The 144,179-nt window shown below is 40.3% G+C and overlaps 1 protein-coding gene across 3 annotated transcripts; it reads left to right on the top strand.

Annotated features, from left to right (window-relative positions):
- The first annotated feature begins 48,627 nt into the window (after positions 1-48,627).
- ANKRD50 (ankyrin repeat domain containing 50) lies at positions 48,628-104,702 on the top strand. Of its 3 annotated transcripts, none has more exons than XM_054029835.1 (5): positions 48,628-48,732; positions 49,933-51,135; positions 75,943-76,172; positions 95,433-98,983; positions 101,912-104,702. In XM_054029835.1, exons 2-4 carry the CDS (start codon positions 50,657-50,659, stop codon positions 98,978-98,980), a joined length of 4,257 nt encoding a protein of 1,418 aa, XP_053885810.1. In that variant the 5' UTR covers positions 48,628-48,732; positions 49,933-50,656; the 3' UTR covers positions 98,981-98,983; positions 101,912-104,702. The 3 variants fall into 3 exon arrangements, with proteins under 3 accessions (XP_053885810.1, XP_053885811.1, XP_053885812.1); XM_054029836.1 differs by lacking the exon at positions 48,628-48,732 and adding an exon at positions 55,257-55,446 and having other exon boundaries at positions 51,052-51,135; XM_054029837.1 differs by lacking the exons at positions 48,628-48,732; positions 75,943-76,172 and having other exon boundaries at positions 51,073-51,135.
- Positions 104,703-144,179: the final 39,477 nt, after the last annotated feature.

Below are 144,179 nucleotides of genomic sequence, written 5' to 3'. Positions count from 1 at the left end.
TAACTATAAAGTGAGCACTGTACACTTTGTATTCTCTTCTGTAATTGAAATCAATGTATTTGAAAATAGAGAAATATTTAAATAAATGCTATTCTATTATTGTTTAACAGTACGATTAATCATATGATTAATCGAGATTAATTTTTTTAATCGCTTGACAACCCTACTATTTATACATTTATACCAATATACTGCATCTATAGCAGGAGGGTTAAATGAACAAACCCTCCTAGAGTACACTGGGCCTAACGCTCATTGAATGTCAGTGGGATTTAGGAGCCTAAGTGCTTAAATATCTTTTGAAAATGGGACTTGGGCATCTAACTCGAAGTGTTTGTAAAAAATTCATGTTGTGTTTGTAATTAAGACAGAATGGGCCAGGTCCTTGGGTATTGGTGAACTGCACTCTGTGCATGCTGGGAGTGGGAAGTTGTGTATGGGGTCTTAAAGATTGACATTCTACTCCCCTGTTCATGCTACTACTGTGACTTCCTGCACTAAGTTAAGCATTCTAAAGGCTCCTCTATCTTGCATCAGCTACTAACAACATCAATGATCCACAACTGCAGCCAGAATGGGTGCGGTGTAGGGGCATCTGGATCAAATCATTTTTTATCTGACCACCAGCAGAGAAGAGGGTGATGCAGGAGTCTTTATGCTACCATTATGCCACTGGGCTGAATGTACTGGCTGTATGACTAGGTTTACTGGCAGTATGGCACAAAGGGGCTGAACACACAGGAGAACCTGACTCAACACCCTTCAATAAGTTAACATTATTCTATCAAAATGCAGTGTTATATTTTAAGCATTCTTAAGTTAGGAAAATTATATGTGTAGCCTACCTGCTATAAGTAAATATATATATATATATGCGGATGAAAATGAAAACAGAGAAGGAAAAAATGAAAAGAAATAGACATTCTCCTATCCAAAATAAAGCTATTTATCTCTTGATTCAACATCATACAATGTTTATTTGAATTTTGGAAAGCTTATAGTTGGGTCAGAGTGGAAAATCTGTCCAAAGAATGGTAGAAATGTTGTGATTAGCCTATAAAACAGGCACAAGTTTTGCACTCATTGCATGGCTATGTGCTTTTGCTTTATAAAAAATGAACATTGATGTTGAATTTATTGGGTAGAAAGGACTGATTTATATGGACCGTTTCAAACCACGCATTGTCATCATGTGGCTTTTTTTTTTCTCTTTTTTTTTTCCTCTAACCATGGATGGGAGATTTTTTTAAAAAAATCAGTTCAGTAATTTCCCTTTAGTTGTATTCCAGTGGCTTGTCTTATACATTTAAATAAAAAGGATGAACAGTGCTTGATTTTTTTGTTTGTTTTCTGTTTCATTTATTTTGGTTTACATTTGATGTATTCTGCACTCTAAAACTTTCCACCTAAAGTGGTCTAAGAAATCACCAATATGTCATTTAAGCATTTTCATACCTTCTCAAGAACCTTCTGTTACAGTTGAAGATTTACATCAAGTAATGATTACATCTATACACTCAGAATATCTGATAAACTAAAACTGTTTTGCACCATTCTGGGAGTTCAAATCTACCTTTAAACTTGGCTTAATTCTCCTTACCTAGGGAATCTTAAGGTGGTACTCTGACTTACTGAATAGTTGAAGAAGAATGAGGAAAAGGACTAGAACTACTGGAAAGGCCATATGACAGTTGGGATCCTAGGAACATAGGAATTGCCATAATAGATCAGACTCATGGTCCATCTATTCCAGTATCCCAGTCTTCAACAGTGACCAGCAGAAGGTGCAAGAAACCCTACAATAGGTGATGTGGAATAATCAGCATCCTATAATAGTTTCATTCTAATCCTTGATAGTCTGGCTTTTAGATTAACTGAGGTAGGCTAACATGTTTGTCCAATTTTGAACTCATTTGAATATTGTGAAAATCAGAGAAAGGATGAATTATCAACAGTTAATAATTTCCCACAATAACTAGCTCATCAATTTGGCACACAAAATGTTTTGAGGCATAGCAGATTCAAGATCTCATTTTTAACATGCATTCCAAACAAATTCTTCCAGAGATTCTTGGCTACCAGTAAGACGTACAAAAATTAAATGATCTGAAATGACCCCCTACTAGAAGGAAAAAGAGTTAGTTCATATCAGATCATCTGGTAATTTTCCATCAAATAATTCACTTTTAATATCCCTGGGAGATTCTTTGTTTATAGCTGCCAGCCTATTCTTGCTATCTTTTTTTATCTATGTCACAGGAAACAAGAAACAAAGGAGAGTTGTTTTTGTCCTACATACATTGTTCACTGCATATACAATGCTGGTGGATCATGTATAATTTTGGATATACTATATAGCATTTCCCTATAAGACTTAACAATGCAGAATGTTTCCTTAAATTCTTTGGCCTCTAAATGACTATAAGAATTCAGCAATTTGTCTTCCATAGAATATTTTCTGAGTACACATGATACTACTACTAAAACATGTGAATGCTGTCATTTCTGGGTAAATGTGTTTTCTCAAAGCATTATTACAAATCAATATCCAGACAGCCTTTTGTTTTGCACATTTCAACAGATCTAGACTAGATTCTCAATTTGTATAAGTTGGCATAACTCCATTGATCTATTGACTTCAATGGAGCTTCACTAATTGGCTAGCAGCGTTGTCTTTGGTGTAAGATCTAGAGTACCAATTGATCAGGGGTAAGTGACTGGTCTCTTGGGACTCGGATCAACCTGATGTGGTGTGATGTGGTTTCAGTAACCATTAATCACATAGTCCAGTTTGTCTGAGAGACTGTGGAGTATAAGTAGACTGTCTGTGACTCCATAGTAAGACTGATATAATGATCTAGGAGTTCACATTTGTTATTGACTTGGTGAAATCTAATTATAGAACACACCACCAGCTTGGGGTGTCTGCCCTGTTTTCTGACAGTCTGCCCTGAGGTTTTCACTCCAGACAGTGTTACAAAGATATTATTCAAAAACTCATAATTTGCTGATCAATCATATCATGGCAAAATCCACATAGCAGAGTTATATGTGAAGTTATAAACATAAGCTGAGATCATGACTAAAAGTGTGTTTTCCAGAGAAGTCTGGGGTGTGGCCAAACCAGTTCCTCAGAGACACAGGGCAAACTGACACCTCAGCCAGATGTAAACAAGGTTGATGGACCATTGCCTGCTACGTGTCAGTTCTTTGGTAGAAATGGGGGCAGGGGCAAAAATATACATCTTAGAAAAGAAATAGCATGGAGTTCTCTTCCACACAGACTGCCTGTCACCTTGCTCCCAGCTGGAAATGCTTCTCAAAGGGGGGACAGGACTATTAAAAAGGTAGGGCAGACACCCCAAATGATACCCCCCATGGTTGATTTACTGGACCATAAGGGACAACAGAAGCGGCCATTAGTGGGTCCTGACCTAAGAGGTTTGGTCAGACTACTGAAAGCACGTGGTGAGAAAACTTTGCTTTGAATTTAACATTGTTAAGTTAAGCACCAGTTGCATCTTATCTTTTATCTGTAACCATTTCTGACTTTTATGCCTCATTACTTACTCAGAAATCTCTCTTTGTAGTTAATAAACTTGTTTGATCTAATCCAGTGTGTTTGAGTTGAAGTGTTTGCAGAAACTCCAGTTGGGATGGCAAGCTATGTGCATATTTTTTTCATTGGAGCAATAATGCATTTCATATAATTTGTATTGTCCAGGAGAGGGCTGCGCAGAACAGGACATACATTTCAGGGTGGGGGGGATTTAGGCCACAGCCAGTAAGAGTCAAGGTGGCTGGCTGGAGGCTGTTTGTGATCAGTCCTGACTGAAGGGTACAGCAACAAAACAGTGTAAAGGGCACTCCAAGTTGGAGGGCAGGGATGACACAGCTACTTATTATTGTACCTGGGTATGTCACACACCCTTTCTCTCTTTTAGGTGATAACTTGTTTTTCTTTACCTTTTGCTTTGTAAGACACTCCCCAGACATTAAACAACAAAGATGACCTCAAAATTCATGAAGGCTGGTACTCATTTTCCTTTAGCTTCCTGGCTGCCAATTTTGCAACATCCAGCCCCCTCTGATTGAAGAAGCAAACTGAGTAGGATCCTCAAAGGCTACCAGCAGCAGTGCTCCACCTGTTAATCCATAAACAAGTTCATTATAGTAGTTCCTGACACCTTCGTCTCAGGAGAGAGGATAGGTCATGATGACCCTGCTGGTCCTGAGGAGGGTCCAAAACTTCAGCTGCATTTCAACCACTAAGCCACTGGGCCAGCCCTGACACAGCTCTGATGACAAAGCTTTGTGTTGATTCTAAGAACCAGTCACTGCAGTGGCTACATTGGTATGATTCTGTGTGGTTTTATATCTCAAATTTGCTGCATATAGACTAAGACTTCCATTGATGCTGAGAGGTAACTTTGAAGAACAAATAAATATGCATTGAGAAGCATTTCCTTTTTGATATCATTTGAATGGTGTAAGGTGTTTATGAGGCTTTTTTCATTTATCACATTGTTTTACATTACTTGCCTGGCAAGTTTTGAGACACTGCTTCAGTCATATTTCTTTGCCAAATGAAGATGTGCAGCAATCCCCAACTGATGACATTTCCCTACAGCTACCACTAAAATTGCCCTTCTAAAATGGTATTTTTAAGAATGTGGAGATTGAAGACAATTTTCCATAGCCAGTAGGATAATCCTACTTATACATAATGCAATGCTTTTGAAATCAATCACACAGCATGCTGTTGGACAGTATCTTGAATCTAATTATTTTCCAGTTTAGAAGAAGGTGATAAACAGGAGAAACATGCACTTACTTTTATAATTATCTTCAGTTTACTATCGGGAATATAATTAGGCAAGGGGCCATTAGGTCATGGAGCTCAGTTAGTAATTGCTGGTTGCCTGGCTGACTGCCTCAAGTTAACAATGGGGCTGATGTACTTGAATTGTAGTTATTACTGGGGAATATATGGAAATGATTGATGTTTGCTATTTCAGACAATATTCCAACTCTTTGCTCATTGTGTTTAAAATAAGTCAGCTGTATTCTTCAAAAGGGGCCATAGGCTGGCAGCAGTGAATATGATTAAACAACTCCTTATGGTAATAATTACTTCTGCTATGGCCTTCATAGTTTATTAATTTAAAAAAAACCTTGCTTTTTAATAAGGTGGGAGGTTTATCATGATTTAGATTAACTGGTTGGCTTATTGGTCTCTTGAAACAGTTCCATTAATACAACGCCTGGATGAAATTCTAGCCACAGACTAATTAGCTTTAGTTCATTCATCATGTGTACATATTTTGTGGCATTTATTTCATTTTGGTTTGGTTTATATTATACAAGAAATGACTAAACAAACAAAATTCAGAGGGCCTGATTCTGTAACCCTTATTGACTAAGTTGTGCTTACACAAGCAGTCACACTTAATTCAGTGGGACTACTTGCAGCAGTAAGTTCCGTTCTTTAGGCCCACATACTCTAATATGTAATTGCTAGACTCAAGATACAAATGTTAGAAATCACCTGGCCCTTACTTGCCTTTTTTCTTTGAACCAAAGTCAAAAGTGCATGCAACCACACACATTTTTGGCTGATGCTATACTTTCCAGATGGGGACTCATATTTCATGAATACAATTCAAAGCATTAGGTACCTTTGATCAATTTGCTGTACTATGTAGAACAGAGACTGTTGAACTCAAGTTAATTTAAGGTAATTTTAACCAATTTAATTCACACTTTCCTTTTTAATACCCTATTTATACCTACCTACCAACGGACTAGACCAGAGCAACTCGGATTCATTTTGTAGCATGGCAACTTCCACTTTAACTAGTGATGACTCTTAGCCAGAAATGGTATCTGAATACCCTAGATCTATGTGGAAGTTTGGAATCAGATCTGAATCCAGATTTCATTTCTACTCATATTCTGTATAATTAGCCAAACCCAAACCCTGGATCTGAACCCCAGCAATATTTTTGCAAGTCAATAAATGGTGCTATTGCAGAGAATGTTGTTACTTCTGTTTAACCGATTGCATAGTTGCTAGGTCTTGGAGAAATATTTATTACCAGCTGTGATACAATTCTTTCTAGAAGCCAAACGTATCATCAGCAAAAGGTTTACTGATTTAGTTTTTCTCTGGCTGATTTATTTTCCTAAATATAGCTTCTGCCTACAAATTATAACCACACAAGTAAATAAAAATATTACCTGGTACCCAAAACATTACAATCCATAACATTTGAATATGGATCTGTCTTTTGTAATTGAGGCCCATTTTCAATTTTAAAACTTCCAGCAGTAGATTCGTGTCTGGCTTAATATTTCCTTGGTAAGCCTTTCTAAAGAGCTTGTATAGATCCTTATGAAGCAACAGGAAATTTTGGCTCTAATCTGGTCCACCCAAAAGTATATCCATATTTTGCAATCCTGCACTAGTCTTCATGTAGGGGATTTGGTTGATATTTGGGTTTGGCCTTTTAAAGAGCTTGTCAAATTATCAATAATAAATAATTATCTGGCAAATTTAACCCTTTTTTCTGTATGTGAATTATCCATAAACAGGTCATGAATTTAATTAATGTGTTTGTTATTCACAAATATTCAATTTGAACAAATTTTAACTTGCTGGAGAACTGGTTGCTATAAGTACTCAGTCATTATTTGCATTGTATGACTGATTATTTTAGTCACAAAGTATTGTTTCTTTCTTTTTTCCTAATTGGGTGAACTAAACTGTGACATGGAGTCTCTTTTTCCTTCTTGAAAATTACCCTATCATTTAAATTAATTGAGGAGATAATAAAGAGTTTTTCAAACTGGCCATTATAACAACTTCCAACATGAAAATCCATATAAATAAATCACAATTGTATTCACAATGGTTTTGTTTCCCACAAACATATTGGCAAATAAAATTTGATCACCTGAAGTTGCACAAATAAGGGAGTCAAAAGTACTAGCTAAGAAAATAGGTGGGTGGTATTCTAAAGATTTTTTTGTGAATACTTCTTTATAGAATTTACCCATCTCTAGTTTCAGGTCTGGCTGTCGTAAGTCCTGTTTTTTGACCATACAGTGAAACTGCAGAATTTATAACTGTTGCAATGAAAATGTAGAATGTTGTTTAACTACAGCTTCCACAAAGAGGTTATGTACATTGGCTACTGAGACTAATAGCTTGAGAAATAGCTTTGAAATGTGTCTCAATAGAGGAAAATCTTACAAAAAAGGAGTGTGGAGAAATAGCCTGTGCTACATTACTCTCTTGGTGATTCATGTTAAGAATGATGTATAGGAAATAAAGCATTAATGGAAATTGGAATTTTCTTGAAAAATTCCCAATAACTACATATGTTTATGGGGGTGGGGAGGAATAAAGAGAAGACATGCATGCTTGGTGGGTGTGGGAGGAAAAATTTTATACTTAATATATTGGGGAAACAGTTCAAGAACAGGTCATCCATGTGAAGACATGATCCCTGTAATGCTGCCAAGGTGAGGCAGACCTAGGGTGATCTGCTTAGTAAGTGTACATTGCACCCTAATTAATCTATATGACCGTTTTTCCAAGATTGCAAATATTTTTGAAGATATTTCAGTGCTGTCAACTGAAAAGCATTGGCCCTCCTTATGTGGTGTGAATAATAATAGCAATAAGCCACACGGGCTGTGAATTACTACACTGTTGGTGCATGCTTCTGGTGCTCTGTGAGATTCCTGCGTGAATATAAAGTGCCTTCTGTGACCAGAGAAGAGCTGGCAAATATAGTGAAATGACTTTTCATCAAAATGCACATGTTCTCAAGTCTGTGAATCTGGAGCAATTTTATAAAATATACAAAACTTTCAAACTGTCTTGAAAACAGTATAAGACAGTATAAAATAGGGCTGTTAGAAATGGGAGAGGAATTGTGTGTCACATAGACCTTTTTTTAGGTTCCCCCATCACTAGGTTCATCATTTGGGTATGGTGAGACTGGTTTACTCCCACTTAAGAATCATCCAAAGCTGGCATAAGTTAGAACAGCCCTTAGACTGCTTTAATTTACTCCAAGGCTGGGGCCAGCACAGACTGATCCAAAGAATAAGGGATCCATAACCAACTCCCCCACAGACCTTACCCACAACTGTCCTGCACTGAGTATATCTCAATGCAGGAGAGAACCTGTCCTATGCTATATAGGTCATAAGAGTGAGGCTTTAGTTGTACAGCTGTATCTTTTGACGTTAGAAGAGAGCAAAATATGCTGGCTTACCTGATGACATTCCATAACAGCAGTAAAAAAGAATGAACTTTGTGGCTTCAACCTCTCTTGTTTTAGCTGGCAAAAACTTCCAATTCACACTATTTTGATTGACTCCCTTTTTGAGTCTGTCAGATCCTCATGTAGTAGAGCCTGAAGTATGGGGCCTAGTACAAAGCCTAAGGCCTGAACTAAAGTGAGCAAATGTCAGGCCCTGCTGATATAAAGCAAAGCTAGCCAGAGTCAGGCTATGAGCAAAAATCACTCCTAGGAACTAAGTATTCATGTAAACATGTTCTAAAAGGATGGTACCAGAATACCATGATACAAACATTTGGTGTAAACACAATCCCTGAAGATTATATACAGGAGCACACTGACCTCTCTTGAAGATAAGGTCAGGATGACAGGATAATGGATAGAGATGTTTTGATTGAATCAACAGGTACAAGGTAAAGAGTGGTAACTAACCACATCAAAGGGCAACATGTAACTTGTTTGTATCAGTGTATAAAGAGGAGTCACAAAGGGGGTGAGTTTGTCCTGCCAAGAGGGGAGCAGAGTCCTGCAGCTCACTGACACTGTCATGGGCATATATGTATTAGTGGCACCACAGAATCTGCTAGGTGCTAGTACTGTGCTTTGTTGGCAATAGCCGTGGTAGAGTACATTCACTACTGAACCGAGTCTGTGGTCTTCTTGGGCAGTTCGATTGAGGTCTGCTGTGTCAGCTATCTGCACAGAGCTGGTCCACTACGCAGAGAGAACACACACATGCAGCCAACAACTGACAACACTGGATGACCCCAACTGCTGATCTGGTAAGTAGGCGAGCTGTGCTCTGTAGGAATCATGGCAGAAAACTACGAAGTAGGGAACCCCATTATCCCTTCCCTGAAAATCCCCAGAGAGTTTGATGAGGTATGGATGGTTGCCAGCAAAAGAGGTCCATATGAATTTAAAAAAAGATAGTGAGGAAGAAACATGGAACCCATAGGCCAAAGGGGGAAGGGAGGGAAGAGAAGATGAACTTTCTGTTGCAAGACCACAGGAAGTGTCACAGGAAGAGACCACGTGTGAAAGTGCAGCAGAGTAAGTGCCAGTATATTCTGCCTCTCTCCTTCGGACATTCAGGCCACATTCATTTCCAGCGGCAAGGTATCTGACTTCATCTGCTGCACAGCAGAAAGGGCTTATGACTTCTATTAAGCAGCCAGACTTCTTAGTCTTTTTGTCTCTCTCCTTTCTAGTGCTTGTTTATGCTGAGCAAAAGCAATATGAAAGAGACTTCTCTCATCTGGATGAGTTTCTACACAATGAAAATATTTGATAATTTTTGTTTTCCCTGTTAATTGCTGATGAGTGGTGTCTCAGTTTGGTCCTCTAGGGTGGCTAGAACAGCGCAGGGAAACTTCAGGAGCTCAGACTCCAGTACAGATCCCTATGCTACTTCTGAAAGTGGAACCAAAGCACATGTATATACATCTATGGCAACTTTCATCCTCTTCTGAACATCTTTATCTATGTACAGTGGCTATCACTAGAAAACTGGACAATTACCAATACACATGATTTGTGGCATTTCCCAAAGTAATTATCATGATGGAGTAATGGCATTATTTTCAAAGGTATTTAGCTTCTGAAACCCATATGCAGTCAGTGAGAGCCTCAGGTGTTCAACACATTTATATGCGACCACAAATGTCCACTTTTTAGTAACCTGGACTCCTTTATAGTACAGCTCAGTACTGTAACCAGGGAAGTGCCCATTTCACTAGGAGGAACATACTTTAGTGTTCCTTCAAGTGGCAATTTCAAGTGGTTTGCCCTTTCAGTCCAATTAAAGAGACAACCAGCACTTTAAATACACTAAGTTAAATTGGAAACTGGTGTTATATTCTGAGTTCAGTGTATTAAATAGAATAACACTCAAAAGACCTGGTAAAAATCTTGGGGGTCAGCAGAAGAAAAACAGATTGGCATGAGAAGCAGTGCTGGAATGGGGAGGAAGCAAAGACTTCAGAGATTTAAGAACTGCAATCTTTTTTAACAAAATCTGAGCTGGTTAAACAAAATGTAATGACGTTATTTCAATGTACTGATTGTTAGTTGTTGACGTTCCAGGACTAGTTTAATTTAATTCTTTTGCAAGGGCATTTGCAAATGGTTTGGTTTTATAATAATTGTATATTTTTTATTGAATTAAATACTAAATGACACTAATACATTTGAATCGATCATGGTAATAAGCATAACAAAATGTGATATTTTAGCTAAAAGGAATAAAGCTTGCTTTCTAAATAAGTCAGTTATAACTTTCCAAACTGCATATGATTTCATCTGTAAGTACTTTTTAAAACATGAAGAGGGGACAATCAGCAGGTAGAATAAAAAAATTGGATAGGGATCTAGCTATCTTTGACAGATGGTTGATGATAATTCATGCTTCACTGGTCTTTTGGTAATTAATGTCTTAATAACTTTGGAATAGTTATTAATTTTACCATTAAATTATGTGGGGCTGTAATTGGCAATCAGTTCTATAGCCTGCAGGCCAGTGCCACAACCTTCAGTCCAATGAAACTTTCTGTAAGATTAAGCATTTTCCTCAATGTCATTTGCCATATTTTCCCTTCTCACAGCTATGCAATGTATTATGTACTGTCTGTCTGCTTGGCTGCCAAGCTCCACTGGTAGCCACATTTCACCTTTGCTGTCTACAGTTAGTTCATAAAACAGTTTTGAGATCCTTTGGCATTGGAGACAGCATAATGTAAAATAACATTGCACGATCAGTTAAGACTTGTAAAATACCTGCCAAGATCAGTGGTGTTACACAATTACTTACCAGTAAATAAGAGGAACAATGGAAAGAAATAGAGAGGCAGAATAAAAATTACAGAGAATATATCAATTATTTTTCTTTAATTTTAACAATTTTTTTAAGGGATGTAATTCAGTAATTTCACCTCAAAGTATGTGTTTGCGTGTTTAATATTAGAAAAACTTTAAACTTTCTAATGATTTCTGGCAGGGATTTTCCCTCTGCATAGGAGCTGTAGGAGGGACATGCTGCTGCTTCTGGGAGCTGCTTGAGGTAAGCAATGCCGGAGCCTGCACCCCAACCCCCTGCCCTAGCCCTGATCCCCCTCCCACCCTCTGACTCCTTGATCCCAGCCCAGAGCACCTTCCTACACCCCCAACCCCTCATGCCCAGCCCGCACCCCCAGCCAGACCCCTCACTCCCCCTTGCACCCCAGCCAGGAGTCTCCTCCCGCAACCGGAACTCCTCATTTTTGTCCCTACCCAGAGCTCGCACCCCCAACTGGAGCCCTCACCCCCTCCTGCACCCCAACCCCCAATTTTGTGAGCATTCATGGCCCGCCATACAATTTCCATACCCAGATGTGGCCTTTGGGCCAAAAAGTTTGCCCACCCCTGTCCTAATGTATTTCCAGTGCAATTATAGCAGCATTGTGCTAAGGTATGAAGACCAGAAAGTGAAACTGGCTAGTTCAAGCTGAGTAAAGTGCCAATTTAGGTTTTAATCCTGTAACTGGCTCCACATGGCCAGTCCAATGTCTAATAGTATACATAGTGAATAATGTTTTCACCCCTCAGCTCACACGTACATTTGATTTCTAATATTTTTGTTTTGTTTTCATAATTGACTCAGAATGTATATGATTTTTAACAAAACAATGTGCTTTGAATTACATTGTAGCTGTGAAACACACTTCTTTTATGTTCTCAGCGCAGTGGTAAGATTGTGCAATATGCATTGCTCTTAATGAACACAAAATATAGACAGAAACCACTGTTGTCCTGCAAAAGTTTACAATGAATGTAATGGGAGATACTAAGTTAACATAGATGGTCAATGAAGGTAATATACAATTCTGAATTATTTATTTTCATATTGTCATGTAGCCCAGAGTCCCCAAGCAGTACTTCGGCCCAAGAAATGGTCCCTTCCCCTAGAGAGCTCCTACTTCATGGCCTGATTCAAAGCCCAGTGGAATCAATGGAAAAACTCTTAGACTTCAGTGGGCTTTGAACCAGGCTGTAAGAGAATCTGGATACACATACGTAAACCTACTGTTTTTAAAAAGGGGGCAATCAAGTAAGACAGCAGGAAAACTCCCCCATTTAGTCCGCAGAACTCACATGCTGCAACGTAAGAATGAGCTCCTTAACATTAACAAATATTTTCAACCAGTCAACATACATTTAGTGGGTACATCCAGTGTTTATTAGTGGGCCCCATCAAGAATAAAAGGATGATTTATTAGCTGGATTTTGCAGGTACTTTTTCTGTTGAGGCAATAAAATCATTGTTACAAAATAGCTACATGTTTTTCACTTTCCAAAATTAAACAGATGCATGCACTCCAAGAACTTGACCATAATGAGGGCAGATGTATTCTTTCAAGCCTTTTCCTGGCTAAATGTCTAGCATTTGAGGGCAATATAAAACACATATTTGATGGGGGAGGAGGAGGGAGGAGTGTGTTTGGTAGAGCTAAGAGAACACTGCAAAATTATTCAAGAGCACTTGATCAAATACAAAGCACAAAATTGCTTTGGTGGTCGTGACCATTTTTATTCATTTTCTACATACATTCATATGAATGATATTTTGTCCAAAAGAAAGTTAATGGAAAGCAAAAATCTTGTGCTAAATATATATTCACATTGGGAAAGTTCATATTGTTCTCTCAAAATCTCTTTATCACACTCAAGGAACAGATACAATACCATCTAACTTCATAATCATAGAGTTAAGGCCAGAAGGAAACATCAGATCATCTAGTGCGGGCTGCACATGGCCCATCAGGGTAATCTGCTGTATGGTAATGAGACAGTTTGTTTACGTTGACCGTCTGCAGACACGGCCGCCCGCAGCTCCCAGTGGCCGCGGTTTACCATTCCTGGCCAATGAGAGTTGCTGGAAGCAGGAGGGGCTGCAGGGACGTGCTGACCACCGCTTCCCGCAGCTCCCATTGGCAGGGAACGGCGAACCACGGCCACTGGGAGCTGCAGGCAGCCGTGCCTGTGGATGGTCAATGTAAACAAACTGTCTCGCAGCTCGCCAGCGGATTACCCTGACGGGCTGCAGGTTGCTCACCACTGATCTAATCTGACCTCCAGATCATATAGTCTGACCACCAGTGTATCACAGGCCACCAACACCACTCTGCACCTGGACACTATACCTAACAACCAAAATTAGACCAAAGCAGTCCACAAGAAACTAACCAGAGGCAGAGAATAGAAGGGACGGAGGTACACCAATGCCCAAGCCCCCTACAACAGCAGGGAATTGATTGCAAAACATATCCAGATAATCCCAGCAAGTGACCTGCACTCCATTCTGTAGAGGAAGGCGAGAACCCCTCAAGGTCACTGCCAATCGGACCTAGAGGAAAATTCCTTTCCTACCCTACATATAGCAATCAGTTAAATTCTGGCCCTGTAAGCAAGAAGGAGCCAGCTAAGCATCTGAGAGAGAATGCTTGTTGCTACCCCAGCCAGTGTCTCATCTCCAGTTATGACTATCTCTGATGCTTCAGAGGAAGGAGGAAAAACACTCTTCCAGAATACAATGGAAGGAATGTCGCTTCCTAACCCCTGCAAGTGACTGACTGAACCCCTAAAGTATGAGCTTTAAGAAGTAAGACAAACTGGAAGGGGATACCAGGGCTGCGAAGCCCCCACATCACCACCAACACAAGCAACCTGCTCCTACAATCCCCCTCAACAATGTGTCCAGTTCTCTCTCAAAACTAATGAAATTGTTTGCCCCCACAGCTCCTAATGGGAGGCTGTTCCAGAATCTGATTCCTCTGATAGTTAGAAACCTCCTTCTAATTTCCAGCCTCAATATGTTTATAGTTGGTTTACACCCATTTGTTCTTCTGCCAACATTGTCCTTTAACTTAAGTAGCTCTTCATCCTCCCTGGTGTTTACTTTCCCCCAAACCCTGTCCCACAATGTATTTATAGAGAGCAATCGTATCCCCTCAGCCTTCTTTTTGCTAGCCTAAACCCAGCCCAGCTCTTTCAGTCTCTTCCCATAAGATAGGTCCTCCATTCCCCTGATCATCCAAGTAGCTTTTCTCTGCACTTGTTCCAGTTTGAATTAATTTTTCTCCAACATGGGAGACCAGAATTGTACACAGTATTCCAAATGGGATTTTACTAGTATCTTGTACAATGGCATTAATGCATCTCTTCTGGAAATATCTCACCATATTTTAAGATCACATCTCTTTTTCATAGCCGTATCCCATTGGTGACTTATAGTTGTCATGTGATTGACCCACACACGCAGGTCTTTCTCCTCCTCTGTCACTTCCAACTGTATGAATTATTGAATTTCCACCCCATTGCTGTTACTTGAGTACTCAAGGTCATCCTTTCTCTTTCTTCTAAACATCACATACCCTTTAATATCTGTATTCCAGTCATGAGTGCTATTCCACCATGTTTTTGTAATTCCTATAATATCCAGTTTGATCGGTACTAGTAGTTCCAGTTCCTCCATTTCATTGCCCAGATTCTTTGCATTTCTGTATAAGAATTTCAGTGCTTTTTCCCAGACCTCACCCAGTTTTCTAGCTGGATTAGATGTACTCCTTTCACTAACTGTAACACCTACCTGTCCAATCAATATTTGTACTTTCTTTCTCCTTGCTGTCCACACTCTTACCTTCTGGTGTTCCTTTATCCCTTACTATTTCTACATTTAGCTAATTTCCCTCCTCCTGTGTACTGAAGCCAGGCATGGAGATTTCACAAGTCTCTCCCAACCTTCTCCCCTCATCTTCTAGTTTAAAGCTCTTATAAATCATGTCAACCTTGATCTCAAAGGCGAATACCTCAAGTGGAATTCATCAGTCAAGAAGAGTCTTCTTTCTTTCTTCCTCATAGTACCAATCCTTGAGCCATCTGCTTACTTAGGTGACAAATCACATACGAGTACAGGTGGATGTGAATAGTTCAAACAATCTGCAAACTTGAAACATGTTTCCACAAATCAGTAAGCTATTTTGAATAAAGAACAAAGTTGTAAAAATCAAGAAGTGTTTTAAAAGTTAATTTGTGAGTGGTAACAAAGGCAAAACCCCATCGAATGAATTATCCTTTACAAATAGTCTAGATGTCTCTATTCTCTAACATCCATTTAAGATTATTACAAAAAGAATGGTTCCGAGCTTTGAATGAGTAAAAAAATATATATATATTCATAAACTGTGCATTTCAGACTGGGCTGGCTTTAAATTATATTACTTTAAAAATGTTTTCTTCAATCACAATATAGTAATCCTGCACTTTTAAAGCTAAACTAAAAATCAAAGGAAGAGTTACATAGCTGCCTAGAAACATTGTCTTGCTTCTATGGCAGCAGCTTGTATTGTCATTTAGGAGGCCTCATTTTAGGACTATACTAGATTTTCATGCCCAGTGGTAGATAGTCCAGCAAGCAATGCATATGTAATGAGCTCATTCTCATGGGAAGAAAGTTCAGAGCACATTACAAATGCAACATATTACACCACTGGAGACCTAAAGGAGCTGAGCACCTTCCCATTGAGTAGACTTGAGGGTACAGAGCAACTTGCAGGATTGAGCATGTGTGCAGTCTAGGCAGAAGCTGGTATTCTTGTTCTCTCACAACCAAAGATAAATGCAGGGGGGTGTACCAGAATAGAGGTGGAAGAAAGTAGAAACAGAAGAGGGGTTTAGAGGAAGGACTACGTTGAATTTTTTTTTCCAGATATAGATATATGCTACAAAAATTATAATGCAGATCCATTTAAGATATAGATCACTACACATAATTTTTTAGAGAATAGGTTAATAAAGTGTGTCATACTCAGATCTTAGTCATTAATGAGGCATACCGTATGTAGACCTGAAGAAAATGTTATAAGTGTCTTGTTCATTCTGTTTAAATAAAAGACAGAAAAAATGAAGCTGACAATTCTTCTCATTAAGTTGTAATTCTGCCCTTCAAGGTTAGGTGGGCTCCACTGTTATGTTAGTTTTAAAGTTCTGTATTTTTGCTACATTAGCTTCTTTTTAAAACCAAATACTAATAGATATGACAGAAAGCTCCTGAACTGACACAGTTCTAGCAGGACATATTTGACCTTAGTAGAACCTTAGCTGTGATGTTTTCATCAGGAGGAAAAAAACATTAAGAAGTGTATATAGTAAAGTTGTCTTACAATGGTAACTTGGAATCCAAAACAAAAATATGTTCAGACTAATCAAAATCTGAAGAATGTTCAAATCAGATAAAAGAAAAGTTATCAATTACTCACAACATACCCAACTATCATCAAAAACCAACCAAACAAAAACAAACCCATAAAAACAATAAGTGTCCAGTTGAAAGAAGTCAGGAAGTTCAGACTTAATGCTAAAACACTGTCCCTAATTCAGTCCATTGTGTTTAGAGTATGGGATTTATATTGTACATTATCTTCCATTGTTTGGACATCCCCAATAATAGGTGCAATACAGCAATTGAAAGGCAGAATGAGAGCATCTCTACTGTTCAATTCAATGAGTTAATGTCAGTTTAAGGTAGGTTCTTAAAAATGTGAAAGAGGTTTTGGTATGAATTTCCTTCTTTTTGTTTCTGAAATTGTTGTCCAAAACTAACAATCTTCCTAGGTATCAGAGGGGTAGCTGTGTTAGTCTGAATCTGTAAAAAGCAACAGAGGGTCCTTGGCACCTTTGAGACTAACAGAAGTATTGGGAGCATAAGCTTTCGTGGGTAAGAACCTCACTTCTTCAGATGCAAGTAATGGAAATCTCCAGAGGCAGGTATAAATCAGTATGGAGATAACGAGGTTAGTTCAATCAGGGAGGGTGAGGTGCTCTGCTAGCAGTTGAGGTGTGAACACCAAGGGAGGAGAAACTGCTTCTGTAGTTGGATAGCCATTCACAGTCTTTGTTTAATCCTGATCTGATGGTGTCAAATTTGCAAATGAACTGGAGCTCAGCAGTTTCTCTTTGGAGTCTGGTCCTGAAGTTTTTTTGCTGTAAGATGGCTACCTTTACATCTGCTATTGTGTGGCCAGGGAGGTTGAAGTGTTCTCCTACAGGTTTTTGTATATTGCCATTCCTGATATCTGACTTGTGTCCATTTATCCTCTTGCGTAGTGACTGTCCAGTTTGGCCAATGTACATAGCAGAGGGGCATTGCTGGCACATGATGACATATATAACATTGGTGGACGTGCAGGTGAATGAGCCGGTGATGTTGTAGCTGATCTGGTTAGGTCCTGTGATGGTGTTGCTGGTGTAGATATGTGGGCAGAGTTGGCATCGAGGTTTGTTGCATGGGTTGGTTCCTGAGTTAGAGTTGTTATGGTGTGGTGCATGGTTGCTGGTGAGAATATGCTTAAGGTTGGCAGGTTGTCTGTGGGCGAGGACTGGCCTGCCTCCCAAGGTCTGTGAAAGTGAGAGATCATTGTCCAGGATGGGTTGTAGATCACTGATGATGCGTTGGAGAGGTTTAAGCTGAGGACTGTAGGTGATGGCCGGTGGAGTTCTGTTGGTTTCTCTTCTGGTCCTGTCTTGTAGCAGGAGGCTTCTGGGTACACGTCTGGCTCTGTTGATTTGTTTCTTTATTTCCTTGTGTGGGTATCGTAGTTTTGAGAATGCGTGGTGAAGATCTTGTAGGTGTTGGTCTCTGTCTGACGGGTTGGAGCAGATGTGATTGTACCTCAGTGCTTGGCTGTAGACGATGGATCGTGTGGTGTGACCGGGGTGGAAGCTGGAGGCATGAAGGTAGGCGTAGCGGTCAGTGGGTTTTCGGTATAGGGTGGTGTTAATGTGGCCATCGCTTATTTGTACGGTGGTGTCTAGGAAGTGGACCTCCCGTGTAGATTGGTCCAGGCTGAGGTTGATGGTGGGGTGGAAGCTGTTGAAATCATGGTGGAATTCTTCCAGGGTCTCCTTCCCATGGGTCCAGATGATGAAGATGTCATCAATATAGCGTAGGTAGAGAAGGGGCATGAGTGGACGAGAGCTGAGGAAGCGTTGTTCCAGGTCAGCCATAAAAATGTTGGCATATTGTGGGACCATGCGGATGCCCATAGCGGTGCCACTGGTCTGGAGGTATATATTGTCACCAAATTTGAAATAATTGTGCGTGAGGATAAAGTCACAGAGCTCAGCAATGAGTTGTGCTGTGTCATCATCAGAGATACTGTTCCTGACAGCTTGTATTCCAAGGAAATCTTCCTAGGAAATACCTGGAGTGTGCAGAGAGCTTTTCTAGTAAAATAATATTTTGTTCTTTAAAGTATAGTTCACCTGAAGAGACTTCAAAGTGCTTTACTGCTAAGGACCAGATGCCCCTCTCTTGTCTATACAGGAAATCAATAGAGCATGGAAAGGGACAGAAAGGTTGGGAACATTTCAGAAAGGCCAGAGACAGATTGTGTGCTAGTTCTTTCCTCCTTTGAGTTCATGGAGCCTTCTCAGGCCTTTAAGGACACTTCTTTGGATGTGGGGATTATGTCTGCCAGGGACTGAGATGGGAAGAAGCTGTTGTGCCACTGTTCTGTATCATGATCCCCTCAAACCTACAGATTTCTCAGCAAAAGTTCACCTGAAAGTTAATTTCCCCTCCATGGTTTCCCTCCAATTTGAAAGTAGCAAGGTATATTAGGGCAGTCAATGGAAGTGCAGATTCTGCTTGAGCATGCTTCCATGAGGGGAATGGAAGAGGCAGAGAGAGCAGCAAAAATAGCTCTTTGTGTGGCTGCTCCAAGAGTTGTAAGGACGAAACTGGATTTCCTGGTTGAACTCAGAGAATTTGTATAATTAGAAAACCACACAATCTTATCCCATGGAGCCTTTGCCCTGAGAAGAGAACTTTCTGGAATCCTTGCATGGGTAACTGTGGACTTTTCTCTTTCCAAGATTTTTTTCTTTGGAAGCAAAACCTATTTACAGGGCTCTTCCATAACTGAAGTGCAATTACCTCTAGGATGGAATGCAGTAGTTATCTCAGAGGGCACAGGAACACTACACAATGGTTTGGAGCAGGAAATGAAGAAAAATATTACAGCTAGTTGATATTGCAGTGAGTATTTTTAAAACGTATGGTATTTACTTTTGGAAAAATATAAGATTTATTGACTAGGCCAGTCATGCCCTCCTAGATCTGCAAACAGAGGGTTGTATCAACATATGAATCTCTCTGGCTGCCTGGAGGTGATGGATGTTTCATCCATGGGAGCCTTGTGGGTCTAATGATTTGTTGTAGGTACACATGGAATCCTTTGGCTGCATTTATTTTTTCCATGGACCCGTTTCCATTGTGGCTCCTTTGTGAATAAGTTCCAGTGGCAGAAATTGACAGAGGAAGTCTTTTGCAGTGGACCTCCCAGTTTACCCGAGAGGAGCAGGGAGCCCTAATAGATGTGCGTAACTCTACTACAGGATAAGACCCGAGATTTGCAACACTTCTGAAAGATGGCATGCCATTTAACACCATGCTCGGTATTTTTTCAGTCACATGCTCAAAGGGAAGAATGCAACTTTCTAATAATACCCCCATGTTCCGCAGCCACCTATATTATTCCTGAAAGGTCTCCCATTCATGTTTGACTATGTACAACTATGTTTGACTTGTGAAACCTGACAAGATCAAAGCTGTAGGTGAGACAGTTGAAGATACAAATAGAATTAAATTCTATTTAATTTGTACTTGAGGGTACACTAGAACTGTTAAGGTCTAATGTGTAAATCAATGTTCTTGTAGTCTATCTTATAAAGGCTTGTGAAAAGCTACAGTTTGACCTGATAAATTGTAATGGCTCCTTGAGAGACTTTGTATACTAAGTTTTTACTCAGAGCAAGGTATTTATGGATGAGTTATAATTTATAAAACTCTAACATTAGGTTTTATATGACAGACCTTTAAACACAGTTCTATGAATGGCCATTTGCCTTTTAGTTAAAATGATGTATTCACCAGCATGAAGAAGGGCTTTCTGGAATTCATAAATTGTTCAAATTCCACAGTTCATAAAAAGAGGGCTATCTGGAACTCATCTGAAAGTTGATGCTGAAGATAGAATCAGATGTACAGAAAAATGCTGCTAAATGAAAGATCAAATTATTATTGATACCATCACTTTTCTTTCTCTAAACTTTCAAAGGAAAAGTTATGTTTTTTATTATTTGATTTTTTTTAAACACCAGAGTGACTAATGAGAAAAATAATCTCAGAGACAAGTGGGTGATGTAATATCTTTTATTGGACCAACTTCTGTTGGTGAGAGAAACAAGCTTTCAAGCTCACACAGAGTTCTTCATCAGCTCTGGGAAATATACTCAGAGTATATACAGCTAAATACAAGGTGGAACAGATTGTTTAGCATAAGTAGTTCACACATATGACTATGGAAAGAAGAAAGTTAAGGGATATACACCTTAATGAATCTAAAACTGCCTTCTCCAAACAAGGACACTCCACCAGAGAAGCAGATCTTATCATGAAATGGGCCATCCAAATATCCTGAGAGAACCCGCTTCAATACAGAAATAAAATCCCCTCTCACAATACACCCCTAGTTATCACCTACAACCTCATACTGTAACCCATATGGGGTATCATCAAGCAATTACAACCCATCCTTAAAGAAATCCTCAGGACCCCCTCTTCTGGCCTTCAAACAACTCCCTTCCCACCACCCTCTCCAAGCTCATCATCAGAAGCAAGCTCCCCACAGACCAGGATACGCCAACTCAAAGCTGCACCAGAGCCACCTGCCAGAACAACAGATGCAAAACTTGTAGACTCCATTGCTATGATGATCAACACACAGCTTTCGAGATCCCTTGGTCCTACATGTGCCTATCACAACACGAAGTATACTTCGTCCAGTGCACTAAATGCCCCAATAACAACTATATGGGTGTGATGATACAATCACTATACTCTTGAATGAACTCACACAGAAAAATAAAAGATAAAAACACCATATCACCTATGGATGAACATTTTTCCAAAAGCAATCACTCCAGTCAGACCTCTCAGTCCTCATCCTCAAAGGAAACCTGCACAACATCTTCAAAGGATAAGCGAGGGAGCTTAAATTCATAATCACACTAAATCAGTGGTTCTCAGACTAGTGCTGCCGCTTGTTCAGGGAAAGCCCCTGGCGGTCTGGGCAAGTTTGTTTACCTGCCGCATCCGCAAGTTTGGCCGATCGCAACTCCCACTGGCCGCAGTTCACCGCTCCAGGCTAATGGGGACTGCAGGAAGCGGCGTGGACCGAGGGACGTGCTGGCCGCCCTTCCTGCAGCCCCCATTGGCCTGGAGTGGCGAACCACAGCCAGTGGGAGCTGCAATCAACCGAACCTGCGGACGTGGCAGGTAAACAAACCAGCCCGGCCCACCAGGGCCTTTCCCAGAACTAGCGGCGGCCCTAGTTTGAGAACCACTGTTCTAAATGAAAAAAAGTATCTTTAGAGTTCCTTCCAAGGTCAGTCTGAATGCTTCATTTAAAAAAATACTGACCCAAGTTGTGCAGGCTTGAGCACTTTGAATTAAATCAAGATTCCACTGGAGATCTTCCAATCTTCTGTCTGGAAAATATGTAGGAAATAATAGTTTTGAGATTTTTCTTGTTATGTATTTTTGGCTATGCTGACTTCGTGTTCTCTAAACTGGAACAATATTACTGTAATGCCATAAATCCCCTTAATGAGGGGGGATGCACTGATGTCATGAGTAGAATGGGAAAACTTGATTAAATGTAATGCAAAATTCTGCTTAAGTCGACGTCTGCACTAGATAACATAAAGAATTAAGGCTGATAGAGGACAAATGTTATCAGCTTTGCTTAGTGAAAGCTATGCAGATACTATTACATGAATCCTGGGAACTGTGACAGGGTTGTGGGACATGATAAAAGAATTTGAGACACAAAACATTTAGATTTTGAACACAGATGGTTGATAGGTGCACCAAAGACATAACCATATGTACAAAGAACACTTCAAGCATAGTTCTCTGGCAATGAAACTTGTGATGTTATTAACATCAGGCAGTAGCAATAAACCTTGATCAGATACAACTTCTGAAAAAGAATAATACAAATTTGCAAATTAAGCAAAATATTTTGATTGATTTATAAATGGGAGAATTAAAACTGTAATAGTAAAATTTGATATTCTCAGTTTTAAAACAATGCCTGAATTCATTCATGCAACTCCACTGAAATCTATGGGGTTTGTCCAGAATTATACACAACAAGAAGAATTTGTAACAAAAATCCTAGGTCCTTTGAAAAGTATATTGTATGTGACACATTTTGCATTTTTTAAATGTTATGCTCCCAAATTCCAGCTTGAAGACCGACCAACCCAGCTTGAAATTTTAAGAGTAATGTGAATATTTGTCACAACATTTTGCAATCATCTTAATAGCAACATTTTTAATTAAAACTTTAATAAATTATTATAAATAAAATGTCTCACAGTTTAGATTATTGTGCATACTTGAAAAAAGGCAAAATATGACTCTCAGTAAACCTTTTTATCTATACTTCACCCAGCTCTACTCTGAACATAATGGGCAAAAATCATTCAAGTGAGCTAGGCACTTAGATGGTTTAAGAGTTTACATAAATCCCTGGAGGCGCTTATCTGCATCTTTTGGCACCTAGTTACCACTGTAAATCTGACCCAATATCTCTTAGCATTGAAGCCTGGTATTTAAGAAAACAACATAAGAAATTGCTTCTTTGTATTTGTGAGCTAGGTCACTATCAAGGCTTCATCATATTTACATCAGTATACTGTACAGCAAGATAATGTAGTCAAATGCTTTAGCCCTCAAGAGATTATTTGAAGGAAGGAGCTTGAAAATGGAATGAGAAAGCAATTTTTCTTGCAATTTCCCAGTAGGATGCTTGAATTCAGAGATGTTTTGATTCTTCCACAAATATTTAAGTACTCTTCTGAAGTTTCTATTAAAAATAAAACTAAAAAGAAATGCATTTTAAAAATCTACCCTGCTTTTACTGTTTACATTGTGAGCCCACACAAATTAACACAAAGTATTTAAAACAGCTTTTTAATAGTGGCAAAATTCCAGTATGTGCTGTTTCTTTAAAAAAAAAAAAAAAAAGTGTTAGAAATATAAGCAGAATTTTGACTGACATGCTAAACAGCCAGAGACAAAGAGTATTACCCTGTTTCCCCGAAAATAAGACAGTGTCTTATATTAATTTTTGCTCCCAAAGATGCGCTAGGTCTTATTTTCAGGGGATGTCTTATTTTTCAGAAATGAAAAATGCCTTATTATCGGTGGATGCCTTATTATCGGGGAGGTCTTATTATCGGGGGGATGCCTTATATTACAACGAGAGGCAAAACTGTAAGTAGGCCTTATTTTCGGAGGATGTCTTATTTTCGGGGAAACAGGGTAGACTAATAGGATGGTTGCTGCTTCCCTCTTCACATGACCCATACCATATAACTACTAGAGTTTGAATCCATTCAAATGGATATATTTCTTCTTGGAATCCATTAAATAAATCTCTCTTTGAAATAAAGTTCTCATTGAAAAACAAATTAGTCAACTTATTTTGTTGTTATTCCTCCTTTAGGGTCATCCTTACTCATATTGAGAATATCCATAATCTCACTGAAGTTAATAGGACTTTGGGTAAGAAAGCATACCTGTACTGAGCAAGAGTGTTAGAATTTAGGTCTTAGCGTTTATAAAGTCTAAGGACTCACAATGAGTAGTATTTTAGTCCATGAATAGTCCTGTTCACTTCAATGGGACTATCTGGAGTAAGCCGCTACTCAGTGTAAGAGTATCAGAATATGGCTCTTATGTATCTCAGTAGCATGTAAGATTTGCTTCTACTGGTAGCACAGGAAAAGGCACATTTTGGGATCTATTCTGGCTTTTGGAATTGTTTACAAACCTCCTTTTCTAGATTAATTTTCCAGCAGCTAATCAGTGCACCTCTGCCATAATATTCTGCGTTTCAAATACTGACCTTTAAGGTTTAATAATATGGCCCTAAATATGAAGTCTTTACCTCACTCAAGCACCTATAAATGACTAGCTTGAATGTACTACATCGGTAAAATCCAGTCTGATCCCATGTCAGATAATATGTTTAAATGATTTTATCAATTTCATTTCATTATCACATTTGCCATAACATTGTTATAATCTATACTAATTTGAATTACATTTTGGACAGTACATTAAAAAGAGCTGGCATGTCTAATAATGATAAGTGTTTAGAATTGTCATAATTATAATAGACAATTCACATGCTATGTGCTTGTAAGTGCTTCATGGAAAAAGTAATTAAAAGATTAAATTTGATCCTCAAATCTACCAAATTTAAAGATCCGAGAATTTTTATTTTAGGAAGTCTTGACATGCTAATTTATTACATTAAAAACTGATTTTAAAGAAAATGTATTATCTTACTACTTAATTTTATTAAAGAGGAAAAAACTGAAAGACTTCAATATTTTGAAATAGTATGTTATTTTTAATGTTTCTGCTGTCTGATAAAACATCTGACTATAGCTATATGTTAGAGACCTTTGATGGGCTGACCTTTTGAAATTATATGATTACATATTTTTGTAATCAGAGCTTTAGGCATTTTATTTGCATTGGAGTATATGCAGGCTACTATGTATATTATGTTCCTCTTTTTCCTTACCTTGAAATGCAACTATAACATTTTAAACATGCCTAATATCTTTTTTCATAAACAGTAATATATTCTTAGGGCAAATGAACCAAAAACAAGGCCCTCCAGCTTGTGAAACAGATAGAGAAACAAAGGGAGAAAAAGAAATTGAAAAAGTATACCATCTTCTGGCTACACAAATCAAAATACAATTTAGAGGCTGGATCCTTGTAGTTCTTTTACACCCATATGTTGGGCACTAATGTAAATAACTCTTTGTATCCTTTTTATTTTACTTACATTTACAGCACATTTTTGTTAAAGTAGATTTATATATATGCAGTATTAAAGTAAGAATACATGTGTAACTCATTTAATGAAGCACATTTCCCAGACACTGCCCTACTAATTTGCCTCAATTCTGACTAAGGGAGTGGCATCTCTGTATGGGATAGTAGTTCATTTATAGACACATTAAAGTTCTAATGTAACTTTAGGCTCTGATCATGCAAGGAGAACCACATGGGCAGAATACCTACATCATGCTTCATTCACTTCACTGGGGCTCCATATAGGCTGAGGGTTTCATCCACAGAGCTTTCTCCGCTGGATTGGCCCCTAAGTCCTCCCTGAAGACTGCCAAAAAAAATGTCAGTTGTCATAATGTTCTTGTCATGTGAACTTCTGCCCACTAGGAAGTTTTATAGTTTATAGTGATATAACAGATTACTAAATCTTGCAATCTCTACTCAGGCTTCATGATTTCAATGGAGTTTTGTCTAAACAATATGGTAGGATTTGACTGAAAATTTATTACAACTATTACTTTCAATATATTAGAAAAATTTAGACAATAGAAGGGAGATTTAAATAAAGTGTACTACAATAGAAGTCTCATTTTAAATTTAATCAGTTCTACAAATGCAATTAAAATCTTTACCATTTAATGTGAAACATACTGATTTTGTTTATATATACTATACACAATACACGTGGTGCTAATAATCATGTGATAAACTCAATTTCTTCTTCAAGGAGATCTATACTTATTCTTCCTTGGAGAGTACCCACACCACTGAGTTTCAGGGACATTCTAGAAAGAGTCCTGTGATGCATACAAACACTAAGGCCAGAATATCTTGTGTAGGTTTAAGTAAGTAAGCCATTTTATTCAATTTTCTGGCTCAAATGATGCTAAAATCTTGGCATAGATGCATGTAGAATAGAGGACTTACTCTTTCTATTTAAGGCCCTGAACGAGAGCAAATGGAAAGACCCTGCATGACTGCTATAGGCTATGAATCAGCCCTAACCGAACTGGTTGATCTGATACAATAAGAGTATTATTAATTTAACATCTTTTTTTATTAGTGAATTGTTTATGAACCTATCTTGATTTTCTTCAAATGTATTCATTATTTTTAAAGATTTACTCAGAGCCTGAACAAATCGTTTTCAGACAACTGCTTACTTTGACAATTTGTTGTTTATGTTGCATGGAAAGTCATTAGGGGTCATCAAAACCTTCTGTGGGAAAAAAATATTCCAATCAGCTCCAATGGGCATCTTATGGTTGTGACGTTGTGCAGTCTATATGGTTTTATAAAAATATGATAAGTGAATATCATGTAACTGGAATACGCTTCATGCAAAAGGTCTTTTGTTAGGTATCATTACAAAGTTTATAATCTACTGAGTGTGATCATCTTATTTGTAGAAATGTACCACTCTTGTATCTAAAACTAGAAATATAAAACATAACTCTGAGGGCCTATTGTAATTATGTAAAGTGTGGGCCATTAAGGATGGTTTGGAATCTTGATGACTCCCATTGTCTGCAGATGGCTGTATTTACCTGTGAGTCTTCCTGTATATGTGTGTGCTGGCAAGCGAGTAATGAAGTCTTGCAGTGACATGTGATCATGTCACCTGAACTGGAATCCATCTTTAACCTGGTGCTTTTCCAGTGATGGGGGGTGGAAACCCAGAGGGACAAAGGGTTCCCGCCTTATGCAAAAGATATATAAAGGGGTGGAAGAGAACAAAGGAGAGGGAGGAGCCATCATGAAGAATCCCCTAGCTATCACCTGAGCTGCAACAAGAGCTGTACCAGGGGAAAGAATTGTGCCCAGGCCTGGAAGGTGTCCAGTCTGAGAAAAAACTTACTGAATCATCTCTGAGGGTGAGATTATCTGTATTCAGTTTGATTAGGCATAGATTTGCGCATTTTATTTTATTTTGCTTGGTGACTTACTTTGTTCTGTCTGTTACTACTTGGAACCACTTAAATCCTACTGTCTGTATTTAATAAAATCACTTTTTATTTAGTAATTTACTCAGAGTATGTATTAATACCTGGGGGAGCAAACAACTGTGCATATCTCTCTATCAGTGTTATAGAGGGCGAACAATTTATGAGTTTGCCCTGCATAAGCTTTATGCAGGGTAAAACGGATTTATCTGGGTTTAGACCCCATTGGGAGTTGGGCATCTGAGTGCTAAAGACAAGCACACTACTGTGAGCTGTTTTCAGGTAAACCTGCAGCTTTGGGGCGAGTGATTCAGACCCTGGGTCTGTGTTGGGGCAGACGGGAGTGTCTGGCTCAGCAAGACAGGGTGCTGGAGCCCTGAGCTGGCAGGGAAAACAGGAGCAGAGGTAGTCTTTGCACATCGGGTGGCAGCTCCCAAGGGGGTTTCTGTGATCCAACCCATCACAGTTCCCCCCTTCCACTCGGGTTGGGCTGGCACTCAGCTACAGAGTCCTTGGGGCCTGTTCCCACCACAGCAGTCCCCAGGACCCCAACTTCCACCTTTGGGACACACGCCTCTGTGCACCCCAGGGCAGGCCCGGCCCCCTGCTGACCTGCAACTTCCTGGCAGTCAGCAGCTGTGGTGGCCTCCTTCCTACAAGGTGGTACATCCCCCTCCCCAGGGGAGATGATTACGGGACAGGAGCTGGCTTCATCCAGCTCCTCCCTCTGGAACTTCCCTTGAGCCCCGGGGCTATAGGAACCGGCTACAACCAGCCCTGCCCCCGAAGCTGCATCCTTTACTGCTGCAGAGGAATCTAAGAGACACTCTCCTATTCCCCCAGCAATCCGTGTGACTTCGCCCCCCCCCTGGGGCTTTTAGCACAAGATTCCTTCTCACTGCTAACCAACCCTGGGACAGATTCTGCCACACTAAAGAAATCATTCCCCAGTAGAAACGGTGCAAAATTGTGTGCCACCGTTGCAACAGTCAGCTCAGCCTGCAAATCCCGAGTTTGCATGTGTACTTTAGCTAAAGGTGCAAGGACTTTGTAACCCCCAACCAGCTCTAATTCTGCCATTTTACCTGGCAACAAATCCTTTTCCTGGATCAGGTCCCTCCTGACCACAGAAATCTCAGCATCCATGTCCCTTAATCCAAGAAGCATTTGACCATTCAATTTTGTCGTTTATGTTGCATGGAAAGTCATTAGGGATCATCGAAACCTTCTGTGGGAAAAAAATATTCCAATCAGCTCCAATGGGCATCTTATGGTAATTAAGATGGTATTGTTTTTATTCCTTATAACTAGAGGACTTTAAACAGAAGAATACCAAATACCTCACTTCCAGTATGAAATTTCAGAAGAAAAATAATGCGCACTAATGGAAACTTTCAGAATTTGTGAACTTTTTTTTTTATAAATATCCAGCATCTGATTCAAACAAATAGGACCTATGAATCCCAGTAAATTGAATTTGGCCCTCTTGTTTGTGAAAATCGTTTAAAATCAGTTTTTTTAAACTATTCAGTCAGTTCTACTATTTAATCTCTTGCAAAAATCAAGATTGGTATAATGAAATTATATTTTAGAAGTATGCTGGGAAGGCCCTGAGAAAGCATTTCATGAATTTATTTCGATCCTCTTTCAGTACTCATGTAAAAATGTAGCAAGGATATATTCCCCTGAATTCTAATTAAATAATTACTAAAATGCATAACACAGAATCCAGCCCAAAGTCAGAGGTTATACAAGAGGATCCCATCATTCAATGTGATAGATTTTTCTGATTTAATTATAAGATGACATGTTAGAAGAGGCTTCCAGTAATATAATGTGTTTTTTTTAATTACTTTTAAAAATTGGGTAAAAAAAGCTTAACACAATTTGTAAGGTCACATCCCTTAAAGAAATCACTAGGAGAAATAAATGAAAAATCAAGCCTAGTTTTTAAGGTTTTGCTACCACATGCTTTTTGTCATCTATCCATCCCACAAATGCAAAAATCTATAAATAGATTTTTTTCCCTCCCCTTCTTATTGATGACATGTCACAAAGGAGTCTAGGGCCCTCTTTCCCAATTCTGTGAATTGGTAGGAAACTGGCCCATCAGAGTGCTTCAGCTTCATACATTTGCAACTAGCATCTTGTTTAAAGAATGCTTTTGTACTTTTGTTAATGCCTGTGATTTTCTGCCACTTTGGAATAATCTAATGCATAGTGGACTACTTCTGTGGTCTGTAAGCAGGATGTCAGTTTAAATTCCAGCTCTTCCCCATACAGTGGTTTCCAATTTAAATGATGACATTTGTCAAAAAGGATAAGGGTATGGGTTATGCTGGAGGGATTAGTGACAGATAGCAGCTGTGTCGGGTTCAGGACATCTAGAGCTACTAGAAATTAGGAGAGATTACTATAAACAAAGAACTGGAAAAAATGTAAATAAGAAAGTTGTGTGACATTATAAAAAACTAGACAAATTATTTAAGTCATTCCGAGTATTAAGCATGTACATCAGAATTGAAATGAAGTGCAAACATAAATTAATAAACAACTGAAAGTTACATCAGTGAACCATTTGGAGGTATAAGCTACTGGGAAAAAAGGTAACAATAGCACTAATGGTACTTAGTGCTACCAGACTCCTTGTTCTAATGGTACTTAGTTACCCTGGTGATAGGTGCAGTATAAAATCTTAAGATTGATAGAGGTGATGATTTTGTCCTGCACACAATTAGTTTAAGGTATGAATGAGGCAAGAGTTATATCAGTTAGTTAGTGAGAAATAGAAGCCCCGTCTCCACTAGGTATTTCTGGACTTCACAGAGCTTGTCCAAGCTCAAAAATACTTCAAATCTTTCCCCAAAGTGCCTGTGAATTTTAAATTATATTTAGAGTATCACTACAATGTTACTAGCTCTGAATATGTCTTTATAGCTCATTCAGACTGAACCATTTCACTTTCAACCATTTCAAAGGTAGCTTAGAAGCATAAGAAAGTGCAGAAGGCTGTGCAGACTCACTGGTTCCACTTCTCCACTTAATGTAAGTCCACAGTGCTGTGAATAAACATGGAAGTCGTCTTTAGTGTCTAGTTTTACAATGTGTATTGCTGTAAGCTTTTCTTTCAATTCAATGTTAAATTACTCCTTTTTAATTAATGTATTTCCTGTACTACTTATTCCTTTCTTGTTTTGAGCTACTACAGCCTCTATCCTTTCACTATCTGTTATCTGTCAGTCTTAAAGGTGCCACAGGACCCTCTTTTGCTTTTTACAGATCCAGACTAACACGGCTACCCCTCTGATACTATCCTTTCACTAGTATGTGTATAACTTTTAAAAATCTTCTTCTTTACCTTCACCTTGTCTCATTAGGCAGCTCTTGTTCTTCATCTCCAAGTGTTCCTGCCTAGTGCATCTTCAACCTTCTTCACCATCTCGAAGCACATTTGTTCTGGGTCTTCCTCATACTGTTTGTCCTGTGACTACTAGATTTTGTATTCTCTGAACAACATATCCTGTGTCTCATTGTCTCACATGACCCCACTCTTTCAGGGATACTGCTTCAGTTTTTCCATTACGGGGCTACCTGCATCATGGCTAATATTGTTTCATTGTTTAGCCTATCAGCGGTCATCTTAGCCAACGTTCATTTGAGCATTCTCATTTCAACAGTGTAAAGTAGTTGTTCTTCTCTCTTCCTCATTGGGCAGCATTCTGACCTGTATGTCATGGCTTGCCTAATCATGGTCTTATACACTTACAACTTTTTTTAGCAAGGTAAAATATTTACGGTCACTGGAATGTGGAAGAGGCCAAATTTGACAAACATTCTAAAGCTGCAGTCCATACATTCTTTTGGCCTGTACTGAAGAATTGATGGAGAATACAATAGCCATATTCTACTTCAGCAAGCATAGGGGTGCTTTACCCCCAGTCACTTTGTCAGGAAGCAATGGCCTTCTGGGCCTGGTGTCTAGTTCATGAGATCTCATATGGTTCATCATTGCTGGCAAGGAAAATGTATTTCCAGACAAGTTTAAGCTGGAGACCACACTAATTAGCCTGAATAGTGTCTGGAGCAGTTAGCGGTAGACCTGCTGTTCACAAGGTGATGCTTTCCTTTGATAGGTATCTTTGTCACAACTAGCAATATAAACTGTGTTCATTTTTGCTCCAGGGCTGGGACAGAGTGAAACCTAATGACAGATGTGCTCTCTTCTATTCACTCTTCCATCAATGTTGTTACTTCCATTGATGCTCAGAATGGACAATGCTAAGGTCTTTTGGTTCCTCCAGCGTGAGACATGCAACATCCCAAATCAATTACAAAAGCCTCCATATCTTCTACCACTGTCACCGAAACTGCCAATACAGAAAAATGATCTCACTCTGCATCCCAATCCAGAATCATTTCACCTCATAGTTTGGACCACAGGTCATGGACTGTTTGTGATCTAGCACATTGTGCAAGGGCCAGTGCATCTTCTTGCAGTTCATTAAACCTTTCATGCTAAAACATTACTCCTAGAAATGGAAAAAGTATACTTACATGCTGCAGATAGCAAACTCTCTCTATGCTCTGCCCCGATTTCAGCTATTTTGGAGTATTATTATTATTATCCCTGAAGTTTCTTAGACTCTCCATGTCATCAAAGAGCACCTTAGTCACATAGCCCTTTTCCATCATGTGCTCCATGTGCTGCCAAATCTGGGACTTAAAGGATTACATAGCTGGGGCTATGCCTACATATATAGGACCAGTACCCGGTTACAATGTCAAAAGGGGGTCCTAATGCATCCCAATGAGCACTGATTTCTAACTGTCAGCAGCTTGCTGCAAAGTGCAATAACATGAAAGTGATTAGAAGCTAACAATAAAAAGACTTGAAACTGATTAATTAAGTTTCATTGTCCAATTTGAATAAAATGTTAGAAGTACCTAAAGAGCATATTGGAAAGTATATTTGATTTTTAAAAATCTTTCAACTTCACTACTATAAGGCTATAAGGTACTATTAGTAATACAATAGTGACTTTTTAAACTATAGTATTTTTATCTTTGCACTGAAATCAATGGGATTATGCCCATCAATACACTCAACAAGATTTTGTCCATTGTTAAACTATCATATTTATAATAGACAAGGTGGGTGAGGTAATATCTTTTATCATACCAACTTCCGTTGGAGAAAGAGACTAGCTTTTGAGCTCCACAGGGCTCTTCTTCAGGTCGGGGAGAAGTAATCAGAGTGTCACAGCTAAATAACATGTCCATTTTGTATTTAGCTGTGACACTCAGATTACTTTTCCCAGACCTGAAGAAGACATCTGCGGAGCTCAAAAGCTTGTCTCTTCACACAATAGAAATTGGTCGAATAAAAGATACTCTCTCACGTATCTTATCTCTCTCAGATCCTAGGATCAAGATGGCTACCACAACACTGCAAACAATCATTTTTATATGTACAGAATGTTGATAAATTGAATCATGACATCACAGCGCTATATTTAAAGACCAATGCTCTTTATCCTTACATTTCGATTTATATGTCTGCTGTAGAAGAAAAAAATGGGTCATCATTGGCTATATGTCAGAATGTCTATACTTATTATGACTATTTCTCAAAGATAATGGCTAATATGATATTTTCCACACAGATTAATTTGAGGGTACCTGGCAACTGTGAAGAATGTTATGGCCTGAGATTCCAGCTATGTTATGGCCTGAGATTCCAGCTTCACAGGGATTTTGTTTCTGGAGCTACTGTAATTAATAATTATGTACTCATTAGTATGAAATGAAAATGTCATGTTGGTGCTCTTTTTAATGAGGTAGATTTTCATAAAGGTGACCATGTGCCCTGTTTGCTGACTAGCATAATGACGGCCATTATGTACTGTGTACATGGTGTCTAGTATAGTCCAATTTTTCTTATGTTCCTAGGAGCAGCAGCATGTGTTAAATGCATTTTGATGTGTGCTTAGAACTCTGATATGAGTAACAGTAGATAATATACAAAAGGTTCCAAGCATTCCATGATTTTGCAGTCATGGAATCTGCTGCAGGATTCAACTTCTGTCACAGAAATGTGCAAGAGAAGCTACACTTTCTCCTTTTAAAACAATAGGGCTTCTAGCCTTTGACAGTTATGTGGGGGGGGGACTTCAGAATGAGAACTGAATATAAACTGGTGAAGAGCTGTCCTATTTGATAGAAAGGATGGTCTTGTGGTTTACATACTGGACTGAGCTTCAGGGTCTGTGTGGTCAGTTCCTGGCTCTGCCACATGATTCTTGTATGACCTTGGGCAAGTCACTTAATCCCTATGCCTCTGTTGCTATCTCTGAAATGGTTTGGCTACTTATATTATAATCTCTTTGGGGCAGGACTGTCTCATACTATGTGTTTGTACAATGAGGCTGTGGTCTCAACTAGTGCCTTTAGGTGCTATTATAATATAAATAATAATTTGCAGTCTGCAAAAAGCCTTCCTGGAACAATAGCACTAAGCAATGTAAACTGTCCTCTTCATCTCATAGTGGTTGTAAACTGGCCTTAAATATTTAAAATGTTTGCACCAACTTTACTTGGGTCCATTTTGATTGAGCTCCTCCTTGTCATACCAACTGCTGCACATAAAAGCAAGCATTAGACTGACTGTTCTTAGGAATCTGATTTCCTGGATTAATTCCTCAGTGAGCTCCATTTTCCAATTAATTTAATAATAATTAATTTAATACATTACTGAAATGGGATTGTATCTACCAGTCAGTGCACAGATATGATGTATTTATTATCCCAAAAGTATCCACTTACTTTTCTTTTATGTTTTTCCCAGTACATTGGTTGACTTAAATTTTATTTTATTTGCATAGTGTTTACAAGGCTATTTCTCATTAAATGTACACATCTAATTCCCTTTGCTCTCATTTGGCAACAGAATTCCCCATACATATACCACCATCAAAATTGGCTACTTCAGCTTCAGGCCACCTGACTCCTAACAACCTTATTAACCTATCTAATATATGGTCTTCATAAAGTCCCTATCACCGTGATATGATTAAATTAAATTAAATTAAATTTAATTTAAAAGGAATCACCTCCAAGAGTGAAGAGTAGATAATGAGAAAACTGTGTTTAAGTTGGGTAGACAGATAGTGAGTTTAGATAACCCTCTCTGTTGTGGGTCGGGTTGCCAGGCATCCAGTTTTCGACCGGAACACCCCAGAGCCCGCACCCCCCCGCCAGAGCCCTCACCTCCCTCTTACACCCCAACCCCTCCCCCAGCCCAGTGAAAGTGAGTGAGGGTGGGGGAGAGCAAGCGACGGAGGAGGGGCGATAGAGCAGGTGGGGGGGGAACTCGGTGAAGGGACAGGGTGGGGCGGGGCCTCAGGGCAGAGAGCAGGGCAGGGGTGTTCGGTTTTGTGTGATTAGAAAGTTGGCAACCCTAGTTGTGGGTATATGGCTGAAGGCAGTAACCAATAAGTGCAGATGAATAATAGTAGTTACAGTAAAGGGTTTAAAGCTTAGACAGAAAAACTTCAGTGTAGTATTAATTTAAAGATGTTTCATGCTAACTCAGTAATAACCAGACCCTATACTAATAAAAGGCTTAATCCTGCTCCCAATGAAGGTAAAGCCAAAACTCCCATGGGTTTAAATGGTAGTAAGACTAGATCCATATTCCTTGGTCTTGCGGTTGAGAATTTATTTTGCTCAGAATATAGTTATTAATTCATAAACCCCAAAACACCTTTAAGTTATTATTTAATTAAACCTACAATAATAGAGCTTTGTTTTCACCTTTCCTTCAGTATTTTTTATGGAGATTGAGGCACTTGTTCAATGATAGAAAAATAAATTCCCACTTTATATAAAAGATGGCAACAATAGCTTTAAGGTAGAGATATAATTCTTCATTTTAAATCAGAAAGACTTTGAGTTCCCTTTGTTTATCCTTTTCTGACAAAAATCTGACAACACTTCCCATAAACATGCCTTAAGCAGCTAAATGTTCATGTACAGCTTAAGGGCGACAGTTTCTTGACTGGTAGGTCAACTAGGAAGAAAAGTAATGCTTCCTAAAAACTTTAGCATAAAACTGTAATGTATCCTAATGAAGTTACAGGTTTCATAGAGTTTAAAATAATTTGAAAAGACATTGCAAAAACATTTTAAAACCAGGTTTATGGCAATTGATAAATTATTAGGATTTATTTTACACAGGGCTGTAACCAGGGTGGGGTGAGCGAGACAGCCGCCCTAGGCAAAAAAGCCACCAGCCCCCCCCCCCCCCCAGTGCGGCAGGGGAGGGCGCTGAGCAATCCCCCACCGGCCGGAGCGCCGGGGGGAGGGTGGCGAGCCCACCGTGGCTCTGCTCTCCCTGGCGGCCAGAGCGCCGGATGGAGGGCGGGGAGCCCAGCCGGGGCTCTCTGCTCTCCCCAGCGGCCAGAGTGCCGGGAGGAGGGCGGGGAGCCCGGCTGGGGCTCTCCGCTCTCTCCGGCGGCCAGAGCGCCAGGGGGAAGGTGGAGAGCCCCCGGCGGCCAGAGCGCTGGGAGGAGGGCGGAGAGCTCCCGGCGGCCAGAGCGCTGGGAGGAGGGCGGAGAGCCCAGCCGGGGCTCTCCACTCTCCCCGGCGGCCAGAGTGCCGAGGGGAGGGCGGAGAGCCCAGTCGCGGCCCCGTTCTCGGGCCGGAGCGCCCCGCCGCGCTGCCACCCTCCACGCGCCGCCCCAAGCACATGCTTGGTGGGCTGGTGCCTGGAGCCGGCCCTGCGCCCAGGGCACAAAGCCAGCTGGGCCGAAAAATGGGGCGGAAGGACAGAGGCGACACATGGGGCGGGCCACGTAGAGGTCACATGCCCTGCTAGTTTGAAAACCTCTGTGCTAAATGGAAGGCAGAAATCTGGGGGGCACAAATATGCTTGTTCGCCCTAGGTGCTAAAATGCCTAGTTATGGTGCTGATTTTATATATATGTAAAATATAGCCTATACATAAAATAACTGATTTACAGTAAAATTTGCTGCTTCTGCTGCCTAGACGGCCTTTTCAGCCCTTTCCAATCTTGCTTCTATCCTCTCCATTGCAATGAAACTGCTCTCACCAATGTCACTAATAATCACCTGCTAGCTAAATCAAAGGAGCAGTCTGTCTTGATCTTTCTGCTGCTCTTCTCTAGTTTTCCATACCTCCCTGGCTCACCTTTTACTGTCTCTTTCTAGATGCCACATCTTTTGCTTCTCACTGTCCCAAACCTCAGAATCCTTCAGTATCTCTTACCTTGATGCTTGAAACATCAGCCTCCACACATCTCATCTCTCCCCATTCTAGTTTATCCAAAACACCATAGCTAAAGTTATGTTCCTCCCCTGCTGCTCCAGTCCCATCACCCACTAACCTCATTTGGACCCCTTCACTCCTTTTTTCTTTGTTCCATCATATTAAAGCTACCAAGTCCGCACTGTCAGGGCCCTACATAATATCACCCCAATCTCTATTTAACTTATCCATCCTTCACTCATCACTGTGGTACTACACTATCTTCCAAACATTGAATAAAGCCGGCAAAGTCTAAAAACAACTTGTCTCGTTCAGTATCCTGTCTCTGTCAGTGACCAGTGCCAGTTGCTTCAGAGACACTGCTCTATCGAGTTAATATTTTTTCTTCTCCTACTCTCACCCCTTATTTTTATATACTTTATTTTTCTCTACTCTCTTCTTCTTGTCTTTTCTTCCTTGGAGAGACTGTTGTGAGGAAGCTAGAAAGAAGAGGTAACTTTTGCCTTGCAGCCTGAAGATGCTCATATTATTATCATTCTAATCTCTTGTGGCAGGGTGTTCCACAGCCGTGAGCCATCTGCCAGAAAATCTTCATCTCTTCTCTTGAGTTTCAATCTCGTTGACATTTCCATTGCTCCTAATGATAGAATTTGTCAGGGTATTTCCTGATCATGAGAGGGAGTAATTACGGAGCTATTTTGGGCACAAGTCCTTTGGACTTTAAAGATCAGGACCAGGATTTTGAATTTAATCTGGACTTCTATGTGGAACAAATGAAATGTGAGAAGCAATAGAATGATGTATTGTTTAGCAGGTGTGGTGCCACACTTAAAACCCTCTAAAGCCAGCACATTTGTTCCCAAATTCGGTGCATTGCACTGATCAAAACTGGGGTCATAAATGGCGGGATAACGTTGGCCAAGTATGTCCCTCAATACAGGACAACAGCTTCCTGGCTCTCTGTATGTAGAAGGAGGCATCTGTGGAAGCTGTTGTTAATTTTTTATTATTATTTATTATTATTTATCTTAATTGTGACATAATCAAATATTTGTTAAACACTTTACAAACACAGAGGAAGACATTGTCACCGCCCTGCCCGAATTGCTTTTTAGAGCAGGGAACCTATCTTTCTCTGTCTTGTACAATGCTGTGTTCATTTGCAGTTTTATATAGAATCATAGAATTGTAGGACTGGAAGGGACCTCAAGAGGACATCTAGTCCAGTACCCTGCACTCATAGCAGGACTAAGTATTATCTAGACCATCCCTGACAGGTGTTTGTCTAACGTGCTCACCCAACCCTGGTTACAACCCTGTATAAAATAAATGCTAATAATGTATCAACTTCATTGCCATAAACCTGGTTTTAAAATGTTTTTTCAATGTTTTTTCAGATTTTTAAACCCTACGAAATTATTTGTTCACTGTTACCCCATTAGGATACACAACAATTTTATGCTAACATTTTTAGGAAGCATTACTATTCTTCTAGTTATTATTACTATTGCTTATTATTGTTATTTATACTTCTGCAGATATTCCCTTTGTAAAACAATCTTTCCCTTGGACTTCCATTAAAATACAGATTTTACATCCTACCCATCTTCGTATAATATATACTTATGAAATTCAAAACCTGTTTACTTTAATCTTTTAGCAGAGATCTTGTCAACAGCCAGCACTGGCACTGGTTCAACTAAATCGTTTTAAAATCACATGTTCAGTTAAACCATTGAACTTTCATGGGTAGACAAGCACAGAGAAACTGCTGCTACTATTATTACAGGTGGAATAGTTTTTGAAATTGGCTGTCAGTTGAAAGGAGCTCTTGGAAATGTTAGCTGCTTAGTACAAATTCCATCCTCAGATACTTGAATGGAGATCTGATTGATTTCACTGAGTGTTGCAAGCATGCACTGAAAGGCAGAATTTGGCCCTTTTCTTTTAAACCTTTTAAAAAATATATTTCTCTAATTATTCAAAATCAAATAGGATGCCGAATGGGGAATCTGAAAGACAGAGAATGAAGAAAGATGGCTATTGTTTAAAATCAGTTTCTTATTTAGGGATTTTGGAATTCTGCTATTCAGAGGAAAAAACTGTGAAACATCTTTAAATAAGAGTAAGACCCATTCATAAAGTGTTTATGTACATAACTTAAGCATGTGAGTAGTCTTACTGATTTTTACAGGTCTACTAACATACTTAACATTAGGCATAAGTTTATGTACCTTGTTGAATTGGGGCCTAAATCCACTTGCTATTTGGGAATTAAACTTGAATTCTCCATATGGGAAGGGAGAAAGCATTTAGTTATTTCAAATAAACCAATTTGTAAATTGGTATGGGACTCTACCACTGCTATGAGTAGGTAACCATATTTTTTGTAGATCATACACTTTAAAATATACCCACTTTTTCTTCAATGCATTGTTAATTTATGTCTTTATTAATTTACTTCTACTGGCTAGTATAATACTTCTAAGTGGGTCACCAACTTCATAAATCTGTTTCTGCTGTCCATTACCGATCCAGAAGATTACAAATTAATTTTAAAGCACATTAATTAACTGATATCCAGATATCTCATCCTCTTCCTATATATTTTCTCTGTGTATGTAGACATGTATTAGAGAGGAGTGATGGAGATGATTAATGTTTTTTATGTTTTGCCATTAATAATTTCATCAAACCATGGTATATCAAAATTCCATCAAGGTTCAGTGAACTGTCAATTATCAATATTTTGATAATAGTAATTCAGTTTTTTAATAGTAGCACAATATTCAGTCTGGATTATATGAAATAACTGACTAATATTGTAATTTCTTGGAATTGTCTCAATTGTGGTGGGGGGGGGTTGTTTTGTTTTTTTGTTTTTAACGCTATAATAAATATAAATGTGCCAACAATGGGCTTGATTCTCAAGTGCAGCTCAACATATATGATGGATACATAGATAGTTGTATGCTGTCTTTCTGCACACACAATCCTGAGGGAAGTCAAGGTCCAAGGTAAGCTTGTAATGATTCCCTAAAGGCCATTATACCAGCAAGAATCACAGGAGTATAGAGCACTCTGGCCATACTCCCTTCTGCTTCTGACATGCCCCTGTTTACCCAGTGGTTTGGGCTCAGGAATGGTTCATGCATGGCTATACTGTCTTTATGCCACGTGGAGATTTCCCTAAATAAGGAGGATTCCCAGTTGCTAATTTAAGTTACCTTTAAGTCCCCTTTACAACACCACAGTCGAGTGTAGTACAGGATCTCACGCAATATTATTAATGACCTTGGAAGATTAGATTAAAGATAAATTAAATTTTCATTTTATAGATCTGATATCTTGCACCCAATAAAAATACTAGTAAATGTCCTGTTAACTTCAAAAGGAACATATTGATCCCAATGTAAGTAAAGTCTGCATATAAAGCACAGTCCAAACTGAATATGAAATCTTGCAATCAGCAGAACACCCACAGTTCTCAAGAACCTCGGTGCACAGTGGGTGATCAGTATCTCTCGGGATTTGTCTGAGTAAGGATTGAAGGATTTGGAATGTATGAATTCACAAATACCACAAAATGCACATGAGACAGAATGAGTTACACTGATTCAGTATTGTATGTCAATGGGACTTCTCACATGAATGTACATGAGTAGCTATAGTATTAGAGCCACATTTGTAAGTTCAAATACTGTGTCTGGAGACCCTTATGTATTTTTGGCACAACAGAATAAATTAAAAACTGAAGGCCAGATTTACTGGTATACTCTGGCTGCTATGCACTCTCTCCCACTCTGCAATGATACACAGCTGCCATAAACCCTGCTTAACTATCCAGTTAGAGCAAATTTATGGTTGCTTTGTGCTACTGGAGTTGCACAAAGCAGCCAGAGCATACTGATAAATCTCACTCTAGTTTGCAATAAAAAAAGTAAACAAACATGGTAGGCAGGAGATTGGAAAAAGAAAGAGAATTATCCCCATTTTACAGATGGGTAAACTGAGGCATAGAAAGGTTACATGACTTGCCCAAGGTCAAACAACAAGTCAGTGGCAGAATTGGGAATAGAACTCAGGTCTCTGAGTGTTGCTCTATAAACCCCAGAATACACACATTACAGTGAAACCACTGAGATTGTCAGCTGTTCATAGTACACATAGGCCAGTTTAGGCACAAAAAATATCTGGATGCACACAGTTTACTTTACTCATTAATATTAGTGGAAAATAAACAATCTTTGATGTTAGATTTCCCTAAACTTATATAAGATTTTACATTAACATAATTTCTTCTCTTATTGTAGTCATTTTCATCATTCATATAAGTATTATTTCTTATGCTTAAGCATCTGATTATCCTTGTCATATGCAGTCTGTGAATTATATTGAATATATTTCTGGTCCAACTCACATGAAAGGTCACTTTCTTGATTTAGTTTTCTCTTATGGCTTACTGCTGACTGATTTTCTTTTCCACTCCATGTGTATTTTCATACCATCATTTAATGGCATTTAAATTCTTTGTTGTTCCTCGTACATTTTCATTTAACAGAACTAGTTATCAACAGCAACACCTGTTTCCAGAATATTACACTTTATTGCTAATTTTGACTTGCCTTGTGTATTGCCAACTGTTATTAAATGGAACAAGTAATATTATAATTTATATCATACATATATTAGATATGTTACTCTGGGGCAGGAAAGGAAGATGAAATACACAAGCTTCTGGGTACACATCAGCGTTTAAGGACATAGGCTGGATTGGACAGAAAATGGATATCATGGGAGCTCTGTGTTCATATGAATTGCTGAAACGTTCATAGCTATGCTTTTTTTATCTTTTGTTTCATTGACATTTTATTTGATTCTTTTTCGTAGTGACAAATAACAAAGTGATATACATCTTAAAATAACAATTCATACAAAAATCAAATTCTAGCCACACAGCTAAACCCACATGCAAAAAAAAAAAAAAAAAAAAGTGCCAGCTGGTCAATTATTAAAATATATCCCTTCCGAAAGACACTCAACACGTACATCCTTCAATCTTCACAAAGTCAGAGCAAGTAGATGGATTTTGCAGCAAATCCTCAAGGTCAATGGATTTTTTCAATATTCTATAGGAGGGGTTGGCAACCTCTGGAACGCGGCTCGCCAGGGTAAGCACCCTAGCGGGCCAGGCCAGTTTGTTTACCTGCCGCATCCACAGGTTTGGCCGATCGCGGCTCCCACTGGCCGCGGTTCGCCGCTCCAGGCCAATGGGGGCGGCGGGAAGCGTCGCGGACCGAGGGATGTGTTGGCTTCAGCTTCCCGCCGCCCTCATTGGCCTGGAGCGGCGAACTGCAGCCAGTGGGAGCCGTGATTGGCCAAACCTGAGGACGCGGCAGGTAAACAAACTGGCCCAGTCTGCCAGGGTGCTTACCCTGGCAAGCCTCGTGCCAGAGGTTGCCGATCCCTGTTCTATAGCATAACACAATGGCAGAGGTTCTGAAACAATTTGTATAGTGGGCATACTGAGAGCCATTGAACCAAACTGTAAACCATGTATATGCTGGAAACCCCATTCAAGACAGGGGGTGCGGCACCCCTAGTTCCAGCACCCATGGATAATGGGAATATTGTAAGAGCATGACATTTGAGTCAACACTTTGTCTCAGTAAGCAATAGAATGTCATAATTGGACCTGTCTAGAATAATTGTCAGTGCAGATGTGTATTTGCACAAGCAAATACAATTGCACACGTACATGTTTTTTGTTTGTCTGTTTTGTTTTTTTGCATTTGTAAGTCAGATACCATATGCAATGCAGCGTAGAGATCTTCTCCCTTGACTGGCAAGAAAGCAGTTAATCACCTTCCCATGTTTGTCTTTACTGCATAGATACTCAGGAGCAGGTGGAGACAACAGTGGAAAAGAAAAGGTCCTCCTCCTCGAACCCTACATAAGGGTTATATTAGGAAGGTGAAGTAAATAAACTCTTAACAGAACTGAAACTCAGAAGCAGCCTTGAGGCACCTATTTTTATTTCCTAGTGGAAAACTGGGCAATCTATTTCTGTAAGTCCACATCAGGCCTGCAACTGAGAAGTAGCATTATAAAGAATTATTTTCTTTTGGGGCTTGGCTAGGGTAAATCACATTTTGTCTGGAAGTATGGGCTGGGAAAAATAGAGAAAGCTTCCTCTTGTATTTGGCCCTTAAAGAGATAGCACTCTTTAGACCCCCAAGTATTGTGATTACCTGGCAATGAAACTACCTGCGTAAAACGCTTATCTTGTCTGATTGTTATTTTTCCCTCCTAATTTTTCCCACCAGTTGATGAAAACTTACCGCAGAGTCTTACAGAATAATTCTGAAAAAAATAATTTTAAGCACATACATATATTGTATGAAAGGATTTTTTTTCCTTACACAACTACCTGCCTAACTGAACATGCAATTGAGTGAAGAGTCTTTAAAATCCTGTTGACTGCATGTACAAAATAATCTCTGACCTAGAAGAAATTATTCAGTTCAGGCAGTGCCTAATTTGTAACGAAAGAGGTGCTGGGACTCCAACATTTTTTTTACTTTCATAACTGACATGGCAAGCCTAGAGGTATTGGTGTTATGAACTGCTAAACCTAGAAGTGCGGAGGCCCAGCCCTGGCACAAATTAAGTACTGAGTTCAGGCAGCTGCTTCCCCCTTGTTCACTAATGACCCTGATTCACTAAGGTATTTAAGCATGTGCTTAAAATTAAGCACATGAATAGTTCAATTGAAATTAAGGGAACTGCTTAGCCTTGCTGAACTGGGGTCTAGTATAAAGGAATCATAGAAAATAGATATTGAAAAGCACTAAGAAGTCCATTCCTTTGCTGGAACATTGTTTGCCACAGTAAATATTTCAAGTGATGTAGTTTCTATCACTTCCTTTGAGGAAACCATCACACAGTTTAAAAGATGTTTTTTGTTACTAGTCTCCTGATACTCAGATTATGTTTGCTTTTCCCTGATTTCATCCTAATATTCTTAGTTATATATCCCCTTGTTTTTGCACCAGACAATTTATCTTCTTCCTCAAAAATTTGATCTGTCTGAGAAACAAAACAAAGCATGACAGAATTTTTTAAATATAATTACCATGCAAAATCAATTATACTTGGAAAAGTACGGTAATGAAAAGGGCTAAATTGAAAATGTAACTATATGCTTAAATAGATGACCATATCCCAGGCATACCTTAGTATTTCTCATTAAGTATGTAATTTTGTATATTAATCACTATATACTGAAAGTTTTACAGTACATAGTAGAAACCCGTGAGGCTCTTTAAAAGAGTGTGAAGGTTTTGAATCTGCAGTCTGTAATATGTAAAACCTGCATTGAACTAAATAGAATTTGTGTGCATAAAGGTTGCATGATCAAGCACTGGGAATACATATTTTAGAGTGTGAATCATACAGTGTGCACAACACAGTATGAAGGAAATAAAAAGGATAAACTACTACCATGTACTCCAGTCTTTACAGAAAGAAAGTTTAAATACGTGAAAATGACTAGACTGGAATTTAGAGAGAAAAGGTGGGTGAGGTAATGGACCAACTTCGGTTGGTGAGAGAGACAAGCTTTCAAGCTACACAGAGCTCTTCTTCAGGTCTGGGAAAGGAAATCAGCTAAATACAAGATCATACATAGCTCTTATGTGGGTGAAACCAGACCATCACTACATCCTCTTGAATGAACTCACACAGGAAAATGATAAAACCACCACATCACCTGTGGGTGAACAATGTTCATAAAGGAATCACTATATATCTGACCTATCAGTCCTCCCCCTCAAAAGGAAACATGCACAACACTTTCAAAATACGACCCTGGGAGCATAAATTCATTACTTTGTTAGACAGTATAAAGACACTGGATTAATGGTTTATTACAGCAATTTGTAACCCACTAATTCCTCCCTTTTTGTCCTATGACTACAGGCGTGTTAATGGGACACCTCACGTTGAATGATCCCTTAGCATATGCACTATCTGTTCTATCTTGTATTTAGCTGTGACACTCTTAGGGTTTGTCTATATGTGGCTAGTCTATACGTGGCTTGTGTAAAAAACCCACCTCCACGAGGGGCGTAGCTCCCAGCGCTGTGAGCATGGCTGGTGCACTTTTTACACAGGCGCTCTACAGCACTGAAACTTGCTGCGCTCAGGGGGGTGTTTTTTCACACCCCTGAGTGAGAAAGTTGCAGCGCTGTAAAGTACCAGTGTAGACAAGCCCTTATTACCTTTCCCAGAGCTGAAGAGCTGTGCAGCTCAAAACCTTGTCTCTCTCACCAACAGAAGTTGGTCCAATAAAAAATATTACCTCAACCACCTTGTCTTTCTAGTGGGACCAACATGGCTACAACAACAATGCATAGACTGGATTTGACAACTTGTGATATTGATCCCATGGCATTTTGGTAATGTGTTGCACTTATTGTCATTATAGCAATCAATAACATTCTTTTGTCCACCACACTCTACCTACTTCTCTTAACTGCAGCTGTCATTTTTACAATCAAGTAAGTATCACTCACTCACAATTGAGAATTCTCAACTGTTATTGACAAATATTTATTTGTTTCTTCTAAGCTCCTCAGTTACGGAATGCAAAACATATTTTTGGACCAGATACACCAAGGGACTTCTGTACCTAAACCCCAATGCTAGGCAACTAAGTCCCAGATTTAGGCACCACCTACAAAATACCCTGCTCAGCTGCAGCTGAACCCTAAATTCACTCAGCACCTACATTTCTGCTGTAAAAGTTCCCTAGGTGCTTAAATGTCTGCCTCTGAACAAGCACACTGCTCTCTCCAGAGGCCTATCTCATACCTAAGTCCCAGCACAATCCACAAAGTTGGGGGGTAGACAGGCATTGCAACACCTGTCTTTCCCCACGGGGCCTAAGCCACTTGCTGTGCTCCATGCATATCTAACTCCACATAAAATGGCCAGCAGTGGGCTGGAGGGCCTCCCTTATAACCTTTAGTCCAACGGTTAGGGTACTCACCTACAGAGACCTTAATTAAATTCCCTTCTCTGCTTGACGTAAAGAAGGAATTTGAGTAGGTGTGGCCCATGTCTCAGGTGAATGCTCTAGCCACCGGACTACAGGATATTCTAATGTTGGTCTCTCTCTCTTGTTGGAGCCATTTGACTTTAAGTTAATTAAATATTAATTGGGCCAGAATGAGTAAAAATCACTGTACAGTCCAGTGGTTAGGGTATTCACCTGATAGGTGGGAAACAAACCCCTGTTCAAATCCCTTCTCCATATTCGGAAGAGCTGATATTGAACTAGGGTCTCACATCCTGGATGAGTACCCAAACCACTGGGCTAAAGTTTAGAAGGGAGGTCCTCTCCTCCTCATGGCCATTTTGTGTGGTGTTAAGCAGGTGCCTAACTCATTCTTTCAAGAAATAGCTTAGGAGAAGGCTTCCAAACTGGATCACAAGCAGAGATAGGAGCCTCCCTGTAGCCTAGACTTAGGTACCAAATTCCCTAAGTGGGTGGGGCTTACAATGCTTCTTATCAATATCTCTCAGTGGCTAGTTTAGGCAGCTCCTCAGTTGCTGTGCTGGTTTTGTGAATCCCATTCTTAGGTGCCTCTCCCCATGCATTGAATAGCCTGTCTAACTCAGGCTTTGTGGATACCAATGTTATTCCAATGATTTTTTACAAGTTAGATGGTGAGGTGCTGAGCATTGCAATGGCTAAGTGGATTTGGATGTCTGCATATACCACACTATCCTGACATGTGAAAAGTCACAGGTGCATACTAGTACTGTGTGGTGATTGTATAGGACTTGATCCACAATCCACTGAAATCAATGGAAAACCTCCCATAAACAATGCAACCAACTACAAGAGGTCAGAAAATCATGATGGAGCAAACATAACATGCTTGTCTATTTTTGAACTTGGTAGTGAAATGCAGCCCCTTCTCTCTCTATTCAAATTGTGTGTGCATCATGTTGAAAATTCAATCTGAAATTATACACAAAAATGGGAGAGTAAGTTTCACACTCCCTTTCTGCTGCTGTGAGAGGCACTTCCTTTCTTTCCTGAACCCCACCTGTCCTCAATGAGGAGGAAAGAGCTCTTTCTCTCCTTCTCCCTTTTGTCACTCTATCACCTTCTTCTGTAGTACCTCTGCCCCCCATAATCACTATCTCCTCTTCTCTCCATGGTTGATTTACTCCTTGTCACCCTATTCCCTCATTACTCCTCTTTTTTGCCACTGTCCTGCTTTGTGGCATCTTCAGCCTGAAGCAGGGAATAAATGTCCTTGGAAGTGTGTTGCACTGCCTTATCCTCACTCCCCAGAGTGACTCCAGATGGCAAGTCATCTTCTGCCCCTATATAGCAGGCTGGCAGTAGTGCTTTTCCCTTGCTCTGTCTCCCCTTCCTGTGCCCTGTGAGTGGGGCAGGTAGTAATCTTCCACTCCCCATAAAGTGTGAGCTCTTTGGCTCTGCTGAATGACAGCATATCATCCCTCCTAGCAGCAGCAGACTTGGAAAAGCTATGATTTTGGCTTAAGTGAATCATGAGCAGCAAGGGAAAACTGTCCAAAATCACATTACTGCAAGTAATTTGTGAGAGTTGGCTTGGCAAGGCTGCGCTTTCTGTCAGCGAAATGAAATTTGGTGTCTGAAATAGGACAACTCAGTGTAAAATGAGAAAAGGCAATGGAGTGGCAGGAGGGAGTGAGATTATCAGGTATGGGTTTAGTTAAACAAAAAAGAATTCAAGAGGTATAGCAAATCTAAATGCATTATTTCTGCATCTCTGCAGTTAGAATTGCTGTTTTGTGAGCTTTCTGTTTAATCTTAATTTTTTGTATTTAGCCGTGAACTGTGTTTTTCTGGCAACTAACAGTTTTGGGTGGTGGTTTGTAGATCCATGTAAACAGACTGAGAATAGGCACGTGGAGCAGAGCCTCCAACCCTGGGCTGCTGCCACCTGCAGGTCTTCCCCAGCTGGACAAGAGAAGCGGCTCTAAGAAAAGCTAGTTTCAGGAGACTTTCTAGCCTGCCACACCTCCCCTGTGGGTAGGGATGCTAGAATTTGTATAGCGTGGTGCTGAGAACCACTGAACCAAACTGTAAATCATGTATGTATTGGAAACCACTTCAAGCCAGGGTGTGCAACAACACCTCCAGCACATATACCCGTGGAAGGCAGTGCAGGATAGTAGGTGAGCTGGAGTGGTGATGGTTGGTGGAGCCTTTATTAAACCGTGTGCCACTACACAAAATCCTGGTGGTGATGCTGGCAGGGTCAGTAAATACCCTGCCAGCACCACCCATGCACGCAGCGGCCCAAATGTGGGGTGCTCCTTGTGACTTAAAAATGCAGGACCATTAAAGTGCTGCGGTGCGGGCTTTCCTCATGCAGTGCCCGCTCAGGTGTGCATGAGTATTTCTCTTGTAAAATTTGAGCAATAGCAGTGCAGGGGAGCCACATTTGGGTATTTACTAACTCTGTAAAATGAGGATGTGACCCTCCCCACAAATAACGGGCAGGTGTGAGGGGGCTCCTGTAATCCTCCCCCCACCCCAACTATTGCAGGAGCCCCCAGCGGCAGGTGCCGGCCACGCAAGAGCTATGGGGCGGGCAGTACTGAGGCGAAGGGGCTGCCGCTGCGTGCATGGGGGGAGCCAGCCCCACCTGCCACTGGGGTGCGCGGGGAGGTTGCTGCTACCCCTGCGATCACGCTATAGGTGGCGGGACTGAGTTCCCTGGCTGTTGCCGATAGTTGGAGGGGAGGCGACGCACACTGCAGGACAAAGCCCCAGGCGGGGGCGGGGGGTGATGAGGTGGTGGAAGGAGACGAAATATGCAACTCATCTCCCTCCGCCGCGAACTATTTCTTTTCCCAGATGTCATGCAGCATCTGTCCCACCACGCCCCCTCCCTAACCGTCGTCGCACGCGCGAGGGGCGGGGCCGGTGCCGAGAGGCGGGGGGAAGAGGCGGGGCCGAGAGGGGAAGGGGTGTGGCCCCGAGCGCAGGGGCTGGGACGGGTCAGGGAGGAGCCGAGCGGACCAGAAGGGCTGAGACAGTCACGGACCTCGGGGCTCGGCCGCGAGAACAAGGCGGGGGACGGGGCAGAGACGCGCCGTGCGGGAGCAGCGGCCGCCGGGGAGCGGAGGTGGCCGGGGAAGGTAACCGAGCAGCTGCGGAGGCCCCTTCCTCAGTCGCCGGACTGGGGGAGCCGGGCGGCGGCTGCTGCTGCAGTCGGCGCCGCTGCTTCCGTCCGAGCCTGCGACAGAGCGAGCGGGGGCTGAGCCTGTGTCTGTAGCTGGGGCTGCAGCTCGAGCCGGGCGGCTGCCCCTCGCCCCGCCGGGATAGGCAGGACGACAGTGACGGGGGAGGGAGGAGATGTTGAGCGGCGTTCGGGGCTGAGGGCGAAACCCAGCGTGTGCCGGCGGGGTGTGAGCCCGGCCCCGGGATAGGGGCTGGCTGGGGAGGTTCAGCGGGCCCAGGGGCTTGGAAAAGCCGAATACACCCGGGAAGGAGGAGCGGCGCGGGGCTGCTGCTGGCTGGGATCTTTGTGCCGGGCACTGTGTGCTCTGCTGCGTGGGGCCGCGGGGAGGGACAGGGCGTGTGTCTCTAGTGTGGTGTGTATGAGAAGCAGATGGGGAAGAGCTCACAGCTGCTCATTTCGACAGTCCGGGTGTAAAAATGTAGCTCGACCAGCAGGACCTGGTGAAGTGACTTTTCAGCCTGCCTCTGTATCAGCTGAAATGTAAAGTCCGGCACTGGGGACCTAAAGCAAAGAACCAAAAAAAGAAAGAAGACTGAACCCAGCCAAGGGGAATAGTACAGATAATAGAAATGTGCTCCACAAGAATAAACCATAGGGTGTTAGTGGTGGATGTATTAAAATGGGACTCCAAGAGGCTGCTGTGTGCCCTAGTGCACACAAATCATGAACAAAGAAGTGTGTAAAGAGAGCTGTGGACAGCACTGGTGTGTAAAAATGCACCTGGCAGTAGAAAAAGCAAGTAAAAGGATAATCAAATGAACAAATGTTGGTAAGGAAGGATGTTCAGGATAATAGGGTGCATGTGTCTCCTTCTTAGGATCAGTGGGAGGCTTACTTTCCTTGGTGTGGTTTTGAGGTCACTTTAAAACCAATCAAAGAATGTGAATGTGACTGATTGCAGCTCATACCCATAGCAGAAATACGAGAACCTTAACTAAAATTATTTCTCCTCTGCAAGTTTGAGACTAACTTTAAGACTTTCAGAAATTGGTACAAATGAGGAATATGAATTCTTGGTTTTAGCAGATGTATAGTAAATCATGATGTGATATCTTGCACCTGGAGTTAAATCATTGTCTTGTTCTTTATTTCATAGGTCTAGAGAAGAACTTTGTTTTGACATCTTGCAATTGAGATTTCTGAGAGAGAGTTGAGGAAGAATTCAGGATCTGGAAGAAAGCACTTGTCCCACATTAAGGAGGTGTTAACATTTTCCTATCAGCTCTGCTACATAAGAGACCATAATTTGAAGCACTTCCCTGGTGCTTGCCCAGATGTATGAAACCTGCAATGTTTAGTATTTATACAGACCACTTCACAACAAGTGGTACAGATCTACGTGTTTGCAATATAAATTTTACTTTTTGAAGAAAACCCCCTCAGAAGCTGTATTTTACTGTGGACAGTTTTTTCTTGATGTAAATCCAAAGAGACTGATGTTTGGAATTGAGAAGCATCTAGTACGTACTTGAAAAAAAAAATGTTTCTCCAGATGCATCGTCTCCTCTGTACTCTGGGAACATGCACAGCTGTTTAAACTACAGGTGTAGTCAAGGAATTGTTACCTTTTGACCCATATGTTAAGTATTATTGAGCCTGTGGTACCAGGCTTCGCTTCGTTGCATAAGCAGTTGAACACTCTACACTCTAATCATGATAAAGCATCTGAAGGAATGAGTCTGATCGTCTTATAAAGAGGCTATTCTTTTACAAGAAGGGTTAACTCGTATCGTCATCCTGTGGCAGATGGATCCTTATATCCAGACTTTAAGATGTTGAAGGTGTATTGCTGCTTATGACCAGGGACAAAGGTCTACAAAATGGCTCAAACGAGTTTGCTGCAAGGGAAGCAGTTTTACTGTAGGGAGTGGGTTTTCCACAAGCTTCAGCACTGCCTTCAGGAGAAAGCTAACTGCAGCAACACTGCTGCCAACAAACCATCTCTTGTAGCAAATTCTGGGAATAATGCTGGTGTTGTCTCGGGGAAAGGAACTGCCTGGGGTGTGTTGTTGGTAGGAGGGCCTGGTAGTGGGAAGACAGCCCTCAGTACTGAATTATTGTGGCCAAGCTCATCTGCAAGCCTGCAAAGAGGCTTGCATCGCCAAGCTCTAGCTTTCCACTTCTGCAGGGCCCAAGACTCTGACACACTGTGTGTGGGTGGGTTTATTAGAGGTTTAGTTACCCAGATCTGCCGCAGTGGACTCATCCAGGGATATGAAGACAAACTAAGAGATCCTGCAGTTCAAAGTCTCTTGCAACCTGGGGAATGTGAGAGGAATCCTGCTGAAGCATTTAAAAGGTAAAAATAAAACCATGTTGTGTTTATATAGTGGCTTTCATCCAAAGAGCCTAAAGCACTTACAGACAGGAAAAATGTGTTTTTCTTGTAGCATCATGGCTTGTTGATCCCATGGATTGCTCCCATAGCTTCCAAAATTGTCATTGGAAAAAAAAAAAATCTAACTTCCTGTTCACATAGCTCACATAAATCTTCATTTCAAAACGTAGTTATGGATATAAAAAATACCCAGAGCTATAATTAATATTTTTGAAGGGATAGGGCCAGGGCCTCAGATAATAACTATTAAAGCCCATGAGGGATGGGAGAGGGGGGCAGATTATCCCACATCTCCATACTTCAGAGGAATTGCAAGAACTCTGCAGTATCTGGTACTTGCCACTGTCAGACAGGATAGTGGACTAGGTAAACCTTAAGAATCCCGCATCGAACCCCTGGCCTGTGTCCCACAAGATCAGGTAGGAAAACATTAAGTCAGAATGAATCTATCCCACTTACATATGCATGGATTGCACTAAATTCACATTACTTACGGAATTACCACTCTTTCACAGTATAAGGTGGTACAGAATCATAACTATTCTTTCAGTAGGTATTTAAAGAAACTAGGGAATCCATACTCTGTGTAGAAGTAACTTTTAAGATGTGGGGCTTTTTTTTTTTAAGCAAAATCACAAACTGAATAACTGAGGGAAATCACTAGCTCAGCAGTGCAGTATTCATTTCTGCCATCGGTGCTCCTTGCAATACAAAAATATATTCAACATACTGCTGAAAGCTTTTTATCTGCAGCAGGAACATTGATAATCTCAGTGTTTGTAAAGCAACTTACACAAAGATCTTTGAGTGTATATTCTTGGGCCTGGTCTACACTGGGGGGGTGGGGAGGGGCGGGATCGATCTAAGATACGTCGACTTCAGCTATGCTATTCTCGTAGCTGAAGTTGTGTATCTTAGATCGACTTAGAATTACTTACTTCGCGGCGCGGGATTGATGGCCGCGACTCCCCCGTTGACTTTGCTTCCGCCTCTCGCCGAGCTGGAGTTCAGCAGTCGACGGGAGAGCGATCGGGGATCGATTTATCGCGTCTACACTACACACAGTAAATCGATCCCTGATAGATCGATGGCTACCCGCCGATCCGGTAGTGTAGACGTACCCTTGATCATAGCACTAGACACTTTTGGGGGTGGGGGGGTCTGGCTGCATAAGAGGTTAATTTCATCTAAACAATTAAAATGAAGGAAAAAAACTAAAGACAGTGACTCAATAGAGTATTTGTAGTGGAATACTTGCATTTTTACCACTAGGTCATTGGTATGAAACTTTCCCAAGTCAATAGTAGGTAAGTCATGGCTCTCAGGTGGCCTCTATGAACTTTTTAGTGGTCTTTGAAGTCTAAGTGGATTAATGTCCACATCATGAAAATCACCATAAGAATTTTTCCTTTGTCTCACCAGACTGGTTAGCTAAACAGCCACTGAGACTGAAGAACAGTACCTGATCACCATGGCAAAGTGGAATGAGGGAAGCTTACATTACAGTACCTGTCCTGTTTTTGCCCTGTGGATAAATAGGATGTTAAGTCTCCAGTGCTTCCAAACCAACATTTTTCACAAGCATTAAGTTGATCATGCCTTCTTCTACCCCCACCCCCACCGCTAAAGTTTAAAATAGACCATGAAAATAGTGGACTTTTTTTTCCACTGTAAACAAAGTTAATGGCAAAATTTTCTGTATTCAGGCCAGTTTAAGTACTTAATTTGCAAAGTTCTAAGCATATGCAGCTCCTAATCTCTTGCCTTTTTAACTTCAACTTCAAATTCTCACATCCACGCTTCAGCTTAGTACTCCCAGTGCTAGTAGTATAATTCCATTTCTCTGTTTGCAGTTACCAGAAGTGAAAGTGACCAATACCTATCTATAAATCAGGCACCAGCACTAGCCCCTGATGGGCAGAGTCAGTGGGTTCCATGCAGAAGCACGGTTCTGCCCGTGCAGAACCTGTTGCAAGTTCATAGCCTAGAATGGAAAATATTTTGTTTTATAAATCTAAACAAGCTTATATTGGTAACTCCACTTGCCTATTGACCTAGAAAATTTTTCTTCCCCAATATTTTAGGTTCCCTGTGAAGATTAACTTAGAAACAACTTACTATTTGACAAAATTGAAAAATAAAATTTCATAGTGAATACCATTTAATAAACATTTCACGTTGTCACATCCTATGTGCTAAGCATGCGTGTTTTCAGCAGTCTTGGGATATGCTTTAATTTTTTATGCATAGTGAATAGTATAATTGTAACCCAGAAAAATTAGGCTTTTCAAACTTATTCATATTTTAAAATGTCTTTTCTTCAAAAAAGGTAAAATCAAGTAAACTAATTCATTCAGTTTAATATATTTACCTTCTTTCTCCCACCCATTTATAATCTTTGAATTGTGCATCCTGTTTTAGGAACCAATTCAAAGAGAAATGAGATCAAGAGTGTGGAAAACTTGAGCAGACTTCCTAATAAATGTCAGTCATTGGATGTAATACTAAAAGAAGGAATTGCTGCTGGTAGTACTGCTTTTGGGCACTCCTCTTGATGAGCATATTTTCTGTCACAAAATAGTTTGTGAATGAACACAGTTGCAGCTGAAGTTCTTACTTTAGATTCTTGTCTATCCTAAGGCTGGTCCACACTAACCCCCCACTTCGAACTAAGATACACAACTTCAGCTACGTGAATAACGTAGCTGAAGTCGAAGTATCTTAGTTCGAACTTACCGCGGGTCCACACGCGACAGGCAGGCTCCCCCGTCGACTCCGCGTACTCCTCTCACGGAGCAGGAGTACCAGCGTCGACGGCGACACTTCCGGGATCGATTTATCGCGTCTAGACAAGACACGATAAATTGATCCCAGAAGATCGATTGTTTACCGCCAGACCCGGAGGTAAGTATAGACATACCCTTACCTTCGCTTGTTGCTGTTTCCTTTAGATGTTCTAGATTCAAAAGACTCTGCAAGGATCAAAGCTTTAGATTTAATTTAATTGCAGAAAATGTCAGATGGAACTGTGCTTTTACCTAAAAAACCAAATCTGTGATGTTATCTGTACTTGGTAGAAGTGAAAAGTTAAAATAAGAGACTACAACAATGGCCAAGAGTTTTTTTTGGAATGAGTACCTGAAGTTAGGTTCATATGTTATTTTTAGACACACCATTATGACTAAATCATAGAAGCTTGAAAATTGGACCGCTTTATGTAACTTAGTTCATGTCTACCTTGGAACTCTGTTCTGGTTTAGTTTGTGTGTTATATTGTACTTATAAAGTGCTTTTAATATTGATGCAGCTATACTGGCAGACCTGCGCTTTGTACTGGTATAATAAAACTACTCCCAGGAGAGAAACATGCCGGCACAGCTGTGTGAGTCAGGGATGACACCTCTTCACATCCCTGACTGACCTAAGTATGCCAGCAGAAGCTTATATTGGAGACCTGGCCTCAATTTGGATTTGAGCTTAACTTTAAGCATCCACTGTTGAAAAACATGGGCAGTATTAATAAATTACCCTTAGGCTTCAAGGGTACATTACTGGTACAGTATTCATTTTTTTGAAAAATATATTGGTTATTTAAACGACTTGTAAAGTCCTAATTTGGTATGGAGGTTTTTCATATTAGGTTGATCCTGAATTTGTAAACTTGGAAATTATATAAACTTTCAAAACTATAGTCTGTTTATTTGTGTCTTCAAAGTTTAAATGTGAAATGATTGAAAATAGTCCCTGTTGGCCAGGGGAGTGAAGAATGAACATGGTCCTAAATCGGTATTCTCCACTGTTAGACTTTCAGTCCTTCCTACTTGTATTGGATTCTCCCAGTCCTCTTATCTTTTTACTGTCTCCCTCCCAGGTCTGTGCTTTTGCCTCCCTGTCCTCTCAGATCACACTTCTGTTCATGGTGCTTCACTAGTGAGTTTGCTGCAACACTACCAGTGAAGCAAATGCAATTGCCCCTTTCTGCTGCTGAGGGCTCAGGGTATAGACCCAGTAATGGAGGGAGGAAAGAAGAAGCAAGAATCTGCCTCTCTTTTTTTTTTATCCTATTTCCTTATCCCTCACAGAACACCTCCAATCTCAGCAGAGTAACATGCCTATGCTCTTTCTGCACACACATCTTTTCCACTGGTGCCAGCAGGAGCATTATGACAGTGACAAGATTCTGCTCTGCTGATACCACTAAGTGTTTTACACAAAGGAACAACTCAGGCACAGATGTAATCTTCTGTGGGATTCCCTTGCTCCTGAAACAAGGTAAAACCCTTATTCTTTGTGGATTTAAAGGTGCAGAGCACAGTTTAAATGAAAAGAAAATAGAGTAAAGGTTGACATGAAAGGGGCCAGAAACTAATAAAATGAAAAGGAGGAGGGACACTAAAAATAAAAGTGCATAATATCATAGAGAATATAAAAAGGCCTGAAGGGTAAAAATTGAAGTCAGACTAGATGATTCAAGTTCCCACTATCTTAATGAAATATTTCCCCTCTAGGTCATATTACAATTCAAATAGGTTTAGAAGACTTTTACTACACCTCTACCTTGATATAAAGCTGTCCTCGGGAGCCAAAAAATCTTACCGTGTTATAGGTAAAACCGCGTTATATCAAACTTGCTTTGCTCCACTGGAGTGCACAGCCCTGCCCCCTTCCCCTCCCCCCCCCTCCCCCGAGCACTGCTTTACCACTTTATATCTGAATTTGTGTTATATCGGGTCGCGTTATATCAGGGTAGAGGTGTACTTACTATATGGTGGCTGTGACAGGACAAGATTCAGTGGTCTCAGTGCTCATATGTCCACATTATGCAGCCTTCTACCTTAACTGGCATAAATTTGCTTATTTACTTGACCGTCTCAGCCAGTGTTGGAAAAATAGTTGTTTCCCTAACCATTCAATATTGTCATTCTAGGTCAGGCAATGAGGTATATTGGCAAGGTGGGGTAGTGGGCAAACTTGTACTTCTGGTGACTGCTGTACCTGCATTACGAGTATAGGACCAGACTCCACTGCTGTTAATGATACTTTTCCCAAGCACTAAGGTGCATTTTAAATATCTATCACCATGCTATGTGGATAGTAAACAATATTTTCACTTCTAATTTTCCTAAATTAGTAGTTATTCATTGGATATTATAGTGCAGTGGTTAGCTGCAACACAAATTAAAGTTGTGTTTAATGGGAGCTTATTTCTTTTATTTACCAAAAAAAAAAATTGAATGGCAAAAATCAAAACAAAATATAAACTTGGAGTGCTATTTTAATTGTGTGTGGTGGTTTGAAACTAATTAATACAGATAGTTCATGTATCTCCTTCTCTGGCAATTCTCCTGGCCCCTTACTTTCCTTTGTATCCCTTTTTAAAGAAATTTCAAATACTTTGGGAACTGTCCTTCGGCCATATTATTGCTTCTCATATGCGGATTTCTAGAATATCCATTATATGGAAGTAGTGTTTGCCTATAGTATAGTCTATAACATTTTTACCATAATGGAAAATAAATAAAGCAAGCCTGCTGAATCTTCATTTAGGGTGGGATTGAAGGTGAGCAGGGGGAGAGAAACTCGTCAACTACCCTTATAGCCCAGTAGAAATTTCCCAGAGCTGGGAAAGAGGACAACAGGAATTCAAATCTTCTAACTTTTTTAACTCCCAGGCAGTTAACTGATAGGTTGTCATCTGTGCTAAACATAGAGGGTTGTTCTTCGTACACTTGCTTTTAAATAGGGATAAAATTTTATGGAAGCACGACCTATGTGTGGCATGTCACAGCTCTTACTCTTCAGGAGGGTTGTCACAAGCAATGTCAGCATCACAGATTCTCCAACTAATTCCCATGGAGGTGCAGCTCTTCTCCTTGATTCTGGGGCATTATCCACTGAGGTATAGCAAAGTTATATTTATTTATTTAAAAAAAAAAAAGGCAAAACAAGGAAATTAATAAACAGAACTACGTTTAGTGACAGTTAAGGTTGCAGCAGGATATACCCCATCCACCCAAAAAATTCATAGGCATGAAAATGTTAAAGGGAGAGACGTCTACATTCCTCATCATCTTCCCATATTCTAGAGTTCGATAAGGCTTCTACTTCCATTTCAAACAGATATTTAAAGGCTCTCTCTCTCTCATATATATATATATATATATATATATATTCCTGTTTTGTCAAACTTGCATTCTAATGCAAAACCTTAACCGTGTCAGCGGTGTTAAAGCAATAGAACTTCAAGTGCATGGAATGTGTGATCACGAATGCTGATCTGTTTTATACAAAAGCACAGGAGGTCACTGAAAATCTTTCATTAGCTGCAGGTTTGAAGTTGGGGTATATATTGCTTTTGGGTGTCAGAGTTCGAAGTGAAAGCTTATGTAGTACTTGAGTACATCATTTTGGGAAGCAGTAAATCATACATCCAGAAGTTGCCATATAAAAACTTATGTGCCTATAAATTTACAGGATTACTAAGTAGCTTCACCTACATTGGGAGCTGTGGTGTTCACTGGAATGACTTGTGTGTTTGGAAAAAAAAATGTGTAAAGGACTGGGGCTTTTGCGTTTCGTGGTCAGAATTTGATTTAAAATCTTACTCAATCTGTGTATTCTGTCAGCTTCTTTGCAGACAAGTTTACTATTTTTTTTTTTTTTTTCCCTTCTCTTAATTAACTGGATTTTTTTCTGGTTGCTGTATTGTCAAAAAAGTTCCAATTCAGGATGGCTTTTACCTCCCTTTAAGTGTTGAGAACACGCTTTGCTTTCAGATTGAATTTTACAGGTCTTGCAGTTAGAAAAAAAAATCTACTTATTTACTGAGCAAAAGTGGTATGGAAGTCCTCTGAGAGACCATAAATATCCACCCCCACCATAATCCTATTTTTTACCGTTGCTTGTCTGAGCATAGTCACATTTAAGAGGAAAAAGCTTTGCTTTTATTTTTGTTTTTGGCTTAAGTGTATTATTTTAGTATGACTAGTCAAATGAGAACTATGAAGAAGCTGTTTTTATAATAGTAATTTGAATGTTCAGGAATTACACAGACTTTATCGACTAGTTAATTAGTATGTGTTTCATTGTTTGGACTGTATTGTCTTAAATTTATTTATTTGAGGCACCTTGCTAGCATGGTGGAAATATATGAACTAGATTGTGCTTTAGATTGATGGTGCTTACTGTTCAATTTTTAAAATACTGATTGTAGTAGATCTTCACCATTGAGGCAACAGTCATTTCCCTTTTGAATGACTGCTGCCATTTCCGGTTCTTGTTGCTTGAACTCTGATCAGTGGGTGTGTGAAACTATGAAGCTCTACATCAGTAGCTGCTGAGGCAAGAGTTTTGTCTACAGATGATCCTGGCAGCTTTAAAGGGGAGTAGGATGGATCTTTGCTATTTTACCCCTGCCCAGTGTTTTGTGTCCACCTCCCTAATGCATAACTACAGTGCTGTCCACTTCATGCTGTTTGCCTGCTCTGCTATTCGTAGCAGGCAGCAGTATGAAGTGGACACTATCTTTGACAGTTTCACTGATGCCCATAAGTTCAAAATGATAGCTGTGAGAAAGGTCTGAACTTTGAGAGTAAAAGGTGAGGGCATGGCACATGGGTGTTCAAGCTTTCTCTTTTGAATAGAGCTAAGCTTAGCGAAAGACCATACAACCATCAAGGCTGTAAAAAAATTACTAGATGTGTATTAGCCACAGGCTGATAAGGAAGACATAGGGCACGTCTTCACTACCCACCGATCCGGCGGGTAGCGATCAAACTATCGGGGATCGATTTATCGCGTCTAGTGTAGACGTGATAAAATCGATCCCCGATTGCTCTGCCATCGACTCCGGAACTCCACCGCAGCGAGAGGCGGAAGCGGAGTCAATGGGGGAGCGGCAGCGGTCGACTCGCCGCCGTCCTCACAGCCAGGTAAGTCGACCTAAAATACGCAACTTGCGTAGTGTAGACCTAGCCTGACTGTGGTAACAAGCTAGATCTAGTCTGTGGACAGTTGCAGTAGCCCAGTGGGTCTCAAACTTTTGTACTGGTGACCCCTTTCACATAGTGAGCCTCTGAGTGTGACCCCTCTTATGAATTAACACTTTTAAAAATATATTTAACACCATTAGAAATGCTGGAGGCAAAGTGGGTTTGGGGTGAAGGCAGACAACTTGTGATCCCCTGAGGGGTCCTGATCCTCAGTTTAAGAACCCCTGCAGTAGCCTAAAGCTAAGCTGCTATGAAGTAGGAGGGTGATGATTTTTTTTCTATCAGTGTGCTGTCTGCAGTGTGCTCTGTCATCTTTTGTATTTTCCTCTGGAAAAGTCAGAACCTGAATCTTCATACCCTGTCTTCTCTTACTTGAGTCCCCTGGCTGTTGCAGTGAGAGTCCACTACATCCTTCCCCCTCCTCCCAGCTCCTGGCTGCTGGAAGACACTACCACAATCATCCCTTGGCTTCTGTTTTGGATCCTCTTTCCCCGTGAATAGCTTCAGGCAGTGTCTGCTGTGATCATAGCTTTCCCAAGCAGCAGCAGAGTGAAATGGTCATGGTTCTTGTCAGCCTTGCTGAGTCCTTTGGGTTCTAAATAGCAGCAATGAAACTGACCTGACTGATTTCATTCTGCTGCTGTTTAGGAAAGCTCTGAACACATAATAGGCAAATATAAAAGGCTGCTTTTTAAAAAACCACATCCTTCTCCTGTGTAGCTTCACAAAGTGTCCCAGGAGACAGCAGGAGAGGGTCTATTCATGGGTAAATCAGATGTGTGCAGTTGGTGAAAGCTTGTATTCTCACCAAACTCAAGAAGATACTAGCTGTTCCTTTCACCTCCACTGCTATATAATTTTTAATCATAAGACACTTAAAATGACTGGCATTTTAAACCCTGGGGAAGCAAGAAACTTTTTCCAGTGAATTGACTTAAAATTGCAGGGAACGTTATCTTGAGCGTGAGGAGTGGCAATGGTGGTACAGGTATACTTCATACTAGCTTTGTCCTTGGGCTAGTCAGTATCAGGTAAACTATCCAAGCCATTTCATTAACCTGTTGCATACCTAGCACTATGCAGCCATTTTAAAATCAACTCCATTAGTAACAGTATCCTACTATGCTGCTACTTCCTGTTTGAGCCTTCTCTTCCACCCCGCACCCCACAAAAATGGAACTGTGATTATTTTCCGGAAAACATGAACTACAGAATTTTCTGTAACACCTGCATTAATTTAATTCACTAATCCCAAATATATTTTATGCTGACACTTTTCCTTGTTTACTTCCTTTTTCTTAAAAAAACAAAACAAAACCAAAAAAACACCCATGTCTTTGGTGCCATAAGACACCCCATTTATAACTCCTTTATATGGTTCCTTTATATGGTACCGGGGAAAAAACGAAAGTGGTGGTACAATATAACAGCTATCAATTGCCTTATTCTATTATAGATAATGCTAAAAATGGATCATACTAAATAAAAAACTATAGAATAAATACCAAAGTTAAGTGTGCAGAGAGATAGTATCAGACATGCATGGTGATGGTCTTACAAAATGTTTTTAAAATAAATGGGTGGACCATAGAGATACTATACAAGGATATATGGGAAATTAATAAAACCTTCATGTGAGGAACTGTATCTGTTAGAAATAGAAGGGAGAGAAATATAAATACAACCACATAGACTGTATTAGAGCAAAGAAAGAATGGAATATATTTCTCTGCAGCTAAGGGCTATTGAAATTAAAGATTTAAAGCAATCATTTTGACTCAGTAAATGAGGGAAAAGACACATGAGGAGGCAACAAAAGAGGGAATACTCTACCCCAAGTATCCAACCAGGTACGAGATGAATTCCAGCAGAACTCTCATGTTAACCTAGTATTTGTGGAACTGGACTTCTCATTTTATTGTCCAGCCTGTACCCTGAAAACCCCGGAAGATATGTAATTAGACATATGGTGGCCTGCACCCAGGCTGCTGTACCAAGATGGTTGAAGAATCTCATGTCTCACAGAAATAGTCTCCATAGCTCCCTATCGTATTTTTTTTCTCCTGAGATCAAATATATTGAACAGACTAATCTAACATTAAACCAAGATTGTTAACCTGCTGTACCATTACTGAGTCACTTTGTGCGTATGCATTGTGATATAGAGCCTTTTATTTCATGATTACAGAACAATCAGAAGTGTAATTACCTAGAATATAAACTCAAAATACATCTGTCAAGAGTCAGATTATCAAGTGTATTCTTCTCTAATAGTTCAGTGCCCCAGCTCCTCAGCCTCCCCTCACCCCACCTTTATTGTGGTTAATATTTGCTTTGAAAGTCAATATTTATAATCTATACAGAAGTCAGTCTTTGCTGATTGTCTGGACAGTATATAAATCCAAACTAGTCAGATTTATCATTTGCTAGTTAGGTTCCATAGTTTGGTAAGTGACCAATCTAGAATGCATAAAGATGTGGGAACTTGGATTCGGTTTAATGTTTAATTCAACTAACATTGGTCATTGAAGCCGCTCTATTGACTGTGAATGAAGATTGATTCTGTATGGCTAAGGGAGCTGGCTAATTACTGGAGGAGAATAAAAAGACCAAATTGTTTAATTTTGCAATGCATTTTGTTAACAGTTTGGTATAAAACTAACTCTGCAGTTTTATACATTCTGTTGTACGTCAAAATGAGAGCACTGATTGATCAATAACTTCTTTTTAATACCTCATCCTTTTTATAGTGCCTTTTATCAATAATTTCAAAGTGTTTTCCAAAGGAGGTTATTATTCCAGTTTCCCAGATTAGGAAACTGGGAAACTGGAATAATAGTGACTGTAACTAGTTTATAGGTTGGCTTCCAATCAGATGATCTTTTAAAAATAACTGATTAAGTCCATGGAACAAAAGTGCCCTATTATTCATGTTTACTTGATGCTTTCTAATAAACGTTAAAATATTTTTTTAACTGTGAGGTTTTTCAAAAATCTAGTTAATCATAATTATCCTGAGCTAGCATGAGAGATTCAAGGGGATATTTAGAAGCTAGTTGAAAACAACCAGGAAAGAAAAGGTAATGATCATTTAGTGTAAATTGTTTTAGTTATCTGAGGTATAGATCTTAATTTGTGCCACAAAATCAGTGTCTCTGTGGAAGATCCAGGAAAGAGGAAGGGCTGGAAATCAAAGTGACAGGTTACGTAAAGTGATCATATTACACATCCAGCATAAAGCAAACATGTCCTGCTTCTAAATATAAGAAATAAGCATCCTACTCCAGTCTTCTAATAGGCATGAGGAAAGAATTTTCAGCTACAGTTTGGTTACTATAGTCATGTTTTAGTTGTCTTTTCCTACTTTGTAAATGTAATCTGTTCACTTGCAAACTACTCCCTATAGCCTTGCCACTACAAGAAAGCATATATTCCCCTAAATTCTACTTCCTGTAAGCTCCCCTAAATTTTATGCTGTGCTTCTAGAAATCATCACTGGAAGTTATCCCAATTATTAATGGTGTTTGTTACGGCCTACAGGACAACTGAGAATAGGGCCTCATTTTTTGAGGCACTGTACAGAAGAGCACTCCAGGCAGACAAGGCCTTTGCAGAGAAGCTAAATGAATTCTTTGCATCAGTCATCGCTGCAGAGGATGTGGAGGAGATATCCACACCTAAGCCATCCTTTTAAGTGATAGATCTGAGGAACTGTCCCAGGTTGAGGTGTCAATAGAGGAGGATTTGAAACAAATTGATAAATCAAACAGTAATAAGTCACCAGAACAAAATGGTATTCAACCAAGTGTTCTGAAGGAACTCCGATATGATGTTGCAGAACTACCAATTCTGGTTTGTGAATCAGCCTCTGTACTAGATGAATGGAGGATATTAATTTAATGCCAATTTTTTGAAAAGGCTCAGTAAATCTAACTTCAACATCAGGCAAATTAGGTGAAACCATAGTGGAGAAGAGAATGATCAGACACATAGATGAACACAACATGTTGAAGAAGAGTCAACACAGCTTTTGAAATGGTGAAGCATGATTTCCCTATCTATTAGCATTCTTTGAGACGGTCAACAAGCACATGGGAAAGGTAATCCAGTGGGAATAGTGTACCTGGATTTTCAGAAAACCTTTCAGAGTGTCTGACACCAAAGGCTTGTAAGCAGTCAGAAGCTAAGAGGGAAGGTCCTCTCATGGATCAGTAACTAGTTAAAAGATAGGAAACAAATGGTAGGAATAGGTGGTCAGTGGAGAGAGGTAAACAGTGGGGTTTCATGAGGATCTGTAATGGGACCAGTGCTCTTCAACATATTCATAAATGATCTGGAAAAGCTGCTAAACAGTGAGGTGGCAAAATTTGCAGATGATACAAAATTACTCAAGATAAGTAAGTCCAAAGCTGACTGGGAAGAGTTACAGAGGGATCTCACAAAACTGGGTGACTGGGCAGGAAAATGGCAGATGAAATTCAGTGTTGATAAGTGCAAAGTAATGCATATTGGAAAACATGCCAACTCTATATACAAAATGATGGGTTCTAGATTAGCTGTTACCTCTCAAGAAAGAGATCTTGGAGTCATCAGGGATAGTTTTCTGAAAACATCTGTTCAATGTGCAGCATCGGTCAAAAAAGCTAATAAAATGTTATGAGCCATTAGGAGAGGGATAGATAAGACCAAAAATATCATAATGCTGCATATGAATCCATCGCATGCCCATAACTTGAATACTATGTGCAGTACTGGTTGCCCCATCTCAGAAAAGATATATGGGAAAAAGTACAGAAAAGGACAACAAAATTGATTAGGGGTATGGAACAGTTTCCCTATGAAGAGAGATTAAAAGGACTGGGACAGTTCATCTTAGAAAAAAGAGATAAAACTGAGGTCTATAAAATCTTGAAGAGTGTTGAGAAAGTGAACTAGGAAGTGTTGTTTATCCCTTCACATAACACAACAACAAGGAAAGGGTCACCGAATGCAATAGGCAGCAGTTTAAAACAAACCTGAGGAATTACTTCAAACACACAGTGAAACTGTGGACCTTGTTTCCAGGAGATGTTGTGAAGCCCAAAAGTATAACTGGGTTCAAAAAAGAATTAGATAAATTCCTGGAGTACAGGTCCATCAGTGGCTATTAGGCAAGATGGTCAGGGATGCAACCTCATGCTTTGAGTGTCCCTAAACCTCTGACTGTCAGAAGCTGAGATTGGATTACAGGGGATGGATCACTTAATAATTGCCCTGTTCTGTTCATTCCCTCTGAAGCATCTGCCACTGGCCACTATTGGAAGACAGGATATTGGACTAGGTGACCCATTGATTTGACCCAGTATGACCATTCCTGTGTTCTTATGTATTGTGCTTTCCTTTGGGCAAACTGGAAATTTGGCATATCTCTGAATAAGTTAAATATTGTCATTTAGCTTATTTGTAGTTTTTGCCTACAACAGATGTAGCAGTGGGATTTTACCAGTACAAAAACAAAATAATTGCTGAGAGAAACCTTAAAGCCACAATTATAACCGTAGCTAAAATAAATGCACACCGAGATTTCCCCCCAATGGCCTACAGTCCACAAGAAATTACAAACCTTGCCTTGTTTTATAGCTATATTGCATGTATGTTGAGGGAGTTGTATACCAGCAGCCAAACAAAAATTTTTGCTCTGTAACTTTAGCTGGTATGTGCTTAGTGATTTTGGGGGCTAGATCCACTAAGGGAATTTAAGCTTAGCATTACAATAGCCAAGTTTAGGCACCTTACTGCCTAGTGGAATCCTTAGTCCTAAATTAGCTTCCTCAGATATGGAAAGTGTTAGACACCTAAGAATGGGATTCACAAAAGCCAGCAAGCTGAGCAGAGAATAATCTAAGTGAGCCAGTAGGAAATGGTGAGGAGAGTCAAAAGTTGCTGAGTGTCTAACTCTGCTCAAGATTCCCAGCTGTGAACCCTCCCCTGTGTTTAGGCACCTAACCCAAATCCACTGTTCCATGTTGTATAAATAATTAAATACTAGAGAAAGTGAGACTGCCCCTACTGCTGGCTATAGAGTCATTCACCTAGATGTTCAGCTCCCTGTTGCGATGAATATTAATTATTTATACAAAGTTCAACAGGACAGATTGAGAAAGACCCACCACACAATACCCTATAACTAAGTTTGGTGGGATTAGATTTTTATCTAAATGTTGATATAATTACACATATACAAACTGATGGAAAAATATTTCCATAGATGATCAACATTTACAAATAGCAAAGAAAGAAAAATGCTACTTGAGAATTTATTAAAGTTTGAATTAAGGATACTTACTTTGTAAATTTTGACCTGTGATGTTGAAAATGTGTTTCAATGATTATAAAGTTTTAACTTTTTGAATCTCAACTGCTGTCATTAAATAATATTGTCTGACCCTCCATAATTCTGTGCAACTAAGAAAATTTTAATAGATATATAAAATGGGGGGGACGACGACTTAAAAGCAGATATCTGTCAACATTATTTTTAAAATTAAAAAATGAAACTCTGCCAGGCTTACCTATAACCCAGTTGTTTAGGGACTTTCCTGAGAGGTAGAGGACCGACAAAAATGGATTTGAATCCCACATCCTCGGTGAGGTCTCTAACCACTGGGATTAAAGTTTTTTGGTGGTTTGGGGTCTGTAGTTTCCGTGTCGGAGTGTTGCTTTTTTAAGACTTCTGAAACCGTGCTCCACACCTCGTCCCTCTCAGATTTTGGAAGGCACTTCAGAGTCTTAAACCTTGGGTCGAGTGCTATAGCTATCTTTAGAAATCTCACATTGGTACCTTCTTTGCATATTGTCCAATCTGCAGTGAAAGAACACATGCTGGGTCATCACCCGAGACCGCTATAACATGTAATATATGGCAGAATGTGGATAAAAAGAGCAGGGAACATACAGTTCTCCCCCAAGGAGTTCAGTCACCAATTTAATTAACACATTTTTTTAACGAACGTCATCAGCATGGAAGCATGCCCTCTCGAACGGTGGCCGAAGCATGAAGGGGCATACAAATGTTTAGCATATTTGGCACGTAAATACCTTGCAGTGCCAGCTACAAAAGAGCCGTGCAAATGCCTGTTCTCACTTTCATGTGACATTGTAAATAAGAAAAGGGCAGCATTATCTCCTGTAAATCTAAACAAACTTGTTTGTCTTAGCAGTTGGCTGAACAAGAAGTAGGACTGAATGTCTTGTAGGCTTTGAAGTTTTACATTGTTTTGGTTTTGAGTGCAGTTATGTAACAAAAAAAATCTACATTTGTAAATTGCACTTTCACGATAGAGATTACACTACAGTACTTGTATGAGGTGAATTGAAAAATACTGTTTATTTTTTTATCATTTTTACAATGCAAATATTTGTAATAAAAATAATATACACTTGGATTTCAATTACAACACAATACAATATATATGAAAATAAATTTCAATTGTATTCTATTGTTCTTCTTCGAGTGATTGTTCACGTCCATTACACTTTAGGTGTGCGCGCGCCGCGTGCACGGACGTCGGAAACTTTTTCCCTTAGCGGCTCCCGTCGGGCTGGCGGGGCCCCCACCTTCCCGCCAGAGCGGAGCCCCGCTCTAGGGTATATATATCCCTGCCGACCCGACCCCTCCAGTTCCTTCTTACCGTCCATGGCGGCGTTGGAACAACTCTGTCTCTCGTCTGAGAGTGTCCCTTAGCACATTAGAGTTATCTAGCAGTTATCAGTTAGTTGTGTAGTGTTTAACCAGTAGTTAACGGCTCATTAGAGTACTTAAAGTTCCTGCTGGGGTTGTTTGTTCAGCACCGGCCCCGGGTGGTGGGGTATGCCACACGCCCAGGGTTTTAAGGCCTGTGCCACGTGCCGCAGGCCCATGCCATTGAGCGACCCCCACGCTTCGTGTCTTCATTGCCTGGGGGAGGCTCACCAGAAGGAGCGCTGCAAAATCTGCAAGGCCTTTAAGCCCAGAACTAAAAAAGAGAGGGACTTTCGCCTTAGGCAGCTGCTCATGGAGACGGCGTTACAGCCCTCCACTTCGACGGCACCGTCTGCCTCCGTGCGGAGCGCCCCGGCTTCGGTGCGGGAACCGGCGCCGGCGGGTCACCCGAAGACCGCGGCACTGACCCAGCGGGGAAGTGCACGACGCCGATCGTCTTCGCCGGCAAAAGTGAAGGGCCAACCTAAGGCCCGAGGCCGCTCCCCGCACAAGAAGGCGGCACCGGTAAAGACCTCGAGTGCCCCTAAGGCCGACACGGCCTCATCACGGACCCCGGTAGTGGCTCCGGCGCCGAAGGGCCCGTCGAGCCCCGGGATGAGCGCGTCGAGCGAGGATGCAGGGCTGGAGGAACTGGTGGAACAGCCCTCCACTCCGGACACGTTTGAGGCAGCTAAGGACCTCATTGCCTTGTCCGTCGAGGCCCCGGCACGCGCTGAAGGCGCCCCGCCTATGCTGCCGCGCAGCGGCAAGCCGGCGATGGTGCGCCCACCACGGTCGCCGTCTCGGCACCGTTCCAGGGACCGGTCCCGGTCGAGCTCCGCCTCGGTGGACTCCCGGTTGCCCCCGGCGCAAGAAGCACCGCAGCAGTCGGGCTTCAACAAACGGCCGGCACCGACTCAGCAACCAAGCACGAGTCGGCACCGCGAAGCATCGGCGGCTCGTTACCCGAGGCCGACCAGCCGTAGCCGTTCCCGGTCCCGCGATCACCGGTACCGTTCCAGGTCCAGGTCGACGAGGCGCCATTCCAGGTCCTAGTCGCGGAGGCGCTACTCCCTAATACCGGACCGGCACCGTCCCACGGCCCCACCGTGGCCTTCCAGGTCACCGTCCGTGGTCTCGGGGACTGACTCAGACCGATACGGCGGCTATGCCCGTAGGTCACAAGCCAGCAGGGACTACGGTCAGTCACAATGGGGCCAGCCGAGCCAATGGCCATTCTGGACACCCTGGGCCTACCACCAACAAGAGCCCCCATCGGGAGCCTCGAGACCCGGGCCATCCCTGTACCGATCCCGCGGCACCGTCCGCCATCGTATAGGGAGGCAACGGTCTCTAGACCACCGGAGCGGGAAGGAGCGGACTCGGCACCGAGTACGGTACCGTCCCAATCCCACGCGGCGGGTCAGGCCGCAGAGGAGCAATTGGCTGATGCCGGATTGCAGGACAATGAGGATGGGCAGAAGGCCCCGACCTCTTCCTCCTCGCCAGATGAGGCGGTAGCGGGCACACTGGTGTCCGGCCCTCCCCCGATTGACCATCGGGCACACCAAGACCTGCTTCGCCGGGTAGCCCTCAATCTGGGCTTGCAAGCGGAGGAGACCATAGAGCAGGACGACCCCATGGTCGATATCCTGAGCCCAGAGGGCCCCTCCAGAGTCGCTCTCCCGATTATACGGACAGTACAGTCCAACTATAAGACAGTGTGGCAAACACCGGCCTCCAGTGCGCCAACTGCAAGGGGAGTGGAGAGGAAATACTTCGCCCCATCTAGAGGGTTTGACTTCCTCTTTCTACATCCGTCCCCCTGTTCGCTGGTGGTCTCGGCGGTCAACGAAAGGGAGCGACATGGCCAGCAAGCTCCTGCCCCCAAGGGCAAGGAAGCTAAGAGATTGGACCTATTCGGGAGGAAAGTCTATTCATCGGGGGGCCTGCAACTGAGGATCGCCAATCAGCAGGCGATTCTAAACAGGCATAATTTTAACTCTTGGGCATCAGTCGCCAAGTTCAAGGACTCCCTCCCACCGGACGCGCATCCGGAGTTCACGGCCCTGGTGGACGAGGGAATGGCAGTGGCCAAGACCTCTTTACAGGCCGCACTGGACTCAGCCGACGCTGCGGCTAGAACAATCGCGTCGGGAGTCGTGATGAGGCGTTCGGCGTGGTTGCAGGCTTCAGGTCTCCCGCCGGAGGTGCAGACCACGCTGCAGGACCTCCCGTTTGAAGGTTCGGGCTTGTTTTCCGACCAGACGGACGCCAGGCTACATAGCCTTAAGGACTCACGAGCGACCCTTAAGTCGTTGGGTATGCACACGCCGGTAACGCAGCGTAAGCCCTTCAAACCCCAACCGCCGCAAAGGCATTACCACCCTCGGCCCCGACATGAGCCTTACCGCCGTCGAGGCAGGGATAACAGGCGGAGACGTAACAATACGCCTAACCAGGGCCAGAATCACGGCCAGGGCAAGCCGCAGCCGGGGAATAAACCAGGCTTTTGAAGCTGCGCCCGAGGACAGCGTACCACTTCATATACCGGATCCTCCTTTGGGTTTCAAGGACCGTCTGTCCCAATTCTACCGGGCCTGGTCGCGCATAACATCGGACCGCTGGGTCCTGCGCACAGTGAAGGCGGGCTATACCCTCCAGTTTTCCTCGCCCCCTCCCTACCATCCCCCTTCCCCGTCCCTCTTCAGGGACCCTTCTCACGAGCAACTCCTCATACAGGAGGTACAGACCCTTCTCGCTGCAGGAGCAGTAGAAGAGGTCCCTCTGGACCTAAGGGGAAAAGGATTCTATTCCAGATACTTCCTGATCCCCAAGGCGAAAGGAGGCCTCCGTCCTATCTTGGACCTGCGCGATCTAAACAGGTTTCTGATCAAAGCGCGCTTCCGTATGGTCTCCCTTGGAACTATTATCCCATCCCTGGATCCGGGGGATTGGTATGCTGCCCTCGATATGAAAGATGCCTATTTTCACATCGCAATCAATCCGGCCCACAGGCGTTTTCTGCGCTTCGTTGTCGGACAGCGCCATTTCCAATTTACTGTCCTGCCCTTCGGCCTGGCGTCAGCTCCACGGGTGTTTACAAAGTGCATGTCCGTGGTAGCAGCCTTCCTTCGAAAAAGAAGGATGCGTGTGTTCCCGTACCTGGACGATTGGCTACTCGCGGGCAGGTCGGAGGCCGAGGTCCGATCTCACGTGACGCTGGCCTTGCAGACGTTCGACAAGCTCGGCCTCCGGGTCAACGTGCCGAAATCCACGTTAATCCCCACACAGAGGCTGGATTTCATAGGTGCTACCCTGGACTCGGTAACGAGTTTACCAGAGGCACGGTTCATGTCAATTCACGGGGCCGTAAGCTCGGTCCAAAAATTTCCCACGACAACGGCAAGGTGTTGCATGCAGCTTCTGGGGCATATGGCAGCTTGCACGCACGTGGTCAGACATGCCCGGCTGAGACTCCGGCCTTTACAGTTGTGGTTCGCCCACACGCATCGCCCCAACAGAGACCCATTGGATCAAGTAGTCACGATCCCGAACCAGGTGCTCAGCTCACTAGGCTGGTGGCTCGATCGCCAGCAGGTATGCGAAGGGATCCCCTTTGCTGCCCCACAACCCACTCTGACGTTAGTGACAGACGCATCAGACATAGGCTGGGGGGCGCACCTGGGGGAACTGCGGACCCAAGGGCTGTGGTCCGGAGAGGACAAGCTGCTTCACATCAATCTGAAGGAGCTAAGAGCGGTTCGCCTCGCCTGCCAGACCTTCCACGCCTTCCTAAAAGGTCACAGCGTGGCAGTCCTGACGGACAACACTACCGCCATGTTCTATATAAACAAGCAGGGCGGGTCCCGGTCTTCTCCCCTCTGTCGCGAGGCACTCCAATTATGGAACTTCTGTATAGCCCATGCGATACACCTCATCGCGACGTATCTCCCGGGAATTCAGAACGGCTTAGCAGACCGCCTCAGCCGATCCTATCGAATGCACGAATGGACACTGAGAGGAGACGTCCTGCATTCGATCTTCCGGAAGTGGGGGTTTCCCCGGGTGGATCTATTCGCCACCAGGGACAACAGCCAATGCCCTCAGTTCTGCTCGTTCCAGAACCTCAGCCCGGGATCATTAGCGGATGCTTTCATGATCCCATGGGGAGGGAGCCTAAAATATGCCTTCCCTCCATTTCCACTTATACACAAGGTTCTTCTCAAGACCCGCAGGGACAGGGCAACGATTATACTTATTGCCCCGGCCTGGCCTCGCCAGCATTGGTTCACGTCCCTGCTGGAACTGTCCGTAGCCGATCCAATCACCCTTCCCCTCCATCGCGACCTAGTCACGCAAGACAAAGGTCGCCTACTCCACCCGAACCTGTCTTCGCTTCATCTCACGGCATGGTATCTCTCTGGCTGAACGATGCAGAGCACAGGTGCTCTCACCAGGTTCAGCAAATCCTCCTTAATAGTAGGAAGCCCTCTACAAGGGCAACATACCTGGCGAAGTGGAAAAGGTTCTCCCTCTGGTGTGAGCCTCAACGCATACAGCCTTTGCAGGCCTCGGTTCCGTCCATCTTGGACTATTTACTGCACCTCAAGAATCAAGGGCTTGCGCCCGCCTCTATTAGAGTTCACTTAGCCGCTATTTCGGCTTTCCATCCGGGAGAGTTGGGAGTGTCAGTATTCTCCAACCCCACAGTGGCCCGATTCCTCAAGGGGCTGGAAAGGGTGTTCCCCTACTCACGCCCGCCGGTTCCGACGTGGTCTCTGAACCTAGTCCTAAATAGACTCATGAGTCCTCCCTTTGAGCCCCTGGCCACTTGCTCCCTCACGCACCTCTCGTGGAAGGTGGCGTTTCTCGTGGCCATCACGTCGGCCAGAAGGGTATCAGAATTGAGGGCCCTCTCGTCGGAACCACCCTATACGGTGTTCCATAAAGATAAGGTGCATCTTAGGCCGCACCCCAAATTCCTCCCAAAGGTGGTGTCACAGTTTCACATGGGGCAAGACATTTGCCTCCCGGTGTTTTTCCCAAAACCCCATACGGACCCTCACCACCGCAGCCTACATACCCTGGATGTCCGAAGGGCGTTGGCATTTTACCTGGAGCGGACCAGGTCGTTCCGCAGAACACCCCAGCTGTTCATTGCGATTGCGGAACGTATGAAAGGCTTGCCTATCTCGACACAGCGCTTGTCGGCATGGATTGTGCATTGCATACGCACTTGTTATGAGCTCGCCAATGTTCCGGCCCCGGATATCCGGGCCCATTCGACTAGAGCCCAAGCGTCCTCAATGGCCTACTTGGCGCAGGTCCCGATCCAGGAGATCTGTAAGGCAGCCACCTGGTCGTCCATACACATGTTCACAGCCCATTACGCGATCCATCATCAGACCAGAGAGGACGCGATGGTCGGCCGGGCTGTGTTACAGTCAGTTGTACCTTGACTCCTACCCACCTCCAATGGTAAGCTTGGGAATCACCTAATGTGTAATGGACGTGAACAATCACTCGAAGAAGAAAGAACGGTTACTTACCTTCTGTAACTGTTGTTCTTCGAGATGTGTTGTTCACGTCCATTACACTTCCCACCCTCCTTCCCCTCTGTCGGAGTCTCCGGCAAGAAGGAACCGGAGGGGTCGGGTCGGCAGGGATATATATACCCTGGAGCGGGGCGCTGCTCTGGCGGGAAGGTGGGGGTCCCGCCGGCCCGACGGGAGCCGCTAAGGGAAAAAGTTTCCGACGTCCGTGCACGCGGCGCGCGCACACCTAAAGTGTAATGGACGTGAACAACACATCTCGAAGAACAACAGTTACAGGAGGTAAGTAACCGTTCTTTTGACAGTGAGATTAAAACTGTGATTAATCGCGATTGTTTTTGAGTTAATCATGTGAGTTAACTGCGATTAATTGACAGCCCTAATAATTATATATATTTGCACACTAGGTTTTGAGAAGTTATTAATTCTGCATTGAATTAATGAATTTTCAATATGCACTTAGTTTTTTTTCAAACGCGTAAGTTATATAGAAATAAAAATGAATAGTTTCTGAAATCTGAGTATTGTATTCATGAATGTGCTCTGAAAATTCAGCCACCATCTTACTGCACCTCTGTGTTGAGTGTGTGTGTTTGTGTGTGTGTGTAAAATGTCTAGGGATCATATTTTTCCACTGCCAAAACTTCCTAGGTCACTTGTACAATTATACATTCTCTTTCTTCCAGACATATTACTGTGTCTGCGTTGACCTGAAACAAGAAGGGATGAAGAATCACAATTCATTCCTCTTGAAAAACAGAATAAATTGTTAAAGCATGTTTTTCAGGCATTTTTTCACTTTGTGAACAGCTGTCTGATTGAAGAATCTGTTGCATAGGCCTGAGGTCATCACACGGATAGAACAGGAGGTTAGCAAGTGGTTTGTAAACTCATTTGAAAAGAGAGGGTAATAACTGGTTCCTTTACTACTTACTCTTCTCCTGCTTCAGAGTAGCAGCCGTGTTAGTCTGTATCCGCAAAAAGAAGAACAGGAGTACTTGTGGCACCTTAGAGACTAACAAATTTATTAGAGCATAAGCTTTCGTGGACTACAGCCCACTTCTTCTCCTGCTGTGATCCTTTAACCTTGGAGGACTGGTTGCATCTCATACTGTAATTCATCATTTTTTTTCTGGTGGAATTTAAATTAGGTTAAGATTCAGAAATAAAATAATGTTTATCAAACAAAATAAGTGAAGACTTCCCTCCCCCCCCCAACATGAAACTTGATAATTCTATTTAGTTGTGTTCACAAGTGAATATTAAAATGGAAACCACAATAAACCCAGATACACTTCATACTGTGTCTTGAAAAGTTCACTTGCATTTTTCTTTTTGTTTTTTTTATGTAGCTTGGAATTAGAATGGGTTTTTTTATCACTTAAAAATTGGAGCCATCACTATCAATTAATTTCAAATATGGCACAGTACTTTGAAATGTAAAACTAACTTCACACAGAGAACTACATGAAAAGAAAATCTGTTTTGATAGAAAAAGATCCAGTGGAAGAAAATTCATCCACCAATGAAACATACCTAAATAACTGACAGGGCAGAGGCAGTATTCTGGGACAGAGGCAGTAGAATATGCGTAGCTGTCTTCTTTCTCCAGGGGCTTGGCATCTCTTAAAGCAATAATTTTCATCTTCTGGCTACTTTCATTTTCTTTTCTGTAAATTGATAGCTGTTTAATGCTTCCAACATATTCAAACTTACTTTATTTGGAAGTAACATTTGGGCAACTAAATGCTTCTAAAAGGGCAGCTGAGTTTTTGGAGGATAGGAAGGGTGAGAGAAGTTGTTCCACATAGTCCCTGGGAATCTGAAAAAAGGTAGGGGAGAATTAAAAGTTAATTTAATGTTAAATACACTGAAAGTATGAGAGAAAAAGGTGTATACTGTATAATCTTGTACTTCTTGCTTTTCCTTAGGAGTATTTTTGGTAATGCAGTGCACTATCACACATTGAAATCTGGTGGAACATGCTACCACACTGCAGGAACTGATGCTTCTTTCACAGTCTATCTTTTTACTCTTTTTCTCATCCCTCTCCTCCCCCAGCCATACCTTCCCAAGAGGAAAACCACTTCAGTACTGCCAAGGGAGAATCTTCACATCTGAAAAGAGGACAGTATTTCCCCATTAGTAGGCAGGAGTTTGCTATACTTTAATTTGACCACATGGCAACTAATCATTAAATTTTAGTTAAAATGTTTAAAAGTTGAATTTATTTAGTAAAACAAATTAAAGGGTCTACTTTTTTAAAACTGGACTTATAATAGTAATATGACTTATTTACCTAGGGGATGTACCAAAAGAGCAAACCTACAAAAATATGTGAACATCTAATTGATCTCAGTACGTACTTGTTCCTATCCCATCAGGCTGATATCTCCGCATCCTATTCAGAATTTAAGCAGTTTAGGCACTTCAGTGCTTAAGTTCTGTTGATAATCAATGGATCTGAAGCTTCTACATCATTCAGGTGCTTTGGAAATGTGTACCCTATGTCTTTCTGATGTAGAATGGACGTGCTGAATAAATAGTTACATTCTAGTAATTATGAAGTATAGTTTGTATACTATTGACTGTAAACAAATGCACATAAATGCAAAGTTAGACTGTATTTTAAACGAGAGTATACATTTTTTTTTTAATAATGCTACTCAGTATGAGCGCAATGTTAAATACATTTAAATCAGGTTGCCTTAGATACTTTTAGAGTATTTATTATTTACGGTATGTTTAGGCTTGAATCCTACGGTTGGGTCCACTAATGTGGACCCTTGCCCACTCAGGAATCATTGTTGCGAATTCAGTTGCACAACCTTGGGATCTTTGCCACTTGAGTAGGAATGAAAAAACTACAATGTCATTATCCCAAGGAAATGCACCACCAAAATAACTATAGCACAACTGGGTTAAATTATTTTCAGTCTTGACAGCATGAAATACAAATATAGAATCATGGTTCTTTATAAAACCAAACTTTTTGTAAAGTATATAACACTGACAACTTTGAAGGCTCAGGTATGTTTTTTTTTCTTATTTGAGACTTTTCACCGTCATCACTCACTAGTAGTTTGTGATAAATAGTACTTAACATTGGTTGGTATGCAATGTTAGTGAACTTTCTAAACTTTGAACAGAAAAACCTTCTAGTTTGTAAGCTAAAATTCTCTTAAGGCTTTTTCTCCTATACTTTTCATAAAATTGTAATTTACTGATGTTGCCAGAAAACTAGCACTGCTTAGTCAAGATGAACATCACTAATTGATCAGATTGCCTTTATTCAGAATACCTTTATTTAATAAAAACCTTAGTCTACCTCAGTATATTCTCTATTAAAAGTAACCATCTAAAATACTTTTCTCACATAGTTTTAAAAATGGTAGTGTACTTTTAAAAGGTTGTCACTTTGACATGAATGACTATTACAGTAACTGGTGTGTTGCCCAGTATATTTAGAATATTGATTTTTTTTGTTTAATAATTCTTACAGGTGCATTCTGCTTCCTCTTTTGGGGATGAAGCCCCCCCAGCAGAGCCTCTTTCTGCTTGTAGATTCGATTGATGAGGGTTGTAATGTTGCAGAAGGTGAACAGACTTCTACAGGCATATCTGGAACTATTGCAGAGCTTTTAGCTGATCACTACGAGTTCTTCCCTCCATGGTTGCTCCTCCTCTGCTCTGCTCGCAAGCAGAGTAAAACTGTTACAAAAATGTTTACAGGTGAGTACAAGCAATTGTGAATTGTTAGCTACCTATGTGCTGTAACAAACATAATTTTACAGAAACCTTACTGATGGTTGAAAGTGCAAAGTATACATTTTAATTGCTCTAAATTTGTTGCCAAAGAGTTAAAAACCTTGACAATCCTAAACACATATTCCTATTTTTGGGTTTTCTATAGTGCTGATCAGTAGGTAATATATAGTAAATGGTAAATTAGATCTGCCAGGTAAGGTTGGCACGGAGCTTTCTTTTTTCTTTTTCTGGTCTTAAAAAGCTATGTCATGATTTTGTAAGTGTGTAGGTGACATGTATAGTATATGTCGTTCCCCCCCCCCCCCTATATTTTCCCCTACACACACAGACTTCAAGAGTCTCAGAGATTTTTTTCATCTAACATCAAGATGTCATCTTATTTGAGAAAGCAGGAGCTAAATTTTGCAAGCTAAGTGCATGGGTTTAACCGAATGCAGAATTAGGTCTTGGGAGTGTATTTCTTGGCAAAGGTTATACAGTAAAGAATCTCCTACAACTTGTTCATCCAGTCCTTGCTATGTCATAAGACCATTTCATCAGTGTGATGCTATTGTTACTGGAAGTTTCTTGCAGCTTAATAAAGGGAAGCACCAAAACTGCATTCCAGGCCTGTGTATAAAGCCTGTGTGTGTGTTTAAGGCAACAATTGGAATGAAAATGTGATTATGGAATATAGCCCCAAATCTTTGATAGGCTTACTAGTTTTCACAGTGGCCAAAGGACAATGTGATAACTGCATTTTGAAATCAAGTACTGTATTAATCAGTGGCAGACATGAAAATGGTATTTGGGAGAATGAGAACTAAAATTAAGAGAGGCTTTGGGTGGCTTCTTAGAGTATCTTTGGGTGTATGCATGGGAATAGTGTTTTTTCAAACCTTGGCTGCTTAGATATTTAGTCATTGTCAAAAAAGCAGAGAAAAACTACCTTCAGAGCAATTTTATTTCCATTCTTTTGAATCACATCATGTTGCAGATTAGTCCTGGAAAATTGCTGTTCTGTTGTCTTCGAAGTATATTTCCAGATGGAGTTCCTGACAAGAAAAATCAGCAGAACTAACGTATAAGCTTTGAAATAAATTTCATTTGAATGAATTAGCTTCTCATTTCCTCAGAGGGTGGTTTGATGAATAACATAATAAGGAAGTTAGCTTGAAATGTTGCAACTCAATGTGAACCATTAAAATCTTTTCTTCTTTGGCATCTCTGGCTATTACATATAGCCAGAAAGAATGATACCCAACATAATTGGACACAACTTTAAATGAATTTGAGTATATTTGGAGAAGGTTGTATCTCCACCAGAGTAGAATATTATAACTCTTGGTAAATTGTCAGGGAGCTGCACTCCAGTGGACATTCTACCCAGAGGTTTGAGGATGCAAATACTGTGGAGGCTATTCCAGACCATGGGTGTAAAACAGAGGCAGATAACAGGAGTTTTGGAGGGTGTAGCCCGCAGACTCTGTGCTTGGAGATAGCGGGACTTGGTGAGTGGTGTATTTATTCCATCTGTGAGTTCTTTGTTTGACTGGTTTGGTTTTTTTTTCTGTCTATAACAGCTGTATAGCTGGGCTGTGGGCCCATGGGTAAGCAGCAGAAACATGTCTATTTGTTGGTGCCCCTGGAACTTCCCTAGTGTTCCAAGACTTATTAAAAATCATCATTAATGGTACAGAGTGCACCTCTGCTAACTCTTTTAAAACTCTTGGTTGCAAGTTATCCAGACCTGCTGATTTAAAAATATCTAACTTTAATTGCTGCTGTTTTATATCCTCCTGATTTATGTTTGGCATAGAAAGAGTGTTATCATCATGTGATGAGACTACATCATCTTCTTTTTCCAAATACAGTATAGAAATATTTATTGAACACTTCTGCCTTATCTTACTTATTACTGTCAGTTCTACTATTTCCATCTAGTGATGGGCCAGTGCCATTGTCAGGATTCTTTTGTTCCTAATATATTTTAAAAATTCCTCCTTATTGTCTGTAACTCTGCCTCCCATAGATTTATTTTTGTGTCTCTGTGTTTCCCTTATCAATTTTCTACAGTTCTTAGCTTCTAATTTCTGTTCATTTTTATCAACATCCCTTTTCTTCCATTTGTTATGTTGTTTTTAAATTTTATATAGCAGCCTTCACTTCCCCTCTAAACAAATAATTTTTTAACCAATGCAGCCTTTTTCTTAAATTGGTTATAACCATTGATTTTAACATTCTAATTATGTGAATCATCCCACCAGGTTTCAGCAATACCAATTAGATTGAATTTATGGTCATAATGAACTAATCTAGTTCCTATTGTTGTTACCCTAGCGTTGGATTATAGGCGGTTAAAGAATTTAGTTCCTTGATAAATTTTGTTTTCAGGATCTCGATTTAGTGCTAAATGAATGCTTATATCTTCCATCTTTTTACCCTCTTCTTTTGTTATTAATGTAATGCCTTCCTAACTACTCTAGTCAGTCTGGTCCCAAGGAAAATGTTTCCCCTACTACTGAGGTGTAAACCATCTAAACTATACAGTTCCCTCTCCCCACAGAAGGTGGACCAATGTTTCACAAAACCAAAGCCCTGCACCACTTACCAAGCCAGCAGTTCACTTGCATTTCTTTTGCCTACTGTCGTCTTTTCCCTCAGGAAGGTTCTCAGAGAAGATCATTTAGGTATTTATTATTCTTCAATACACTTCCAAGTAAGCTATTAACCATGAGATATCATGTGACATGATATGAAACATCAGTGATGGATCCATGACCATCAACTCCAGAAGCATTGTCAGTCTTAGAGTGATGTCTTGTGTCTTTTCTCCATGAAGGCAGCACACCTTCCTGTTGTCCATCTGTCCCTTGAAGAAAGTTCTTTCGATTCTTCTGAATATTGAATCCCTAACAAGTATAGTCTGTCTTTCTTGGATGTTGGAGATCTGTGTGCAAGCTAGATTTTCATACAGGTGTAGCCAAGCTGCCATTCATAGTTGTGTCCTGTACATCTCTCCGTTCCCTTGGACCAGCTGGCTCTTGAGAGGTATCTTCCACAGTTGTCATGTTGAGGACATGCTATTGATTGGAAACTTCTAGCTGTGTGGCATTCCTCCTGGTCCTTCTTTCTCTGGTGGCTACTGCCTGCCCTTTTTTGTCCATTTCCAGCCATGTAGAATGCTGCCATGACCTTTTGCCTCTGGTGGTTACAAACTGCCAGGACTTCTCTCTCTCTCTCTCTCTCGCCAGTTCCTTTTTTCCTTGAACCTGTTATACTGATATTTCCCAAACCTGGCTGTTTAGGAAGTCATCGGCTTCTCTGATTCTCTGTAGCATCTTTATTTGCCTCTCTAGTCCAAGAAACTTTTTCTCCAGCACACCCACCAGCTTGTACTTCATGACCAGGAAGGCCAAGAACCTACATGGGGAACAAATATTTTAATAGTGGGCGCTTCAGGTGTTGAGAAGGGTACTCCGAGCATCACAGCAAAATGCCAGCTGGAACAGATTGTTTAGCTTGGAGTACCTTGTTCCCAGATCTGAAAAAGAGCTCTGTGTGGCTCAAAAACTTGTCTCACTCACCAACTGAAGTTGGTCCAATAAAAGATATTACCTCACCCATCTTGTCTCTCTGGCTCCATAGGTTATTTAAACACTCTCACTTGCTCTTTCTTCAGAATTTCATTCAACTCTTCTGACTTTGTGTAATATTTTAACTGAGATCTAGGAAACTGAAATGTCACATGATATGTTTTCACTTTCTTACAGGCTTTCTGTCTTGGAAAACACTTTCTGAGCTGATTTTTCTAATTGTTGTACCACAGATCGAACTCCCTGCCTACCTTTGTAGCCTGAATTTATCTTTTGTCTCTAAAAGAAATAACCTAACCAGGTTGCCATTCCTGCTTCTATCTGTCTTTTGTCTGTTAAATTTTGTTTGCTAATTTGTTCAGTGCTCAGCTTACTATGTTGTTTGAAATAAACAATTACCTAATGCTAATTCTTCCCCAATGGTATGATGTATTAGTATATACTGTTTTAGAACTTTGCAGAAGATACTGTTTATCTTTCTTAGTCTTATTTAGTGTGCTTTAGTCTCTTGTAGCCTTCTCAACATTCAGGGGAAGTTAATAACCTGTAGGTTACTCAGATAATTAAAAATCAGTTTTGAAGTTGAGTATTCCCTTGGACATTCTTCTTCCACCTGGTCTGTGTATTGTGAATGTGTGTTTGTGCATATAGGGACAGACAAAGTGAAACAAAAAACAATGGAACCAACCCATTTTTAATTTTGCTACACCCTTATGCTGAATACATGTCCAGGTTGTGTGCTTAAACCCCAACTTGTGCATGGTCATAGTAGTATTTACATGTTTAAATTGGGAATATAGATTTTCTTGAGCAAGCACATTTGAAGTTTTTTTGAACTTTGTCTCCAACTACTAGTATTTGTTCTTATTTTGTTTCACAATTCTCTCACCCATGTACATGTTCTGCTCTACTCTACCTCAGAGGTAGCCCCAAGTGAGGGAGAATATTAGGCCTTAGGGCATTTTATCTACCTTCAGATCTACTAAGCTAGAGTGGCGGGTTTCAGTTCCTCTTGAGTAATAGGAAGAAGCACCAATGAGAATTGATGGAATTCAGAATTTTGAACAAAAGGTTCTATCTTCAACCTCACAGTAGTGATAGACGATTAAGTGGTATTGGCAATGGGCTGGGAAGGTTGTGGGTGGGGATATCATCAATAAGTGGATATGGTGAATCCAGGTGGGTTGGGGACCCCCAAGGCTGGTGAGTAAAGGAAAGGCAGTAGATTGATATATGGGTGTACTGGTTCAAAAAAATTCTGGAGACGATGCGTTTGGGTTGGGTACACAGAAAGTGATTGTGGGCCTGTGGAAATGAGGAGTGAGTGACATGAGTGGAACTTTGAGGGGCATAAAGGTGTGGCAATAGCTATGCTGACTCATATGGGGCAAGGGAAATTGAGGGAAAACAGACTGAAGTAGAGGCTTGAGAAGTGAAAAAGAATATGGGTCCTTGGAAGAGAGGGAACGCTAGCAGATCCACATAACTGACCTGCCCTCAGTTGGAGCAGTGACTCCCTTCCATGGGGAGCCAATTTCAGTTCATTGAGTGGAAAAGTCAGGGAAGAGGCAATGTTCCCCTGCCTCCTTCTCTTGTGCATGCCACCAGTAGCTTTCCTCGCATGGCTGCTCACCCTTCTCATGTACTCAACATTCCACTTTTCCCCATTCATTCTTCCCACTCCCATAATGCTCATCACCCCTCGGGTGCACTTCCCCTATAGTCTAATTATGAATATCTAACTACTGGGCAAGTGAATGGCAGTATTAAACATCGTCTTTTCACTATACTTGCTAGGGGTTGTTAGGAATTTTTAGCATTCCTTTACAGATTCTATAGTATGTCTTTAGGTATTTCTAATGTACTTGGTGCTGAAATTTGAGTAGACCGTGAAAAGCTAAAAATATTTTTTTGTGTTTAAGTACTTTTTTTGCTTTGGAAAGTAATCTGATAAGTGATAACTTCATTTTAAAGGAAAAAATCCTCTAACTGGTAAAAATATGGTGGTTGGCCTTCTAAGAATAAACTGATTTGTTAAACGTGGCATCTGGCAAGTATTAATCCATGATATCTATATAAGATTCCAGTACTATCACTGTGTGTCACTCTGAAGTCTAAAATGTCTGAGTCAGTGTGAAGCAATGGAATGCTTTTTTTTGTTGAGAATATCACCAGCTTCAGTCATCACTTGGATTTGCGGACTGTTACCATCCAATTTTTAAGTTCTTAGTCATTTTGGGCCTTTTTTTACGTGTGACTTTATGAATTACACCTACATGCAACAGCATAGGCTTTCAGCTACTTAATAGCTTTAGGTACTTTATAACAAAGCAGTTTTATTTAAAGATACTTGGCATTGAGAAGCCGATACTTACCCATATTTAGAATTTACTTTTCATAACCTTTTACTTTGCCATTTAATTTTTTAATATTTCTGCTCACAAATAGGTTGCTAGCTGTTGTTTCAAAGGGCCAGATTTTTAGGTATGTACGTACTTAATTTTTGTTTTTTAGACTACAGGTAGAAAACAACTATCCCTACATTTAGATCACAGTTGTGACAAAAGAACTAACAGACGGAAGATAACTATAGTGTAATTATTCAACAAGTTTTACTAGATGAAACATATTTTTTTCCAGTATTGAGATCAACACTTTTTTAAAATACAAATTGGCTTTTTGTTAACATTATTTGTTAGATAACAAACACATATTATATTCAGAATTGTGTAATTGTTTTCAGACCTTTCTGAGTTAGCAGACAAAGAAAGAATAACTTATTGTCACGGAGAGCAATTATATGAATTCAAAGAAATGTGGACCTTGTTTTTATATATATTTGAATATAAAATGTTGAGATGGCTCAAATAATGACAGTCCTCTGTTCCCTCTCCTCCAACTCTCCCAAACCCCAGTACCATTGAGGTTCTGGGTTTTATAAATTAGAATACACAAAATCATTTAGAAATTATTAGAAAGCTTGGAATTTTAGAAAACTGACACAAGGAGAAATCTATGGCTAGCAGCATTAAGAACAATAAGAACAAGTATTTTAAAGACATTTTGACCAAAAAGAATCCTAACCATGGTATTGGGCCATAACTAGATGGAAATAGTAGAATTATCAATAATAATGCATAAGAGGCAGAAGTATTTAATAAATATGTCTGTTCTGTATTTGAGGGTTAAGGAACAGATGATCTATTCATATGATCTGATGATAATGAAACACTTTCCATCCCAGAATGTTAAACAGCAGCAATTAAAGTTAGACATTTTTAAATCCGCTGGTTCGAATAACATGAATTCAGAAGTTTCAAAGGTGTTAGCCAAGAAGCTCTCTAGACCATTAATGTTGATTCTCAGTAACTTATGGAACACTGGGGAGGTTCCACAAGACTGGAAGAAAGCTAATATTGTGCTAATATTTTAAAAGGTAAATGGGATGACCCAGGTAGTGATTGACCTGTTAGTCTGACATCAATCCAGGGTGAGATAATGGAATGACTGATACGAGACTCAATTAATAAAGAATTAAAGGAGCATAATATAATTAATGCCTATTAGCATGGGTTTATGGAAAATAGATTGTCTGACTTTATTTCTTTGATGAGATTAAAAGTTTGGTTGATAATGGTAATGGTGTTGATGTAATAGACTTCTGTATGGCATTTGACTTGGTACCACTTAATAGTTTGCTTTAAAGAATGAAAATAATACAAAATTGACATGACACACAGTAAATTAATTAAACATTGGCTGATAATTCTGAATATAATTGTAATTGGGGAATCATCACTGAGCAGGTGTTTCTAGTTGGGTCTTGCATGGATTGGTTCTTGGCCCTATACTGTTTAACATTTTTATTAATGACCTAAAAGAGGACATAAAATCATTACTGATAAAGTTTGCAGATAAGATAAAAATTGGGGGAATGGTAAATATTAATGAGGACCGCTCACTGATACATAGTGATCTGGATTGCTTGCTTGTGCTCAGCTTACCAATCAATAATATGATTTAATACAGCCAAATATAAAGTTATACATCTAGAAAAAAATAATGTAAGCCAGATTTACAGAATAGGGAGACTCGGGAAGCAGTGATACTGAAAAAGATTTGTGGGTCATTGTGGTTAATTAGCTGACCATGAGCTCTTAGTGCAACACTGTGGCCAAAAAGGCCACTGCAATCCTTGGATGCATAAGCAGGAGAATCTCAAGTAGGAGTAGAGAAGGTTTTTAACATCTGTATGTGGCACTGATGTAACTGCTTCTGGAATACTGTGTCTAGTTCTGGTGTCCACAATTCAAGAAGGTTGGTGATAAATTGGAGAGGGCTCAGAGAAGAGATGCAAGAAAGAGTAGAAGATTGGAAAGCATGTTTTATAGCTAGGGCCCTTTTGGGAATCATGATTTTTATTTTTTAGAAAATTCACAACAGTGTAAATGGCAAAGTATTAAATTTCATGGAGTTTGCATGGAACTAATTTTACAAGTAATGTTACTAACATGAAAGATCCAAGCAACAGAGGCTTCCCAAGATGACTCCTAGGGAAAAATGGACCCTAAAAAGCTTGATTTATTTGGCAGGAAGATCTGTTCCTCATCTGTTCTCCAGATGCGTATTTACAATTACCAGGCAATATTCTTAAACGACAGAGATTTGAACTGGGCAAGATGTTGCCAGGCATTGAGAAGTTTCCACAAGATCAGAGGGAGGAGCTAAGATCCCTGGTATCTAAGGTGCAGTTAGTGGCACAAACATCTCTGCAGGCTTCTCTTTCTAAAACATATCTGAATCCACCCCTTCCTCTCCACTGCTGTGGTTCATGCAAAGTTTCTGCCTCCTCTGGAATACTGCAAGATAGTTTGCTCTTCAGTTTATCCAGCATTTTGGTTCAGATGTTTGGGTCATCATTAAAAAATACTGAAGTTTATCTGAATATCTTCTGGGCTAGAAATCTAGGGAGCACAGGCTTTCTAATACATTTTCTGCTATTTCCTGGTTTTGGTCGGGTAGGATGTTGAGAATAGCCTGTCTTCCAGTATTTTAGTCCTTCCAGTTGTGATCCTGACTAAAATTAGGAAATGAAAAGGTCCTTAGCAATTAAGGAGAATTATGGTAAAAATTATAATCCGGTTTTACTGAAGTTCAAAATTTCAACTTGTTTGTCTGACTCTTAACTACTTTGTCTATGCTACTCCTAAATTCTACTAATAAAATCGATTGTCCCTTGTGGAGCTGAGCTTTCCTCTTTTAATCATCCACATTAAAAAAAAAAAATGATAAAAGCAACTGACAGCCCATGCTGTTTCATGGATGTAACCCCTAAATTCCTGTGTTTAAAAAAGAAAAGGCGGAGAAGTAAAAAATTAAATGGTAACAGGCCACGAATCTCAGTGGTGGTTGAACCTGGTGCTATTCTAAACAAAAAGAGCTCTCAGCCATGCTTGTAGCTGTTTTCATTGCTTCACACTGACTCAACAGCCGTTCTAGGCTTCTGAGTGATGTTTGGGGTTATGTTTGCTGATTGTGTTGTGTGGGTGGTTGTGTTGACTGGTGCCTGGGTTGTGTTGTGGTGGGACAGTTGTGTGAATGTGTACAGGTAAGCAAATGATGGGTAGGTGCTGTGGTGAGGTGCTCTGTTTTTGAGTTATTGTGTGTGCTGGTTGTGTGGTGTACATTGTTTTGAAGAACTGTGGCAGTTGAGCCAAGTAATTCTCCTCCATCTGTGCAGTCTTTCTCATACAACCAATAAAACTGTTGCATGCAAAATTAGCTATATAATAAGTGTGGTAATTGCTCTGCTATCATGATGGTCTAGGCCTTGTCATGGGCATAGATGCTTGCTGTCTCACTGGTGTAATTTATAAAGTCAAAATGGGTGTGAACGTAAAAATTAGATGGTAACAAACCACTAATCCCACTAATCATTGAAGATGGTGATATTATGAATAAAAAGAGTCCTCCTCTTGCTTCCATTGCTTGATACTGACTCTGCAGACAGTATAGGCTTTAGAGTGACACCCAAAATTACCATACTGGGATCTTATTATGTAGATGTCAAGAGAGATTCATTAATGAGAAGAAAATCCATGTTATCCTACATTTTGTGTTAGAGGTTAAAGAAGTACTTTTAAAATAGTTGTCACGTTATTGAAAAGGCTTCACAAGTAGTGGATTTCACTGTGTGAAATTGTACAGCTTGATTATAAGACCTCTTTTGTCCCATATATCTATATAGTTGTGAAGTTTTTGTACTCTTATACTACAATTTTTAAACTTTTACTCAAAGGCTTGGAAGCTAAAATTGGCAGCAGTGCTCGCCAGTGGATATGATTTTTTATTAGCTATTTGATTTTCGCCTCCTCTTCTTGCACTTCTCTGATTAACATTGCACAGGTTGATATCATGGAATATAATATATTAACTAACATGAAGTTCTGTATGCATTTGTAAAAACTCCCTAATATTGTTTTATTTAAGCAATTAGTAGTTAATAGTTCTTACAGGTTGGGGGAGGTAAGATGTTCTAAACTTAAGAGCCTGTGTTCTCTTTATGAAGTTTTTAATGAATAAATAAATATTTATGCAGTGATGCAGGGTTATGAAAGCAACAACATTCAAAGTTGAGGCTGCTCTAACTCATTCTGTCATATTTTGATATTGCAGGTATGTCTGGTGAGTGTGATGGAATGTGAAATGTACAGTGTGCTGCACATGGTTAGGCAAAAAAAGTTAAATGCGGTTTTTCAGTTTTCAGGTGGATGATATTCTGTGAATCACACAGCTCCTTATGAGGAGGTTATACATAAAAGTTCATATAAATACCTAATTGAAATCCTTTTTAGATCAGCAATGTAAATTATTCATAGCTAAAATATTGTATTTCTCGTTCATCATAAATATTTAAGATGCTTTCAGTTAAGTGAAGGAAGGGTGTGTGTGTATGTATGTGTGTGTGTATATGTGTGTGTGTGTATATATATATATGTGTGTGTTTGGTTTAAATTTGTATTTAAAAAAATGATTAAGATAAATGTTTGAGAGGAAAAAATAGTGTATTTAACACAATTTGTTCAGAACGTATATTTGTTGTACTAAGGTTTGAAAGGGGTCCTTTTACTCTTAAAGTATCTCTCTAGCGAAGACACTTTTTTTTTTTTTTTTTTTTTTGAATGACCCAAGACCTCAGTGGGATGCCAAGAATTACATTTGTAACTGAACTGTTTACAGAGCTGCCAGGGAACTTAATAAATCAGGGAAATCCATATTGGACAGAAAATTATGTGTTGTAAAAAAAATCTGAACAATGCAAAAGCAGGGTCGTGGGACCGTAAGTTGTATCTGCTGCTCTCCTGTTTTGCTGAGCTCAAGAAGGTAATGGGAATGTATCTGAAACAAAATGAGCTTTTTCATAACGTTTTGATGCTTTTCATCCATGACAGCCTAATGAAAGTGTCTTATTGTGTCTGATGTGGTTGGAAAGCAAGTTTGCAGGATTTTTGTTTAGACACGTAAAATGCCTTCCTTTTAGATAAATGTTTAGAAAATATCACAACTTTGTTTAATTTAGTCCTTCAGTCTGAGCTAGCAATGGAAATTTTAGAACTTCAATTCTTGTAATTCTAACTTTTTGTGTATAAAGTTTATTGCAAAGGGAAACGGAGAGCATGTACTTCGAGACAAGACTAGAAGAGCTCAGCAAAAAGAAGGCTGAGAGTGGATATGATTGTGCTTTATAAAGACATTTGAGGGAGGGAGGTAAACACCAGAGCAGGGAGGAGGAAAGAGCTACTTAAATTAAAGGATACTGTTGGCACAAGAAACAAATGGATATAAATTGGCTGTGAGCAAATTCATGATGGAAATGACAAGGAATTGTCTGACCATCAGAGGAGTCAGGTTCTGAAACCGCCTTCCAATAGAAGTTGTGAGGCAAGCAACATAATTAGTTTTGAGAGAGCTGAACAAATTTATGAATGGGATTGTATGATGGGGTGGCTCATGATGTTGTGGGCAGGGCTCAGCAGCCATGGTGGTCCTTTCTGCTTTACGTCTGATGTTCCAAAAAGCTCATACTTCAGGGCTTCAGCTGGTCACCTGTAGGGATCAAGAAGGGATTCCCTCTTCTTCCCCCTCACCCCCGCATGTATTCTGGTGGGGTTTTTTTCTTTTTCATGAAGCATCAGAGATGCCCATTGCTGGAGATGGGACACTGGATGGGGTGGGACAGTGCTCTGAGGTGGCTCCAAGCGTGTTCTCTCAGCTGGATGGTTCTTGCTTACATGCTGAGGTCTAACTGATTTCCATATGTAGGGTCAGGAAGAAATTTTCCCACAAGTCAGACTGGCTGTGACTTTAGGGTTTTTTCACCTTCCTCTCCATCATGGAGTGCTGGTCACTTGCTGGGATTATCTAAATTAAATATGCCCAATCATTTTGCTGCCACTGCAGGAGACTCTGGCACGGGTTGCACCCCTGTCCTTCCTGTTCTCTGTCTGTGACATATAACACTGCTCTACAGCCAAAATGCTTCTGAAATAAATGTAGTCAAACTTTACTAATTCTGGGTCACTGAGAACAAAAATGATGCTTAAAATTGTTGATTGGCTCTAGTTTTCAAGATATGCTATTGGGTCAGTATATACGACCCTTGACTTGGGAATGGCGGAGGATACGTGCGTTATAAAGGGAAGGGATCTCAATTTAAACCAGAAATGACTAAAATACATCTTTGACTGGATTTATGAATAAATCTATGACTGGGTTTGGACAGTACTTGCTTTTTAGGCAAAACAATGAATGATGCAATCTGAAGCTGGTATTGCGTCATACATGATATGAATTGCATCATGTTATTCCTAGAAGTCATGGATGATGCAATCATAACGAAGCTTACATCACTCTGATGAACAAATTGCCCTATATCAGCTCTAGAAATCATACAGTGTCATGCTCTCTTATTTGTCAGTGTTTGATTTTGCAAAGGGACACATTTCTGTTTAGCCAAAGTGAGCAGAGATGCCTCGTACTTGTGTGAACAGTGCAGATAACTTCTGCTATGTTTGTGGTGAAGTGACTTTTGCATCACAAAAGCGCAGTATAACCACTATGGTTAAGAAAGCCTATCACCTTTATTTTGGCTGCAAAATTGGAGATCAGGACAAGAGGTGGGCCCCAGACATATGCTGCAATACTTGTGCAACAAATCTTCGCCAGTGGTTGAACAGGAAAAGGAAATCTATGCTTTTTGCAGCGCCAATGATTTGGAGCGAGCCAACAGATCATACCAGCAATTGTTACTTCTGCATGGTGTCTCCAGTTGGGAAAGATGTGTCAAAGAAGAAAAAGTGTACTGTGCATTATCCAAACATTCCATCAGCTATACGCCCAGTACCCCACGGAGAAGGACTGCTGGTTCCTGATGCACCAGAATCATTCTCACTTGAGTCAGACGAGGAAGAGGATGAAACTTCTGGTCCTGAACCATCAATGTCACAAGACCCACATTTTCTCCCATCCTCCTCCTCTGAACCACACCGCATAACACAAAGTGAACTGAATGACCTTGTCAGGGATTTGGAACTACCCAAGAGTAAGGCAGAGCTGTTGGGCTCCAGACTACAGCAGTGGAATCTCCTGGCAGGTGAGGTTAGGGTTTCCATGTTCCGTGACCATCAAAAGGATCTTGTCCCATTCTTCTTCATGGAAGGTGATCTTGTAGCCTGCAACAACATCGATGGTGTGATGGCAGCCCTCAACATCGTTCACGATCCAGATGAGTGGAGACTGTTCATTGATTCATCGAAGACGAGTCTTAAAGCTGTTTTACTGCATAATGACAATGTTTTGCCATTAATTCCAGTTGGTCATGCAGTCCATATGACGGAAACCTATGACAACATAAAACAACTTTTGAGGTGCATAAACTATGACCAACATCAGTGGCAGCTTTGTGGCGATTTGAAGGTTGTTGCTCTCTTGCTTGGTCTGCAGACCGGATACAGAAAGTACTGCTGTTTTCTCTGCGAATGGGATAGTCGTGCAAGAGATTCCCACTACATCAAGAAAGATTGGCCACTCCGACAGTCATTGGGGCCTGGGAGGAAAAGTCTTCAGCATCCACCACTTGTTGAATCAAGGAAGATTTTGTTACCACCCTTACACACCAAGCTGGGTCTGATAACGAACTTTGTCAAGGCCATTGACAAAACACAAGCAGCTTTCAAGTACCTCCGTGGAAAATTTCCAAGGTTAAGTGAAGCTAAGATAAAGGAAGGTGTCTTTGTTGGTCCTCAGATTCGTGAACTTCTTCGGGATGATGCATTTGACCATGCACTGTGTGGCAAGGAAAAGACGGCATGGAAAGCCTTCCAGTTAGTGGCAATAAATTTTCTCGGAAACAACAAGGCAGACAACTACAGGTTGTTGGTGGAAAACCTCCTCAAGGCATACAAAAGCCTTGGTTGCAACATGTCACTAAAGATACCTTTTTTGCACTCTCATTTAGATTTTTTTCCACCGAACTGCGGAGCAGTGAGCAACGAGCACGGCAAGCGATTTCATCAGGGCAAATGGAGCCCATCAATGCTTGCAGACTATTGCTGGATAGTGACAAGAGATGCTCCATGTAATGAATATAAGAGACAAGCCAAGAAGCGCTGAGTAGACACTGAATAGGACTAAACTATGTACATAATAGTTTTTTGCCTTTTTGTTTCATAATAAATTTTATTTATATAACCCTTTTGACGATTTTTAAAGTGTTACATAAACAGGATAGGTTGCTTTATCATGTAAAGCAACCATAAACACATGAAAATACCTAGGTTTACAATTTATGATTAAAACTCTACTATCTACACAATATACATAGACATAGAATGTAAAAACTTAAATATCTTAGAAACAGTAGCCAATCAGTTGTTTTATTTGTCATATTTGAATTCAGCACATCAAAATACATAATAAATAGCACATTTTATCTCTGAAGCAGACGACTTCTTAAAAATTGTAGACCAGTGTAATAGTCTAGTTTCCTGTTGGCTGTAATACTTTGGTCTAATTTTGGTTGTTAGTTTTAGTGTGTGGGTGCTGGGTGGTGGTGGTGTCCTGTGATGTTAAGAGGTCAGACTAGATGATCTGGTGGTTCCTCCTGGCTTTAAACTCTGACTTTTTTGTTATTTTTCAGAATGGCATTTATACATGATAAAGAGGATGACATAATCTGAGCTTCAATTTAAAATACCTATATCTCTATGGAAGTATGGGTTTAAGCTCCTGACAGAGACAGCTCAGTCCATCATTCTTCCAAGGCCATTAATTTAAGTATTCTGCTGTCTGCTTTCATATGACACTTAAAAAAAAAATGGGGTGGAATTGGGAGGATCCTTTCTGCTGTTTTTTTTTTTTTTGGAGGTGAAAGATATTGTGGTTCTTTTATCAAGGTTTTAGTCGGATTACTTTGGCCAGAATATCCCTCCCTCATTATAGCACTGTGATGATGCATGCTGTGTGCTGGCTTGCTGCTACCCTCCACTCTAGAAATAGCTGCATCTCATGTCAGTGTGTGTAGTTATGTCCAGTCCTAAGCTCCAAAAGGAATGAAATTGCAACCCTAAGCTAGACTACATTCTTTCTTCAGTAATATTAACAGAATTGTTCACTAAACTCTAGTCAGTATTATTTATGCAACCTCCATGAAGGTAATTGGGATTGCATAGGTACCACAGAGGGCCTAATATGGGATGCAGAACCTTTAGTGAGGGTGCTTGAAAAGGGGAGAATCCATCTTAAGTCTTAGAACCCAGGTTGAATTTGCAGCTAGAACAAAATTTATAAACTGAGTATTTAGATCTGGAAGTCATGTTAAACAAAACATACAATAAAAATGGCATTGTTTGGATCTATCACCTCAAACTATTAGCTCTGTGGAATAATAGTCAAAACTGGATTGAACTGGTTACCACATGATTGCTTCTCCCCCAAGATAATTTGCAATTTGATGACCACTTTTGGTTTCAAAAAAAAAGTTTTTAAGGCAGATTAGCTGACTCTAAGAAAATGTGTGTACGTTGTTACTGTGGATGGATGAGGTTACTGTCTGTCACTGGAATGGTGAGGTACAATTGTGGCCTAGATTTTTTTTTTTTTTTTTTACTCAGCAACTTAAATTGCTGTTTCTGTGACTTCTAGAGTTTCTTAGAGCTCTGTAGCTTCCAGAAAAGCGGTATGCAAGCATTGTTATGTTTTATTGTTTAGAAAAAAAACGATCTGTGGCAAATACAAAACTTGGCACTGTGAAGACTGATGTTTCAAATGACAGAGACCAGTTGTGTGCTACATGTAACTGAAATTTTTTATACACTACATTCTATCCATCTGCTACGTTCTGGGAATCGGCAGGCTACTAAAACTTCCAAGAGTCCAGTTTTGACATATTTCCAAGTATAGCATTCTTGTATGTGTAATGATTTCCCTTCTTCCTCTTAAGAACAGAGAGGAAGACAAAGGGACCACGTGACATTGAGGAAACCTGGTTCGTTGTACTACTGAAGAAGTTGGAAATTGATCTACGTTACAACCTTCATTTGTAGAATCATATACTGTGCAATTTACAGGATTACAAAGATAGTTAAATATATCTCTGACAGTGTTCGCTTTCAATATTTTGAAGGCTGTAAAAGGAGATTAAGATGATCATGCTATCAGCAGTAAATTGTATTTATTTTTAACTTGGAAATTCTCCATCATTATGCATTTGTTGTTAGCCATAATTTCCTCTAATGTGAGTGGATTATCTTTTTCTACAGTATATAACTATAATGTTGTTCCAAATTGAAATAGCTGCATTAATTTCAAACAAGAATTGAGTAAAATATTAAAATGGTATGCTTAATTCTTTCTGAAATGTACAGTGTACTCAACTCTCAGCATTAGAGTATATTAAAATTTTAATTTTCAGAGGGCAATACTAGTAATTATAATTGTTCTTACCTGCCCGGATCATTTTTTAAGATTCAGATTAGTCATCCTTTTTATAGAGGTTTTTAGTACTTGTGTTGAAATTTTATTTTTGCTAGATACAGAAATCAGTCAGCACTTTAAAGAACAAGGTTATTTAGGTAATACAGAATAGTGGGGAAGTACTGAAAACCTCACCCCAGTTTTTAGCAACTTTTAAAAAGGCAAACAGCTTACTATGTTTTAATGAGGACGATAAATAAGTAATAATACTGTTATTCTGTTAGGTACTTTTTAGATCCTACTTGTACTTTTACACTTACACACAGGTCATCATGTCAGATTCCCTGGGTCTGCAAAGATTTAAGCACGGGAATAGTCATAGATTCATGGAGTTTTTAAGGCCTCATCTAGTCTGATGTGCTGTATATCAAATTATTGAGCACATACAGGAGTAACTGGGTGAAATTTAATAGTCTGTTTTTGACTAAACCATATGTTCCAAAAAGACATCATCTTGATCTGAAGATATCAAAAGGTGGGGAATCCCATAGTAGTTTGTTTCAGTGGTTATTGCTGTCACTGTTTTTTAAAAAAAAAAAAAAAAAAAAAAGGCCTGATTTCTAATTGAAATTTGTTTGGCTTCAGTTTACTGCCATTGATTCTTGTCATGCATTCATCCACTTGATTAAAGAGCCCTTTAGAACTTGGTACTTTCTCCCTGGTACTTATGGACTGTAATTGAGTCACCTCTCATTCTTCTTTTGATAAATTAAACAGATTTAAGTCTCTCAGGGAAAGTCTATACTACAGCGCTACATCAGCACAGCTGTAGTGCGTGTGGTGAAGATGCATAATTACTCCACCTCTGCGAGAGGCGGAAGCTATATCAGTGAGAGATGCTCTCCCGCTGACATAACACTGGTGTGAACAGTACTTAGGGCAATGTAACTTGTGTTGCTCAAGGGGTGTCTTTTTCACATATATTTTCTTTGAATGGGCCCAAGTTACCAAATGATTCACATCACTCTGTATGATTGACATCATTATTTAACAATCCACCAGTCTTTGTCATCTGCAAATTTTATCAACAGTGATATTATATTTACGTTCAGATCATTGATGAAAGTGTTGAATAGGATTGGGCTTAGTATTGATCCCTGTAGAACCCCACTAGAAACACTTCATTTGATGATGATTCCCCATTGACATTTTTTGAGATCTGTCAAATGGCTAGTTTTTAATCTATTTCACATGTGCTCTGTCAGTACTCTAGAGTACTGATTTTATTTTAATCAGAATGTTTTGTGTGGTGCTAAATCAAAAATGTATGCGTATTATATCTATGCAGTTACCATTATCAGCTACCTTTGTAATTTCATCAAAGAATGAAATCAGGTTTGTTTGCAATGTCGATGGGCATTAATTGTATTTCTAACCTTTAATTCTTTATCAATTGAACCCCATATCAGATATTCCATTATTTTGCTCAGATTTGATGTCAGGCTAACTGGCTTATTATAATCTGGGTCATCATGCTTACCTTTTTTAATATTGGCACGTTACACGAAGATTTCCCCATTACACCAAGATTTATTAAAAATATCAGTGGGCCAGAAAATTTCCTCGGACAACTCTTTTTAGGACTCTTGGGTGCAAATTATCCAGTCCTACTGATTTTTAAATGATTATCCCTAGTAAATGAAGTGTAACATCCTCCTCAGTTAATGAACTGAAAACTACTTCATCATCCTCATATAATATGAATTCATCATTGCATCTATTGACTTCAGTATGCTCTGAGTACCCCTTGACTTTAGTAGGGCTACTGATTTGCTTACGTCATTGTGGTATCACAGTTTTTTGCCTTGGGGGAGGGGAGGGGAACAGGTCTAAAGAATCTAAACTAAACAAAATCTTTCTTGTTCAAAAAGCGGCCTCAAGCCGACCTAATAAAAGTCCCCAAATTATGCAAGAGATTAATCACTATTAATTATAGACTTCTAAGAGGTTGAAAAATTAAATGTCATAATCTGAAAGTTAAGAAAGTTTGAGTAAATGGAAATTTTAAGCAGAACGCTTTCACACAAAGGATAATATATTAAAATTGTGTAGATGATTGTGAAGCCAAGATTAGAGTTCAACTTTCAAATGAATTAGAGTATTCTTAAAAAGCAGAAAGTGGAGTTAAGATGAACCAAAATAAAAAGGCTGAGCTGTTGGGCTTGATGGTCCATCAAACAAACAAACAAAAACAACTATGTTTCTAAATTTCTCATATAGAATGTGGTGTTTTGTTAAGGGTGCAGATCAGTTTTTTACTATTTCTAATTATTTATTTATGTGCTGTCAGTGTGCTTGACATTGTCTGACAGTGTCACAGTCTCTGTCCCACGGTCCAGTTCAGTTTTGTTTACTAATGTGCATTTCTCTTTTTGGTGGAATATGAAAAAATATGCTGCTTTATATATTATAGCACAGTTCTCCGCTACTATTAGTTTAGATATTTGTCATTGAATATCAGATATACTGTGTTGATACATACATCATTTTTCCTGTTTCCCAAACTTCCTCTCCAAATGCCGCCTTTTTCTTTTGTAATATTGAACAACCAAAACTAGTAGAAAAGTAAACCGCAGAATTGTTCATTGACCTTTATCTATCTTCTCTTTTTAAATAGGTTTTCGAAAAATAAGTCTAGATGATCTCCGAAAGGCATATATCGTGAAAGATGTGCAGCAGTATATTCTCCATCGTTTAGATCAAGAAGAAGCACTGAGACAACATCTCACAAAAGAAACTGCAGAAATGCTAAACCAGCTTCACATCAAAAGCAGTGGTTGCTTTTTATATCTAGAACGTGTCCTAGATGGAGTTGTGGAAAATTTTATCATGCTAAGAGAGATCCGTGACATTCCTGGAACACTAAATGGCCTATATCTCTGGCTTTGTCAGAGGCTTTTTGTAAGAAAACAGTTTGCAAAGGTCCAGCCCATTCTGAATGTAATTCTTGCAGCTTGTAGGCCATTGACTACAACAGAATTGTATCATGCAGTGTGGACCAAAAACATGACATTGACTATGGAAGACTTTCAACGCAAACTAGATGTTCTGTCAAAAGTTCTTGTTGATGGGCTAGGAAATACTAAAATTTTGTTTCATTACAGTTTTGCAGAATGGCTGCTGGATGTAAAGCACTGTACACAGAAATATTTATGTAATGCAGCAGAGGGACACAGAATGTTAGCAATGAGTTACACTTGTCGAGCAAAGGATTTGACACCATTAGAGGCCCAAGAATTTGCATTGCATCTAATTAATTCAAATTTGCAGTTAGAGACTTCTGAGTTGGCTTTGTGGATGATATGGAATGGCACACCAGTCAAAGACTCTTTGTCCACTTTAATTCCCAAAGAGCAGGAAGTACTACAGCTGCTAGTAAAAGCTGGTGCTCATGTCAACAGTGAAGATGACCGTACATCTTGCATTGTACGACAAGCTCTGGAAAGGGAAGATTCCATTCGGACCCTGTTAGATAATGGAGCATCAATAAATCAATGTGATTCAAATGGGAGAACATTGTTAGCTAATGCTGCATATAGTGGCAATCTTGATGTTGTTAACTTACTTGTTTCTAGAGGAGCAGATTTAGAAATAGAAGATACTCATGGGCAGACAGCACTTACTTTAGCTGCTCGACAAGGACATACCAAGGTTGTCAATTGTTTGATTGGATGTGGGGCTAATGTAAATCACACTGATCATGATGGCTGGACAGCACTACGATCTGCAGCTTGGGGTGGACACACCGAGGTGGTTTCTGCACTCCTTTACGCTGGAGTCAAAGTGGATTGTGCAGATGCTGACAGTCGAACAGCCTTGAGAGCAGCGGCATGGGGAGGACACGAAGATATAGTGCTGAATCTGCTACAACATGGAGCTGAAGTCAACAAAGCTGATAATGAAGGTAGAACGGCTTTGATTGCAGCAGCATACATGGGACATAAAGAGATTGTGGAGCACCTCCTTGACCATGGTGCAGAGGTAAATCATGAGGATGTGGATGGAAGGACTGCTCTGTCTGTTGCTGCACTTTGTGTACCTGCTAGTAAGGGGCATGCTTCAGTGGTTAGCCTTTTAATTGACCGTGGTGCTGAAGTAGATCATTGTGACAAAGATGGTATGACTCCACTGTTGGTAGCTGCCTACGAAGGGCATGTAGATGTTGTTGACTTACTTCTAGAAGGAGGAGCTGATGTGGATCACACTGACAATAATGGCCGTACACCCCTTCTGGCAGCAGCCTCTATGGGCCATGCTTCAGTTGTAAATACTCTTTTATTTTGGGGTGCTGCTGTGGACAGCATTGATAGTGAAGGGCGAACAGTTCTTAGTATAGCCTCTGCCCAAGGTAACGTTGAAGTAGTACGGACTCTGCTGGACAGAGGCCTAGATGAAAATCATAGAGATGATGCAGGATGGACACCTTTGCACATGGCAGCTTTTGAAGGTCACAGGTTGATATGTGAAGCACTTATAGAACAAGGTGCTAGAACAAATGAAATTGATAATGATGGACGTATACCTTTCATACTGGCTGCACAAGAAGGTCACTATGATTGTGTACAGATATTACTGGAAAATAAATCTAACATTGATCAGAGAGGCTATGATGGGAGAAATTCTCTCCGAGTTGCTGCTTTAGAAGGTCATAGAGATATAGTTGAACTACTTTTCAGCCACGGAGCAGATGTAAACTACAAAGATGCTGACGGCCGACCAACACTTTACATCTTGGCATTAGAAAACCAGCTTACAATGGCAGAGTATTTTTTAGAAAATGGTGCAAATGTAGAAGCAAGCGATGCAGAAGGAAGGACAGCACTCCATGTTTCCTGCTGGCAGGGCCATTTGGAGATGGTGCAGGTACTGATAACATACCATGCTGATGTGAATGCTGCAGACAATGAGAAGCGATCTGCTTTGCAATCTGCTGCTTGGCAAGGCCATGTGAAAGTAGTTCGGCTTTTGATTGAGCATGGAGCCTTAGTTGACCACACCTGTAATCAAGGTGCTACTGCACTCTGCATTGCAGCACAAGAAGGACACATTGATGTTGTGCAGATATTACTGGAGCATGGTGCTGATCCGAATCATGCCGATCAATTTGGACGTACTGCTATGCGTGTTGCAGCAAAAAATGGACACTCTCAGATTATTAAATTACTGGAAAAATATGGTGCATCTAGTCTAAATGGCTGCACTCCATCACCAGTCCACACAATGGAGCAAAAACCCTTGCAGTCAGTCTCTTCAAAAATGCAGTCATTAACAATAAAATCAAATAGTTCAGGGAGCACTGGTGGAGGAGATATGCAGCCTACTATACGTGGTTTGTCTAATGGGCCTGCTCATGCTTTTAGTTCTCCCTCAGAATCTCCAGATTCTACAGTGGACCGCCAGAAGTCGTCCTTATCAAATAATTCGCTGAAAAGTTCCAAAAACTCTTCTCTGCGTACTACGTCATCTACAGCAACTGCCCAGACAGTGCCTATAGATAGTTTTCATAGTATGTCATTTACAGAACAAATACAGCAGCATTCACTGCCTCGTAGCAGAAGCAGGCAGTCAATTGTTTCTCCTTCTTCCACAACTCATTCCTTAAGTCAGAATCATAATTCACCTAGTAGTGAATTTGAATGGAGCCAAGTAAAACCTAGTTTGAAATCAACTAAAGCAAACAAAGGGGGAAAAACAGAAAACTCCAGCAAATCTGGATCTGCCGGGAAAAAAATCAAGCCGAGCAGCTCCTCTCAACCAAAAGTTTTAGAATATGAAATGACTCAGTTTGATAAACGAGTACCTGTTGCCAAATCTGGAACCAGTGTGCCACTTAAATCAACGCCAGCAGAGCCACAGTGCAAAATTTTGGTCCCTCCATCTCAGCAAGAAGTTGGTCGACCTCAGCAACAATTCCTAATTCACCAACAGAGTGGGGAACAGAAGAAGCGAAATGGAATAATGACAAACCCAAATTATCACCTTCAAAGCAATCAGGTTTTTCTTGGTAGGGTTTCTGTCCCACGAACAGGACAGGAGAGAGGACTTCAGGAAGTTTTGGAAGGCTATCCTCCTGCAGAGACAGAACTAAGCCTTAAGCAAGCCTTAAAACTTCAGCTTGAGGGAACTGACCCAAGTTTCAACTACAAGAAGGAAACACCACTGTAATAGGTAAACCGCTTATCATAATCACATAGGGCTTTTCTGCATGGTGCATTAGTGTGCACCAGCTGGGGTGTAAGTTCTAGTGCACACCATTGTATTGCACGGGCCACGTAGACCCTGCTGGCGCACACTAAAAATTCCTTAGTGCATGTTGACATTGTCCCAAATAGTATTATGTCACTGCACACTGGGGAGCTTTTAATGCACGCCAGTAGGGTCCACATGGACAGCGTACGACACACTGGTATTCACTAGAACTTGCATCTTAGCTGGTACACAGTAATGCACCATGTAGACAACCTATAGACAAAATATGTGCATTTTAAATAAATAGAATATAACTAGTGTAATTTTTTTTAAACATAAATTTTTAATCAAAATTGTGAAGTGTTAAATTGGATTTCTACATTATAAAATGTTTTTCAAAGCATCAGAATAAAACAATTGGATGATCAGTACAGTTTCTTGTAAATGATATAAAGCTAAAGGCAAGGTGTTGCTCCAGTACTTTTGATAAGTAGCTGAAGAAGTAGCATGTTTCATACATACTTAATTCACGGCATTATTTTCAACTGAAAGGCTAACATTAAAATACCTCGCTATATTTTCAGTGCTACGCTGAAATTCATTTGTTTACATATAAACTATTCAAGAAACTGTAAAATATATGTTCAAGTTACAAGAATAAGTACTCTACAACTTTCAATTGAAATATTTAAAGTTGTAGAGTACTTATTCTTGTAACTTGAACATATATTTTACAGTTTCTTGAATAGTTTATATGTAAACAAATGAATTTCAGCGTAGCACTGAAAATATAGCGAGGTATTTTAATGTGGCCTATATCCTGCAGTGAGAGAAGTACAGAACAATGCCCTTTTAAAGGAGATGGGATTCTAAATGGCCTTCATGCATCTCATTGTAGGATTGGATTATGGGACCAGTTTTCTGAGTGTGGGAATTGTGTATTCATACAAAGGTTCTTAAGTATAATCTAAGACTCCAGATGAAATTAATTTTGGTTTCTCACACTCTACATAATACATTTTCAAGCAGAAATTCTGCAGCTCTTAATAGTTCTTTTTCCTACAGAAATTATCCAGGAGTTAGTTAAATAGTTAATTCACTCTCCTCCAACCTTTATACCCGCAACATCCTGATGAAGTTTGAGTTTTTGTTAAGGTATTGTGACTTTATTAATAATGATCCCAATAAACATTTGAGTTTCAGAGGAGCAGCATCTTTCTGAAATGCAAAAGCTTCATATACATTGCTTATTTCCCATATTTCTTTTCTTTGTTTACATTAACATTAGAATGCTGACAGACCAGATTTCTTTCTTCCTTAAAACAAAAATGTTCTTGTTAGCTGGCTTAGTCTTGCAGCAGGTCAACAAGGATGTTTTTTGTGAAAGTTGCTTATTAGTTTTGTGTCAATCACCTGATGGTGAGACATTCATACATCTTATTCTAGCAAAAAAAAGAAGAGGGTTTTTATCCCAGGCTACCTTGGAATGTAGAAGTCATTTTCACTGACATGTATGTCCCCTCCTATTATTCCTAGGCTACAAGTTTAGTTCCTGAGGTTTATTGTAAAGGGAAGACAGCCAAAGTATTATACAAAATCCTAAGCTGCTTCCCCAAATGTTTGATACAACTTTAATGCTAACCAGTTAAAACAACTTGATGGCTCAGACAAAGGCCATTCAGAGCTTGCCTCTATATAAAACTTTAGTATTACTATCTTCAGTAAACTATCTTCAATTATATAGCAACTATAGCTGCCACCTCGTTTCCAGTAGATGTCTTGGGGTAAAATTTTCAAAAGCACCTACGTTACTTAGGATCTTAAATCTCATTAGAAGTCAACAGGACTTAGACTCCAAAATGTGCTAGTCATTTTTGAAAATGGGACTTAGGTTCCTACAGCACTTTTGTGTTTTTGAAAATTTTACCCCTGTTCCATATAATATTTTATAAGGTTAAAATGCTGCATAATCAGTCTCTTTATTTCATAACTCTTCTATAATGTGAGCACCCCAAACACTGTTTTTAAACAATAATTAAGTGAAATGAAATTCAAATAACATCATGGAACTGTGAAAGCTATGTCAAGGAGTCCACCAGAATAAAACTGTGCAGGAGCGTAGATAGAATCATTCAATTTGCTAACTCTTTAGAATTGTCTGACTTAAATGGATTTAAAATATAAGAAAAGTTTGTGGAAATAACCTCATAATTTTATAACTATATGTTGACTCTGTTCATTAGCCCTTTTTCAATTTAACACCTGCCCACCTGCATAGTGTTAAAGTGAAATATGACCAAAGAGTAGCTTTTGCATTCTTTTTAATCCTTTTTACAACTATGTTTTAAATGTAAACTTGCATATCATTTGTTGTGGTGACAGTTAGCTGAATGGTGCAGCCTCAAAAGTATCTTTTACTTTGATGTCTTCTCTATTTCTTTGCCACATCCCAATTAAAAAAAATTCTACTAACCAACAAACCAGAGATCGAATACTTCTTGAAGTTCATCTCAGTGCCTGCCCCAAAAAAATATTTCACAGATTAATCTTGATTATTTTGAGTGAATTACCTATGGAACATCATGTTAGAAAATATTACTTCATCATGGAGAAACTCATTGCCAATCTAATCTCCAAGGATTTCCAGGAATGGAACTCCAGCTCTCACCACTTGTTGCCTTTTTTTGGCAATATTTTCAAAAGTTTCCATAGGTATTGGAGCCATATGAGTGCCTGGATGGATAGTGAATGCAATTGTGAACTTTTTGTTTTTAAAGAAAATCTTTATTTCAAGACTCCTATTTCTAAATATCTTTAGTTAGAAATTATGTGTGTAGTAGTCTTTCTGTATATACTGTATGTATATGGAATATTCCCAAATTTAATTTTTTAATTTTGCACTTTTAGGCCAATTCCATGATGCTATGAACAGAAGAGTTTCTGCCTGGAATGGTTTAATCAGCTGCCTGGGATGAAAGCATATAATGCTTGGTAGTCCACCTAGAAAACTAAGAATGTGATTACTGCAGTACAATTACCTTAATTACTGTAATGTGCCTAAATTTTAAGGCTGCCTTCTCAGTGTAACTCTCTGCGCTTCAGAAGTTTATTTTGTGTACTTTGTACATAATACACAGAATAAGCACTTTTTTCTTAATTGCAGAATAATATATGCTCTGTTTCCCTGACACCTGAAAAATTGTAAGAGCAAAGATTTTTGATATCCTGTTCCAGAAGGCTTGATAAATGTGCATGTGCCACAATGAACTATTTATGGGAGGACAGTGCTTTTTGTATTTATTTCTTTTTCCTGGGACAAAAGAAACTAAACATACAGTTTATACCATATTTGCATTGCTGTAATGTGTGGTCATTTTCCTGTGTATTTCAAAAGTTCTCTCAAGAAAAACAAATCTGGTAACAGTATTTGATGAACTTGCAGTAGTTTTACTGACAGAACATACAAGTACTCTGTTCAATGGTAGAGATGCAAGATTATAACCATACACCACACCTCTGGGATTTTTTTGTAATAAAATCTAATTTCTATAATTACAGCTTGATATCTGGATGTACAGACTGGCTACCACTGAAAACGATAGGAGCTATGCATGTGCATCCACGGGCAAAACTTAGCCCATACTAAATAGTCTAGTATGATTTAAAAAAAGCTGGATTAATTTCAATATTAGGTGCTTAAATAGAATGTGCTAAAATTTAAGGCCTGATTCTGCTTTCACTTAGCCTCCATAAGAACTCAGGAATAACTCCATTAAAATAAGTGAATTTGTACCTGTGTAATAGTTGTGCAAGCAAAAACAGGTCCATTATATGTAACAGTGTCCACTATGAAATTTTCTCCATTTACACAGGATGAACATGCGCAACGCTAACTCTATCACTCATGAGTCATAAAACTGATTAACACCTGAAACTGTAAAGTATATTGCACCATTCACTATTACATAGTCTGATTCTAGATAATAAAAGTTAACATTTTCTACATAAGTATTTCCTCTAAAAACTTGAATTCAACTTTTCTCATATTGTGAGTCTGTGCATTCCCTGAATAGTATGATCCAAAGTTATGATGATCTGTTTATAATTTTAGATAAATGGCCCTTGGATGCATATACATTGTATATTCTGGGACACTGAAGATCTTGATAGCTTACTACTATGATGAATAGTCATCAGAACATAATTCAATTTGATTTTTTTTAATTCACCTCCTTATTCACTCATATTATCAAATGTAAAAAGAAAATCTTTCATAGGCATATATGATGTGTAGTAAAATGTAATGTTAGAAGTTTACACCATAGCAATATTGATAATTCTGAAGTGAATGTTTCATGTATTTAATTTCTTGTCCCTGTGGGATATTTATAAAATAAACACAATGGAACTCTTGCAGAATAGCCTTAAGAATGTTAATGGTTCAGTAAAAAGAGAGTACCAGAAAGTTTCAGCAAACTTCTTATGAACCTTAAGTGTAGTGCATTTGCAATACTGTGCAAGAACATAACTTTCTCTTTTTTTTTTTTTTTTATTGGGTGTATGTTTTGTTCTGTAGAAAGATATCCCTGAAGGCTTACATTTTCTACTACTAGTTTGTCGTTGGGATTATATTTATTTAATTTTATTGTTTTGTTTTGTTACAAAGTGCACATTGGGTCAGAGGGCCCATTTCACAATGGGCTACAGTTTCCAGACAGCTTCAAGTTTTTGTATGAATAATATTTACATTTGAAACAGTTGGTGGGTAAACCCCACATATAAATCAACTGAAAGAAGACCTGTTGAAAAGTTATTTTCTGAATCAAAATAACAGTTCCTGCAGCTTTTCAGTATTGCTTTGGAATAGAGCATGAACTACTCTGTTAAAATATCTGCTTTGATGAGGGTGTGTGAGACATTCTGCATTGCTTTTGTGTGTGATTTTAATATTACACCTTATGTGGTCTGTATCATGGTAAGAAAGTAAAACTAATATCCCCCAAATGTTAGCAATTCAATTTGGACTTTTAAAATGTTGGGTGATGTCCTGCTGTCTGTACAATCACACAGAAGTCAGTGGGGTTGCACACTTGTAACTCAGACCAGAATTTAGCCTGTCAAATCTTTCTCTGTTCCCGATCTTGTTATTCATAAGCCACTATGCGACTAGTCATATCTCCTTCTCCTCCTCCTCCTCACATTTCACATAGTCTCTCCAACAACCATCTCCAGAAGTGATCACAAATTCATGATGGGAAAGCTAGAGAAAGGACTGTCTTGTGAACATTAACATCAATACCATATACTTGTGGAGAAAGTCTTCAAAAGAGAAAAGTATTGAAATTTGTCAGACCTAAAAAGGTATTGAGGTACATGATGCCCTTTTGTCCTCCTTGTGATCACTATTGAAAGTATTACCATTGATTTAAAAATAAGTCTGTTTCCCTCATTACTCTGCTATGCAAATGTGTGTTATGCTTAATATCCTCCATCTGGTCTGTTCAGTTAACTTGGTTTGCAGATAGACTGTGTTTTGGGGGGTTTTTTGTTTGTTTTTCCTGGATTGGGTTGTATATAGCCTATAATGTACATTGAATGAATTTCACATTGTAAAATTTTTATTTTATTCCTTGTATTATATTAAACGAAAAACCCTATGTATATGAAAGTGCATAATAAATATATTTGCTTTTCAGCAGCTATCTGTTATATTTTACAACCTGCTTTCTTGGGACATTTCAGGAAAAGGTTCTTAAAAATTAGGAAAACTTGACTAGCATTTGTTAAGAGTCTAATAAAACCTAATGGAAATTAGAATATGATTTAGAAAGGTCGTAAGCATTTTAGGCCAGCATTTTCAAAACTGGATGCCTGAAGTTAGCTCCTAAGTCCATATTTAGACACCTGTTTGTGTCCTGATATTTCAAAAATGCTGAGTTCTCAGCAGCGTCCACTGACTTCAGATTTAGTATTTCACATTCTTACAAGGCGTTGAAACCAGCAGGAATAAAAAACAGTTATTAGTCTGTTCTGTAACTTGTCCTTTGAGATGTTGCCCATGTCCATTTTTGTTCAGGTGTGCGCATGCCCAGCGCACTAGAGTCAGAGATATTTTTTCCTAAGTGGTGCCCATTAGGTACACGTGCATCCTCAGCAATCTTGTGCTGCTACACAATGTTATAAAGCAGGGGTCGGCAACCTTTCAGAAGTGGTGTGCCGAGTCTTCATTTATTCACTCTAATTTATGGTTTCGCGTGCCAGTAATACATTTTAACCTTTTTAGAAGGTCTCTTTCTATACATTTATAATATATAACTAAACTATTGTTGTATGTAAAGTAAATAAGGTTTCAAAATGTTTAAGAAGCTTCATTTAAAATTAAATTAAAATGCAGAGCCCCCCAGACTGGTGGCCAGGACCTGGGCAGTGTGAGTGCCACTGAAAATCAGCTCATGTGCCACCTTCGGTACGCATGCCATAGGTTGCCTACCCCTGTTATAAAGGGTGGAGCCACCTTGGATCACCCTCAGTTCCTTCTTATCGGACAGATGCCGACATAAAGGGGAAGAAGGCTGGAATGGATATCTACAACACATCTCAAATAACAGTTACAGAACAGGTTACTAACCATTTTTTTCCTTCATGTGATTGCACATCCATTTCATTTCAAGTCACTTACGAGCAGTTAAGTCTGGAGATGTGTTTTGGGATCTATCTGAACAATGACTATAGATCAAACTTAGCAAAGTCCTTTGAACATTCAAGGCATGAAGCCTTTCTTCAACCTTATGAGAGCAGGATAAGGAAATAATGTCAGTAAGTGGCTTGATTGAGGTGGAATTGCAAAACTACTTTAGTCAGGAATTTCAAATGCAGATATAAATATACCTTATCCTTATTAAAGAAAAAAAAAGTGTAAGGAGGGTCATCTACCAACAATAGTAACTGCATTACCCTTCTTGCAGATAAAATAGCTACCAAAAATGCTACTTTCATAGAGACATGCAGTAAGGAGCAAGTAGCTGAGGGTTCGAAGGGTTGACTTGTTAACCCTGCCAGTACCAAATTCAGGTTCCAGGGAGGAATGGGATTCCTGACATGGGGAGATAACCTGTCTAGACCTCTTAAGAATCTGATTGACATAGGGTTAGAAAATACTGAGTGGTTCACAACTGATGATTGGAAAGTGGAGGTCGCTGCCAGATGAACTCTGATGGAACTAACCAATAGTGCCTGCTATTTCAGGTGAAACATATCCAAAACATGTTGGATAGAGACCAGGACTGGTGAAACACCTCTCTGCTTTCACCTTATGAAGAATAGTGTTCACTTCATCAGGTAAGTATACCTAGTGCATGGCTTCCTGCTGTTCAGAAAGGTTTTGCACATTTGCAGAACACTCTGTCTCTTGAGGAATTAACCATGGAGCACTCAGGCCATGAGACAGAATAGACTGTGGTGTAACATCTGACTGTGGTTCTTGGAGATCTTATTGTGAACTTGAAGTAGTCTTATAGGAGCCCTGGCAGAGAGGCTCAGCAGACTGGAGAGCCAACGATAGCGAGGCCAAACCGGTGCTATGAAGATCATGTGAGCATGATCCTGCTTGAGTTTGGATAACAGCTTGGGTAGGATAAGATGGTAGGCATACAGAAGCTTCTCTCTCCAAGAGAGACTAGGAAAGCATCCATCAGGGAGACTAGAACAAGAATTGAAGTTTTATCCAGCCAATTAGATTTGCTAGTTGAAGATAAAAATTTTTAGCCTAGCTGTGGAATAAATCTTCCTACCAAAACAGTCTAGTCTCTTTGCATCTTTGTTCTTTGGGATAGGAGGTCATCCCTGATGTGCTTTTTCATTCATGGTGAGACAACTAAGGAACCTGGCAAAGAATGTGTGTTAAAATGTTCATAACCTTAGGAAGAGATATGGTAGCTTCTCTTGGTCCTCTTAGCTGTTGGTGAAGGATGACATTTGCCACAAATATTTTGTAGGCTCTAGAATGGTATCATTTATGGGTAACAGCATACTAGAAGCCAGTATGTCCACCAACTTATGGGAACTCTTCTGAACCCCCTCAACCTGAATATCAAGACAGGTAGCTACTCTTTAGTAACTCCTAGTAAGCCCAGTAGTCATCCTGAACAGGTGAAGACCACCCGGGCACCACAACCTCATCAGGTAATGATGATGAGTGCAAAGGCAGTTGTTTGGGTCTCCTGTACTGAGGAGGATTGAGGTTCCAAAATCCGAGATTGGTTTTGAGGTTCCTGCTCAGTACTGTCCTCATCCTGGACTTTCTCTTGGGAACTAGTCTGGTATCTGCTTGGTGATCTATATTATGGAAGATCTGGAGGTGGGAGGTAACTCCCACAGGTTCCAATAAGACCATTACTAAGGCATCGGACCCCAGCCATGACTGTTCCAAGGAACTGTGTCTCTGGACTATGTTGGGAAATCTGACAACTACCAGGAGCGGAATCCTCATAAAGGTTAGTGTCAGCTTCTATCCTGGGAGCAAGGGATATAGGAATCTACCTCAGACTCAGAGGAGAACTCTGAGTCACCTGACAGTGGAGATGCTGTACCAATTGGTGCTGGAGTCTGGTGGCATCTCACTGGAGATGTTGGTACTGAGGACAGCCTGCACCTGGCAAGGAAGCACTGGACGCTATTAAGAGGTATCGAGGGCTGAACTTGTCTCAGAGGTAAAACTGTAGCTGGGGCCTGAGGAGCAACCAGTACTGGCCAGTATGTCTCCTGCACAATCGGAGAATTCTGCACCACAAGGTAGAGCGGGTCCTCTGGTGTCTTTGGTGCTCAGCGATTTCCATGCTGCTATTACACAGAAGGAATTGACACTGCAGTAGAGATAGGCCTCAACGGCCCAGGCACCAGTGCCATAGGATGGCCAACCTTCCAGGATTGGCCTGGAGTCTCCCGGAATCAGCATTGATCTCCCAGTGACTACTGAAAGCAACCCAGGAGATTTTAATAGCATATTTTAAGAAAATATGTCATGTTGGGGGATGAGGGGGGATCTGGAATAGCTTCAGTCAGAGTTGGCAACCCTACAGTGCCGGAATCCATCACTCTTGATGAGAAGAAAAGATTGGTACCAGGAAGCATCCCTTTCCAGATGTCCTCCTGATGGTTTACTAGTGGATGGTAGCAGGGACCTTGACCTTCTAGAAGAGCTCCACTAGCAGAGTGATGGTTCAACCTTGGCACTGGAAATGGGGATCGGCGCCAACTTTCCCATCCAAGGTCCTGAGGAGTACTCCTAATCAAGATATAAGTATTCAGTGCCCACCCTGAGCAGGAAGGTTCAGAGGATAGACACCAGGTGGCCTCTGGGAATGTGACAGTCTCCCCTCTCTATCCTTCTTTGTCTGGGCTTTGAAATCTCTGCAGAGCTGGCAGTGGTCTCAAACATGATCCTCACCGAGGTACTTCAGGCACCTGGAATGAGGGTCACTCACTGGCATAGACTTTTGCAGCCAGCACCAGGCTTAAAGCCCAGTACCAGTTGATGGTACCCTTTGTAAAAGAGGGATCTGATGCTCAAAGTCAGAAAAAGAAAATAATAGAGAGCTTAAACTGTCAAGTACCAACAGATTATTCAAAGGAGGAAGATACTCCCCCTGCAGGAGAAAACTTGCAGTAGCAAGCCAATGTGCTCCGACTACTGATCATAGGTAGTAAGAAGGAACTGATGGGTATGGGGTGACTCCACCCTTTATACCATTGTGCAGCAGTGCGAGACAGCTGAGGGTACATTTGCCACTATGATGGGGGTACTGCTTAGAGAAAAATCTCTGACTGGTGCACTGGGCATGCACACACCTGAAGTAGAATGAACATGTGCAATCACTCAAAGAAGAAGTTTATTGTACTTTCTTTCAAGACGACCTTTATACCATTACATTTGTCAGGAAGGCTGGTAAACTAAACACCTCAATTACTATAATTCCTTTATATGTGAAAGGTTTGTTTTTTTTTCTGGAAAATATATTTTTTCATATATATTCTTCTCCCCAAGAGCATTCCAATTATTTCATATCTCTGTGCCAATGAACTGATTGCTTAGACATGATTTTACCCAAATCAGAATTTCCAGGAACAAAATCTGAATTTGTTGAGCACAAAAAGGGTTATGAATTTTTATCTAGGATGGGCTAAAATCTGGCTTTTTTGCATTGTTATTTTTAAAGGCCTAGCAAAGTGAATAAAACTTCAGACTACGATCTCTAGGTGTATTTGTGATTTTCTTTGTTCTTTTTGTTATGTAAAAGCACATTTTCTCTAGAGGCCAAGTCATGTTGTTACATGAGCATATCTTTGCATCCCACTCGAACACAGGCTTTCTTCCTCCAGTGAAGTCACCAAAAGAGGAGTTCTTCAGGCTGTTGCTTAATGTAGGCCTGCCTTATGGTAGTCCTTGCTACATCGACTCTTTGTACTTTTACAATGGAAGAACAAGTCAACAAGGAAGAATTTCCAGTAATTGTCATAATCTCTTCTTCCACTCTAATCCTATTCTGCTCCCTTCTTTAATGTGCATAATTTTGATTCTAGTGTGGGAAATTTCTGAGTGTCAAGGAAGAACTCTATTTATCTGCTTTCTGTCATTGACAGTTCAGGTTTGCCTACTTGTTTCTTGGTAAGCACTCATTCCAGTCTCTGTATTTATGACTTTGTTGGTTTGTAAGATTGGGGGTGGGGGGGCAAACATAGTTACTGTAAGTAGTTTTTCATTTACCTTTTGTATACTATTTCTGTGGTTTTCCTTCTCTAACCATTGACCCACTTTTGGTATGCTCTTTATGCCCAGGAATAACAGCATATGCATTGGATTAGTTCACTGGCTATTTTTCACAAAGACAGCAAAGCATTTCCTGTGAATTAATCTCTAAATACTATGATGTTCCACAATCACACATTTTCTTCTGATAAGCATAATATTTAAACAAAATTATTGAACGCCTGTTTTTAATCTCTGATCTTGAGGAATATGTAAAGTCAGATTAAATTAATGCTTCAAATCTTCTATACAGTCTTTAGGACAATTTTGCTTGTGAGTTGCATGCATTTTCCAAAAGGCAGTTGGGACTAGTTGGCAGGGTAAACTAATGCAAAGCTTTTCAATTGAAGGCCCTGTGAGAGAATAATAGAATCATAGAAGATTAGAGTTGGAAGAGACCTCAGGAGGTCATCTAGTCTAACCCCCTGATCAAAGCAGGACCAACCCCAACTAAATCATCCCAGCGATGGCTTTGTCAAGCTGGGCCTTAAAAACCTCGAAGGATGGAGATTCCACCACCTCCCTAGGTAACCCATTCTAGTGCTTCACCACCCTCCTAGTGAAATAGTGTTTCCTAATACCCAACCTGGACCTCCTCCACTGCAACTTGAGACGGTTGCTGCTTGGTCTGTCATCTGCCACCACTGAGAATGGCCTAACTCCATCCTCTTTGGAACCCCCCCCCCCCCCACCCCTTTCAGGTTGTTGAAGGCTACAATCAAATCCCCCCTGACTCTTCTGAAGACTAAATAAGCTCAGTTCTCTCAGCCTCTCCTCATAAGTCATGTGCCCCAGCTCCCTAATCATTTCCGTTGCCCTCCACTGGACTTTCTCCAATTTGTCCACATCCTTTCTGTAGTGGGGGCCCCAAAACTGGATGCAATACTCCATGGATGCAATACCATACACTGGTGGCCTCACCAGTGCCAAATAGCGGTAAGAAGTTGGCATTGATCTAGATTGTAACTTTTCTACAGTGGAGAGAGTTCCAGTGTCAGAAATAAGGTAGACTGAAAAAATCCTACTACTGTGCCAATAGTTTTATTAAAGGATTCTCAGAAATTCTGTGTAAATCATATCAACCAATTGACATTTATCATGAAGATTTAATTTATTTAGGTCCCCAAAAGACCTTTCACTTTTATTCTTTTAAATTTACAATAGACAAGCTAAATCTTGAAATTGAGGTACATTTTATGCTACAGAAATTAAACTTTAAAAAATTCTTGCATTATACCTTTGTCTTCTGTACTTCAGTTAAGCTTTGTGTCCTGCAATTGGAGCTTTTCAAGTTAAAAGGGTGCAGAGTACTTCTGAAGTTACTTCCTGTCTGTGCTAATGGTTGTTCCTTCCCTCCCTTCTCTAATAGAGATGTGGGTGCAACCATTTTGCTGATTTTTCTGGACATTGTGTCTGCACTCTCCTGGGGGCTGCTCTAAACTTCTCCAGTTGCTCCAACCATGCCTCTATAATGTGCCTCCAGTTATGCTGCATTCCTCCTCTCCACCTGCAATGCCTCCTAGCCTGGTGTAGGAGCTGGCTGTGCCAACTCTATGCCTGAATGGGACTCCCCAGCTGGGGAGATGAGCCTATTTTCTGCTCCTTTTGTGCTGCCAAAGCAGGACACTTTCAAAAGAAAGCAACAGTAGTACAAAATCGTTCAAACTTTGGCACAATCTTATCATCTGAAATGCCATGGGCTCCCTTGCCAAAAATACACTGGAGACATGCTGTTGTATAACTTATTTTCTACAGTCTCAATGTCTACATGAACAAGCATTTGGCTGAAAAAGGGCAGCCTCAAATTAAAACTGAGAAAGACTTTAGGGTATTCCTACACTGCAATCAGGGAAGTGTGACTTCAGTTTATGTAGGCACACCTGAGCTAGGTTTAATCAAAACTAGCTCGAGTAGCAATACAATGTAGCAGTGGCAGCATGGGCCAGCCTCTCCAATGTGTACCCAGGGTCCTTGTACTTAGGAGGCTAGTCTGTGCTGCCGCTCATGCTGCCATGTCTAGACTGCTGTTATGTTAGTTAGCTTTGATCTTGCCAGATCAAAGCTAGCTCTGGTATGTCTACAAGAGCTGCAGCTACCTTTAGACATAACCTAAAGTGATGCTGGTTAGAAGAGGGAAATATTTTGAAGAACTAGCCAGGACACTGACCTCCTTTTGACTACATCACTGGGGTGTGGGGGAGGAGGAGAGAAATACTTCATTAAACTCACCTTCAGAAAGTACTGTAACCAATTTTTTGTGTCAAGAGTATCTAGTACATCAGAGTCTCATTTATTATCACAAACTAGAGACTGTCCCTCAAAGCCGCACACTTATGAAGAAGTGCTATGCTATGTCTGAGGAAACTACTGCCAAAGGTATATTATTGCATGATTGTCCATTACGGAGGTTCCTCTGTTGCAGCTACACCTGGCCCCTGTTAGACAGGAAACTAGTCTAGATGGACCATTAGTTAGATCTGAGATACTACTCCTCTGTTGGCAAACGGTGTCAATTCATAGGGGTGTTTGTGGTTTTTTGTTTTTTTTTTAAGGCAAGAAGTCTGACTTCTCACATAACACAGGCCATAGAACTTCAGCCAATAATTTGTGCTTACTTTAAACCCTAGAGGTAAATTCTGTAGATGGTAAATCAGTATTCTCTCATCAGATTAAGAGATTTATGAAAGGTTTACTAAATCTGTATCCTCCGAAAGCAAAGCCTGTTCCAGCCTGGAAATTAAACATTGTGCTTTCACAAATTATATCGCCTCCATTTGAGCCATTATCTGATTGTTCTGTTTCACCTTTCAATTAAGACTGCTTTTATCATAGCAATAACATAAGCGAGGAGGGCTAGTGAACTTCATGACTGGATGGTTGATTTCCCCCGCCCTCCATTTACAGTTCTTCATAAAGACAAAGTAGTTCTTCATCCTTACCCAAAGTTTATATTAAAAGTAATTTCGGACTTTTATGTTAACCAATCCATTACTCTACCAGTGTTCTTTCCCAAAGGGCATTCAGATAAGAATGAAGCAAAACTACACTGGACTTTAAAAGAGTGTTATCAATTTAGTTAGGACTAAGGATTTTAGATTATCACATTGTTTGTCTCGTGTGGATAACTGTAAAGGGAATCCCATTTCAGCACAAAAGTTATTTAGGTGAGTCAAACTATGTATAATAGAAGTTTTTGAAAATCCCTCACAATCACCCCCTGCTATGTTGAGAGCATACTCCACTAGAGTAGTGGCCACAAGTATGTCTAAAACAGGTTCAATTCAATGAGATTTGCAAAGTGGCCACATGGAATTCATGTTTTACTAAACATTATATGTTAAATACTACACCTAAGTCCCATGCTACGTTTGGCATATCGGCTCTTCAGTCTTTGTTCAGTTAGGACTCCTTGCCCTCCATCCAATCTCTTTATATATTACTGACTAAACTACCCCAAGACTGGGAATATGCAGAGGACACTCGAAGAAATGGTTACTTACTTCTAACCAAGGTTTTTTGAGATGGACTCGGCATATTCGTATTTCCTGCCTTCCTTCCCCTCTTCCGCAGAGTCCTATCTACTCATGGTTCTGCATTAGCATTGGAAGGGACTGATGCAGCAACTGCTGCTGCACTCTCTTTTATAGCCATACCCTCAGAATGTGCTTGGACATGGAGGGCAAGGGTAGAGAAGGGTGATTGATCAGGCACTGCTAGTAGAAGGCTGTGCTGTTCAACGACACCTGTTGCCACATATTCTGAATGTGCAGAGTCCAATGTGAAGAATCTTGGTTACAAGTAAGTAACCCTCATTTATACATCATAGGGCCTGATTCTCAGTTACATAAAGACCTCTTTACATCCATTTTAATGCACCAAGTTTTATACAGTAACAGAATTGGCTCCGCCAGTGTTTGGGTTTTTCAAAACTATATGGCAAATGATATGAACTGTGCATCTCAACCTTCATTTTGGCGCCATTTCTTTCTTATATTCTGTTATGAATGTAATAGAAATCAAAATAATATGTGGCGTTTCCTGTCCTGGTGATTTTTAATGGTTCCCTCATCTTGATTAGATGTCTAACTTTGTGTGGACTTAATTATCTGTGTTTAATGTTTGATACTGTTAGTTAAGAGATATTTACAATATGAGAGACTAGATTTTATACAGGATAATGAATCTTGAGATCTGAAGTTTTTCAGGCATAGGACAGGGCAAGAGTAGCTGCAGGGAGATTTGTATGTCCTTCCACTTTACAGATAAGAATAACAGTAGAGAAAGAGTGTGATGAACCATTAAAGAAAAGGCATGATTAAACCGGAAGAAGTAGTTATTTTATTTTATTTTATTTCAATTCACTATCTGCCCTTTCCAGAAGTGATTATCATAAAAATAAATGTTAATGCCAGTGATAGATACATAATTGATAGCAAAGGTAAATAAAGTCCTCAATTTGTCCACAGACTATGTTCAGTGAAGTTAAGAGTGCAAACCTCCCACTCTGTTTTGTTACTCTTTTCTGGGTGGATGAGAAGTAGTTCAGTCCCTGTGGCCACTGGAGATTGAGACCTGTTTGAAATAGTTTTAAGAATGATTCATCTAATATGTGAAATTAAATTATTCAGGGTAATTCTTATTTACATTAAGTAGTATCTTGCTCCTCAAATAGTCACATGGATTTCAATAGGGCTACTAACAGTAAGGTTCTATTTGCAGTAAGGGTGGCAGAATCTGACCCTCAATAAATATTAAAAACAACGAGGAGTCCTTGTGGCACCTTAGAGATTAACAAATTTATTTGGGCATAAACTTTCGTGGGCTATAACCCGCTTCATCAGATGCATGGATGAAGTGGATTGTAGCCACAAGGACTCCTCGTTGTTTCTACTGATACAGACTAACATGGTTACCCCTCTGAAACCTGTCTCAATGAATATTGTTCAACTAGGTCTCATGATAATTATGGTGGTGGTTTTTATTATGTCTGTTCACTAGGAACTGGCTTGAAACTGCCAGCTCATTATATAAAGGCTGCTGAACAGCTGTCGATGATGATGATAATAATAATTAACAATGACTACTACTTTCAGTCACCACTGGCCTGCGTCAGATTAAAGAAGTGACTTTGCCATAAAAGGCTTTTTATTATTATTAACGGGTGTTTTGATATCAAGATCCTATAGCAATTAAGTCCCAACTGCATGTGTTTAAGCAATCATGTTTGCCATGGCATGCATTTAGGGTAATTTGTATTAATAATGTACACTATAGAATGGAAAAAAATGTTCCTTGAAACAAAAGAACTTCCAAACATATTTGGTGAAAACTTGTTTTACAGCAAGCAAGAAAAAATGCATGAGTACTAGAGTCTTATTGTACCCAGAAAGTTAGGAACAACTGAGTCTTTTTAGCAAAGAGACAAAAGACACTCCCAAGAGAAAGAAATGCATAATTAATGTATCCTTGCTTGCCAGACATCAGGGGACAATGATTTCACATCAGAGCCAGACAACCCAACAAACTGAACCAGGGGAGGGCAATTTATACATCAAAACCTAATTTGAGCCACTAAATTTTCAAATGCTGGTCAGCACAAACACAGGAGAGAGGTCACACAAGGGCACACTGAAGCAAAGCTAGATGTTTCCAAAGGGAAAAATGTGAGTGCAAATATTACAGAATAAAAGAGGTTAAGAAACTGGACAGTTATTTGAAATTGTGCCTGGTAGCAAAAATGCAGATGACTCTGTCCCACCTTGTCAGACACAAAAAACCTATGTTCGAAAATTGTCTGCAATTCAGTATTCAGATACACTTTCAAATCTGCCAAATCATTAGCAGGTTTGGCAGAAGGAAGAAGATTGCCAAACTTCAGCCAGGCCAATGTGAAAGGAATGCATCTGATCTCAAGCAATGATTAAGAAAAGCTAAAGATGTCCCTATAGCATTTCTAAAGTTTGCCATGGTGAAATAATCTATAGTACAGTTCCTTAGTTTATGTAAAATATTCTTATTATATATATAGACATCTTATATCCCATATAACAATTTGTCTCCTCTAGTTTTATTAGAACAACAGATCTATTAAGCTACTAGGTTTTATTAGTTCCTTGGGCAGTCACTTAAGACAAGTTTCAGTATCTTTTATAGAGGACTGGTTTGAGCAGTACAATCCAATTTAAAGCCTAGCCACAACCCATTCTCTGGGGGAGATATCAAATGTACTTCAAAAGTACAGATCATGAGATCATTTGGAGCTTGTGGGCGCCCTGCTCTTACACAGAATAAAAGTTTGTGCATGGGGGTTGAGCTTATTCACAGTGTCAGTATTTACATGAACTGAATCATGGCAATGCTATGAAGGAACAGAGACAGTTGCCAGTTCTGCTCGATTCACTTTTTATTCACCAGTAAACAGAAAGTAAGAACAATGTGAGATATTAAAACCTCTACAGCATATGCAACTGCTATGCAGTAACAATCCTAAATGAAAAGTGGTTCACAGATGCAAATAGAGAAGGGCCACTCCACTCAATAAAGTATGTACAAATATATTAGCAGCTGGATTAAGAGAAAATGAGTCTGACAGATTCATGCTGTTCTTCATTTCCTGTGCCTTAGATTTGCCAAGCCACATTTTTGAAAGCAAATATCTACTCTATGTAAACAATGTCATTGGTTTTTTTCAATATGTTTCTATTTTACTCTAAGCTGTTTAATTTTTTTGTAAATGACTTAAATGACAATTGGCAGTTGCCAGCTAGTGTCAAAATGTTTTAAGCTTGATGTTCCTAGCAGTCTATTTATTCCTTTAAAAATAAGACTCCCCAGGTCTGAAATATATTGCCAAATTCAAATCATTCCTCACTCTTCCAGCCTTCCAATTCTAGAAGAATCATTTTGTCTGATAACTGTCCATCATATGGCCAAATTATTCCAGTTCTATCCATTGACTTCAATAGAGAGGAACCACTGTAATTGGGAGCAAACTTTGTCCCAGATTTTTTTTCTTGTGGAAGTTGTAATCATGTCCAATGCTTTTGTCTTTTACTCAACAATTGACTACTGGGAGAACTCAGTGCCTAACCCAAAACAGAGGATACTTAAAGCACACACAAATTATTAATCCATTTTGAAAGGACTGCATGTAATTTCACATGTGAAGCTCTCATTACTTATAATGAAAGTCATGTAACTAAAATTCTGCACATCATATTGAATATATATTGGTAAATGATTAGCATGTGGCTTTGATATTTTAAATTATTTATACTATGTGGCATCCAGTAAAATAAATACTGAAGGCCAGATTTTCAAAGTAGTTGCTTAATGTGTGAGTGCTTCCATGTTGCCCCCTCTAATTCAGTGTGTATATAGTGCTATTTGGAATGCTGAGGTGCCTTAATATGTTGAAGACACACAGGTTTATGCCTCCATCTTGGCTGACCCATCCAGAGGGTTCAATTACTTCATTCAGTGTCAGTGTGAGACTGAGGCATGGATAAGAGCTAGCTGGCTGAGTTTCAGGGTAATGGATATTGTCTCTTCAATTCAGGGTAGATCTGCACCATTTGTTGTTCAGAGTTAAAACAACAAGGAGTCTGGTGGCACCTTAAAGACTAACAGATTTATTTGGGCACAAGCTTTCGTGAGTAAAAACCTCACTTCTTCGGATGCAATCCGAAGGTTTTTACTCACGAAAGCTTATGCCCAAATAAATCTGTTAGTCTTTAAGGTGCCACCAGACTCCTTGTTGTTTTTGTAGATACAGACTAACACGGCTACCCCCTGATACTTGTTCAGAGTTATAATCTAAGCAATCTGGTAGGATTCCCAGCTACTACTGTAAGATCAGGTAGCAGCAATGGCCAGATGGTTGCAACTATTCCTCTGGAACGTGGACTGTCATCCATGCTTTTGTTAGTTTAAGATTACACATTGTGCTTCCTTGGCCAGACTGGCTACACCCTCAGTACAGTTTAGAGCAGCCTCTTGCTTGCTCTAAGCCACATTCAGATGCAGCAACACTAAAGTAACTCTGTAGCTAAAAATAGCTGCAGTGCATTAGCACTCCAGCCACACACATCTTCCCTAGTTATGCTCCCAGTATACCATCTATACTCAGGACTGCAGCAAGGAGGGGGTGCAGCTGAGAGTTATTTCAGCAGCTCTGTGCTTCCTAAGGAAGCTCTGTAAATTGGAGGCATTCCTGAGGTATGAGATGCATGCAGCCAGTTTACAACCCATGAACGCCATCAGAGGTGTAAAGGGCCTGGAGCTGGGCCATGAATCAGGACCACTGAGTTATGCTATGTTTAAGTTGAAAAAGCAGCAGTCTAAAGTTACTTACAAAGAAACACTGAATATATTCTATATAGACTTTGAGCCAACTTTTTAGTTTGTCTAGATCTGATCCATGTATCTGTGGCTCACAAGAAAGGTTAGTTTCCAGCAAGAGGTGTGTACTGTGATTAGCATGGTGCCTGTCTCTGCTTTCTTTTTGAAGTACCTAGTTATCAACTTTTTGGCAGAATTCACAGAATTCACCCTCTGTAATTATGTTGTTTAGGAGAAAGCTAACAATACATCTACTCATTTTCTATGCCATTTAATCCTGAAATATCTGTTCAAAGTCATGTTTACTGTGAAGTCAGAGATTAGTTTACTTTAAGACAATCCAAATGTAGAATGACTGAATATTCTTAGCTATCTGTTGCTAAATAACCCCATCAGTGATTGGCGAAGGATGAAAAATCTTGAAAATGTAGAATAGGCTGACTACTCCACAGAGCAAAAATATCCATATCAATGCAAACTGGTCTTTTTAAGCATCCAAGCTCACCACTTGACATTGATTTATCTTAATTTGTGTTGTAGTAACAATAACGGACAAAGTATTTGTCCAAAAGGGGACACAAAAAGGAGTACAAATCATCTTAACCACCTCCATTACATATTCCATTTTCTGCTTACTGTTTTGTAACGGTGCATCCATATTCATTAACTGTGTGTATAGATGATAAGGAGAATGTCAATCATTTATCATCAGTTTACTGATCAAATTGTTTTATTACTGGTTGTTATTCATGGTATAGTTTTACAAGTTACAAAACTGGAACTCCACTATAACTGCAATATTTTACTCTCCAGTTTAGAAACAATGATAATAACTCTCAAAAATATTTAAAAGAATCTGTTAGCTATGTGACAGATAATGTTGGAATGCTTTCTGTGTTTGGATAATCATTCTACTTGACATTGTACAAACTGCTTTAGCATTCATGCTTCTCTATCATGAAAGTAAATGACTCACATATTCAGTGAAAGATGAGAAGCTGACTTCAATCTCCTTAAATTTTATCCCTCTATTTTATGCTGACCAACATATACTCTAACCAGGTTTAAAGAGAACAAAAGATTATTGTTCATAAAAGAAGAAATATGCTTAGGCTGTAATCATTAGTTAGTCCCTGCTGTGGCACTGCACTAAATTCGAGTTGTATTTCGATCTTGCAACATAATTATAGGGTAAAACCCTGCAGTTCTCGCTCAGTCAGTATTCACAGTGGTGTTCCCCACTGGTTCCACCCTCCTTGTAGGCTTTCTTAACCACATGAAATAAAAGCCTGCTCTGGCAGATTTCTACCACTTTGACCTAGACTCCAGGTCAAAGCTGAATAAGTTCTGTTTTCATTTGGCGATTCGGCCCTATTAGGCTTGGTCTACACTGCAGTAGTTTGCCATAGTTGAAAGTTGTTGTGAATATTCATGTTAACTGATGCAATGCTGAATGTGGCTTTGCAGTTGGTGAAAACCAGGACATAAGAACGGCCGTACTGGGACAGACCAGTGTTCCATCTAGCCCAGTATCCTGTCTTCCAACATTGGCAGGTGCCAGATGCATCAGAGGGAATGTACAGAACAGGGCAATTATCAAGTGATCCATCCCCTGTCATCCAGTCCGAAAACAGAGCTGCTGGAACAATTTGTATAGTGGGGGTGCTGAGAGCCATTGAACCAAACTGTAAACCCTGTATATAATGGAAACCACTTCATGCCAGGGTGTGTGGCTTAGGACACCCAGGGCATGGGATTTTGTCCCTGACCATCTTGGCTAACAGCCATTGATGGACCTATCCTCCATGAATTTATCTAATTCTATTTTTTAACCCAGTTATACTTTTGGTCTTCACAACATCTAGTTCCACAGGTTGTTACAGTTGTTAGTTCTGCAATTAGAACTCTTGGGTGAATAATGTCACGAAGACCAGACAGTACTTTTTAATTTATCAGTTTGTTCCAAAACTTCCTCTATTGACACCTCAGTCTGGAGAAGTTCCTCAGATTTATCACCTCAAAAGAATGTCTTAGATGTGGGAATCTCTCTCATATCCTCTTCAGTGAAGACCGATGCAAAGAATTCATTTAGCTTGTCCATAGAGGTCTTATCTTCTTTGAGTACTCTTTAGTCCCTTGATTGTCCAGTGATCCCAGTGATTGTTTGTCAGGCTTCCTGCTTCTGATGTACTTTTTAAAAAAAAGTTATGGTTAGTTTTTGTGTCTTTTGCTAGTTGCTCATCAAATTCTTTTTTGGCCCGCCTAATTATACTTTTCCATTTGACTTGCCAGAGTTTGTGCTCCTTTCTATATTCCTCATTACAGTTTGACTTCCAATTTTTAAAGGACATCTTTTTGCCTCTAACTGCCTCTTTTATTCTGCTGTTTAATTATAGTGGCATTTTTTGTCCTCTTACCCCAAATTAAAAAAAAAAATAAAAAATCAAAAAGTATTTGTTTAGTTTGAGCCTCTATTGTGGTGTTTTAAAATTGGTTCCATGCAGTTTTCAGGCATTTCACTCTCATGCCTGTTCCTTTTAATTTCAGTTTAACTAACTTCCTCATTTTTGTGTAGTTCCCCTTTTTGAAGTTAAATGCTACCATGGTAGGACAAATCATGTTCACCATTGTGTCAGCTAATTGTGATTAAACCATAATCTCTTTATCCTGGTCTATGCTGACTGCTGAACCATGTTCAGCATTGTGCCAGTCAACACATTCCTTAACAACTATCTACAGTCACAATAATATTTTAAAGTGTAAACCCTGCCCTACGTTTGTTGCAATATTTAAAGACTGGAAATTCTAGCAAATACAAAATTGAACAAAGCTTCCTTCACTGTCCCCCAGCATCCAAACCTCAAAGCAGTTTCTCAGGTGATTCTGGACCAACGGACTATAATGTTATTTGGACTGTGTATAGTTCCAACTAATTATAGTGACGTGGCTGTTTATACAGCTGCTTACATGACTTATAAGTTGTCTAGGGCTAAAAATGTTTAGTAGCTCAGATGATATTGTGCTCAATGCAGAGTCAGAAAGGTTTCTAAAGCTATGTATTTCAGCCACATTTGGTTGCTGCAAGCACTGGAGTTTCTGGGAAATGTAAAAGAATGACTTTTGATTTTAACAATAGATAATTCTGTTTGAGAGAAACAAAATACAATGGACCAAATTTTACTCTCACTTCTGCAAAATATCTTAACTGAAATCAGTGGGGATGCTCTAGATTTACACTAATTTATATTACCTCGCCCATTTAATATGTACAGTTATTAATAGGTTTGTGCAAATGAGTCACTTTCTACTACATTTAAGCAAATGCACTAATTGTATTGCTTGTCTATGTGAAGCTAAGCTATGCATTCATATTTTATAATGATGTTCCATGCTGTGGATATTAAACTGTTCTACATATACCTTGTTAAAAATCAGCTTTAAGGGAAAGGTAATCCCTATTTACAAGAGAGAGCTACAATATTATTTCAAGCAGTGGTTAATTTATATCAATTAAAGGACACAAAATGATTGCTACTACTTACCAATATATGAAAAATGTCCTTATTCCCCTAAAATAAACAGAATTTCCTGTTCTTATAAAACGTATAAAATCTTTTGGAAGCCAGCTGCAGATGGAGATATAATAATTAATATTGATCTTGGTATGCATTTTTCAAGAGTTATAGATATTCTTTTCATCTAAAGACTCTGCAAATAAATACAAACTTCCAAACAGTTAAAGTGACTTAGAACAAAACTCATGGGAGTTTTGAACCTAATGTAGCTTGAAACTGACTGAAAGATATGCTCCAAATAGCTTTTAATAGCTGGTATTTATTGCACCATTTTCATCTTTCTCTTACTTAAAATATGACACTTAACCTGTAGCCTTCTTGTGCTATGATCAGATTTCAAGAGTCAAGCCAGATCAGTGTTTGGATGGGAGAACTTTAAGGAATACCTCAAGTACTGAAGACAATGGCATCTAAGATTCAGCATGTATCTCTCTTCCTTCTGACTCAGCACTAAACCAAAGCCTGATGCTAAGGGGTACTGTATTGTTACAATTTCTGTTCTTTGGAAAAAAACTGAGGTTCTTCGAGCAGTTATCAACATGTATTCCCCCTCTGGTGTCCATGAACCTTATGTGTGCAAAATTGGATTGTTTTGAATAGCAGTGTATAATGTAGCAATTTTATAGCTGCACTGCAAGACACAAGAGGGGAGTCACATGGATAATGGAGACAATTTTAAAAGGATATGGGGATGTTTTTCAAAGGTGACAGGTGCCTCAAAGGAAAACTCCGCCTAGAAGTAGACAGCACAATAGAACCTATCTGCTTCCACAAAGGAAAATTCCAGAGGCACTACATAATCCACTATGCAAGGAGCTCAAAAATCTGCAGAGCAGGGGTATCATAGCACCTGTAGAAGCCAGTACAGCCTGAATAGAAAGCATAGTGGTGGTAAAGAAGCCATCAGGCAATTTACGTATCTGAATACACCCACAACCACTGAACCTGACATTGAAAAGATGCCACTATCTACTGCCCACAACTTTCCAAAGCCAGAATCTTTATAGTCTGAAGTGAGGAATGGGTTTTGGCACATAAGCCTGGATATAGAGTACAGCATGTTGATAACCTTTGCAACATCATTTAGTTGCTAGATATGGCTGTGCATGCTGATGGGCATAAGCCTAACAGCAGAGGTGTTCCAGAGAAGACTCACCCAAGCACTAGAAAACTGCCTGGAGTGAAAATAGTTGTGAATGATATCCCCATAGGTGAAGGGAGCAATGATACAGAAACTGAAAGAGATCATGACAAAAAAACCTACAAGCTTTTCTACAATGATGTAGGGCAGGGGTTGGCAACCTCTGGCAAACGGCTAGCATCCCTCGGCCCGTGTTACTTCCTGCAGCCCCCATTGGCCCGGAGCGGCGAACCGCGGCCAGTGGGAGCTGCGATTGGCCGAACCTGCCGATGCGGCAGGTAAACAAACTGGCCCGGCCTGCCAGGGTGCTTACCTTGGCGAGCTGCGTGCCAGAGGTTGCCGACCCCTGATGTAGGGTCAAGAACAAAAAACTCAACCTATAAAAAATATGACTCAAAGAGCATGACATTCAATGGACCTCTGCTCACAGCAGAGGGACTGAAAGCTGAGCCCAACAAGATCAAGGAAGTCAGAAACATGCCAGCTTCAGTGGATGTGAAAGAGGTACAGCGTTTCATAGGAACGATAAATTTTCCAAGTTCCGTCTACACATGGCTGCAGTTTCTGGCTGGACCTGTTGTCCCCCCTCTCAAGTTGCTTGTCAGTCATATGTCACTTGTCGGTCAGTTGGTAGGTCACTTGTCGCTTATCACTCATTGGCCGGAACACACATCAGCTCACAAGGCAGGATGCTCAGTGATACTCGGCAGGTCCCAACAGCAAGCATCTGACATGTTGAAACAAATGATAACACATGTTTCTGTCCTAAAGTGCTACCACCCAGGAAAGCCCCTGACACTCAGTGTGATGCATTGGAGAAAGAATTGGGTATAGCTCTTTTGCAGAACCAGCTAATTTCTTATGCCAGCTGAGCCTTATCAGAAGGTGAATAGGGGTATGGACAAATAGGAAAAAAAAGCTTCTGGCTGTGGTATTTGGAGTGTAGTAATTCCACCAATACATTGATGGCCACCCCATCGAAGGGGACAGGGCCAGTGCAAGGAAGTTTCACGCCCTAGGCGAAACTTCCACCTTGCACCCCACCCCCCCAGCCTTGCCGCAGCCCCTCACCCTGAGGTGCCCCCCCCCCCCCCCCGCGCGGCAGCTCCCTCCTCCCGGGGAGCCGTGTGGCAGCTCCCCACCCCAGCTCACCTCTGCTCCGCCTCCTCCCTGAGCACGCCACCCCCGCTCTAATTCTCCTCCCAGGCTTGTGGCGCCAAAGAGCTGATTGGCGCTGCAAGCCTGGGAGGAGGGAGAAGTGGAGCAGTGACCGTGCGCTCAGGGAGGGGGCGTAGGAACACTGTAAAAAAAAATTGGGGGCAACGATGGAGTCAAATATTAGTGAGTCACATACGTGATTGTGGTTGGTAAACATAAATGCTAAAATAATTAGAAAAATAACTTCCCTTTCTTAATAAAAGAGAAAAAAAATCAGATATGTTAAAATTATGTTTTTAGTGAAAAACAATTGATTAAAATAGAGTGGATAATGGCAGTAACACAGAGTGTGTGTCTGTTAAATAAAATCTGCTTACTTTCTCTATCTCTACTAAAGATAGTGTACGAAGTATCAAACATGTGTTTCTCATATCTGTGTTAAAGCTCCAGCACGGATACCTCAAGGCTTGAGACTGGGAATACAGCAAGATACTATCTCCTGATTGTTCTAAATTTATATATAAACTTTAAAGATTTAATTGGAGTTTGTATATATTTTTTCTTTCATTATATAACAATTAGAGTGCTCCTGTCAACTAATTCTTAAACTATTATATGCAAAAAACCTAGAGTTTCCAGGTGCTTAAGTAGTCCCTGGAATCATGGTTAAAGTTTCCTCCAACCCCCCAAAATCTGAAATGGCGCCCAGGTGAGCCAGGAGTAGCCAGAGGGCTGAAAGAAGGCCATGGGCTCTGGCAAGATGCAGCTACTGTGTGACAGCCCAAAGCCCACCTTGAGCCATATGCCTGTCCTTTCACTACTGGGGGCTGCTCACCTCCTCCCCATATTGTATTGCCCAGTGCAGCAGTCTGGGATCTGACCTTGTCTGTGAAGACCGAGGCAAAAAAAAGCATTGAGTACTTCAGCTTTTTCCACATCATCTGTCACTATGTTGCCTCCTCCATTTAGTAAGGGTCCCACACTTCCCTGACTTTCTTCTTGTTGCTATTCTGAAGACAATCTTTCTAGAAGCAAAGAAGAGAGCTCATACGACAAACTTCCTTCAGAATACATGGATCCTCATTTTTGGCACATTTATTTATTTATTTAGATGCATCTAAAAAGTGTCATCCACATCTGTGTGTATATGTAAAAATGGATTAATAGAACATACACAAATACATTACGGGAATTTCTGGTGTATCATTTTGGCAGATTTACAGCTTCTGGCCTGTAGCTATCCACAGGATTACACAGCAGTGAAAGCTGCAAATCTCTGAAGAGACCCCTAGTTATCCACTTGCTTTTACAACATGCTGTGTTAATCATTAAGAATTCCCAATTGTACTGACTGGCTTCCTGTGCTAAATTGCTTGTAACATACTTTAGCTGGAGAAAATAGGGTTTTGAGTAGCTTGGTCCACTTTATCCTACTGCCTTTAATTAAGTCTCATACTAGTTCGCACAATTCATCCTAGAGTCCCTTAATGAAAACAAAAATTGATATGGTGAATATGTGGAAGAAAAGTGCAGAAAAAATGAAGACATTTAATTCTTTAGTTTTCTCAAATGTCATGTATTTTAAATATTGTTGTTGCCATGATGGTCCCAGGATATTGGATCTGGTTCTGTTGGTGAGAGAGAGACAAGCTTTTGAGCTTACACAGAACTCTTCTTTAAGTTTGGGAAAGGTACTCAAAGAGTCACAACTACATACAAGATGGAACAGATTGTTTAGCATAAGTAGTTAACACAGATTTCAAGTGTCAGAGGGGTAGTTGTGTTAGTCTGTCTCTGAAAAAACAACAAGGAATCCTTGTGGCACCTTAGAGACAAATGCCCAAATAAATGTGTTAGTCTCTAAGGTGCTACAAGGACTCCTCTTTGTTTTTACGTATTTCAAGGGATCATTCAAGGTGAAGTGGCTTGTTAACATCTTTCCAGTCTTAGGGGGGAAAGGGAAAAAAAAAGATGGGGATGGGAGTTAAGTGGGTTATAGTTTGTTGTAATAAACCATAAATCTAGAGACTTTATTCAATCCATGATTTTTAGTATCTAGCAAAGTTATGAATTTAAGCTCCTAGGCTCATCTTTTGAAGGTATTTTGCAAGTTTCCTTTGAGGATGAGGACTGAGAGATCAACTATTGAGTGATTGCTTTATGGAAAGTGTTCAGGCAGAGGTGTTATGGTGTTCTTTTCTTTTATCATTTTTCAATGTGAGTTCATTTGAGAGCGTAATGATTGTCTGGTTTCACAGACTGTTTGTCTGTGGGGAGCTTGCTTCTGATGATGAGCTTGGAGAGGTTGGGGCATTGTTTGAAGGCCAGAAGAGGGGATCCAGGAAAGATTTCTTTCAGGATGGGGTCCCCATCAAATATGGGTTGTAATTGTTTGATGATACTCTGTATGGGTTCCAGTGTGGGGTGGCAGGTAGTAACTAGAGAGATGCAATTGGAGGGGGTTTTATTTTTGTATAAGCAGTTTCTCTTGGGGTATTTGGGTTGCCAATTCCATGATGCAATCTACTTCTCTGGTGCAGTGTCCTTGTTCGGTGAAGGTGGTTTTAAGTGTGTTAAGGTGTATATACTGCACTTTCTCCTTGGAGCATATTCTGTAGTATCTGAGTGGCTGACTGTAGATAACAGATTTCTTGGTGTGTTTGGGGTGGTTACTGGATCTTGAAGGTAAGTTTGGTGATCCATGGGTTACTTGTATATAGTTGTCTGTCAGGCTCAATTTTTGAAGCTGATCCTGGTGTCCAAGAAGTTGATGCTATTGAGGGAGTGTTCTAGAGAGAGTTTCATTGATGGGGGGTGATTGTTGAAAAATGTGCAGAAAACATTCAGAAGATAATGCTGTCATTCATAGTAAAAAGGGATGGGCTCTTAAAAAAATCCATGCCTCAGTTTTCCCATTTATAAAATGAGGATAATAAAATTTACCTATTTCACAGAGTTGTTAGGCTAAATCCATTTAATGAACACTTTGAGATCTTTACATGAATGGCACTATATAAATGCAAACTAAACAAATAAGCAAAACTCAGATGCATCAGAAGTTCTTTTAAAGTATATACAGTAGTTTACCTGTCAAATGAGTGAGGAGGATATAGAAGGCTGATCATGATTAAATGACCTTTACATTTGCATCTGTAATTTTGTATGGTCAGTTATGAGTAGTTAGATGCCCAACTACCTGATTTGCAAGCAAAATTGATGTTAGGAGTCACAGCTCTACAATTTTGTGCGCAGAAAATTGTAAGTACAATCTGGAGGCAGAGATGAGGCAGCCTATCGGGATGTTTGTTCCACTCAAAACACTTTTCCAATAACTAGTTTCCAAGACTAATTTTATTCCTTTGATGTATGGATCAGACATTGCTCCCAACAAATAATCTTCTCTGAACATTTCACTCCATTTAGAATTAGCAAATAGTTTGTAAGCTGTATCTGTATATAATGCAGGGGCGGCTCCAGGCACCAGGGCAGCAAGCGCGTGCCTGGGGTGGCAAGCCGCGGGGGGCGGCCTGCAGGTCACTGTGAGGACGGCAGTCAGGAGGCCTGCGGGAGGTCTGCCAGTCCCGCGGTTTTGGAGGCAATTCGGTGGCGGGTACGCCGAAGCCGCAGGACCGGCAGATCACCCGCAGAAACACTGCTGAATCCGCGGGACTGCAGACCGCCTGTAGGCATGCCACCGAAGGCTGCCTGACTGCCGTACTTGGGGCAGCAAAAAACACAGAGCCGCCCCTGGTATAATGGTGAGATTGCAGATTTTGCTTGGCTTTCACATTTGTCATTTTCTTGATAAATGGCAATAGTTGACTTTTAAGATGGTTCAGCATCAGCATTGCGTGTCTAAGCACTTACATCTCAATTGTGTAAAGAGAGGTTATTAAAATTAGCAATAGGACTTCAGTAGTTTGGAGACTAGTACATGGTTGTTCATTGTGTAACTGATTTCAAATGGTGGTCTCATCCTGTCCTGATGTTTTAGTAGTGACAACAGCAGGTGAAATACACATAGCTTCCTATTATCCTTTGTTAGGATAATATACTCCATGAAATAGCTCAGATACTGCAGTGATAGCACAGTATAAGAACTTACATAGAATAGAATAATTAAATGTATATATCACAAGGTGCTCTTGCATATACTATAATATTAAACAGAAAATATTTCTATGACAGCCTTAGAAAAATTTTATCCTGTATAACCTTACACCTAACAGAGCATGAGTAACAGGGCATGGTGTATAATTGCATTGTTGACCATTAATAAGGTTCCATCCATCTGTTTAATAGTTTCTATTCAAGAATACGGTCATATTTTATTACAGCCATTTAAAAACTCAAGGTTCCTTCCCAGGCTCATTCTGGTATGATAACATACAATTTTACCTAAGTAAAAAAAAGTAGTGTGAGAAAAATAAAATTCTTTCTGTTCTTTTGGGTTAATTCTTTTGCTATTAAACAACAACTTATGACTGGTTTGCAACTCAATAGTCTTCAAAGTCTGGGAACTGAATGAAATGAAATTTGAATTAATCTATTAATACTGTGACAAAGTTCCTCCTCTATCTTGGTGGGTCCTGTGCTTATTGGCGGATTTTCTTGCCTCAGAGATTCACCATGTGGGTTGGGGAACAGCCCAGAGACCTTCTCCTCTGGAAGAACTCACAGTCCAGATCAATTGGGAGGTATGGGGGGAACCCGGGCCCGCCCTCTACTCCGGGTTCCAGCCCAGGGCCCTGTGGACTGCAGCTGTCTATAGAGCCTCCTGTAACAGCTGCATGACAGCTACAACTCCCTGGGCTACTTCCCCATGGCCTCCTCCAAACACCTTCCTTATTCTCACCACAGGACCTTCCTCCTAGTGTGTGATAACGCTTGTGCTCCTCAGTCCTCCAGCAGCACACCCTCTCACTCTCAGCTCCTTGCACCTCTTGCTCCCAGTTCCTCACACTCGCACCACAAACTGAAGTGAGCTCCTTTTAAAACCCAGGTGCAGTAAAAAAAATGCTGGAGTTGGGGATCATCGAAGAATCCCACAGTGAGTGGTCCAGCCCAGTTGTGCTGGTGCCCAAACCTGATGGCACCACAAGATTTTGCAATGACTTCCGGCGACTAAACAAAGTATCCCAGTTCGACATGTACCTCATACCTCGCATAGATAAGCTAGTGGACCATCTGGGTAATGCCCGTATTTGACTACCCTAGACTTGACAAAGAGGTACTGGCAGATTCCCCTTGCAGAAGATGCAAAGGAAAAGACTGCGTTCTCTACACCACAGGGTCTTTTTCAATATACTGTCCTCCCTTTTGGACTACATGGGGCCCCAGCTACCTTCCAGCGCCTCATGGACAAGCTATTATGCCCGCATAACAGTTATGCTGCTGCCTACTTGGACAATGTGGTCATTCATACCCCAGACTGGGAAACCTACCTGGAGAAGGTGGAGGCAGTCCTCGATACCTTCAGGCGAGCTGGCCTTACAGCAAACCCTGCCAAGTGCTCTGTAGGGTTTACGGAGGCCAAATATCTTGGCTACATTGTGAGAAAAGGTCTGGTAAAACCCCAAGTGAACAAGTTAGAGGCCATCCAAAATTGGCCCCGACCAAGTCGCAAGAAACAAGTCCGGGCGTTCCTAGGTGTGGGGGGTATTACCGACGATTTATCCCCCACTTTGCCACAAGGGCAAGCCCCCTGACAGACCTAGTGAAAGTCCGTGGACCTGATCTGGTGAGATGGTCTGACGCAGCAGAGGAAGCATTCACAGACCTACAGACTGCGCTCTGCACTAACCCTGTACTGATAGCCCCTGATTTCACCAAGGAGTTTATCCTGCAGATGGATGCATTGGAAGTAGGGTTGGGGGCCGTTCTATCACAGATGGTCGGGGAGGACGAACACCCAATTCTATACCTCAGTCGGAAACTCCTTCCAAGGGAACAAAAATATGCAGTGGTGGAGAGAGAATGCCTCGCTGTAAAATGGGTCATGGAAACATTGCGCTACTACCTGCTTGGGCGCAGATTTGTCCTTGTGACCGACCATGCCCCTCTTCAATGGATGCAGCGGAACAAGGAGAAGAACACAAGGGTGACCAGATGGTTCTTATCCCTCCAACCTTTCCAGTTCCGTGTGCAACACAGAGCAGGGAGCCGTCATGGCAATGCCGATGGCTTGTCACGTGTGCACTGTCTGGCGTTCCAAGCTGCCCAACCCCTTGGCGTTGAGCAGGGGGGAGGGATATGTGACAGACCCAGACCAGTGGGGTACAGGAGTCTGGTAGAGGGCAAATATACTGGTCACTGGATGAGTAGTTTTCTGTTCCCTGAGTGACCAGAGCAGGGGCTGCACTAGAGTAATCAGGAACCTGCTAGAACCAGTTAAGGCAGGCAGGCTAATTAGGACACCTGGAGCCAATTAAGAAGCTGCTAGAATCAATTATGACAGGCTAATCAGGGCCTGATTAGCCTGCCTTAATTGATTCTAACAGCTTCTTCTTAATTGGCTTCAGGTGTCCTAATTAGCCTGCCTGCCTTAACTGGTTCTAGCAGGTTCCTGATTACTCTAGTGCAGCCCCTGCTCTGGTCACTCAGGGAACAGAAAACTACTCATCCAGTGACCAGTATATTTGCCCTCTACCAGACTCCTGTACCCCACTGGTCTGGGTCTGTCACAATACCTTTTGGATCTATTTAAATAGCTTTCTAAATACAGAAATATCAAATCTGAACAAACTGTCAATTACCAATTCCATTAATGTCAGTTTAATATGAGGAAGGCAAAGGCATATGAGAGGAATAGTCCTGCTTTCCTTGTACCCTAATTTCTGCTGCAGTAGCTGGAGATATAACTCACACCTAAACAAAGGAGGGAGCTACATTCTCTAACTGCTCTCAGGCTATGTCTACACCACACAGCTTTTAGCGCCATGGCTGTGTTGTTAAAAGGTGCGCAGTGTAGCTGCTGTTTGTCGGCAGGAGAGAGCTCTCCTGACAAAAACCTTCCACTCCCAACGAGCAGCATGAGCATTGTCAGCAGGAGAGTGCTCCCGCTGACCAAGCGCTGTTCACACCAGCACTTGTCGTGGACAAAACTTTTGTCTTTCGGGGGGAGGCGGTGTTTTTTAAACACTTCTGAAGGACAAACGTTTTGTCTTTCACTTGCCAGTGTAGACAAAGCCTAAGTGGTAGCGATGCCATCGTTCTTTGTAGGAGAAGTGCAAAACTCTACACTCAGGTTTTGGCAGCAACTGAAAGATATTAGAGGTGTAGTTAGGGTGACACTCTGGAAAACTTATAGACTTTGTCTATGCTTGGATTTGGGTGGGGGAGTGATTCCTAGCTTGAGTAGATATACTTGTGCTAGCTGTCACTGAGTTCGCACTCTAAAAAGAGGAGAGTATCTATGGTAGCATGGGCTATCTGCCCAAAGTAGAACCTGCCTGGACCCCATAGGCAGATACTCAGACAGCTAGCACATGCTGCCACTCACTGCTGCCCATGCCCACAGCTACATTACTATTTTTAGTGTACTAACTTGGTGAGAACTAGCACGAGAACGTCTAGTAGAGCTTGGAATTACACCCCAAGCTGCACATAGAGAAGTAGCCATAGTGTGTACTTTTTAAAACCACACATACAATAGCATGTCTAACTTGTGTACAGATTTACAGTGATTACATATACAAATCAGGTATCCACATGGGCAAATGGCTACATAGATCCATAACTGGTCATTTATGTATGGACATAGTCATAACTACAATTGTATACTGATAAGTACATAGGATAAGGACTGAAAATCAGGCTTACTGTGTACCTCTGCTGGCTCAAAGTAAACACTTGGGCATAGAGAGTCTCAGCTCTGGTAAGTTTTCTCCTGGCACAGCAAAAGGATAGGGGTCTTTCAGTGAAACTGTTATGGCTGAGGACAGACCTGTGCTGCCCTAGACCCTTTCTCTTGGCATTGTTCCAGCTGAGGAGGGTCAGAGTACAATGTGCTCTTGCCACAATACCCGGCATATGTTCTATAGTCCATACTAGATCCAGGTGGGGATGATGGCACAGGAGTTGGGTATGTCAATGCTGTGCCAGCTGAGAACTCACCTAGGCTAACAGAATTCTTATCTGGCCAGGTCCAGCTTCTTTCCATTTCCTGTGAGCTATCAGACTGCTGCAAAGGTGCCAGAATGCAGTGAAGACCTGTACTCTGATAGCAGCAACTGGGACTGGATGCTGGGAATGGATTTGGGTGTAACTGATCTATGATTTTATTTTTTTGAAGTTTCAGAGTTGGCTTTTGAGAATATTCCTGTTTCCCATTTGGTGGTTCTTTTTTTATAGAAAAGATAAGAAAATCCCCAAGTTATAATAATATTCATTTTATGTATGACACTCCAAGCTTTGCAGATGTTCTAAGAGCATGTTAAACTATAACATCTTGGCTGCTCTCTGGTACTTCATATAAATTCATTGGAAGAATCATTTAGAAAATATTTATTTGCTTTTTCTTTCTTTAGGATAAACTATTTTGTAATTTACACTTGATAAACTGCAGCTAGTTATACTCAGGCTTGAGCTCTGTTTTTCCATAGTGCAACATTCTACTTTTAAAAGTGACAGCTGAAAGGGGAGATCGATCAAATGCATTAGTGTGCATTTCTATCCTACCTACAAAAAATAACAAATGTTCAAAAAACCATCAGCAAGTGATGACGTCAAATTTTTGTATTGCAGGAGGCTGACAAATACCAACATGAACAACAGTAAAGAAAAACCTCTATTTGTTGTGTAAAGTAAGTTTGAATATATAAAACAGGATTACATATTCAGTGTCATATGAAAGTGAGGTCTGTGCACTCAATTCTACTGTCTGATCAAGAGAGGAAATCAGAGAAATAATTGTTTGATGTTTCAGGGGCAGATTAGTTGAAAAATTTGCCTTTGTTGTCGCTATTGGCAGATAAGCAATTTTTCTTTTGGGGGCAGCTGTCCTGTAGGCAAAGCACTTTATGGGGGACCACTGGAGATAATATTCTGCAAAGACAATATCCCCTTGCTGTTCCCCTGACATGTGGGTGTCTGTATTCCTCTCCATCCCTTCTAACACTCTAACCCCTATTGTCTCCGCCACATCTAATTCCTTAATTTGAATAGCTGATTATAAGTTAGTGGAACTCACATGTTGTCACTGTATTATAAATCTTCAGGAAAAATTTAGGCTGCATTCAAGGGGAGAATATTTTAGAAGAAAGATTTTAAAATAGAGCTGTGTGGTTTCTGAAATAAGAAACATAGCAATCTGTAAAGTCATTTGATTATAAAAATTATCTGCTTCTTGCTATTGCCCAATCTGCTAATTAGAGTTCAAAAATAGAATTAAGTGAATCTATGCTATCCAAATATATTTGCCATTTCCCAAACTATAGTTTGGGTTTTTTTTTGCAGAGTTTTCTACCATAATAATAAGGGGAAAAATGAAAGAAGTCATTATTGATGCCCAGGAAATTTGGATTTCTTGATGCTAATAGCTAGCATAGTAGATCTTAGAAGTTGAATTGCTTAGTGGTTATTCTTAGATAGTTTTCCTTGTAGTCTAGAGTATAGTGAAGGCTCTCAGTGGTGGGGTATCCAGCCCACATAAAGGCTGAGCAGGCTAAAAAGGGTCAATTAACCTGAAAAGCTGCACCTGGAAGAGCCAGAGACTGATAAAGCCTAACGGCTGATGAAGCCCAGCTGGGGGATGGGGGGGGGGGAGAGAGAGAGAGAATGGGTAGGCTCATATAGAGAGAAAGTTGGTAGTAAGACATGGCTGTAGGAGGGAGTGTTGGCTAAAAATAAGGAGGATGTTTAGGTGGGGAGTAAGCCATGGTATCCTGCTTTTGACTATGGATTCTGGCAAAAACTGAAACGGGAGGTGAAGTAGCTTCAGGAAACAGAGGAAGCTTGAATGGTAGCTTAGAGGTGGGCTAGACAATAGGGAAGAAAAATAGGAAAGAGCCCAGAGAAACAGTAACAAGATTGGAGCTTGAGCAGACTGTGGTTGCAGAACATAGGGTCTCTGGGCTAGAACCCAGAGTAGTGGGTGGACCTGGATTCCCCTATCTGCTTCTGGGAATGTGGCACAGAGTGGATAGTGAATCAGAAGACTGCCTGAGACAGTTAGTCCAGTGGCATTTTGTTACCCTGGAAGGGGAGGACTGTTGTAACCTGGGCTGAGCCACAAAGAGGCAGTGACCTGAGCCCAGAGAGAGAGAGAGAGAGAGTGGAGTGAGCAATTGAAGGAGGGGGTATCAAACTAGTCAAGAGCTAATCCTCAGATGAGCCACCAGGAGGTTCCTCAGGGGTGATTAGCAAACCCTGTTACTCTCCTCTTGTGCCATAAAAGTTGATTGACATGACTGATGAAGCGGTTTCATGATGGGGAGAGATCAGTGTCCTCACTACATCTAAGTAATCTATGATTATTAGGGTAGAAAGAACCACTTCAATTTAAATAAGAATTATCTTAGACCTTGGCCCCAAAACAATTGTGTGTGAGGTTCATGTAATTTTATTTATTGATTTATTTTCATATACCTCAGCTCTACTTCATTTAGTCTAGGTCAGGGAGTGGAAATACTACCACAGTCTTTGATCTCTGCTCTGCCTCAAACCTGGCTGGGATTAATCCAAGGTATTGGCAGTGACCAGGTGACACTGGAGCTGGCTGTTTACTAAGTTAGAAGACTCATATTTCAGTGGCTTGCTCAGAAATGGGACATTAGATTTGATACTGGTTTGTGAGGTTTAATCAAGGACCAACTGAGTTATTGTGTACTTTGTGGTAGATGGCAGACTTAATCCACAAAGGAAGTGTGGATAATATCTTAGTGAAGGGCATCTAGAGCCCTAGCTATCATTTACCAGCCAGGAGGAACATTGATCTGAGGAGTCTTATGCTTCCTGTTAGGATTTCCTGTTGTATGAAAGGCCAACATGAAGGAAGGCAATGTGTCATTCAGCAAGAGATTCCTGGTGTCATAAGACGCTCTCTTGATGACTTCTCTGTGTAGTAGACTCATAATCCACGGTGGTGAGACAATCTTGGGTCAGGTTGGAAGCAATCTAGGTTGACAAAATGATTAATAGTCCAGAATAGTTTATAAGGAGATCATTTTGTGGCCTTGGTGGTAGAGGTATGTAAGAGGGACTTGTGGGGTGGGGGGTGAAGAGGATAGAAGAGTAGGTTAGCAAGTACTCCTTGGGCCAAGTTTTTCTATGTTATCCATCAGCTCAGAAAAGCAAGAATTGTTCATTTTTCTTTCTCCTGTTATTTCTGATATACGCCAAAGAACTAAGGTGTTCTGTAAAGGCACTGGAGGAAAGGATGATTCAGAGCCAGAGTAGCGGTGGCAGTAGGCAGTGAGTGATCATAGTTCACGTTCTCTTATTCCTTGCTTTTTTCCTGTAAGTGTGTTTTGGAATTTACCTGGATCAATCAGCATATGGGGTGGACCTTGATAGCAATCTCTCTCTTCTCCAGAAAGTTCTGATCTCTGCCTGTAGTCCCCATTGGGCAGTTATTCAGCACTGTCTCAAACGCACAAGTGCCATACTCTAAATATCACCAATACCTATCAGAAGGCAGTGAAACTGTTAGTCAGTAGTGTGACTAAAAAAACCCACACAAGCTGTGCAATCTATATGGGATTGTGAACAAAATGTAAAAAGCAAGATATAATGAGAATTGTCTCCAGAAATCAAAACGATTAGAAAGTGTAGGAAGGCAGCACAAGCTTTGAGTGATTAGTTATCTGCCAAGTAAAAAATAGTAAAAATTAAGATCTGAAGCCAGTATATCACATGCTGGTATAAACATGCCTGTACATTGGTGACACTATGAAACAAGGCCTAAAATTAAGCAGTTTTTGAAAAATACAATTATTCTACCAGTAAATTGTTATGGTCCCTTGTATCTACAAAATTAATTCACCAATCAGCAAAAAGGAATATGGTATGTCAGAATCAGTTTGCAGTTCAGATTGTAGATTAATAACAACTGAATTTATATTGGCACTTAACTAAGATTTTAGCCATGAACTTTCCGAATTCTGTGCTGGAAATTACAACATGTTGCCCCCAAAAACAGGTTTTGAAGAGCTCCTAGAATAACCTACCTATTGCCCCCTTAATCTGTCCTTCCGAAGGTATGGGTCTGCATAGTAGCTAAGGAAACCCTTGGAGAACACAGATAAAGCCTTCCAATAAGTGATTGACACAGGCAGTGTTTTTCAAAACAAAGTATCTTTTTATTAATCTAACTAATAATCCCTAATACAGTAATCTAAAAATAAAAATCAAACAAATCCCTTATTGCAAGTTAAAGAGCATTTAAACTGCAATATCATATAGTTTAAATCAAGGGTAGTCAATTATTTTTTGTCACGGTCCAAATTTCTTAGTCAAGGTATAGTCAAAGTCCAGACTCCAGAGAAAATAATAATAATAAATAAAAATATTTTGGGGTCTGTTCAGAAGCGTCTGGTGGTCCAGATTTGGCTTACAGTCCACCTATTGACTACTTCAGGTTTAAATGATCCTAAGTGGTTGCGCTCTGTTACAGATGGCCAATCTGCAACAGATTGCTGACAACAGTTCTTAAATTGTACTTTGTTTTACATATGTAAATTACAATTAACATACACACATGCATCTCAAGCATACACATACTAACACAAATTCTACACTATACTATCCTAAACTATAACTAAAACTGGCAGGTTACTCCGTTCTGTTGTCTGCTGCTGCTGCCACTGTCTGCTCTGGTCAGTCAGATTCACTCCAATCTTCTAGCAACTCCTCACATCTCTCCTGACTTCTGTCCTCCAGGAGCATCTCATCTTCTCTTCTCTTGACTGCTGCTCCTAACTAACTAACTCCCTGCTAACACACTCCTTTTATACTGTCCCATTGCTATCAGATCTATACTGCATATTCTCTCTGTCTTATCAAATCTTTTCTGCACATGCTCACTGCCACATATTTTCATCAGCTTGGATCAAGGGTGGCCAACCTGAGCCTAAGAAGGAGCCAGAATTTACCAAAGTACATTGCCAAAGAGCCACAGTAATACATCAGCAGCCCCCATCAGCTTCCCCCACCCCACTCCCAGAGCCTCCCACCCACCGGCAGCCCCACCAATCAGCACCTCCCCCTCCCTCCCTGCACCTCCAGATCAGCTGTTTTGTGGCGTGCAGGAGGCTCGGGGGGGGAGAAGTGAGTGCACGGCAGGCTCAGGGGAGGGGACGGGAAGGGGTGGAGTGGGGGCAGGGCCTGTGGCAGAGCCAGGGGTTGAGCAGCGAGCATTCCCTAGCACATTGGAAAGTTGGCACCTGTAGCTCCAGCCCCAGAGTTGGTGCCTATACAAGGAGCCGCATATTAATTTCTGAAGAGCTGCATGCAGCTCCGGAGCCACAGGTTGGCCACCCCTGGCTTGGATGCATGCCAACGTTATCTCATTGTTGGATGCCTGACAAATACTCAGCACTTGCTCACTGCTATTGTTTAACTTGGCTGAGGTAGCCTTTGAGTGACCTCAGCCTACTCTCAGTTGTGAAGTACCATGTGACCCAGTGTCCAATGGTACATGACCTAGGGTTTCCAATCGTGGAGAGACTTCTGCTTATTTAAATGGAAGCCAGGGACACAAAATGGAATTTGAGGAATTTCTCTGGTATAGAACAAAATATTTAATAAATATGACTACTGTTTTTCCTGGCACCACATTGTTGCACATATTAGTTATATAAGTACTGTGCAATATTTATCAATCATAAAAGACAGGCAATAATTTGAGGATCATCTTTGTATTGTTTGGGATAAAATAATTCCAAACCCAAATGAAATTCCAAGGTCAAATTGCTACTATGGAAAATTAAGGGCATGGTTTTGAAGTATTCTCTAGTCTGCCAATCTTAATAAAATATTCCCAAATAAAAAAAGTTAGACTAGGATTAAGATTGAGTACTCATCAGTAATTTAAGAATAAAACGATTACTGGGATGTTGTAATTATCCCCCAAACAACCATTACAAACCCAGGAAACTCAAAGTTAATGTCAAATTTAAATGAAATCCAATCATGTTAAGGGATAGGAGTTCACAATTAGGTCACCAAGACAACCTTAACTCTGGGGTATAGTGAAACATGAGACAGAGAATCAAATGTGCCTTTAAAAAGCTGTTTAATCTAATTTACAAACACTATAGGTGATAGGCTCCATATCACATTATCAAACCTTAAAGCAATTGATTCTCTTTAAAGATATTTTGGCTAATTCCTTGTTAAGACTGAAGATGTTTCAACTCAACTTTGAGGTGAATATATAGCCTGGAATTAGTAAATACTCTTCTTTGTTTCTGAGCAAATCCTGTTAAAATGTTTTAGGTGTTTTCTGGATTTTAGAATTCTACAGTAAATAGGTGGAAGCTAGATTGAAACTGGTTCTTTCATTGCAAAAGTTCTCAGTAGAAAAGCTTTTGGATCTTCTCTGAACCAAACCCTCAGTTTGAACTTTGGTTTTACCCGTCCACATTCTAAGGTTGCTGAAGAGATGTAGTAATGAGCTATAAAATACCTAATTCAGAAAAGACAGAAGGAAGGGGGGATCCATATGTTCTCCAGGGGTATTGATTAAAGCCAGAATTCTTGAGTGTGTGTTGCTTATGTTATCTGAAAAGTTTTCATTGATTTCTTAGAGCATTCATGCTGATCTCTGACAACAAAGCAGTACACACGAGAGAAGTATAGCTTTGATTCCCTAAATACTAGGAGCCCAGCAGTTTAAAAAAAAAGATAAATCAGTGAAATCAGCAGTGCAGTTAAAAAGTATGCAGTAATTTGCAAAGCATTGAATGAGGTTACTGAGTCTTCTCTTGCCTCATAAAAAAACTTTATGAGATTCCTTTAAGGCCAATGCAAAGTTTTATGCTAACCTTACATACTCAGATTTTTTATAAAATATCTTGCCTATCAGTCTTACGAGAAATTTTATTTGGAAAAAAAAAAGTAAATGTTTCCCTCACCTGAGGGAGATCATTGAGGAGAACTGAATCAATGTAAAAAGTAATGCAATTCTCCCATCAGCATGTGGTTTGATTTCCACTTGCAAATACAAGTAATGGAGGAGACCAAGAGACAACAGTCGGTGCATGATGCTAGAAATACGAGCACAGTGATTGTGCTGTTTACAACCGTTGCATGAAAACTCCTTTTATCCAACTCCATCTTTTAGTCCCTGTAATATGGTTTCTTTCCAAGGTCTCTAATTATATGTTCATGGGCAAATCTCAGGATTTCTACTTCATGTTCATTTTCCTTGACTTCTCTGCGGCTTTTAGACGTCGTTGATCATACTTTCCTCTTATCCATCATGGGCTTCTGACACAGTGTGCTTTCCTGGCTGTCTTTCTTCCTCTCTAGGTGCTCCTTCACTGTTTCTTTTGGTCATCCTCTTTTACTAACTGACTGGTAATTGCACGTTTGAGGAGTAATAGAGAATAGCTTATATATCTGATTTAAGAAATACTACCACCACAATGTGTTAACATCTACAGTACTTACCATGACGATATGTCAGCACTTTGACTATTCTGTGCATATGTTCTATCCCTTCCACCCCCCTCTGTCTCTCTAGATTGTGAGCGCCTCATGGTGGGGGCCATGCCTGTTCTTTTTATTTGAAAAGTGCCTAATACATTCTGTGACATAAATAAATAATAATCATCTCAGGAAGCTGGCTCACATGGGGTGTTCACTGATCTTTGTCATGAGTGTTTCCTGCAAAAGGAAGGCAGCATAAACTTAGAACAGGTAGGAGTCCTGACCTACCAGATATTCTAGTATCTTTAAAACTTCCCTGATCACTGGCAGAGTGCCTCTTATCTGGCCTCATAAGAAATCCTGTAAGTTTCCTACAGTTAACGTTGAATCACTTGTATGTATCATCATGAGCACATAAGAGTTTGCGGGCATGTTCATCAACCTTTTCAGATTTACCTGTATGGGAAGATACTATATAAATGATTGTTCGGTCTCTCTCAAACTTTTCTATCTTATGCATTTTTTGTGCAGTAATGGGTAGAACTCAATGTAGAAAATGTGGAAAAATAAAATGCTGCTTTAAATAGTGAAGTATGCCTGAAACTTAGAGGTATGCAAAAATTAGCCCTGATCCTGAAACTGAGTCTGCTAGAACAGACCACTGCTCTGGAACTCTGTCATGCTAGCAGATGCAATTGCAGAATTAGGGATTTGTCTGAAAATATCAGGACAGACTTTTTCGTGAGATTTATGCTGTTTCTGGTTCTGTTGAAAATAGCACAAGAATAGCTGTTTTCACAATGTCTTTACAGTTCTGCTTCTGATCCCATATAAAACTGGGAAGGGCTGAGCAGGGTGAAATTGAAAAGTAGTGTAAAAAATGTTAACTGGACTTTTTTTTTAAAAATTAATGTTTAACCTGAGTTTGGGAAAAATTTGGGGTGAAAGATGGGGCTTTGTCTAATCCAGTTCACCAGGTCCATAGTTGTGTGTTTCACGGGAATTTTCTCTTTAACTTTGTAAAACATCTAATAAAATACATGTTTTAACTCCTCGTCGGAATCTAGCCCTCTGTAATTGAACTATAGGAAATGAAGAGCTCATTACAAGAACAGGGTGAATGAGCTGGAATTAAAATCATATTTAATTACATGTGCAAATGCATCGACTAGTTTAGGGTTCAAAATAAAACAGCTAATTATGTTGAAAATGCAATTGCACTGTACCCAGGCTTGATTGTTTTGCGCTCCTATTAAGTTTTCAATATTGTCTGTTATACACTACTGGTTAAGAATGTCAAACAAAGCAAGTGCAATTATGCACCCATTTAGAAGCGCAACATGGGCACTCTGTGAAAAACGTCGCAGGTGTCCATCACAAACCCTTGTCAGCACATGAATGCAGCTTCTGTCAATGCTCAGATCGCAACACATGACTACTTATGTTTAATGCATACTTGTAACAGGGGCTGGCCAGTAGATCTGTGCCAGGCCCCTGTTAGCCCAGCTCCAAGTAAGGAGTATTAATTGGAGCTGGCTGGGTGTGGCTCGCCTATGGGGTTAAGGAGAAACACCTGCTGGCCTAATCAGCGAGGAGACTATATAGAGCTGGCAGGAAGGAAGCAGGAGGAAAAGGAAAGGGAGGAGCCTGTGGCTGTAGTTCCCAGCTAGCTGGCTGTATTGAATGAACTATATATAGACAGTAGTGGGAACAAAGACTGCAAATAAAAGGGCACAGGTGCTTGCACAGAAGCAGTCTCTGGCTGTTTTTTGAGAGAAGCGGGGAAGTGCACCGTTACAATACTTTATATTCCTTTTTAGGTTTGGAAGGATAATGTTTCAAGTGATGTTGTTAATTGTTGAAAACCCAATGAAAAACAAATTTTCTGTTATGTCCCTATTTACTGGGGGCTCTTTAAATCAAGACATTGAGAGGTATACACTTTATTGATCATAGGTAGCCACACATCATTAACAAAAGTCCTATATTTCAGGGTAAAATCTAAAGATTAACTGCAACAGTCCCTTCGTTGGTTAGGAACCTGGCAGGGATATCCTTGGGACATTTCAAATTTTTTATTAGTAATAGAAATTTGTCCCTTAAGTTTTAATTTCCAGCTAGTGTATACTCTTCTGAGAGAAAAAAAAGTATTTGAAAATAAATCCTTGGCATCAATATCTATTGAAACAGCTGAACCCTAAACACTATGATTTTTTTATATCGTGTTGCCTTTCTGTAGTGTACTGTGTCAGCAGGGCTCCCTGCCCATCATCACTGTTCATTAATAGCCAGAAGCGAAAAAAAATTTCTCCATTGCACCCTATACACACTTGCATACAAGGAGAGGATTTCCAAAGCATGTTGATTTTGAAAATAGGGGACCCATTGTTTACGGATCTAACCTAGCTTAGCCTTATTTAATAAATGCATTATTACACCAGGCTCTGGTTTAAACATTGATTTCTTCATGGTTCAAAAAACACGCTCCGCTCTCCTGTGACATTTGGACAAAGTCAGTGTAGTTAAAATTTATAGAGTCAGACTGCAAAACTGTAATTGGTCAAACATTCTCAAGTGCAACGGTATAGGGAACGCATGTCTATTTCAAAGCATACTGGGAATCAAACTGTAAATGTAAATTCTTCCCCATTCCCTTAAATATGAAACTGCAAAAGTAACCATAATTGCTATTATGAGATAAATGTCATATAAGTTAAGGAAATGTTATAGCTTTTAGTGCCAAAATGTTCCATAACATCGTCTCTATGGACTTACTCAGCCCTAAATAGGTCAATAACCTTTAATGGGGAAGAAGAAATGTCAAAACTATAAAGTAGCCTTGTATCAATTTCAGTCCCTTCTGAATAATCAATTTGATCTATAGATTTGGCCATTGAAAATAAATTGGAGTCTAAGCCACTGAGATTGTTTAGAGTTAGATAAAAATGACTTATTGTTAACACCTGCTGCTAACTTTTTTATAACATTGTGTAGCTAATGTGTTCTCCTCAGAGTAAGTCAGTTGACTGGCATTTAATAAACACCTGCAATTTTCAAAGCAAACCACAACAGTCAACTCTGTTAAGATTTGTTGGCTCTATAACATTGTCTCCATGGATATTTCATTACATTCCATTTAAAAAAAACCTGCAGAACTATAGTGGAATTGGAAGGCACTGATAACTTTTATCCTCTCAGTATGTACTTATCACCTGGCCCCAGATAAAGCATTGCATCAGTAATAGTGCATAGGAGGTTTAGCCCTCTCTTTCCCAGGTAATGTAACAATGTAGAACAAAGGCTTTGGAATGAGCAAGGAATAGTAACAAGTGCATAATCAATTATTCTATCTGGTCACTTGTAATTTTTCCAGGCTAAACTTATAACGGAGATATCCCATCTCCTAGAACTGGAAGGGACCTTGAAAGGTCATCGAGTCCAGCTCCCTGCCTTCACTAGCAGGACCAAGTACTGATTTTGCCCTAGATCCCCAAGTGGCCCCCTCAAAGATTGAACTCACAACCCTAGGTTTAGCAGGCCAATGCTCAAACCACTGAGCTATCCCTCAGTGATATTCTTGTTTCAAAATGACAGATCTCATCTCCTTTCAATCAGGCAGGGTTTGACTTTGTAATAACAGAAAAACCCAGCAGTATTTTGTTTTGTTAGTATGTTTGTGGGTATTCTGTTTGGATGTAAACCAATACACCCTTTCACCCTGTGAAATTCTATGTATTCCAATTACTTTTTAAGCACACCCTTTGTAATAGAGACTGTTTTCTCACAAACTGCTAGTGTCAATGAACAGGAAATATGTCAACCAGACGCAATAAAACAGTTTTGTTTCATTGCGTCTTAATCCATATTAGCCAGGAAATACTGAGAAATAGAAAGTTAGCAAAAGTATTTGTGGAAAAAATGCTTTTGTGACGTAAGAGTTCCTGTCTCTGAAACTGAAATCCTTTACAGGACACAAGGTGAAAAACGGTCTTGTATGAAAGGATAGGGGCTCACATTAGTTCAACTGATATCCTAGTCATTAAATCACTCACCATTTTTGTATTAAAAATGCATATTGGAAAACCTAAGCAGACTGTTTAACTACTGAATGTATGCACTGTCAAGTGAGAACTGTTTACTTTGAATTTATAAGAACTTATGGGTTTAAGGATGGCAGCAATACAGTACCGGACTTAGACAATCCCAGAATAGTAAATTGGTTACATGTGTAATTAAAGTTATAAATAAAACATCATACCAAAAAAACGAGGTAGAAATTAAAATCACATTTAAAGTGTAAAAATTGACAGCTTTACTTCAGCACCAAGTCTTAGTTTTATCACTGAATTTAATGCAGTGTGTTCTGCCTAAAGTAGATAGTCAGACAAGCTAACAAACCTATTTTCCTGTACTCTGATTCTGAAAGCATTTTAAAGATTTTTTTAAATACTATTTTAACTTTTAGGATATATGACATTGCAGTTGCACTGTACAAAGCACTGCAGGGAGTACATACTGTACAATGAACTACAGTAGACAGGAAGAGTTAATCCAGCTGCGTTGTGA

The sequence above is a fragment of the Malaclemys terrapin genome, chromosome 5 (genome assembly GCF_027887155.1).
Source record: "Malaclemys terrapin pileata isolate rMalTer1 chromosome 5, rMalTer1.hap1, whole genome shotgun sequence".
In the NCBI taxonomy this organism is placed as follows: Eukaryota; Metazoa; Chordata; order Testudines; family Emydidae; genus Malaclemys; species Malaclemys terrapin.
This window is presented reverse-complemented; position numbering and strand designations above follow the sequence as displayed.

Bases quoted from the DNA above. Each gene is read 5' to 3' on its own strand.
- ANKRD50 (XM_054029835.1), top strand. From the start codon at position 50,657: ATGGCTCAAACGAGTTTGCTGCAAGGGAAGCAGTTTTACTGTAGGGAG. The intron at 51,136-75,942 runs GTAAAAATAAAA...TAATTCTTACAG, and splicing joins CCTGCTGAAGCATTTAAAAG to GTGCATTCTGCTTCCTCTTT. The intron at 76,173-95,432 runs GTGAGTACAAGC...CTTTTTAAATAG, and splicing joins TGTTACAAAAATGTTTACAG to GTTTTCGAAAAATAAGTCTA.